The sequence below is a fragment of the Hoplias malabaricus genome, chromosome X1, assembly GCF_029633855.1.
Source record: "Hoplias malabaricus isolate fHopMal1 chromosome X1, fHopMal1.hap1, whole genome shotgun sequence".
Classification (NCBI taxonomy): domain Eukaryota; kingdom Metazoa; phylum Chordata; class Actinopteri; order Characiformes; family Erythrinidae; genus Hoplias; species Hoplias malabaricus.
Window position 1 is genome coordinate 11973197 of NC_089818.1, and position 117044 is coordinate 12090240.

Consider the following 117044-nt stretch of genomic DNA (forward strand, 5'->3'; position numbering starts at 1 on the left):
TGGAACCAAACCTGTAAGACACGTCAGAGATTTTAATATTTTTTTATTACATATTTCCGGTGTATGACTTTGTAGTGGGAGTCCTGTCCATAAGGATTTCAGGGTCTATGCTGTACAGAATCAGATTTGTGCCAAAAAGAATCCCACAAAAAATAATCTCAAAGGTGAAAATTATAACTTGAAAATAAAATAACCAGCTCTGACTTTTGTGCGCGAGCTCTGAAAGTTCTGCGCGTGCTCTTCGAGTTTTTTTTTTTTTTGCGTGCGAGCTCCCGGAGTTGTGCACGTGCTCTCTGAGTTTTGTGTGCGAACTGCAAGGGCTACCCAGCTGACAAAATTGTATCGGCCCACACTCGGGCCGAATTACGCACGCCGGAACAAAAACACTCGGCCTGATGCCAGCACACTTAGTCGGCATGGAGTCTGGGAAACTCTCGGCCCAGACTCGGCCGAGTGTTGTGGCTGAAGCGCGACTCAAACAACTCGGCCCTAGTCCGGCAAGCCATAACTAATTCGCGATAACACGCCATAACTGCCAAACTTGGCCCAGCTCTGGCTCATTACCGGTTATAAGTTTATCCCCTCCATACATTTGGTACAAATGTATATGTTTCAAAAAATTAACTAACTTCACAGCACTAAAAATAAATTACTTCACATGCTTTTGTTTATTTTTTTCTCTCAATAAATAGGCTTCTATCGTTTTCAATATAACCTTGTTCAACCCATTAATCACTAGCCCAAAATCAGTGCTACTCCTTAACAAAGGATTAGTGTATGTGGAATTATATATTTAGAGGGTCTTTCTCTCTCAGACACCCATATTCTCTCTCTTTTTTTCCTGACTTGTTTAAAACGCATTTTGGAGGTCCATTGATGTTATTAATTGGTCCCAAAATAACTGACTTATTTAAAACACATTTTGAATGTCCACTGACATTATTAACTGGTCCCAAATTAACTGACTTGTTTAAAACACATTTTGGACATCCACGGATGTTATTACTGGTCCCACAATAACTGACTTGAACAAGAAGGCATATTTTACTACATTAGAGTTATAGCCGACAGAATTAGGAATAGCTAACCGCAAGCTAACTTAACTGCAGTATTAAGCTATAAAGTTATATAGATTTTAGCATTACACAATCAACTATGCTGTATGCTGATAACTACCTATCTAGATAGCATTTACAGTATATTCTATCACTGATGGCAAGGAGACAGCGGACCACTGTAGACCCACTGAGGGCAAAGTTGGAGGTCCACTAGTGTTTTACACAGGGTTTTCTGGGCGGACCACTGGTGATTAAACAGAATTTTAGACAAAATGCCACATTTTAGCACTTTTCCATTCATTCACAGTCCAATTTACATTTTTTCTTCATTAGGTTCTTTTGTTATTCTTTATAAATAAGATTAGTAAATAATTTTAATCCAGCACAGTGTCAACATTTTCAGCATAACCATTTTATATCAGGCTTATACTTATTATATCTCTCATAGTTGTTGGTAATATTTGTATTTGTTTTACAGAATAAAAGTCTCTGAATGTAAAATCTGTTTGAGGAAATTAAAAATTAGTTATATCCTCTAAAGGACAGTAATCTGAGTGGTCCGACGGTGGACCAGCCGTGGTCTACAGTCAGTGGTGTGCTAGCCTTTATATGCTCGCTGTCTGGGATTACTAATAGAGAAGTTTCAACAGTAGTTGCAGTACCATTTACAGTCGTTGCTAGCACTATTTTATACTATGTACATTATTTTCAGCACATCAGCTACATTGCTTACTCAGTAAAACTAGATAAATACAATAAAAACTGGCATTTGAGCTGTCCTGAGATAGTAGGGGCTTTTTGGGGAAGTTTGAGTAGTGTTTGTAAGGTGTTCCATGCTGTCCTGGCATCTCCTTGGAGGTGTAGCATGAGCTGGAGGAGTAGGGGATGACAGAGACAGCATAGTGCACAGTCCTTGTAGATACACATATTTTATTGATCAAGCTTATAGATATAAAGGCAGAGACTGTAGCTCATACATTCTCAGAACTCTACTGACACTGGCATTGTGAAATGAGGAGGCGGTTAGGGTTTATTGCTGAATATCTGCATTTCTTTGTCTGTGTTCTCTGGCCTTCTCTGACTGGCAAGGGGGAGGGGAGGGGGAGAGGTGACAGTCTGTATTCACTAGTAGAAGAAGAAAGCACTAGCATACGAGCTGTTCTGAGATAGAAGGGGATTTCTGGGGAAGTTTGTGTAGTGTTTGTAAGGCGGTCCTTGCTGTTCTGGCATCTCTTTGGAGATGTAGCGTGAGATGGAGGAGTAGCAGATGACAGAGACAGCATAGAGCACAGATGTCACTCTGGAATTTCACCCTGGATTCTGACCCAATGTTCAGGAGCCCCACAAAGCAGAGATGATTTAGGTGGTAGATCAATCTAGTAGATCATTCTGAGAACTGCAGTGACACTGACATTTTGGTGATAGTTCAGTGTGAGTACTGCTCTTGAGTGAATCAGACAGAGCAGTGCTGCTGGAGATTTTAAAACCTTTGTCCACTCACTGTCCACAGTGTTACACACACCTACTCTGTTGGTCCACATCATAGAAATAAAGGAGACAGTAGCTCATATATTTTCAGCATACCAGAAAAGGTGATAGTCTGTGAGGAGGAGAGGGAGGGGCTGAGGGGGGAATCTGCAAAACAGAGTCTGCAGACATACATGAGATGTAGCCGACATATACTTGATCAAGAACTAGTCCTTGGATCAAAACCCAACATAGACATATGTGGTATCAAGAGAATTGTAAGAACCTGAGCTGTAATAATTATCAAAAAAATGTGGAACTTTCATTACTGTGTGATTGCAGCCTCTGCTTAAATAGAGATGTGCAGCTTGCCTTCGAAACATTGCATAACAAAGAGCTGTAACTCAAAAATGCTTTAGCCATACGTTATTAAAATGCTCAAGCTCCTTTCCCATGGTCTTCAGAATATATCTATCTCATCTTGCTGGTACTGTGGTACTGCATCTCTAGGTGGCGGTGTAATCAATTAATAACCTATGCAACTAGTTGTTGTCTAATTGTAGCGCCCCGTTTCTGTACAATGTAGTCATATTTAGCACAATACTTCAGAGTAATGACATACATATGTGCACCAAGTTGTGTTTGATTTGGGTGAAGTTTGTTGTAGTTATAGCTCAAAGATTGCATGGAGCCCCGCCCATGCATATTTGTTAAATTACTGCTGCAACAGCGTGTCAAACGTTCCAACTTTTGTAAATAATTATTGACCTACAGTCTATACAGATTGCAAAAATACCAGTTGATTATTGTTAAGACAAATTTCCAGGGAGGAGTTCGAAAAGCTCCATTTTCACATACCTGACTATTGTGGATAAACTATGCATTTTTTGACAATAGTTGCAATTGCAAAGTTGTAAGACACTATGCAGAGTATGCAATAAAGCAAACTGCTTGTCAATATGTTTATATTTTGCTGAGATATTCCATATTTGCATGTTGAAAAATCGAATTGCGCCTCCTAGTGCCTATCGTAATGAAAATTTTTATGTGCTCAGGAAGTGGTGCCATAGACATACCATGCAAGTCTCATGAGGATAGGACCTTGTCAAGGTCATGAAACAGCTGAAACAGATGAAATTTGATTGGCTGATGGCGGCTATGTTTTTTCGAATATGACATCATCGTCATAGAATCTGAGTCAGCTCATTACCCACTACATGCATACCAATCGGCATGTCAATGGGACAATCCTGTGAAGCGGAACAAATTTTTTGTTGTTATAGCGCCCCCTAGGCTTGCAGTTGCACAACCAAGTACTCATGTCTTCCAGCCCTTATAGGGATAAAGCATGTGAAATATCGTAACTTTCAGAGAAAGTGTTTGTGAGTTATATCTGTATTTATCTGATTTTTGGAATGTGAGCTCCACCCCTGTATTTGGGCGGAGTCTGGAAGCCGACCAGTGATGAAATTCCAACTTTTTTTGAATAATTGTTAAAGTTCAGGTTCGTAGGATTCTGGTGATACCACATATGTCCATATCGGATAAATTTCCAGATACTAGTTCGCGCTCAAAAATGTGTGCGATTTTGCATATTATGCAAATTAGTTCAAAATCTAAGTAGGCGGAGCTTATGGGTTCTTGAGGCTTTTTTGTAGGGTCTGACCTGAGGAATCAGGGAAAAAAAGAATTTCGTCTCTACACCACACGGGGTAGGAGATATAGTGAGTGACGCGTTCCGCGTCGCTATAGCGCCACCATCAGGCCAATCGGGCTGATTCTTTGCACCTGAGTAGAGGGAGGGTTTACTACCAGTTGACCAAATGACAAGTCTGTAAAACCTACGGTTTGGGCTACCTATCGCGTTTCATCGGAGAAAAAGAAGAAGAAGAAGAGGAAACAGACCAAAAACAATAGGGCTCCAGCACTTGCAGTGCTTGGACCCCTAAAAATAAAATTACTGGCTGTGATGCACTGGTCTGTTGCCGTTTGGAGGACATTTTCAGATTTCGCCCCTAACCATAACCTGTAACCCGTATCCCACTATTTACTGGTCTCCGGCCTGTATATCCCGCCCACTTGGCGGTCAAGCCATCCAATCAGAAATGACCTTTGTCAATTTTGATTGGCTGAAACTGAGGTACGTTGTAATGACTGTAAGTGTGAAGCGAGTCTGAGACATTGCGCGCGCAGGACAGGAGAGCAAGATGCGTAGGTTGTAGTGTGCATTCAAAAAACCTCCTTGCTCACTCAAAATATCCGCGCACGTGCAAAATCCTTTTTGAAAAAGAAAGAAGTTTGAATACATTTTCTTTTGGCTTTAATTCCTCAGTGGTACATTGTAGAGTATAATGGCTTTTATTCCCATAATTCTGAGAGTCTGCGCATTGGACCGATGTGTAATATGTACACAGCCTCAAAGACTCCAATGTGGCTCAGTGAAAAATCTGAATATCTATAATGTCACTAATATTTTTTAATTAAAAACTTTCCTGGCAAGGCATATACATTATATGTATACTATTCTTTTTTTCATGAACCATTTCAGCTTACTTATCAGTAGTGATTGAGAAATGTTTAGTGTTCCTATGTCGTTGTTTTAGTACATTAAGCCACATTAAGCTGTTTCCCTCTAATGGGAATTTGGTGCTCCTAAGTCTTTCAGTACATGAAGTCACATAAAGATTTTTCACTTTAAGTGTTTTAGACTTTCCCATGTTTACATGTTTCAGGGCACTGATAGCTCTTTTGCACCAAATGAACTCTGGTTCATGAACCAGTTCCATTCCTTTTTCTTGGTTCTTTCAAGTGAACCGGCCCATGTTTCTATGAGTTTAATGGGGAACCAAGGATACGCCATCAGCAGGGGAGTCACTGTGGCTGAATACAGTGCCAGAGACACAGATAAACAGTCATAGTCATGACAGGGTCATTTTTTATATTTTGTTTACTGTGGAGTCCGATCAGAGTGAGGTATAGTATGTTTTTAAATGTTGCTGAGTTCCAAACCTTCCTGCTGAGTTTGTGAATAGTGGATAAACATAACAAAGACCAATGCGCATAGTGTCACGCAGCCCCAGAAGGACACACAAAAGGAGTGTGTTCCTGTTTTATTACCTATTATATAAAACTTTGTAAATTACCCCATCCAGCTCCACTGGGCAATAATGCTGTGTTTGAGGCTCAGAGCCCCTTCTTGAGTTACTAAACCTTGACACAACCAATGGATGAACGACATCATGGTTCATGCTGCAAAAAAAAAAATCTATGGTTCTAACTGGGAGCAGTTTTCTTGTTTGTAAGCCAGTTTATGTTGGTGGAAATGCACCGAATGGTTCTAAATTTAATTTGCGAACTAGAACCTTTCCGGATCCTTGTTGGTGGAAAAGCATCACTGAGTTGTCATTCAGTACTTATTAGCCAATGAGAAAACAAACCCACGCGAGAGGTTTGTGCCAAAACAGCTTGCAAACTTAGGGATCAGACTCAAAAATCTTGAGGAGTTCGCACACAAAATTCAGCACGTGCAGAACTTGGAGAGTTTGCACAAAAAATTCAGGAAGCTTGCGCACAAATCTCTTAGAGCATGAGCAAGAACTCAGTGCTCACACACAAATGTCATGGAGAACAAACATCAGAGTTGGGTGTTTTTTTGCTTAAGTTATTAACATTTGAGATTCATTTTTTGGTTAGATTCTTTTTGGCACAAATCTAATTCTGGATTTTCTCTGACTCAGAAATCAGTCAGGTTTCGCGTTTTTTAAAGAAATAAGTTTCAGACTCTTTCACTGGAGCGTCTGGATTATCAGGACAACATTCATGAAATATGAACAATGATAAATCCATGCTATAAGAAAGTGAGACATGACTCCAGTGAATTTACATGTTAAATTTACACGCGAATCACGTAAACCCTTTCATATCTGAAACATATTTTTTTTGTGTGTGTAAGGTCTGTTCCTTTTATGTGTGTTGCTGGGGTTTGCTGTGGTTCTGTTGTTAAACGCCTGTGACCCATCAGACCGCTCTGACCCCGGAAGTCTGTGGTGGGTATTTAAAGCTCCTCTGTGGGACTGGAGTGCATTTGCCATTGTGCTATGTTTCACAATGCTCCAGGGGGTGCTCTACTATCTTCCAGTGGGACAGGTGAGGACACTAGATTTTTCTTCTTCATTGTTCATGTTGGGGAAATGGACACAGCTTTGACCCGGACTCATAATGTGAAGTGAAATAATGTGAAATAATCAGTGTGAAGATTATGACCTGTACGATTAAACAGATACAAAATGTAATATTTATACCTGGGACACTGGAGACTCTGTGGCACTGGGGACAGATGGCACGCCTCCAGTGATTGTCTTCTATGGGATATCAACACGCCACTGTGTCTCTCTCCCTCTCTCTCTTTCTATTTAGGTGGCAGAGGGGAAGATGGGTCCCCACGAAAATCACCTGAAATATAATCTGAACGGTTAGGGGTTAAACTTTCATCTGAGTTCATTGTCTCTCATTGTCCAGAAAAGTTCTATATAAATAAGTCAGTTTTTAAGGGTGTGTGTTTGTTTGTGTTTGTGCTGGTTTGTATGATGTGTGTGTATTTTCAGTGTTTTCTCTTTTGCAGGTCTGCATGCATTTGTGGTGTGTGTGTTGGTATGTTTGGGTGTGTGGATGTGTGGGTTTGTGAAGGCTGAGAGTGTCTGTGGTAGGGTCTCGGCGCTGGTCATGGCAGGGTGTGTGACCTCGGCTCTGATCAGTATTTGTCTCTACCTGCGCGCAGAAAGAGCACAAGACAGTCAGGATATTAACACAGGTAATAACAAAGGGGACAACCATTCATAATACAAGTAGCACTTTATGACCACGTAGTAATAAGGAGGGTCTTATCTCAGGTCTTGGGAAGGGGGTTTTGTGGGTGTGGGGATTAGGGCCAAGAGAGGTTAGTAAGGCTCAGAGTCTGAAGTTTATTCTTTAATTTCACTGCGAGGCTAGTGTTGCTTATGGACCTTACACTGGACCATGCACGGTTCCCATGAAGACAAGACTCACTGTGTTATTAATGTTCTGTGTTGTGGTTTAGGCAGTTTCCTGCTGGACTTTGTCTTTGGTCGGGAGATGGACCCTCGGATCGGAAAGATCGACATGAAGCAGTTTGCCATGGTCCGAATCGGCTTCATCGGCTGGGTCAGACAATGTTATATCAACATGCTTCCTTCTGTCCCTAGAACCGGGTCAGGCCCAAGTTTCTGCTGATGTTCAGCTGAAGCATACAGAACACATAAGAACATGGATTTGTGTTAGGATCTGATGGCTGTATGTTCTGTTCTGGTTAGGGCCTAATTGTTCTGTGTTTTATGCTTTGTGTTATTTACGACCTGATGGATCTATGTTCTGTGTTTTTGGGCCTGATGGTTCTGTGTTGTTTAGGGCCTGATGGATGTGTGGTACCTCTTGGCGGCTGCAGAGACTGACTCTCTCTCTGTTTCTCTGTTGCTGACGACCTTCTTCCAGATGGTTTACATCGTTGACTTCCTCATAGACGAGGTTCTCTTCACTGATCATAAATTACCTGCATATATTCAATTATTGATCAGCCATTGAGCCCTGCACTTGGGCCTGACACGGCTGTAGAGTCAGGTCACATGTGCTGTGTGCTCGCGTGTATTTTGTATTAATTTTACTGTGTTTGTTTGTTTTTATGTTTATATTTTTTGTGGATGTATTTTTTCAGGAGTCAGTTTTGAACACTAAGGAGTTCACAGAGGAACCCATTGGATTCTTGATGATTATGGGAGAATTTATCTGGATCCCATTCTTCTCCAGTCTCCCAGTTTATTTCCTCCTTCAGCATCCCAATCAATTCCACTTCTTGTCCGCTGTCCCCATTTTCCTGCTTTTCAGTAAATATATAAATAATATTACTCATGTAATAATTAATAATAAAATAATTTCATAATGTTCTACTGCTGGATTAAACTGGTGCTACACACTAAAGCACATGATATTCTAATTCCCTGTGACTTTAAAGTAATACTGTGTAATAATTTTACCTTACAATTACACATTCAGAATGATTGTGAAGCTCCATTGAGCTGTAGGGAGAATAGAGCCTTTTCTACTCTGGGGTTAGCACTGCAGAATCTGCACTATTTAACTTTTAGAGGAAACCCTGCAGTGACAATGATGTGATGATTGTGTGTTTGTGTGTGTTGCACTGGTACGAATGAATCAGACACAGCTATATGGTCATTGTGGTGGTGTTATTGCTGTGGCTGATGTTTGTGAAGGTAAACATGTTTATACAGTATATTCACCAGGTTTATCAGGCTTGTTTTACTGATGGTTCTCCTCTGGTTGTTTCCTGTGCAGATGCTGGGTTCCTGATCTATTTCTTGTCCAACGAAGAGAAAAGTGGATTCCGCAAATACCCAAACCATCCCTCTCTCAGCCGTATGCACTCTTTGTTTTTAATATATGCATTTACCAAAAATAAATACATGACTGAATAAACTACCTATATCTGAATGTAATGCAGCTGGAGAACAAACTAGTGCCAATAAAAACTGTGTCCAGAACACAGTCTATTTATAGACTTTAAAAATGCCATAATGAGCCAAGCTCCAAACCGATCCTCAGCATAAAGCAGGTCCTGGCTGTTGTATAGGCTTTCTGTTATTGCTGTAATCCTTTATGTGCTAGTACAGACCAGGCCCGTAATGGCTGAAACATGGAAGTGAACTCAGAAGTTTTTGGAAAGGAGTTCCGGGTGGTTTATAGCTACGTATGAACCCGTACCTCATAAAGTACAGGAATGCTAGTCATTATGTTGAGATGTAGGTTGAGATGTAGTTTGGTCGATGGTTTGGTTGGTGTCCTGGATTGTGAGTGAAAAGGTGTTAGTCCAAAAATTAACTGCCTTTAATAAAATGGTGCATGACTGAGCACCATGTGAGATGGTAGAGGAATAGCATCAGGTTGAGTAAATTTAACATCCTTTATTGATTATAATGATGACAGAAGTTCTAGAGTGAAAGAGGGATGGCATGACTGGTAATTCAAGTCCTCAAATTGCCGCAGCGATAAAGGGGTAGTGGTTGCACAACACAATAGAGTCATTAGAGTTGATCTTAACATGGCTAAGACCATTAGACCAGCAGGCAGTGGATTAGTAGCTACTCCTTTTCACATGTTCTTCAATGGTCAGGACGCCCACACAGCAGGTATGCTGAAAATGTATGAGCTACTGTCTCTGACTTTATATCTATAATGTGGACCAACACAGTAGGTGTGTGTAACACTGTGGGCTGTGAGTGGACACAGGGTTTAAAATTCTCCAGCAGCACTGCTCTGTCTCATCCACTCATAAGAGCACAATACACACTGACACATCACCACAATATCAGTGTTACTACAGTGCTGAGAATGTATGAGCTACTGTCTCTGATTTTATATCTATAATGTGGACCAATAAAATAGGTGTGGAAACAGGTGCTAAATTCTCCAACAGCACTGTTGTGTCTGATCTACTCATAAGAGTGCTACACACACTGACATATCACCACAATGTCAGTGTTACTGCAGTGCTGAAAATGATCCACCACCTAAATCATATCTGCTTTGTGGGGGTCCTGAACATTGGGTCAGAATTCTGAGTGAAATTCCAGAGTGAGTTCTGTGCAGTCTCTATAATCCAAGCCCAACCTTCACCTGTCTGCAGCCCAGAAATACCCCCACTCATCCACTTACCCTCTTACAATCCAGCTCCGCTGAGACACCAGAACACCAAGGATTGCATTTAAAAGAACTACAAAATCTATCTAAAGTGTGGCTCCTGTATCAGGAAATGTCATATGGTACCCTCCTGCTCTACAAAAATTGCTCACTTTCACCCTGGTCTTCAATGGTCAGGACACGCATACAGCAGGTCTGACTTAGGTGTTGGAGTTTTAAATCCCTCAGCATCACTGCTGAACTGAGAAAAGCCTACAACCAAACACATCCAGCAGACAGTGTTCTGTGTACACCAATGTTGGACTCAAGTACAAGCAACTCCACATCCTATCTGCTGTTTGGGAGTCCTGAACATTAGAGTGAGAAACCAGGGTGCTATTCCAGAGTGACTTCTGTGCTCTATGCTCTCTCTGTCATCTGTTACTCCTCCATCTCATGCTACATCTCTACACCAGAAGACACCAGAACAACAAGGATCACCTTAAATACACTACACAAACTTCCCCAAAAATCCCCTTCTATCTCAGGAAAGGTCATATGCTGGCGCGTTGGTCGTCTACCAGCAAATACTTGCTTGGACCCCATGAATTGCCGCTTGCGGCTATATTTTATAGCTTGAATTTATCATCTGTTTGTTCAGTCTTTGAGATATACTGACTACATCTAATCATACACTCAAAAATATCATCTTTACCAAGTCCTTGGTCACATGGCATATGAAATTATTCTTTTGAATTGATTAATAATATAACTTTTAATTAATATATATATATATATATATATATTCTGTTTGTAACACAGATTTTCAGACGATCCCAAGTCCATCAGGTCAGAACCTCTTGGTGTCTGGTTGGTTTGCCTGGGTCAGACACCCAAATTATCTTGGAGATATTCTGCTGACGTTGGCCTGGTGCCTGCCCTGTGGTGAGGACAAATATTATTGCAACACTGGGAATATGTGGGACAAATAATTTAAAATAATAAATTATATTCATCTCATATGCTTACACAAAGTGTGCTCTATATTTAATACAAGATTTTGCACTATGCAAGACAAAACATTTTTTAAACTGCAATCTGAGGGTTCAAGCACATGTCAGCACAATCACAGCACAATGAGCTCCGTCTGCTTCTCCAGGAGATGCTGAATTTGGCGGCCCAACTGCTCGATCTCCACGGTCGCCATAATCAGGAGAGAAGTAGTTATTAATATGAAAAACAACAATAAAATGGTAGTGGTATTAACAGTGAATTTAGAAAAACACTAAGTACAACTAACAAGGATAAGTTAGCAAAGTATTAACAGTAAAGGCTTTGGAATAGTACTAAACAGCAGCAAGCAAACAAACAAACTGAACGCGCGAACTTTCAGCCAGCATAAATGGCTATAGATCAGGATAATAATAATAATAATAATAATACATTTTAATTTAATAGCGCCTTTCTAACACTCAAGGACACTTTACAATTACAACAGCAAGAAATAAAAATAAATAAATTTATACATAAAATACAGGTAAAAGAAACGATTAAAATATAACACAGTTAAAAACATGGATCAGTTAAACATTAAAAGCAATCTTGTACAGGTGAGTTTTTATTGAGGATTTGAACTGTAGAAGTGAGTTTATGTTCCTTATGTCAGGTGGCAGCGAATTCCAAAGCCGGGGAGCAGAGCGACTGAAAGCTCTACTCCCCATGGTGGTGAGACGGGCGCAGGGGACAGTCAGGTGAATAGAGGAGGAAGATCTGAGAGTGCGAGATGGAGTAGTGACAGTGAGAAGATCAGAGAGATAGGGTGGGCCGAGGTTATGGATGGCTTTGAAAGTGAGTAGAAGGATTTTATAGTCTATACGGAACTTGATTGGGAGCCAGTGGAGTTGAAACAATACAGGAGTGATGTGGTGGAATGAAGGGGTTTTTGTGATGATACGGGCAGCTGAGTTTTGAACCAACTGAAGCTTATGGAGAGATTTGTGTGGAAGACCAAAGAGCAGAGAATTGCAATAGTCAAGGCGGGAAGTCACGAGGCTGTGCACGAGGATGGCAGAGGTATGTGGTGTGAGGGCAGGACGAAGGCGACTGATATTACGTAGATGAAAGTAGGCGGACTGGGTAATTTTATTGATATGTGATTTAAATTATAAAGAATTGTCGAGGATGACACCCAGGCTTTTTATCTGAGAGGAAGGGAAAACAGATGTGTTATCAATATCAATTAAGGGACTGTTAGTTTTTGAGAGTATTGATTTAGTGCCAACAAGTAGAACCTCGGTTTTATCACTGTTTAGTTTTAATAGATTTGCAGTGAACCAGGATTTTATTTCTGTCAAACAATCAGTAAGGGTGGAGAGTGGGATGTGGACAGTGGGTTTACAGGAGAAATAGAGCTGGGTGTCATCTGCATAACAGTGGAAGCTAATGTTGTGTTTTCGAAAGATATGGCCAAGGGGAAGGAGATAGATAATGAAAAGAAGGGGCCCCAGAACAGAGCCCTGGGGCACACCTGAAATAACAGGGAAAGATTGAGAAGTAAATGATTTGATATGAACGAACTGAGTGCGGCAAGAGAGATATGATTTAAACCAGTTTAGGGGAGTTTGAGTGATTCCAATGGAGGAAAGTCTGTTTAGAAGGGTGGTGTGGCAGATGGTGTCGAATGCTGCACTTAAGTCAAGGAGGATAAGGATGGAGAGTAGTCCTGAATCGGCCGCCATAAGGAGGTCATTTGTGACTTTTATAAGGGCAGTTTCCGTGCTGTGTAGTGGGCGGAATCCAGATTGGAACTGTTCATAGAGGTTATTATTTTTTAAGTGATTGTGGAGTTGCGAAGCTACTACCTTTTCTAGAATTTTTGATATGAAGGGAAGATTAGAGATGGGCCGTAGGTTATTAAAATCAGTGGGGTCTGAGCCAGTTTTTTTCAGAATTGGAGTTATTGCAGTAGTTTTAAAATGAGCAGGAACAGTCCCAGTGGAAAGAGAAGAGTGTGTAATGTTGGTGATGATGGGGACTAGTGAGGGCTGACAGGCTTTCACTAGGACTGAAGGGAGAGGGTCTAGTATGCAGGTGGAAGGCTTTAGCTTCTGGATGATATCAGAGATATCTGAGTTAGTGGGAAGCTGAAAGGCAGACCAAGAATGAGCAGGAGGAGAAAAGTCAGGGAGCAAACTGGGAGTGGATTGTACATTAAGAAGGTGGTGGATTGTATGGATTTTGTCAGTGAAAAATGACAAGAGTGAGTTACAGAAATCAGTAGAGTACAGGTGAGATGGGATAGAGTCCGGGGCTTGGGTAATACTTTTATATAATGAGAAAAGTGACTTGGCATTACCTTCATTAGAGCAGATTATATCAGTATAATGATTTGTTTTTGTATGGATAATACATTCCTTATATTGTAACATGATTTTTATACATTTCCTTATGAACAGTTAGTCCGGTTTTCTTATAGAGCCGCTCTAGCTTCCGTCCTTTGGCCTTCAACCAAGGGGCTGAATTTGTGAAGGTTACTGACTTAGTTTTTAGTGGGGCTAGTGAGTCAAGTACAGAATGAAGACCAGTGTTATAGCGAGCAATAAGATCATCGAGGGTGGTTAGGTGATGAGTGTCAAAGATGGAGTTAATACTAGAGGAGAGCAAATCCAAATTAATGTCCTTAATATTTCGGAAAGAAATGAAGCGGGGAAGTTTGGTGACATTTAGTAAAAGACTGACATTGAATGAGAGGAGGAAATGATCAGTTATTGGGAGTTCATCAGCTGTAAGGTCCAGAGGAGAAACACCTGAGCAGCAAATTAAGTCCAGAATGTCACCCTTGGAGTGAGTGGGAGCATTGGTGTACTGCCGAAACCCAAAACCCTCAAGACAGCACATAAAATCTTTGGTGAGAGGGTTGTTTATGTTGTCCATATGAATATTAAAATCACCCAGCACGATGTTATTAGGTGACAGGGTTGACAGGTGTGTGAGTAGAGTGGCAAAGTCATTTAAAAATGTACTGTTGGGTTTTGGTGGGCGATAGATGACTGTAATTATGGTTGGTGTAGATCCAGACAGTTTACATGCAGTTAATTCAAACGAGGAGAAGGTAGGGACAGATACTGGCGAGACTTTCCACTTCTCGCTGTGAATTATCGCGAGACCACCTCCTCGGCCGGTGTCACGTGGTTTGCAGGTGTAAACAAACCCCGATGGAGTCGATTCATTGAGTTGTGTGAAGTCATTTGTTAATTGCCAGGTTTCTGTTAAACAGAGAAAGTCAAACTTACGGTCCGTGATGAGATCTTGGATGAGATGTCCTTTGTTTGTGAGTGAGCGAATATTGAGCGAATATTGAGCAGACCGAACTTGCCAATGGAGTTGGGAAATGATGTAGCTGGAGTGTTAGCCGACCGAGCTAGGCAGGCTAGCACCCTGTGATCAGCAATCCGACCTGTGTTGCATCGGGAACGGCGAGAAATGGACCAGATAGATTGTATTGCCTTTGATGAGTCTTCATGAACATTCCGATGAGACCCGCGGTGAATGTATCTCCGTCGAGGAGTGAAGACAACATCCGGGTGCAGCAGTAGATCTGATGGAGCAGCAGACTGACTGAATCGGAAACGGAGAAGCTCAGCAACAGAATACCGCAGCAGACCCATCACAGGTTTGTGAAATATCAGTAGTCCAGGCAGACAATGTGGGCTTGCTTAAAATATTTAAAAGATTAGGAGAAATAAATAAAACTAGCAGTTTTTCGGGTGAGCAGCGGCAGCAAGTCGCGCCAGCGTTCACTCAGCCCTCTTAGTCCAGCCCTCTTCGCTGGCACATATGTTAATGAAAGTTAGCATTCTTCTTAGGCACATGATTCTGTGGAACCCATTCAAATGCCATATCAATTAACCCATAGGGGGCACTGTAAAATTCAAAAATCTGTTTCTCAGCCCCTGATGGTTCTAGTGAAATTAAATCTTGCATGAGGCATCTGTGAGATACCTGTTGACAAGTCCATTAAAGGCAACACAATCAACTGAAAAATATGGCCGCCATTAGCCAATTACTTTATAACATCCACTTGGGAGACATAACATAGCCCAACCATCATGAAATATGATAGGCTTATTTATATCCTCATTTTCCCTTCATGGATCAGATCCTTGTGGTGGTGGAAGGGCTTGTGTGGTCTCATGACTTCCAGGGCTATGTTGTTGGGAGCTGTTAGCTCCCAGTAGGGTCTCCCATGCGAACAGGTCTGTAGTGAAGATCCAGACAAACATGATCAAAGAAGCATCCCTATGAGTACAACCATTAGAAGTAAGTGTACCCTGACTGGGAGAGGGTTACAGGAATGTACCCCTGGAGCCAGGCCTTGGGCTAGTGTCCGACGGCAAGCGTCTGGTGGCTGGGCTCATATATTTGTCATGTAACTCGGCCGGGCTCAGCCTGAAATGGCAGTGTGTGAGGATCAGGTGGGCTCACCACCTGCAAGATCCAGAGTAGGGGTGCAGTTTAGTGCCCATCGAGCACAGAGTGGGGCCCTTGGCATTGTGGAACTTGTCAGCAGAAACTGGTTCTTGGTATGTGGAACGTAACTTCACTGCGGGTAAAGAGCCAGAGCTTGTGCGTGAGGTTGAGAGGTGCCAGCTAGATATAGATGGGCTCACCTCTGCACACAGTGTGGGCTCTTGAACCAAACTCCTCGATAGGGGTTGGTCATTCTCATACTCAGGAGCTGCACAGGGTGAGAGGCGCTGGTCGGGTGTGGGGATACTCACAAGTCCCCGGCTGGCGGCTGTACAGCTGGAGTTTGTCCCAGTAAACAAAAGGGGCGCCTCAATGCGGCTCTGGCTTGCAGAGTGGAAAGTATGGAAGCAAATCTGTCTCATCAGATTTTGAAATATTACCACCTTTGAATTTGTAGCACTGATTTTATTTTGCACTGAAATTATGTATCTGAATTTGTTTTGCACTGAAATTATGCATCTGAATATAATTGCTCTTAAATAGAACTCCTGAAACAGTGAAAACATTTTCAAGAACATGTTTTCACTGTTATTTATAAAGGTTAACAAATTCAGATAAAAAAAAAATTCAAGGTAAAAAAAATCAAACAATATATTTCAAAGTTGCTCAAATTCGACAGATAAAATTCAGATACCAAAATACGATTTACAAAAAATTCAGAGTACACATCCGGGATACAAAGGATGAGCAATCGATTCATTTGAATTTTCTCTTTCACCTTAAATGCTAGTTGCATTCTGTCGCCGCTAGATGGCAAAATACGAACACCACTTCCATACCGTGGAAAACCTACACGTTAAGCTTCCTTCCATGGATATTATCTCTTTATTTTCAAAATGTCTCAAAAATCTGAAAGCCTCACTAAAGACACAATATAACAGACTTTTGATATCCTGAATATGAAGAAATTTTACTGTGAAACATTTTTTGTAATGGCCCTGTGAACATAGCATGTGATATGACAGAATATGTGGAAACATGAACTTTGGAGTATATGTCCTATGGTATTTTTTTTTAATTGTCAGATTATCAAGAATCTGTAATTGATATTACAGAAGGTGTAATACAAATATAATATCCCAAAGTGCAGAGTTTAATTCATAAAGTTGTGTTTGTTTAAACATTGAATGTCGGTGTGTATATTAACAATGTCTGGTTATTTCTAATATTATTATAAATATTTATATAGAAATTTGTGTTTGTAGATTATTTATTTGTTATGTGGTGGAAAATTATGACAGAAAATAAGACAGCTCTTTGAGTCTCTGAGTCGGCATCAAGTGATATCGCAAATTATATTAACGACTAGAGGGACTTGCGGGCAACGCTGTTTTTCACCTCTCTGCTGACCATTTATGATCAGCGTCTTTTTATACATGGAAAACCCTTTGAAGTTCACCATCTGTTCGCTCTTTTACATTTCAGTCATCTTTCACTGTATCCTGTTCCCAAAACTCAGAGTTTCCCACCATTTGTTTTCCCCTATCTCCTGTATTTCTAACACCATTCCAGACGTGCCCTGTGCCTCCCCCTCTACCTCCTTGGTCTGGAGACAAAGGGAGTTGATTGACACAGAGAATTAGGAATAAAACAATTTCAGTTTACACAAGCATGCGTGGCCATTGTTGATTAAATATCTCTATTGATTATGAATCATTTCTATAAACAAATTTCCATCACAATTCCCTCCTTTGATTCTTAATCAATCATTTTTACAGATTATCTTCATCAAACAAATGTTCCAGCCCATCTACTTCATCAGGTTTAGAGTCCTTTGTGATCTGCAAGAGCTGGTATCTCGCTTGAACATGATGAGACAAAGTTTCGTTCACGTTCTAGTCCTTTTGGGGTACCCTTAAGGTTTTTGTTTCTTCAGGTGAGGTTGGTGAGGTCTTGCAGTGAGTATGATGCACCCACGTCCCTCGTCCTGCCACTTTCACGGCCGTGTTGGTCACTAGGAGCACCTGGTGTGGTCCAATCCACTTAGGTTGGTTCCACCTTCGTCTGCGGAGGTCTCGTATCAACACCCAGTCAACTGTCTTGTGGTCGTGGAAGGGCTGGTCGGCTGGTTGCGGCAGCACTGCTTTCACCTGCTTAGATATGGGCAGAAACATCTCGAGATGAAATACGTTGTGAGAGAGTGGGTCAAGCAACTGATTATCAAGTGGAGGTAGACCTAACCCCGTGTTGGGAGGCCTGCCAAACACTATCTCAAAGGCACTAAGACCAGTTCTTTTCTGTGGTCTGGTTCTGCTTTGCCAGAGGACCAGAGGGAGACACTTAACCCAATTAAGGCCTGTTTGTTGTGTCATTTTGCAAGATCATTTTTTAATGGTTCCATTAACACTTTCTACTGCCCCAGCATCGGTGGTACCCATTTCTAGGTACTTACTTAGACTAATTAGGCCTGTATGTACAAATGGAGTGCCATTATCACTTGAGACGCGTTGTGGCAGGTCCCATCTGGGGATTATTTCTCTGAGGAATGTTTTGGCTACTGCCTCGCCATCTTGAATACCTGTGGGAAACGCTTCAACCCATTTACTGAACATGCATACACAGACCAAGAGAAACCGCTTTCCTTCTGCTGGTGTTAGCTCCACAAACTCAATCTGCCAATGGAATGGCTCTGTTGCTGGGGGGTGACCTACAGGTTGTTGCGACAGGGGTTGTTTGTGCCTGTGTGTGTTTTGTGCACACGTGAGGCATGTTGAACAAAACATTTGGATGAGTGTAGAGAGTCTGGGTGCATATCAATGCCTGGGTATCATATTTTATCATTCCCTCCTTTTGCTCATGTGACTTTTCCCATGAGCAATAGCAATTAACCCTTTCATGTATGTTTTTGGGAGACATGGTCTGTTCGTTGCAGTGTGTATCCATACATTATTTTGCTTAATGCACCCTGATTTGGACCACTGAGCTCGTTCTGCTCCAGTGGCAGTGGATTGAATAGCCTGCAGAGTGGGTTTCTCTTGATCTGTTACAGGAAGTTGTGTGGCGGCGACCGGAGCTGTGAAAGCTGTGTGTTTAGCTACATGAGTTTATAATTATCCCATGCCATGTCAGGTTTCATGTGGTTTCACACGCATGCATATCTAATAAATGTGATATAAATGTATTAATCAAAATGTGATATATTGATTTCTCAGTTATCACATGTTCTAAAATATGTTAAATCAGATCTTATATTAAACACATTGGTTGGCTGAAATCAATAATGACTCAATTCATATCAATAACCATTAATCACACTGGGGATAAAATGAATCTCATTGTTAATAATCATTTTAAAATCTCAAATATTTAGAATAAAAGTCAATCAAACCATCACCAAACTCAACAAATTCGATGATAATTAATGAATCAATTTCAACAAGTTGAAATTTGAAACAAAGTATCATAAACTTAAATGAGACAAATGTAAGGTTCAAGTGAATCAAATTGTCACCTCAATGAATCAACTCAGTGATTCAATCTGAATCAAACCAATGACTCAAATGTAAGGTTCAAGTGAATCAAATTGTCACCTCAATGAATCAACTCAGCGATTCAATCTGAATCAAACCAATGATTCAACCGAATCACCTTATCAAATGAATCCCGCTTTTTTGTCGCGCAGTGGCCTCTATGCGGCAAAATAGGGATTTTTAATTTTTTATTATTATTTTTTATTTATATAGACATGTTTGCATACAGTCTATATAAATATATCTATACGTCATGCTAAATGCATATATATATTTGCACCAGAGTTCTGGGGTATTCCATTCAATCTTAGGTAATCCCTTGAAATCACATATTTCAGATCAGCCAATCTACTGTAGAGAGTACTTCCCTTTTCACTGTGTCAGTGGGTCCCATCTCAGCGTGTCCTGCCTCTCTGTCGCCCATCACTTCTCGCAGTGTGCTGTTTCTGGCTTTTCTTCCTACTGAGCCTATTGCTCCAGGTAGTCTCTGAGCATCGATTCACCCATGTATCTTTCTGAAACACGTTTGGCTGGAAAGTTGGCCCATTGCCTGCAAATCCTCTTCCTCTGTTTTGCCCTTGAACCCTCTTTGTCCTCTTCCTCTGTCTCCTTCACGTGAAACGTTGGTGGGGGTGGGGGGGTCGCAACTTGCTTGTACCATCGTCAACTTGCCGTTTTCCGTCGTCAACTTGTTTTTACCATCATCAACTTGCTTTTGCTTTTACCATCATCAATTTGCTTGAACCAAAGTGTCTGCCCGCTTTCTTTCTTTTTTTTTTTCCTTATCTCGTTCTCTGTCGGGCGACATGACTTGCAAAAATCCTCTAATTCTTCTCTGAACTTCCGTCCTCCTACTTGTAGGGGGTCGGACAGATCAGAGGTAACTTCTATCATGTCCTTTTCAATCCAGTATCAATGTACTAACAGGGGTTTTTCTGGGCCAGCTACCTATTTCCCGCTGCAGATTGACATAGGGGCCGGGTGCTGGATGCGGGTCAACTGAGGCCTGGTGCTCCGGTGGGTGGAGGTGGTTGCACTGCCACTTGCTCAGGTGCTGCTGCGGCTTGGCTGTTCTCTGGTGCGGTTATTTTATCTGGATTCCATTTCCATGGGTGAAGTCACTGAGGTGGTGAAAATGTTTTGCAGTGGCAAAGCTCCAGGAGTGGGTGAGATTCGCCCAGAGTTACTGAAGGCACTCAATACTGTGGAGTTGTCTTGGATGACACACCTATACAATATTGCATGGACCTCGGGAACGGTGCCTTTGGATTGGCAAACGGGGTTGTGGCCTTATATCGACTCCTGTTCTTGATATCCATGGACAGGGTGGCGAGGCATAGCCTGGGACAGGAGGGCTTCCGTCGAGGGGCTCAGGAGGTGGCATTTGTTTTTTTTTGCGGACAATGTTGTTCTTCTGGCTTCTTCGCATGGAGGCCTCTAGCATTCACTTGAGCAACTTGCAGCTGAGTGTGAAGCATATGGAGAGAGATTAGTCTCAAAATACTTTACAAATGCCTAAATGTTAATCCACAAATTAAACACAAGTCACAAATATGTTTCACTATTCACAAATGAATACATCCCAATCTGTCTCACGGTCTGCAGTTTGTACAAATACAGTCACATTCATAAATATATATTTTTGGTTTTCATAGATATATCACAATTTTATGTGAAAATAAATATATTTGTTTAAATTTACATTGCAAATATTTGGAAAGTCGAAGTCTCAAATTAGAATTTTTTTTAATTGTAGTATCTGCATTTGTGGATCAAGTCATTTACGTGTTTTCCGTGATGTGCATTTGTTCATTTCCTCTCACGGGTTTTGGATTTTGAGATTTTCCTTTCGCATTTTACCCGATCCAAATACAAATACAGCCTGATCCACAAATGTCGCCAGCAGGTGAACAACCTACTGCGGACAATTTCACATATTCATGTCCATTATAAAAGTGGATAGTTTTTGTTCAAGTTTATGAAAGTTTGAAAAATGGGCTTTCACACACATGTTCAAACTTGGTATTAAAATAATCTGTGGAATCTCAAAGTAAATAGTTATCAAAAAAAAATTGGAGAGGAGACAAACTCCAAAAATATACAAAATTCTTGAGAACGAAAATCAAAGGGAACAAAATGACAAAATGGAATGACAAAACGACAAATGAATAGAAGTAAAGAAAGAATAAAACTCAAACCAAAAAATAAAGTTCAGAACGGGAATCTATCACCCGCGAGTAACAATTACGTGAGAAGCAGCTAACAAACCCGTTGTGCCACCAGGAACCTTATAACTGCTTTCACAACAAAAGGGGAAAGAAGAGAGCCCAATAAAGGCGAGAACTAAACTTCAAACAATTTTTCCCAACAGGTAAATTATCTCCAGGTGGGATGACCACGGTGCAGGCGGTCCCTTACAGGACCTTAAATGGTCCAATGTATTTGGGCGCCAATTTTTTATTGTGACCCTGAGTGGGAGATCTTTGGCGGCTAACCATACACTCTGTCCTGGATGAAAAAACGGCCTAGCTGACGTCGCCGTTCTGCTAACGTCTTGCGAGAAGCAGACCGCTCCTGTAAGGTGAAGCGTGGTCAGGGAATAAGGGAGTTAAATATCCAAACTGGCGGCACGGTGGTGCAGCAGGTAGTGTCGCAGTCACACAGCTCCAGGGGCCTGGAGGTTGTGGGTTTGATTCCTGCTCTGGGTGACTGTCTGTGAGGAGTTGGTGTGCTCTCCCTGTGTCCGCGTGGGTTTCCTCTCTTCCCTGACCAAGAGACTGAAACTGATGTCCCTTCGGCTGCCATCATCGTACGTTGTTTTGTGGCGGCGTGCACACTTCACCTTACAGGAACGGTCTGCTTCTCGCAAGACATTAGCAGAACGGCGACGTCAGCTAGGGCCATCTTTTCATCCAGGACAGAGTGTATGGTTTCCTCCCACAGTCCAAAAAACCCACATTAGCAGGTGGATTGGTGACTCAAAAGTGTGTGTGTGTGTGTGTGTGTGTGTTGCCCTGTGAAGGACTGGCGCTCCTTCCAGGGTGTATTCCTGCCTTGCGCCCAATGATTCCAGGTAGGCTCTGGACCCACCGTGACACTGAACTGGATAAACGGTTACAGATAATGAATGAATATCCAAACTGACACTCAAAGGGGGACATACCCAGAGATGAGTGCTAGAGCATGTTGTGAGCATATTCATTCATTCATTCATTATCTGTAACCGCTTATCCAGTTCAAGGTTACAGTAGGCCTAGAGCCTACCTGGAATCATTGGGTACAAGGCGGGAATACACCCTGGAGGGGGTGCCAGTCCTTCACAGGGCAACACACACTCACACATTCATTCACACACTCATGCCCACTGACACTTTTTGAGTCACCAATCCACCTACCAACGTGTGTTTTTGGACTGTGGGAGGAAACCGGAGCACCTAGAGGAAACCCACGCAGACACTGGGAGAACACACCGACTCCTCACAGACAGTCACCCGGAGTGGGACTCGAATCCACAACCTCCAGGTCCCTGGAGCTATGTAACTGTGACACTACCTGCTGCGCCATGGTGCCGCCCCGTTGTGAGCATATTCTGTCCACAAAAATTTATCAGCCCAGGTAGCAGGGTTGGTGGATGCCAGACACCGAAGAGACTGTTCCATGTCCTGGTTCACCCTCTCAGTCTGATCATTAGACTGAGAGTTATAACCAGAGGATAGGCTGACTGAAGCCCCTAGAGAAGCACAGAAAGCCTTCCAAAAGCGGCAGGAGAACTGGGGACCCCTGTCTGAAACAAGGTCCTTGGGAATTCCATGGTATCGCACTACCTGGTTCAGAATGAGTTATGCAGTCTCCTGGGCTGAAGGGAGTTTGGGCAGAGCAAGAAACCAGGCTGCTTTGGAAAACCTGTCCACAATCACCATGATGACAGTGTTGCCTTTGGCAACCCAGTAATAAAGTCCAAAGACATATGTGACCATGGGCAGTGTGGAATAGGTAGAGGATAGAATAGCCCAGAAGGCTTGGTTCTGGGTTCCTTGTTACGTGCACATGTGTCACAGGATGACACAAATTGTCGGACCTCCCTTGCCATATTAAGCCACCAGAACCGTCGTTGTAAAAATTCCAAAGTTCGGGTGGTCCCTGGATGCCCTGCAAAGGAACTTGTGTGTCCCCAGTTTATGACCTGGGTCCAGACATTAGCTGGGACATAGAGCCTGTTTGCAGGAACCCCACCTGGGTCTGGCTCAATTTGCACGGCTTTTCTGACTATCTCTTCAATCTCCCACCGTAATGTTGCCAAAATGCATTCAGGAGGGATAATCGGAGTAGACTGCAGTACAGGACGATCTTCCCACTGCCTGGAAAGAGCATCAGGTTTAACATTCTTGGAACCTGGACATAAGAGTGTGAAGTCGAAACGATTGAAGAACAAGGCCCAACAGGTTTTTATTGTCAGTCCAGACCAAGAATGGGTGCTTTACCCCCTCCAACCAGTGTCTCCATTCCTCAAGAGCCATTTTAACAGCTAAGAGCTCTCGATCACCCACGTCATAATTCTGTTTGCTGGGAGTCAAGCGATGGGAGAAATACACACAAGGATGGCGTTTGTGGTCCTCGCCTGAGCATTGGGACAGAACAGTGCCTATTCCAATATCAGAGGCATCTACCTCTACCACAAAGGGTAGGTCTGAGTCCGAGAGACGTAAGACAGGGGCAGTAGTTAACCTGTGCTTGAGATCTTCAAAAGCTTTCTGGGCTTCGTCAGTCCATCGGAAAGGGCCAGACTGATTTCAAGTCAACACAGTAAGTGGGGCCGCCACAGTGCCAAAATGTCTGACAAACCGACGGTAAAAATTGTCAAAATCCAGAAATTGCTGGACCAAGCGGAGAAAGGTAGGGAGAGGCCATAAATCTCAAGAAATGTACAACAGTTACATGGAATTGGGACTTCTCAAGTTTGACAAAGAGATGGTTTTCCAAGAGTAGTTGTAGGACCTGATGGACATGGACTACATGCTCTTTCTGAATATAAGTATGTCATCCAAATAAAAAAACCATAGAGACCGAGTGTCTCCTGCAGGACCTCATGGATGAGTCTCCGAACAACAGCCGGCACATTCATCAGCCCAAACGGCATAACTAGGCGCTCGTAATGACCTGTGGGGGTGATGAAGGCTGTCTTCCACTCATCCCCTTGCCAAATACGCACCAGATTGTAGGTGCTCCGGAGGTCTCATTTTGTAAATATTGAGGACTGTTGGAGCGCCTCAACTGCGGTGGCCATAAGAGGCAAAGGATAACAGTCCTTGAAATTAATTTCATTGAGACCTCTGTAATCTATGCAGGGACGTAGACCACCATCCTTTTTCCCCCACAAAGTAAAACCCTGCACCCGCGGGAGAGGTAGAGGGATGGACAAAACCCTGTGCCAGAGCTTCTTTAATGTAATCCTCCATGGCAACCTTCTCAGGACTGGCGAGAGAAAAGAGATGCCCCCTGGGGGGAAGAGTGCCAGGTTGTAACTCTATGGCACAATCGAAGGTCCGATGAGGTGGTAGTACCTTTGTTTTCTGCTTACCAAAAACCTCCTTGAGGTCATGGTAAGCGGTTGCTACTTTCCTTAAATCGATGGGGTTACCTAGGAATGTCCTAGTGCTGCCCAGGAATCCAGGATGTAAGCATGAAGCTTTGCAATGGGGTCCCCACAGCTGAATACACTTAGAGAGCCAATCAATTTGAGGGTTGTGCCTCTGTAACCAAGAGAACCCCAGGATAACGGGCAGGTCAGGGGCCCAGGTCAAGAAAAATGACAGTCGTTCTGTATGACAGAATAGCTCCTAGGCTCACGCACACCACATTAAGGTGGTGATCCAGGGAGGAGAATATATTCATGTGTGATTACTTATTGACCCAAAAGTTGGAATAGTGTAATGAATGCAGTGAAACTCAAATGATGCAAGTGTGCTACCTGATAGCAGTTGGCTTTGTAACTGAATCGTCTTGGGTTCAAATCCAGCAGCTGGTTGATGTGTTGAATTGAAGCATTTTCAATGCAAGATGTCAGGTGTTGAGCATTTCACAAGTGTAACCAAATCAGAAAAAAAATCAGTTAAAGCAAAAATAGTTGCAATGAAACCTATGGTGCCAAGTAGTGCCATGTCTTGCTTGCCCCCTGTAATCGTAGCTTGCGGCTATATTTCTTCTTATTACAAACCGGATTCAAAAAAATTTGGGACACTAAACAAATTGTGAATAAAAACTGAATGCAATGATGTGGAGGTGCCAACATCTAATACTTTATTCAGAATAGAACACAAATCACAGATCAAAAGTTTAAACTGAGAGAATGTATCATTTTAAGGGAAAAATATGTTGATTCAAAATTTCATGGCGTCAACAAATCCCCAAAAAGTTGGGACAAGGCCATTTTTTACCACTGTGTGGCATCCCCACTTCTTCTTACAACACTCAACAGACGTCTGGGGACAGAGGAGACCAGTTTCTCAAGTTTAGAGATAGGAATGCTCTCCCATTCATGTCTAATACAGGCCTCTAACTGTTCAATCGTCTTGGGCCTTGTTTGTCGCACCTTCCACTTTATGATGCGCCAAATGTTCTCTTTAGGTGAAAGATCTGGACTGCAGGCTGGCCATTTCAGTACCTGGATCTTTCTCCTACGTAGCCATGATATTGTGATTGCTGCAGAATGTGGTCTGGCATTATCTTGTGAAAAATGCAGGGTCTTTCCTGAAAGAGATTACGTCTAGATGGGAGCATATGTTGTTTTACAACCTGAACATAGTTCTCTGCATTAATGGTGCCTTTCCAGACGTGCAAGCTGCCCATGCCACAAGCACTCATGCAACCCCATACCATCAGTGATGCAGGCTTCTGAACGGAGCGTTGATAACAACTTGAGTTATCCTTGTCCTCTCTGGTCTGGATGACATGGCGTCCCAGTGTTCCTAAAAGAACTTCAAATCATGACTCATCTGACCACAGAACAGTCTTCCATTTTGCCACACTCCATTTTAAAAGACCCCTGGCCCAGTGCAAACGTCTGAGCTTGTGGAGCTTGCTGAGAAATGGCTTCCTCTTTGCACTGTAGAGTTTCAGCTGGCAACGGCGCATGGCACGGTGGATTGTGTTCACTGACCATGCTTTCTGGAAGTATTCCTGAGCCCATTCTGTTATTTCCTTGACAGTGGCATTCCTGTTTGAGGTGCAGTGATGTTTAAGGGCCCGGAGATCACGAGCATCCAGTAGAGTTTTATGGCCTTGACCCTTACGCACAGCAATTGTTCCAGATTCTCTGAATCTTTTGATGATGTTATGCACGGCTGATGATGATAACTTAAAAGTCTTTGCTATTTTACGCTGGGTAACACCATTCTGGTATTATAGCTTTTTTTCTTCTTCTTCTTTATCGCCGATAAAACATGATAGGCAAACCCAACCGTAAGGCCTACAGACTTCATTTTTGGTCAACAGGTAGTAAGCCCTCCCACAACTCAGGCGCTTGAGCTCAGCCCGATCGGCCTCATGGTGGCGCTATAGCGAATTAGAATGAGTTGAGGTCTGTATCTCCTTCCCCATGTGATGTAGAAATGAAATTCTTTCTTTCCCTTATTCCTCTGGTCAGACCTTACAAAAAAGCCTCAAGAACCCATAATCTCTGCCAACTTAGATTTTGAGCTAATTTGCACAATATACAAAATCACACAAATATTTCAGCACAAACTTGTTCCATGAAATTTACCCAATATGGTCATATGTGATATCAGCAGAATTCTAAGAACATTTAATAATTATCCAAAAAATGTTTTGGAATTTCATCCCTGCTTGGCTTCCAAACTCAAATATGGGGATGGAGCTTGCATTCCAATATTTAGACACAGCAATAACTCATGATACTTCACATGGTTGATTCCTATAGGGATTGGAAGACATAATTACATCGTGGTGCAATTGCAAGCCTAGAGGGTGCTATAACAACAACCAAAAAAAAAAAACACTGTTACACTTCACAGGATTGTCCAATTGACATGACAATTGGTATGCATGTACTGCGTGATGTCCTGAATCAGATTTGATGATGATTATATCATATTCGAAAAAACATGGCCACCATTGGCTAATCAGATTTCAGCAGTTGTTTGACGCCTTAAAAAGGTCCAATCATCATGGCACTTGAATGGTATGTCCATGGCAGCAATTCCTAAGCATATAAAATAATAACAATAACAAAAATAAGTATAAAAATAATAAAAATTGCTACTAATGGGCGCAATTCACATTTTCAACATGTAAATGTAATATCTCAATGAAAATTAAACATATTGACAAGAAATTTGATTTACAGTATACTCTGCATAATGTCTAACAACTTTGAAATTACAAATAATGTCAAAAACTGCATAGTTTTCCCTCAGTTGTCAGGTATGTGAAAATTGAGCTTTTCAAAGTAGTACCTGGATCTTCATCTTGTCAACAAACAACCCAGTGGGCACAGGTCAGTTGAAAAACATTGAGATGTCATCTTTCCCTGATGTCAGCTGACAGACAAAATATGGTTGAATGTGGACGTTTTTTTAGACGTCTTTTTCCTGACGTCCATGTGACATCAGCACAGTAGCTGTTGAAGAATTAATGTTCTTTTTGGACCGTTCCCAAAGTAATTAAAATTTAGAAAATATCAAAAAGTTCCAAAATAGAACCTTCCTCCTCAGGGAGGCGTGCTCGTTCCGGAAGCATTACAAAGACCAATCGAGTGAAGTTCAAAGCAAATCAAAGTATTTATTACAATACTGGATCCAGGAGAACTTATACATAAGAAACGCAAAGTGCCCTTTCCACGCAAAGTTCTGACTCATCGCATCTGACTCCACAGTTTTATAGCTGATATGACGTATACCCTACTGGCAAGGCGTTTCTGACTGATTAACATATATTAATATGCATAATAAGACATGTTAGTACTCATGTTTCTCGCGTGCAGGTTTCACATGCACCTGTGACCCCAAAACCTTAATTCTTAGGTAGGCTTGACAATATACCTTTTCTTCCCACACTCCTTTTGTCACCAAAATTTAGAGGAGTCACTAATGGACTTAAGGTCACTGAGATGCCCTAAAGTTCAACTCCCCCTTTTGGCTAACACTTGTAATTTATGTGAGCCTAAGTGCAGATCTGTTCAATGTTAGAGGTCTAAGAATTTAGAAAGGTGCTAATACTGAGTCAACATGCCAGTTAGTGTGCAGATTCTAAACTTGTTTAAATGCCTGTCTAAATACTGGTTAGTCATTCATATGAGTGCATATAAGATACAAGATTTCACACAATTATAAATGCTTAATTTAAACTAATCATTTAAGGATATTTGTCCACTAACACAAAGTAATAAAATGATTTTTCACAACAATTCCCCCTTTTGACCTGTCCAACTGACAGGTCAATACATTTATATAAATGGTAAGCAATTAATGTTAGATTGGTCTGCCTAGGTCACCCCCGGGTTGGCAAGTGACTTAGGTAGAGCGTGATGGCAGATTGTGGTGGTAGCGGCAATTACACCGCTCCTGTTAGGAGTGGACACCTCTGTCCTACCACTCACCCTCTGGACTAAGAGATTACAATGAGCCCTATATGTGTATGTGTTAAAGTGTATTCTTCATCCGTTGGTAGGGATCTGCGCTGGGGGCAAGGATAGACTTTCCTTGTCGTGCCCCTGCCTCAGGGGATTATTCTGCCCCTATGTTGGTTGAGGCTGCTTGATCAGCCTCTTCTGACGTGTTGTTTTCCTTCAGTGAATGTTTGATGTTAGGTGTCGGTGCGGCTCTGCACTGTGTGAGGTGGTGAGGCGCATTGTTGGGGCCCGAAAATGGCATGCCTCTCACTAATTCAAAAGGAGTAAATCCTATAGTTCTATTTACTGAACTACAGACACTAATTAAAGCAATTGGAAGGGCCTCAAGCCAATTCATGCCAGTGACCAGTTTGATTTTTGCTAATTTGGTTTTCAAAGTTTGATTCATCCTCTCCACCTGACCTTGTGAGGCAGGATGATACACACAACCATAGCTATGGAGCAGCCCCAACGACTGCTCCACCTACTGCAGTGTTTTACTCGTGAAATGACTCCCGTTATCTGAAAACATTTTCCTAGGAAACCCATGGTTCGGAATCCAACAATTAATCAGAAACTTACAGACTGATTTTGCATCTTCCCTCAGAGTGGGAGTGCCTCTACCCACCCCGAAAATCTATCTACAACGACCAGGAGATATCTATATCTCCTAATGGGGTCAATCATATCTGTGTAATCCATTTGAATCTCATGTCCATGAGAATCTGGCAATGGAAACCTTCCTGGAGCTAGTTTAAATGCTTTTGCTACATTCTGAGTGTTATAAATCTGACATTTAGTGATGTAATCAACCACTAATGCTGACATGTATGGGTGCCACCATTGTTTTAGATTTTCCAGTGTTTGTTGTTTTCCCATATGTGCCACTTCTAATGCTGAAATTACTGCTAGCAGTTCTGCGTTCCCCCTTTTTCTGAAACAGTACACCATTAATCACAGTGTCAGTTTCAGAAACATCCATGTAAAAAGTAAGGAATAGTCAGGTCTGGCTAAGTCAACTGCAACAGATAAGGCTTTTTTAACATCTATAAACGCCTGTTCAGACTCCACCGTCCAAGTGAGCTTACCAGACAAATTTCTCATCCCTAGCGATTTCACCATGTCCCTAAAAGGTTGTGTTCGTCCGACAAAGTCAGGAATGTATTGTCTGCTGTAACCAGTCAGTTCTAAAAATGCTAACATGTCTTACACAGTCTCTGGTTTTTTGTTTATATTGGGCAATCCAAATTGGTTGTGTAATATTCCTACAAAAAGAGACAGGTGTCTGATTAGTATATCCTACATCATCTGGCCCTATGGACCACAATGTGTCAGGTAGTGATGCTAATAATACCTCCATCTGTAGATAATCACAGTCCTCACAACCATGGTGTCTAGGCAGCAATTGATGATGTAATGTGACTTGGATGGGTGAGTTATCAGTGATGTGATATGTCTGTGTGGACTGCGAAAACATGACACCAGGCAGCTGGGTCCGGACCCAATCCGTGGCCTCATTTGCTCTTTTTACCATAGGGCCCAACTGCTTGGCCTCGTGTTTCTGATGGAGAGCTAGTGAAATGTGTGGTGCCGCCGTGTCAGACAGTTTATACCAATAATGTTGTTGTGGTGTTAGTGAAACAGGAGATGCCACCCCTTCATGACCCACATAAATCCCTGTGGTATCAACCGACCACTTTGTACCCTCTAATTCTGTTTGAAAAGCTTCATAGTAAGTTAAATTCCCCCCTTACATCATAAAACAGGGTGACATAGAATGGGTCGGGCGGAGGGACGTAGGGTGCCATGGCTGTAATCCAAGGCGACCACTGGTGGAACAAAGTAATGAGTCGTGGTGACTGGTCCGTCTGTCCAGTCACTAAAGCCCAGTAAATGTCTACCGACTCATCCTGCTGAGGTCTCATCAGATACATACCATCAGTGTACCCCACTACTGCCACAGTTTTGTGTCCGTCCAACCACATAAGTGTAATCCCATCTGGTTGACATAAAATAGTGACTCCCATTTTCATCAACAAGTCTCTACCACAAATGTTCAAGGGTGCTTGTGGTGCAATTAAAAATGAATGTGACACAGTCTGTGTACCAGTGCTGACTGGCAAATGTCTTGTTTTTGGCAGTGATGTAGGTTTCCCCGAAAAGCCCCTTACTTGCACAGTGTGTTCGCTCATCAGATGTGCAGGTAATACTGGGTTGATGGCTGACCATGTGGCTCCCGTGTCTACCAGAAAAAGGATTTCGGAGGCCCCCACAGTTAATGACAGCATGGGTTCTGCCCTGGCCCTGCTGTCCTGGTGCTCCTCTGGGCCCCGTCAATGTCCACCCCACGGCTCCATGCTGTATTGGCCAGCAGGAAGATGTGATGGCTCCGGTTTTGGTGCCGCCTGTGGGTGTGGTGCCTGGTGTGGATAGCTGGTGTCAGTAGAAAGTGGTGCTCTACATTGTGCTACCCAGTGGTCCAAAGCTCCACATCTTAGGCACGCCCCTGTCCGGCGGCGGACCCTGCCCCTCCACCTGCCATTACCGCGCCCCCTGCCCCCTGAGTAGGGCTGATATGGGAAATATGGAGTTGTTTCATAATTATATGGTGGGTTTTGTGGTGGCCCAGATTGAGTAGGCATGTATGTGTTTGTGTTCATAAATATTATTGGTGATTGCATATGTGGCAGTGCAGTCATAGGCATCATGGTGTCAGACTTTGTTTGCTTTTTATTATCATTTATAGATTTCCTGGCTTCTGCTAGTTGATCAGTTAGTAGGTCTCTTTGTAACTTAAGTATCTCCTTGTCTTTATTATCTAATTTTTCCTTATATTTGTTCATATGGAACAAAACATGTCTAACCCACAGGTCATGTGGTGCGTCAGGGTCCATATTATGATCGTCCTCAATTTTGTCCTTTATGTGGGCTGGCAAGCCTTTCAAAACTGCAGTTCTAAACCAAACCACCTGCTGCCCCCTAGCAGGGTGAACCCCTGTAGTGTTAAACCAGTCCACGAACCGAAAAAGCTCTTAAGTCAGAAGCAAATAACACGCCAATATATAAAATATAATTTGTAATAAACAGAAAAAACCAAAGACTATATTTTAGATAACCGAACACACTTATCAGTCAACAAGCCACCCTCGTATCTATTATGTGGAGTATCAATTTCCAACCGAACAAAACAAACATCATCAGCACACCGTTAAAAAGGCAGTCAAATTACAAGATATATTATAAGAAGTGAAAACAAAATTTTGAGAACTACAGAAATAGCAAGCAAAATCAAATTCAAAATCAAAAACAAAATATGTTATGATGAACGAAAAATTCAAACCGAGGCAGAAAATAAATTTTTAACACGAACTACCACAGTTAAAAAATGCAAACTAAACCGGAAAAATAATATTCTTAAGACAATAAGCAGTAAACAAAATACAAAATATATTTTATCCACCACAAATCTAAATTAACATTATCAAAGAAACCAGATTCAAAATTAGAGCAAGTGTTCAATTAACAATTTTCCCTTTAATACCCATGTTTAAACCTTACAGTTTCCCCAATGTATCCTATTAATTACTCAGCTTTACACCTTGCTCTCCTTTCACCTATTCTCAACCTCTAAAAACGTCTTTCTGGAGCTCATTGTCTATATTTTCTTAATGTATAGTCTCCAAGAAAGCTCATTTAATTTACTTTATATATTTTGTTTTAAAACGTCTTCCGTTCAGGCTCATTGTCATAAATAAACAAACCCCTCATTTTATTGAAGTTCATATTCTTGAAATAACTGTCCTTGAACGAAGCTCATACGTTTTACCATTACAAATTTCTTTCCCTATTAATTTCTAAATCTCTCATTCTTTATCCCATTTCCCGTTCTCTTTAAACACACTCTCTCTCTGACACTCTCTAGGCAGAGGTGTCTTTTCTCCCTTTTTCACTAAACACCCACAGAAAATTTATGGCTCTTTACAGCACATCAAAAGATTAGTTCTCCCCAGACACACTCTCAAGGGCAACCGCAGAAGAAAAGGGGGTTGATCAGTCCCCCACTTTCTCCTTTTTCTCCCAAAAAAATTATTTCAGCTGACACACACACATACACTGCAAGACACTCCTCTATCGCCCTCTAGCGAGCAAAAACATACACGACAGTCATGTCACAGCCTCTAAGAATAACACAGGCTCTCAGAACAGACATAAAACATGAATACACAATCAAATTTCATTAAAATACACAACCAACTCTGGCGGGAACAACTTCCGCTCTTTTTATTTTTAATTATTTCGCGGGGACAAATTCCGCTCCTATTTTTTAATTAATTCGCGGGGACAACTTCCGCTCCTATTTTTTAATTAATTCGCGGGGACAACTTCCGCTCCTATTTTTTAATTAATTCGCGGGGACAACTTCCGCTCCTATTTTTTAATTAATTCGCGGGGACAACTTCGGCTCCTATTTTTTAATTAATTCGCGGGGACAACTTCGGCTCCTATTTTTTAATTAATTCGCGGGGACACTTGATACTTCAGAGGGAACCACCCCTCTCGGACGGCCTTTCCGACCGGGCAATTAACTCGATACCTCGTCAGGTTCCGAGTGGAGGACGCCACTACTCAGTTTAAAAATGTTTAATACTTCGGGGCAGACCACGCCCCCGGACGACCTATCGACCGGGCAATTAATCCGGTACCTCTTCAGGTTCCGAATGGAGGACGCCACCACTCAGTCTCAAGATGGGAACCAATCATCCATTTATTCCATTTTAAATTCCATAACCAAGCAACCCCAAATGTATAAACCAATAATAAATTGATTTGCTCATTACCTCACTCCAGACCGCCTTCAGGCCTCCGCACCACTCTGATTTAGAAATTCCAATATGCAGAATTTGAATAAAACAGGGTCTGCTCACCCACCTCAATAAATTGCGGCCGCGAGTGGAAAGGAGTCCGAAGTCAGTCTTGTTCTCAAACTTCCGCACGTCCGGGGTCACCAATTGAAGAATTAATGTTCTTTTTGGACTGTTCCCAAAGTAATTAAAATTTAGAAAATATCAAAAAGTTCCAAAATAGAACCTTCCTCCTCAGGGAGGCGTGCTCGTTCCGGAAGCATTACAAAGACCAATCGAGTGAAGTTCAAAGCAAATCAAAGTATTTATTACAATACTGGATCCAGGAGAACTAATACATAAGAAACGCAAAGTGCCCTTTCCATGCAAAGTTCTGACTCATCGCATCTGACTCCACAGTTTTATAGCTGATATGACGTATACCCTACTGGCAAGGCGTTTCTGACTGATTAACATATATTAATATGCATAATAAGACATGTTAGTACTCATGTTTCTCGCGTGCAGGTTTCACATGCACCTGTGACCCCAAAACCTTAATTCTTAGGTAGGCTTGACAATATACCTTTTCTTCCCACACTCCTTTTGTCACCAAAATTTAGAGGAGTCACTAATGGACTTAAGGTCACTGAGATGCCCTAAAGTTCAACTCCCCCTTTTGGCTAACACTTGTAATTTATGTGAGCCTAAGTGCAGATCTGTTCAATGTTAGAGGTCTAAGAATTTAGAAAGGTGCTAATACTGAGTCAACATGCCAGTTAGTGTGCAGATTCTAAACTTGTTTAAATGCCTGTCTAAATACTGGTTAGTCATTCATATGAGTGCATATAAGATACAAGATTTCACACAATTATAAATGCTTAATTTTAACTAATCATTTAAGGATATTTGTCCACTAACACAAAGTAATAAAATGATTTTTCACAACACTGTTTACCAAGTTAATTTTAGGTCATTGTGATGTCTTATTGATGTCAATTTATTAACATGTTTTCTTTAAAGCCATACTTTAGTCATAATTTGTGCTGTGTATTTAAAGTTTCACACCAAATGTTTGTATTCACAAGATCACATGTAAACATAAAGAATGTCAAATATATAATATCTAAAAAAAAGTTTAAATACATACCCAGTCATAGCTAATCATAATAGATATATGAACGTGCAACAAAAATACAAAAATATACACAGTGTGAGATTAAAGCAGAATATTACTTCATTTAATACATGAAAACATTTACAAATATACTTCAAATAATTTCCCCACCCATTTTTAGCACAGGTGTTTTCACATCACTTGTTAGTGGTTTTAATGTCATGGTTGATCTGTTTATAACATACTAAATAAATAAATGCTCTCTTTGTTTCTCACTCACGTACACACACACATAACATTACACGCAATATTCATTATTTTTGCCTTCCTTTTCCACCGCATCTCTCTGGGGCAAGCCATGAGTTTCCTTAAAAATATAACGACATTTTAATCAGCAGGCTTTATATAGTATTATAAGTTTATTATATATTATACATTTTGTTCTTACCAGTAGAAACTAAATTAAGTGTCCAAGCATAAGCACTCTGAACAGTGTTTGGAGTAAACTGAACAGTTTAGAACTCTCTAGTATTTTGATTTAATCCGCTGTGAGCCATATCCTGCAGCTGTGGCTGTGTATGATTTACAGATCAGGAGATCTGCTGCCTTGGTTTTAAGTGAGGCATTTTAGAAATGTAATATGAATGGCAAACAATAAATAAAATATGTTAATGGAAATGCTGTAGATAAGAACTGGATCCAAACTTTTAGCTAAATTTTAGTTGCTACCCCTGCCAAAATTTAACATAATGTTTAAAATATCTACAAATTCAAGTAGCATTTCAACGTTAAGTCAACATCATATTCACAACCAAAATCTAGCATGTTGAAAATTGGCCGTGTTGGATTCAGGCCGCGACCTGAATAAAACAAAAACAAAAATGTCACATCAACGTTGTTTGCCCACCAGGAAATGGTCTTATTGCAGTCTGTAGGTAAATAATTATTAAAACACTTTCAACTTTGTACATGCTGTTACTGCAGTATCTCAACAAATATAAGTGGCAGAGCCCTAAACAGTAATTGAACTATAACTCAAACAAACTTTGCCCAAATCAAACCAAAATTGGTATAAATATGTAGGTCAATATGCAGAACAATTGTGCCAAATATGATCAAAATGCACATATAGGGCGTGCTACAGTTGGCCAGTTACTGGTTTTATAGCTTTTTATTATTCAATATAGTGCCACCTAGGGATGCAGTAACTCCAAAATGAGTAGGGTATTCTCTGAATCCCATGGGAAAGGACCTTGTGCATTTTCATAGCATATGGCAAAAGTAACAGCTGTATTTGTGTGATGCTTGGAAGCCACACAGTAATGAAAGTTCAACATATTTTTGATAACAGTTAAAATTCAGGTTCTTAAGATTCTTCTGATGCCACATATGTCCATATTTAGTTATTATCCAGGAATGAGTTGGCAAATATATGTAGGTTAAATCTCACCAGTGCATTCAATGCACACACTCTGTTATGCTCCCATCAGCCCTTCCCTCTCCCACTCCTGCAAACACACACAGACTGGAGTCCACAGCTACCCCTTCCTTTCACACTCAGACTCTGCAGCAACAACAGAACACCAAGGGCCACATTTAAAAACACTACAAAAACACCAAATCATGGCTTCTGTCTCAGGAATGGTCAGGTGTAAACACATTGGGTATTTTCCAGCGAACACACACTGTCTGAAAGAGGCCCAACTTTATACCTCCTTCTCTCACTCCATCTCCACAGAGACAACAGAACATCAAGGACCACCTTTATAAACAGTACAAAAACTACCCTAAAGTGTGGCTTCTGCCATATGCTGATGTGAATATATGCTTGGACCCTGTAAATTGCCTCTTTTGGCTATATTCTTTTATTGTTCCTTCTTGTAATGCTTTGGCAATATTTTTCTAACAATCATGCCAATAAAGCTATCTGAATCTGAAACTGAATCTCAGAGAGAGAGAGAGAGAGAGAAAGAGAGAGATGTTACAGCTGTAAGTCAAAAATACTTTTGCCATGTTATGAAAATGCACAAGCTATTTTTCATATGAGCTTCAGAAAACGTCATTACATTTTGTTTTTACTCCATCCTTAGGTGGTGCTATAATAAATTAAAAACTTAATTTTAAGTTATTTTTCCAAATGTAAAGCTACCTATATGTGCATTTGGATCTTATATGGCACACTTCATAAGAGTAATGCCATGCACATGCGTACCCATTTTGCTTTCATTTGGGTCAAGTTTGATTTTATTGCTCAAAGAGTGCATCAAGCTCCATCCACTCAGGTTTATTGAAATATTGCAGCATCAGCTTGTTCAAATATCAAACTTTTTGATAATTATTTACCTACAGGCAATACAGATTGCAATGGGACCAATTGTTCGTTCACAGGATAAAAATCCAGGGACTAGTTGAAAAAGCTCCATTTTCACATTCCTGACAATTCAGGAAAAACTGCATTTTTTGAAAATAGTTGCAATTTCAATGTAATGAGACACTAGGGAGAGCATATTATAAAGCTAATGTCATGTTGATATGTTAAATTTTCACTGAGATATTCCATATTGTCAGGTTAAATACATGAATTGGGAGTTACATGAGCCCAGCTGCACCTTGTTAGAGCTCCTGACACAACATCCCCTTTTTAAAATTTTTTTGAATTTGGGTCCCATTTTTGTTGCTCTAGGTTTTCTTTGGTGTATATGTTAATGCAATGGCTGCATGCAAGAAACAGCTCATTCTTACCCCAGGTATGTCGCCTGACTAAAACCTGACTCACCTCCGCCTGACATAATTTGCGTGTTATCAGTCTACCAGAGGGTGCAAAAAGGATGATCCTATCAGCTTTATCAAGAGACAGCTCCCGTCTGTGAGGTGAGGAAAGCAATGAGAGAGGCTGGTGTACAGTCGTTCCTGTTATATCCAGCTGTTTTAGAGGTAATCCTGAAAGGGGAAGTTCACTTATTGCATACCCCAGAGGATGCCCAACAGCTCCTGGCTTCTGCTACAGCTATGTTATGAATGCTACCAGCAAATGGTTCTACAAATTGTTATGCAATCGGGACAGGGGCTTATGCTTAGTTTGAGCTCATAACACAATAGTTCATTGCATTTCTAAACCTTTCTTTAAGTGTTTATCTTGGTAGTGGGGGTGGAGTTGTCATGATTGTCTAGACACTGGCTATGTTAATGTCGTTGCCACAGACCTCAACATGGGAGGATAGTTGACATGGGTATGTTTTTGCCCAGTCAACAGAGTTTGCTCTTTAGAGGGTAATGTAAGGTGTGTTGACACAGTGCATTTTGGGATGCGATTTTGAAAGTTGTGCAGTTGGAGAGTACATGTGTATTTTTTGTTTTTGATGTATGTTTATTTTGCTTTGATCTAAAGAATAGATTTGTTTGATTTTCATTCTAAACTTTAAGTCTCTGAACATTTTGAGCTCGAACATTAATGGGTTAAATGAGTCTCTTAAGTGTTCTAGTTTTCAAGATCTCCTTCATAGAAAACACATTGATGTTGCTCTGGTTCAGGAATCCCACTTGAGAAAAGATTCTGTTCCCAAATGCAATAATAGGTATTACAGAATTGCAGCTTATGCAACTGCAAAGAGCGCAACAAAAGGGGTACTTATATTGATAAGAAGAAATTTGCAGATTGAGATATAAGATCAGGGGGATGAAGAAGGAAGAATTACATATGTAACAACTAATATGAGAAATAAAAAATTGCTTTAGTTTCAGTCTATGCCCCTACTCCAAGAGACCTGGAATTTATCCCCTTTTTGTTGAACCATCTGGCTGTTTTTTTTGTTTTTTTTTTGAGTTGGTGGTGAGAGCAGACATGAATACAATAATGGACCATAACTTAGATCAATCATGTAGTGGAGCATCTTAGAATCAGTCAACTTCAATCACTGAACTCAAACAACGTCTTACTGAGTTGTCTCTGGTGGATTGTTGGCAACATTTCAACCCAACTGCTAGACTATACACCTTCTTTTCTGCAAGACATAAATCTTTTTCTAGAATTTAGTTTTTGTTCATGTCCACTACACTTGTCTCAGCAATAGATAATATTGATATATAGCCAATGTCACTGTTGGACCATTATAGTATTTTTGCAAAAATAAAATTAACTGTAGGTCAATCTTGCGCCCCTAGATGTCATTTTAATACAAATTTGAGGATTGTGTTCTAAATTTAGAAGCAAACTGGCAGACTTTCTTAGTTTTAATCAAGGTTCAGTAGATGACCCTAGAACATTATGGGCAGTGGTAAAAGGATTTATTAGGGACAATTTTATTGTGTATGCTTCCTGGTTACACAAACTACATCAACAAAAAATATCTGATCTTGAAAAAAAACTTGGAATCAGAGGTGGAATTAGTGTTCAATCTCATGTTAAATTAGCAGAAATATTTTTGTTAAAAAATGAACTTAATACGATTTTTAAGTAAAAGGCAGAATCTCTTATTAAAAGAGTTGGGCAAAATTACTATTTTAATGGAAATAGACCAAGCCATCTTCAAGCATGGAAACTTCGTAATAATGAAAAATTCTCAAATATTATAGCAATAAAATCTCAAGGTGTAATACTGCTCACAGAACAATCCCAAATCAACGATGCATTTCATATTTTCTGTGAAGATTTATATGCATCAGAGTCTCATAGTGATCCCACAGATTATTCAGCAAGTTTCAGGATATTACACTTTTTGAACTGCAAGAGGCATTACATACACAAAACAAGGGAAATCACCTGGACGGGATGGGATTCCAGTAGAATTTTATATATGTTTTTGGGCTGAGCTTGGACCATTGATGTTAGATATTATTATATATTCATTAGATATAAGTGAATTTCATCACAATGCTCATAACAAGTCATACAATAGCTAATGCCCAGTTTCATTTATTAACACTGATATGAAATCATTCAAAAAAGTATTGGCTAGACGCTTAAAATCACTTGCACCTGCAATCAATCATAGTGACCAAACCGGTTTTATAAAGTCCTGCTCTGCACCCAATAACATTAGGCGTCTTTTGCATATTATCCACGTAGCAGATATATCCAAGGCACAATGGGTGATATTATCGCTTGATGCCTTTGACCGACTTGAGTGCCAATATTTGTGGTCTACCTTAGAACAGTTTGGCTTCAGTCTGAAGATAAAAATGTTCTTTGGACCATTCTCAAAGTATTTAAAATTTACCAACTCATGAGAAAATAACAAAAAGGTCCAAAATACACCCTCCCTCTTCGGGGGAGGCGTGTCCGTCACGAGAGAGTCACAGACACCAGTCGAGTGAAGTTCAAAGCAAATCAAAGTATTTATTTAACAATACTGGATCCAGGAGAACTAACACATTGAGAACAGTGTGATACCCCTCCCAAGTGAAGCTCTGACCTCACATGATCTGACTCCAACAGTTATACCCCAGATGACGTATAGCCTGGTGATGAGGCGTTTCTGGCTGATTAGCGTATATTAATATGCATAATTTCACGTGTTAGTACTCAGCTCTTCACGTGCAATATTCAGGTGGCTGTTGTGACCCTGAAGACATTCATTATCTGGCCAGGCTGACAATGGGCTTCTCTTCCCAGCCCTCTTTTCCCAAGAGACTAAAATTTAGGGAGTCAGAAATACACTTCAAGGTCACAAACAGAAGCTACAGATCAGCGCCTCCGTGACCAACACTATGATGTCAGTGTGTTACAATCCTGGAGTGCACATCTGTTCAAGGTTAGACGTTAAGAATTAAAAATGTGTAAATATCAAGTTATCATGCCATATAGTGAAGTTAGCTTATAATATGTCTTTAAGAGTAATTATCATATGAGTTAGTAGTGCAGGATCAAGCAAAAATGTTTAACTACATGTGTAAGTAATACATGATGTAAATGCTGGTTAGTCATTCATATAAATGCATATAGGGTACAGGATTTCACACAATGAGTATGTAGTTATAAATGCTAATTTATCTAATCATCATTTAAGGATATTTGTCAACAAACACAAAGTAATAAAATTGTTTTCTACAACAAGTCCTAGACTTATTGCCTGGATTAAAACACTTTATACAAACCCATCTGCAATGGTCCTTACAGGTAGTAAATGCTCAGCATCCTTTTCGTTAGGACAAGGTACATGTCAAGGTTGTCCATTGTCAGAGCTTTTGTTTACCATATCATTGGAACCCCCTGGCCCAAGCTGTTCGCAGAGCAACGTTCAATTTGCCTATTGTAGTGAATGGGTCCCACCATCATATTTCTTTATTTGTGGATGATAATGTTGTTTCTGAATGACCCAACATATTCCATCCCACCTTTGCTTAATTTATTTAATGATTTCAGCAAACTGTCAGGTTACAAGATAAACTGGGAAAATTCTGCGCTCTTCCCTTTAAATATTCAGTTGACTCCTGATATACTTTCAATAAAAGTCCTTGTAGTTGAGCATCTGAAATATTTAGGAATAGACATGTGCTGGTCATAAAATTAGAATATCATGAAAAAGTTGATTTATTTCAGTAATTCCATACAAAATGTGAATTAAATGTATAATATTCATATATATATTGCCACACATATATACAAACCAGATTCCAAAAAAGTTGGGACACTAAACAAATTGTGAATAAAAACTGAATGCAATGATGTGGAGGTGCCAACATCTAATATTTTATTCAGAATAGAACACAAATCACAGATCAAAAGTTTAAACTGAGAGAATGTATCATTTTAAGGGGCAAATATGTTGTTTCAAAATTTCATGGCGTCAACAAATCCCAAAAAAGTTGGGACAAGGCCATTTTTAACCACTGTGTGGCATCCCCCCTTCTTCTTACAACACTCAACAGACGTCTGGGGACAGATGAGACCAGTTTCTCAAGTTTAGAAATAGGAATACTCCATTACTACTAACATTCATGTCTAATACAGGCCTCTAACTGTTCGTCTTGGGCCTTTTTTTTCGCACCTTCCTCTTTATGATGCGCCAAATGTTCTCTACAGGTGAAAGATCTGGACTGCAGGCTGGCCATTTCGGTACCCGGATCCTTCTCCTACGTAGCCATGATGTTGTGATTGCTGCAGAATGTGGTTTGGCATTATCTTGTTGAGAAATGCAGGGTCTTCTCTGAAAGAGATGACGTCTAGATGGGAGCATATGTTGTTCTAGAACCTGAACATAGTTCTGTGCATTAATGGTGCCTTTCCAGACATGCAAGCTGCCCATGCCACAAGCACTCATGCAACCACATACCATCAGTGATGCAGGCTTCTGAACGGAGCGTTGATAACAACTTGGGTTATCCTTGTCTGAGCTTGAGGAGCTTGCTAAGAAATGGCTTCCTCTTTGCACTGTAGAGTTTCAGCTGGCAACAGCGGATGGCACGGTGGATTGTGTTCACTGACAATGCTTTCTGGAAGTATTCCTGAGCCCATTTTGTTATTTCCTTGACAGTGGCATTCCTGTTAGAGGTGCAGTAACGTTTAAGGGCCCGGAGATCACGAGCATCCAGTAGAGTTTTACGGCCTTGACCCTTATGCACAGCAATTGTTCCAGATTCTCTGAATCTTTTGATGATGTTATGCACGGTTGATGATGATAACTTAAAAGTCTTTGCTATTTTACGCTGGGTAACACCATTCTGGTATTGCTGCACTATCTTTCTGCGCAACAATGGTGGAATTGGTGATCCTCTAACCATCTTGGCTTCAGAGAGACACTGACACTCTGAGAAGCTCTTTTTATACCCAATCATGTTGTCAATTGACCTAATTAGTGTTAATTGTTCTTCCAGCTGTTCGTTATATGCTCAATTTCTTTTTTCCAGCCACTTATTGCTTCTTGTCCCACCTTTTTTGGGATTTGTTGACACTGTGAATTTTTGAATCAACATATTTTTCCTTTAAAATGTTCCATTTATTCAGAATAAACTTTTGATTTGTCATCTATGTTCTATTACGAATAAAACATTGACATTTGCCATAAACAATTTGTTTAGTGTCCCAACTTTTTTGGAATCCGTATTGTATATTCATTGCACACAGACTGATATATTTCAAGTGTAAGAATATTACATTCATTACAAGTTAATGAATATAACTGACAACTAATGAAAATGCCAAATTCAGTATCTCAGAAAATTTGAATATTGAATATGCTGGCCAACTGAAAAGTATGAACATGAAAAGTATGAGCATGCACAGCACTAAATACTTAGTTGGGGCTCCTTTTGTCTGAATTAATGCAGCAATGCAGTGTGCCAAGGAGTCTATCAGTCTGTGGCACTGCTCAGGTGTTATGAGAGCCCAGGTTGCTCTTATAGTTGCCTTCAGCTCTTCTGCATCTTCCTCTTCACAATACCCCATAGATTTTCTATGGGGTTAAGGTCAGGCGAGTTTGCTGACCAATTAAGAACAGGGATAACACGGTCCTTAAACCAGGTACTGGTAGCTTTGGCACTGTGTGCAGGTGCCAAGTCCTGTTGGAAAATTAAATCTGCATCTCCATAAAGTTGGTCAGCAGCAGGAAGCATGAAGTGCTCTAAAACTTCCTGGTAGATGGCTGCGTTGACCTTGGACCTCAGAACAAACAGTGGACAAGCAGATGACATGGCACCACAAACCATCACTGACTGTGGAAACTTTACACTGGATCTCAAGCAATGTGGATTCTGTGCCTCTCCTCTCTTCCTCGGAGACCTTGATTTCCAAAGGAAATGAAAAATTTACTTTCATCAAAGAACAAAACTTTGGACCACTCAGCAGCAGTCCAGTCCTTTTTGGAAGCGAGACGCTTCTGACGCTGTCTCTTGTTCAAGAGTGACTTGAAACAAGGAATGCAACAACTAAAACCCATGTCTTGCATACGTCTGTGTGTGGTGGTTCTTGAAGCATTGACCCCAGCTGCAGTCCAGTCTTTGTGAATCTCCCCCACATTTTTGAATGGGTTTTGTTTCACAATCCTAACCAGGGCGCGATTATCCCTTTTGCTTGTACACTTTTTTCTACCACGTTTTCCTTCCCTTCACCTCTCTATTAATGCGCTTGGACACAGAGCTCTGTGAACAGCCAGCCTCTTTAGCAATTACCTTTTGTGTCTTGCCCTACTTGTGTAAGGTGTCAATGGTCGTCTTTTGGGCAACTGTCAAGTCAGCAGTCTTCCCATCATCATGTAGCCTACAGATATAGACTTAGAGACCTTTAAAGGCCTTTGCAGGTGTTTTGAGTTAATTAGCTGATTAGAGTGTGGCACCAGGTGTCTTCAATATTGAACCTTTTCACAATATTCCAATTTTCTGAGATACTGAATTTGGGGTTTTCATTAATGGTCAGTTATAATCATCTAATTAAAAGTAATAAACACTTGAAATATCGGTCTGTGTGTAATGAATGGGTATAATATACAAGTTTCACATTTTTAATGGAATTACTGAAATAAATCAATGATATTTTTCATGATATTTTAATTTCATGACCAGCACCTGTATATCCCTTTTCTATAAAACAGTCAATAAGAATTTCTATGGTGTGCTTAGGCATATTACATCTGATACGCTTAAATGGACAAAACTTCCCACTTCTTTACAGGCTAGGATTGCGGTGGTGAAAATTAATATTCTGAAGAGATTATACTTTATCTATATGATACCTCTATCTCCACCCAATGAACATTTACACACATAATATCTAAATATATCTGGAATAGTAAGCGACCTCAGATAAAGATACCCACTCTACAAAGATTCAAATGTGGTTTGGCCCTTTCAGATTTTAAATTCTACACTCAAGAATTTACCTTACAACCTCTATCAGTTTGGCTCACTTATATATATATATATATATATATATATATATATATAGTGGGCCATTTATATGGATACACCTTAATAAAATGGGAATGATTGGTGAAATTAACTTCCTGTTTGTGGCACATTAGTATATGTGAGGGGGGTTATATATATATATATATATATATATATATATATATATATATATATATAAAAGAAACCCTTGTTGCTATCAACATGACACTTTGTACACTCTTACAAAGTGTGTCCATGCCAGTCATCTTGATTTGAATGTTCCAGATTTTTTTTTGACAATTATGGACCAGCAAGATCATGGGGATCAGCTCAAAATCCAGGGACTAGTTTGCAAAAATAGGTTATGTGAATTATGCATATTAGCAACAAATCTAAGTGGGCGGAACTTATTAGTTGTATCAACCTTTTTGATTCGTCAGGACCCAAGGATTATGTAGAATAAAAAAAATTATCTACGCCTCATGGTGTGTAAAATCTTAATGAAAGCATTTTCCTTCGCTGTAGCCCCCTTGAGGCCAATCAGGCTCTTTCTTTGCACCTGTAGCGGGAGGGTTTACTATCTTTTGATCTTGCGGTTTGGGCTGTGCAATTTGTTTTAAGGCAGAATTTTTTTGCAGTGAAATAATAATAATAATCTGAACAATTACAATAGGTTTCCTTGCAATGTAGTGCTCGGAACCCTAAAATTCTAAACAAAAGCAATAGGGTTCTATACACAGTGCTTAAATCCTAATTTAAAAACACATTTTAGGTAAAAGTTTGGAATTCCAGTGAGAATGTTGCTGACTTCTTCACACAGGCCTGATTCCTCTGTCTAAATTAAAAATTAACACATGGCAGTTCCTCAAGTCAATATAATGACCTAGTCTGGAAATCTGAGCCTGCAGCTAAGTTATGTACATTAGCAATTTCCTTCAGCTCTTTCCCTGTTAGACTTAAGCTGAATTTTAAGTAATCTGAATAAGTAGAGAAATCTTTGTGGAACATCCTCAGGTAATAAAAATGGTGTCTGCTTCTGTTTTTTGTGCAGGTTTCTCAAGTCTATTGCCATACCTGCCGGCTCTGCAGTGTTTTAATCTCCTGAGAAAGAGAATTAAGGTGATTGAAGCATCCTGCCTGGAGAAGCATGGAGAAGCTTGGAAACAATACTGCCATCTAGTTCCATATAAATTAATACCACACGTTTACTAAAATCAGTTATACTTGAAGTATTAACAAATATATTTGAAAGTTATAAAATAGTTTTTTCCATCTTATTTGAACCATGATACTTTCTGAGTCTGTTCAACACCTGTAGTTTTTATTTACTAATCTTAAAGTCAGGAATTAGAGCCATATTAGCAAAATAAGACATTTTCATGTATAATGAGAAATAAAAGGATTTGACTATTAGCTCCACTGAAAGTTTAATAACTAAATAATCTTCAATACTTTTTTCACCCCAGACAGCGAGCATATATAGATCCACTGGCATAAAAATGTAGGCACACCACTGACCGTAGACCACTGCTGGTCCACCATCAGACCACTGTCCTGTGTACAGGATATACCTCCTCAGATTAAATTCACAGAGATTTGAATTCTGGAAAATAAACTAAAACACATATTACCAACAACTATGAGAGATACGAGTATGCCTGATATAAAATGATTATGCTGAACATGGTGACACTGTGCTGGATTCAAATTATTTACAAGTCTAATTAATAAAGAATAAAAAGAGAACCTAATGGATGAAAATTTAGTAAATGGAAAAGTGCTAAAATGTGGCATTTTGTCTAAAATTCTGTTAAATTACATTTAATCCACACAGGTTACAGACAATGAATGAATGGTCTGCACAGAAAACACTGTGCAAAACGCCTGTGGACCTCCAATTTTGGCCTTGGGACCAACCGTGGTCTGATGTCTTGAAATCAGAGACATTTTTAACATTTGTATTATCATATTGTGGCTGATTTGAAAACCGGTTCCAAATTTTGTGATAATTTCTGAATGTTATGCTTTATATAAACAACCTTTTTTCAGTCCACACTGGTAATGGAAAAATAAAATTGTGTAAGCCCAGGGATACAGTCTGGTTTATTTGATAAAGGTTTATATGGTGAAATGTTTAAGTGAAATTCTGATCAAAAGCGAGTATTTGTTTGAAACAAAATGGCGGACAAGCAGCCATTTCGCTGTCCCTGTTGTTCCGCGGAGCTGCGGGGTGAGATTATTCTTTCCACCCCTATTCCGGTAAACCCCGTCTGTACTGCACTGTGATTGGCCAAATGGATATCGCGTCCCGCGCTATAATTGGTTTTGACCAAATACTGACAAACAATCCGTTTAACAGAAGAGTAAGAATTATTAGCCAATCCCGGCACAGGAAGGCGGGCTTTGCTGGAAAACGGGTGCGAAATAAAAGAATATCTCCAAACACCCAAAATCCAGTTTCAGCTGCTTTTACTGTCGCTTCGTTTTCGGATTAAAATACCAGGTGAGTAACAAAGTAATTGGCGTGTCTGCGTAAATGTACAGAGATGAGAACAGTTCCGTGCTAAAAGGGCTTATTTGGTATGTGTAACAGTGATAAATTAGTTTTAAATGAGTGAAAGAAATAAAGCAGAATAAAGAGAGTGAAATCCGCGCGACGCTCAGGGCTGCTAACGGCTAGCTTCAGCCTCGGACTGAGTTTCGATTGATGTCCTTTTACCGTCGATTAAAGTTAAATCAACCACTCTCTCCGACGCAGAACCGTTTCCGAGCTTCCCGGCACGTTTGCCAATACATCCGGATAAAAAAAACTCTGAATATACTTGTGGATGTTTCTCTTAAACCACCGTTTATTTCGTGCGTTTTCTAAACTGCTATTTTCTCTCTTCCCGCAGTCCCGCTGCAGCCATTATGTCACTATCAAATATGGGCGGCCTTTGTGCTAATTCAACCAATGACAGCTGTCGGTTTTAAACACTGGTCCTTAGGTCCCGCCCCATGGAGCTCTGATTGGATAGGGTGTTGTAGGGAATTATCTCATTGGTTGGAAACGACAGTAGACGAATGACAGTTGGCAACCGGGGGTGTTCCAAAAAGCGAGATTTGTGAGTTAGTAGGATAACTTAAACCTAGAGTTAAAGACTCTGTCCAATAGGAATCTCCTTCAGTTCTTTCCAATTGGTCAAGCTCGACTTAAGATTAATTAATAACTGTCCCAGTGCAGGTGTCATTAAATACACAACTTGGAGTATAAAACATAAAAATTAACAGCACATTACTAAACCACCCTATATATGTTTGGAGTTACAAACACACTTTGTGATTTTAGTTCGATTATTACTGACCAGAAATTATGGGGAAAAAAATGAAGTTTTCTGTTGCAAATTTGCGTTAATATATGACATTATGAAATGGAAAGTATAAAAATGTATAATCCTCTTTATTATCAGTATCTGTCATTTGTTTGAAATACAGTATAAAATCAGTTCTGATGTGCTGGAATTTATTCATGTAGATTGTTATATTTGTTAATAGGGTTTATATTGTGTGGTGATAGGAAAACTGGTGTCTGTTTGAACACAGATGGTGTGATAATTTTCTGTTTGAGGATGTGAAGGTGTATGGAGAGAGAAGTCTCAAAATACTTGACAAATGTGGAAATGTTAATCCACAAATTAAATAAAAGTCACATATGTTTCACTATTCTCAAATAAATATCCCAATCTGTGTTTTAAGGTCTACAGTTTGTACAAATACAGTTAAATTCATAAATACATGTTTGGTTTTCATTTATCATAATTTTATGTGAAAATAAATACATTTGTTTACATTTACATTGCACATATTGATAAAGTCACAATCTCGAATTTAATATTTATTTATAAATTGTTGAATCTGCATTTGTGGATCAAGTCACGCGCCTGTTTTCTGTGACGTACTTTTGTTAATTTCCTCTCGTGGGGTTTTGGATTTTGAGACTTTCCTTTCGCATTTCACTTGATCCAAACACAAATGCAACCTCATCCACAAATTTAGGCATCAGGCGTACAAGTCACTGATAGGTGGCACTGTTTAGGAGGCACTGATTTAGGAAGTATGGGGCCACATTAACATTAAATCGTGCGACTGGATTTACATTATATATATCTGCAATTCATTTATGACTAGACACAATTCTAAATGAAGATATCTCTAATTATATTTTGAGTAGACGAAATAACAATTTGAGATATCTTTAATTACTCTTTGACTAGTGTAAATGATGTTAAATTTACCATTGAGTTCAATGGAAGCTCCAATTCAAGATATCTATCTTAAACTTTCATCGTAGATATCGACAATTAAATTATGACTAGTCAAATAGTAAATTAGAGATATCCTTTTGTTCTCACTAGTCATAATTCCAATTAAAAATATCTTAAATTCCCACTATATTAAGTATATTTTAAATATATTTTAAGATATCTGAAACTAAATTGTAGATTTGAAATTAAATTCTAGATATCTTGAATGAAAATAATGACTAGTCAAAACTAAGTTAGAGATATCCAAAATTGTATGTTTGACTAGTCAGAATTCCTTTTAAGATATCTTCAAATAAATTACAGATATCTTGAACTTATTCGCATTTTGTACTTCTGATAATTTAAATGATAATTCTAACTAGTCAGAATGTTATTATAGATATATTAAATTAATATTTTGACTAGTCAAAACGTAGCTGACTTACATTGCACATTTTAGCGCCATGTAAAAGTTGCCTTTTAACATGCATATTACAGTGGAATTTGGTTTTACATTTTCAGTAAAGTCAATTACAAATATTGGTAGTTGTGAGTTGCTTTTTTGGAGCTTGTTTCTAAAATGTTATTGCCTTTTTGGACTTGCTTCATAGAGATAATGCCCACGAAAATAAGTCAAACGTAATATTTCCACAGTATGGAAGTGATGGTCATATGACATGGTCACATGGACAGAATGCAATTACTGCACCATTTAAGGTGGAGCAGAATATCTGAATAAGAAGCTGGCGAATAAGAACCCAGACAGCGAGCATATATTGGTCCACTGGTATAAACAGGCTGGCACACCACTAATTGTAGACCACTGCTGGTCCACAATCGGACCACTCGGATTACTGTCCTGTATTCTGAATTCGGTGAAGCTGCTTTGTGACAACATCAGTTGTGAAAAGCGCTATATAAATAAATTTGATTTGATTTGATCTGTACAGGATATAACTCATAATAATGAGTATAAGCCTGATATAAAATGATTATGCTAAAAATGTTGACACTGTGCTGGATTTAAATTATTTACTAATCTTATTTATAAAGAATAACAAAAGAACCTAATGAAGGAAAAAATGTAAATTGGACTGTGAATGGAAAAGTGCTAAAATGTGGCATTATGTCTAAAATTCTGTTTAATCACCAGGGTTCCGCCCAGAAAACGCTATGCAAAACACTCGTGGACCTTCAACTTTGCCCTCAGTGGGCTAACAGTGGTCTCCTTGCTGTCAAGGAAGCCAACTTCATTATTGTAGATTCTTCTGTATTTCCCCCAGTCCCTGACATGTAAATAAACTTATGAACATTTTCTCATTCATTTATTACGATATAAGCAACTTTACAGAGAAATATGCCCAAATTCGGTTAAAATGAACACTCATGGCAACCGTTGCGGCACATGGTGGAGACTAATACACACAATGACTACAATTCAGATATCTGAAAATTTTATTTTTGACTAGTCGAATTTGAATTTCTTCAGAGATCTTAAAAGACATTTTGACTAGTAAAAAATATAATTAGATATCTTAAATAACTGTTCTTACTAGAAAGATTGTAAATATCTTAAATTGTGATTGTGACTAGTCAAAATATTGTCGCTAGTCAAAACTGTTGTAGATATCCAGTATTTTATTAAAGATAGGCAGATGAAAGCTATTTTACTTAAAACATTAAATCATTCGTTTTTTGACTAGTCAAATGACAATTTAAGATATCTGCATTTACAATCTGATTAGTAAGATTTAAGACATCAACAATTATATTTTGACTAGTCAAAAAGTCTTTTAAGATATTTCTAATGACGTCAGTGTATTCCTCATCTGATGAGTCATGAATCCTTAATTAGTATTAAAGGTATCTCAAATTCGAATTCGACTAGTCAAAATGACATATCCTATACCTGAATTCTAGTCATTGCATGCATTCGTCGCCCCATGTGCCACCACTGTTGCCAGGTGTGTTCATTTGAACTTATTTTGGATTTATTTTTCTGTAAAGTCGCTTATACCGTAATAACACCAGCTGACGCTCCATTAATGAGAAATTTTAATATGTTTGTTTACATGTCAGGGACTGGGGCAAATACTGAAAAAATCCGCAACGCTGAAGTTGGCTTATTCAGATTCTCTGTTCCACCTTAAATGGTGCAGTAATTGGATTCTGTCGCCAGTAGATGGCAACATATGAACATAATACCATGCACGTTTGGCTTATTTTCTTGGACATTCCCTATAGAGGAAGCAATCCCAAAAAGGCAACTACATTTCAGAAACAAGCTTAAAAAAGCAACCCATAACCACCAATATTTGTAAGTAACTTTACTGAAAATGTAAAACCAAAATCCACTATGATATGAAGACCTGGCAACATTTACATGGCGCTAAAATGTGCTATGTAAATCAACTACGTTTGAACTAGTAACAATAACTATTTAAAATGTCTACAATCACATTCAGAATAGTCAGGAGCGAACAAGAGCGGCGTTTAATGATGGTAACAACAGACCTCCGTAGACCGTGTCTTTCATAAGATGCAAAATTGAGATGCAGCCGCTGCTCTCCCTCAGCCGGAGGGAAGATACCTCACCTAAACAGAAAACGCGCTTCTCATTGGTCTCATTTATTTTTTGGCTTCTCATTTATTTAGCCAATCAGCAGAAAGAGTTAGCTAGCCATCACTTAGAGCGGCAGCCAATGGAGTCACAGTCCCGCCTACAGGGTGTTGTTTTGTGAGGTTCTGAAAACTGGTCAATCCTAAAACACTGGGAAAACAACAGTGCCACCTAGCGGTAACGTGTTCGTCTGCTAGCCATATTTGTGGATGAGGCTGCATTTGTGGATAAAGTAAAATGCGAAAGAAAGTCTCAAAATCCAGACGAAAATACAGGTGAATGACTTGATCTACAAATGCAGATTCAACACTATATTAATACATTTTAAGTTTGAGACTGAGACTTTACAAATATATGCAATATAAATTTAAACAAATGTATTTATTTTCGCATAAAAATATCACATAAAAATAAAATGATCTATGAAAACCAAACACACGTATTTATGAATTTAACTGTATTTGCACAAATTGTAGACAGTGAGACTCAGATTGGGATGTATTTATTTGTGAATAATGAAACATTTGTGACTTGTGTTTAATTTGTGGATTAACATTTATGCATTTGTCAAGTATTTTCAGACTATTCTCTCTCCATAAAGATGGCTTCTATTTTTGTACAGTGTATTTAGAGTTACTTTTAAGGAACCCTGATTTCCCTGTTGTTGGTATTGCAGGAGGTTGAGCAGCGATGGCTCGTACCAAACAGACTGCCCGTAAATCCACAGGAGGAAAAGCCCCTCGCAAACAACTTGCCACTAAAGCAGCTCGCAAGAGTGCACCCTCTACTGGAGGGGTGAAGAAACCCCATCGCTACAGGTGACAGAAAACACTGAGAAATACATCAGTGCTGTATTAAATGTTTTTTAGTTACTGTGCACCTTTTTCATCTGATATTTTAGTAATGTCATCATCTACTGATTATTCTGTTGTTATTCAAATTATGGTAATGCTCCCACAGTTGGTGTATGTTTACAGGATGAATTTAAAGTATATTTGCGTAATTTGTATGTATCTGTATGTGTGTGTTTCAGGCCCGGGACTGTGGCTCTGCGTGAGATCCGTCGGTATCAGAAGTCAACAGAGCTGTTGATCCGGAAGCTACCTTTCCAGCGTCTGGTTCGAGAAATTGCTCAGGATTTTAAGACAGATCTCAGGTTCCAGAGTGCGGCAATTGGAGCTCTGCAGGTCAGAACCGTTCTGTTTACCAAACACTTTTTATTTAACTCTTTCAGAGCTGCCTTGGATAAGGGAGTCTCTTCTAAGATTTGCTGTTGTCTGTAAACCTACAGCTGAAATTATGAGGTGACAACACTCTGTGTCTGTGTGTGTGTGTGTATGTTTTACAGGAGGCCAGTGAGGCATATCTGGTTGGTTTGTTTGAGGATACAAACCTCTGCGCCATTCATGCCAAGCGCGTCACCATCATGCCCAAAGACATCCAGCTTGCCCGCCGGATCCGCGGAGAACGTGCTTAAACCTGCCCCCCTCCAGCCCCTAAAGCCTCCCTATAGCTTCCCTGAACCACCTTTCATCAGCACCCAACCCACCCCCACCCTCAACCTCCCTACCCTTGACCTCCCTGTCCTCTTCTATAAGTGTGGATCAGATCATTGAGATTAAATTGTTAGTTTTTTTTTTTGTGTGTGTGTTTTTTTGTTTTTTTGGTGTTTGTGTGTTTTCTCGGAATTGCGCAAGCATACGTGTGCAGAACTTGTGTCCAATTATTTTCCGCACATCAACGTAGCTGTTAAGTCGTGGGTCCGGGTCCATGGGGTTTGTTCTGTAGGGTGTAGAAGGGAATTAATAAGACTTATTTCAGAGTTGTTTTTTTTTTTGTTTAAATGGATCTTGAGCCCTGTCCATACATCTCTCGCCTCTGAAACACTTCCAAGTCAGAGCTGCACAATCCGAGGAACCAACTGATCCCCACAACGTGTGATATTCAGGAACTGCATTATTAAAGTTCCATGATTAGAGAACATTTGAACATTGTGGGGAAACTATTATAACAGCTGTTAGAATATGAAAATCAGCCCCAATTTACAATAAAAATTGCCACTTGTTAGATTGTGTTAGTTTGATTTGTTAGAGGCTCATTTTCATATTTTAGCACTGTGATGTAGTCTGAAGAAGTAGAGGATGCTAACGATGGAGCGGAGGCTGGAGCAGCTCAAACTCAGACAGGGCCCAGTTCAGAAAAGAGTTCCTCTCCTGCTCAGTTTTCAGAGAAATGGGATCAATACAGAAAGGTGTCAGGTCATGGGTCAGACACAGTTTAAACGAAGGAGTTTGTGATAAACTGTTTTTTAGGGGCTGAACACTCTGGGCTGACTATCGTCTGTCAGTTTCCACTCTGAGCTGGATTTGTGGAACTGTTGGTCTGAAATACTCTCTCTTCATCTGAAACATTTTCCTGTCTTTGTTGTTGAGTGCTTATATTTTATTATTGATTTTTTTTTATCTTTAATAGAGTGGTAGTTTGTCAGTGATTTATTTGTAGGCTGTTTCCCTCAAATTCAGGAAGGAATTGGTTTAATTTTGCTTTTAAGATTGGAATGGTCTGTTGGTTCCTTTGAGAATATAAAAGACATGTGAGTCGTTTCCTTTCTTCGTTTGTCTCTCATGAATCCTGGTGTCATTCTTTGGTGACGGCTCAGGTTTTTCTACATTTTTTTAACAAAATTAAAGAAGCATATCTTTGTGTTTTCAGAATTTACCAAATGGAAAAATAAACGTGTTTTTCCTGAACTATTTCTCCTGGACTCATTTATTAATTCATTCAGGCTCTTGGAGCGGGACTTTTACCCCAGGTCCCTGGATTCATTTACTCAACACCGAAAGAAAACAGCTGGAATTTAGAACATATTTTGGAATTCAGCTTCATTGGTTTGATGGAAAATGTTTGAAAAAAAGTAATCCCGATTTAATCCAGAAACATTGATGTGTTGTCCGTGTGGGTTTTTTCCGGGTGCTCCGGTTTCCTCCCATAGACCAAAAACACTTTGGTAGGTGGATTGGCGACTCAAAAGTGTGTGTGTGTGTGTGTGTGTGTTGCCCTGTGAAGGACTGGCGCCCACTCCAGGGTGTATTCCTGCCTTGTGCCCAATGATTCCAGGTAGGCCCTGGACCCACCGCGAACCTGAACTGGATAAGCGGTTACAGATAATGAATGAATTTATCGTCTACATAAACAATTTAATCTTTAATAAAGATACAATTAAACATAGAATATCTGTTTAAACGGAGACACATCAGATTAATCTGAAAGTTTGGAAAAGGATAAAATAAAAATAATAAATCTATTGTGGATGACTGATAATTTCCCTCATTTTTTCTATCGCATACGGTCATTCACTCATTCATTCATTGTGTTTAACCGCTTATCCAGTTCAGGGTGGGAGCCTACCCGGAATAACTGAACGCATATTATTATAAGTTAGGAAATATATAAATATTTTGTTTGTACTTTTATAAATAAATTAATATTACGGATACAATATATTTTATCATTTGTATGAATATATTTTTTTACTTTTGTCTCGGCTTAAAGCGTGACTCGCTGAATTTAGTGATCAATAAATATGAATTACTAATATATATAATATATATTATTATTCATAATATATATTATTTTTTTTATTTGTTTTCCTTTTTTATTTTAATTTTATTGGTTAGAAGCTCTAACAGAGACTTTTAAGCGATTCCTTTTCCTTTTCCGCTGTGGGAGCCAGTGGAAGTGGCCGCGTGCGTTGACATAAAAAATAAAAATTACATTGAAATCAATTTAAAAGGAACCTCTGATTAAACTCGTCCCCGGATCGCAGAAACATGGCCTTCGAGCAGATGAGAGCGAATGTGGGGAAATTACTGCGGGGCATCGACAGGTAAACAACAAACACAACAGTAAACAAATAAACAGCAAAAACAACAACGTATGCTTTTTAATAAGAGCATAAACACCTCAGATGTGGTTCTGTTTGTGTAGCGTGCTATAAATGGTTTATTACGGTGTTTAGTGTAGTATAATGTTACACGTTTGTTTATACTGTGTTGTTTATTAAGATGTTCACACATGCAATATTACTGAGAAAAAATTCACATGTTGCATTCACATAGTATAAACCAACCAAAGAATAAAAACCAAAAACATCAGGAAGAAAATTTACAACAGAATATTAAACTTATAAAATATTCTCTGAAACAAGTTTTGCTATGGTCTTTAAAACGCGAAACACAACTGAAACCTTAACTCAATGTTGTAACAGGGATCCTGTAAAAACGATATAGACAGGTTTAATAAACATTTAACCACATTCTTAGAAATTGTATTGAGGTACAACAGTGTAATGTACCTTTTAAAGGTACAGCAGTGGTGTTAAAATCCAGTTGTTTTCCCTAAAATTTAATTACGTTCTCTTCTTCAGGAGGAGAGGTGGATTTCTGTAATCTTTCATTATAGAACTGTGTAAAATATAAGAACATGTATCCTGAGATGAAATGGGGTGTTTGGACTCAACACACATTTACATTCTACAATAATAATAGAATAATGTACATTTATGTTCCCCTGCAGCAGAACCATAACCAGGTCAGAACTACTTAAATTTTATATTTGTTTAAAATGGTTTTCTGCTTGAATACCGTCTTAAACATCTGAATGTATTGATTGACTACGTAAAAGTAATAGAAGCTTGTGAGATTCTGTCTTAGACATTTACTCTAGAACCACAGCGGAACGTCTCTGAGCTTCTGATTCTCTGGTTGTGGATTATTCTGCTATGGAATAAGGGTATGATCCAGAGTCAGTGCTGCATCTGAGTGGAGCTGGATTAAAACAGCAGATTAAACCGTTATGTTGTGTATGTTGTGTTAAGGTATAACCCAGAGAACCTGGCGACACTGGAGCGGTATGTAGAGACCCAGGCCCGGGAGAACGCATATGACCTGGAGGCCAACCTGGCTGTGCTGAAACTGTGAGTACACACCTGGGAGAACCAGAGAGACCCAGATTACACTCATCCTCCTGTCTCTCATCATCGAGCGTGAATATTTACCACTTGACCTCCGTCATCACACACACGCTCTCTCTATTTCTCTAGGTATCAGTTTAATCCTGCATATTTTCAGACCAGTGTGACGGCTCAGATTCTGCTGAAGGCTCTGACTAATCTTCCCCATACAGACTTCACTCTGTGTAAGTGTATGATCGACCAGCCTCACGTATCCTTTCAGTGCAGTGTGTGGACACCAATGGTGCTGCAGAGTTCAGACAGACAGGTTAGAGGACAGTACAGATCCCAGAATCCATGTCTGAGGAGCGCATTACACAGAAACATGCTCGCGTCTCACTCTGGCTTTACATTATTCAAAGTCTCTGTTTCCAGACGGAATACACAGAGTTCCCTGAGGTGGGAACAAGAGCCAGGGGAGACAGATGGAATGAGTGTGTTTCTCCAGCCTCTTATTGAATACTCATTTTCACCTAAACAGCTCTGTGAAGCTAAAGCTAGCACTAGATTTTATAAACCAAACTTGTTTTTTTATTTCCTATTTTATCAATTTTAAACATGCAGAAAGAGGAAGGGAGAGAGGGATGAATTGGGGGCAGACAAAGTGGGGAGTGAGATAGAGAGGGATGAGTGGGGGGATAGAAGGAGGGGGATGAGTGGAGGGAGACAGACAGAAGTGGAATGAGAGAGGGATGCGTGGGGGATAGAGAGAGGTGTGAGTGGGGGATTAGATGGGGCATCAAAGGGATAAATGGGGGCAGACAGAAAGAGGAAGTGAGGTAGAGGGATGAATGGAGGAGCAGACAGGAAGTGAGATGGATAGAAGGTGGAGTAGGGGGATAGGGATGAGTGGGGGAGACAGAAGGGGAGTGAGAGAGGGATGCATGGAGGAGAGGTGTGAGTCAGATGGAAAGTGAGAAATAAAGGAATGAGTGAGGGGAGGATGGACAGAAAAAGTGGGAGTGAGAGAGGGATGATTGGGGCAAACAGAAAGGAAGTGAGAGAGGGATGTGAAGGGGGGATTGGGGGAGACACAGCAGGGGAGTGAGGGATGCATGCAGGGATAAATTGGTGTGAGTCAGATGGGGAGTGAAAGAAAGGAAGGAGTGAGAGGAGTACAGAAAGTGGGAGTGAGGGATGAGTGGGGGGGGGCAGAAAGGGGGAGTGAGAGAGAGGGATAAGTAGTGTGGGATAGAGAGAGAAGGATGGGCCGGGTGTTCAGATGGGGAGTGAGGGATGAATGGGGAGGACGGACAGAAAGGGGAGTGAGAGAGAGAGAGTGGGGTATGACTGGTGGGGACACAAAGGGGGAGTGAGAGAGAGAGGGATGAGTGTGTGTGTCAGGTGGGGAGTGAGACAGAGAAAGGGGAGTGTGAGAGAATGAGACAGTAGGGGAGACAAAGGGGGAGTGAGATAGAGGGTCATGAGTAGTGGAAGGGACAGACAAAAAGGGGAGTGAGGAAATGAAAGGGATGGGGGGGCAGCAAAAAGGGGGCGTGAGAGATGAAAATGAGTGGGGTAAGGGACAGATGGAAAGTGAGATAGAAAAGGGATGAGTGGGGGATAGAGAGGGATGAGTTGCGGTGAAGGGGCAGAAAGGGAGTGAGAAAACAGATGAGGGTTAGACGATGGTGAGAGAGATGGGGGATGAGTGGGAATGACAAAGTGAAAGGGGGAGCAAGATAGAGGGAGGGATGAGTGGTGGGTCAGACAGTGAGTGAGTGAGAGAGAGAGGGATGAGTGAGGATGGAGAGAAACAGATGTGGGGTGAGTAGAGAGAGGGATAGAAACTGGGGAGGGGGGAGGGGGCTGTTGTAGGAGGCTGTTTCCTTGACAGCAGTGTCGCAGCAGGAGGAGCGACCAATCAGACAGATCCTGTACCTCGGAAACCTGCTCGAGACCTGCCACTTCCAGAGCTTCTGGGTAATACACACACTGGTACACACGGGCTCTTGCACACAATCTCAGACACGTTGATCTTGAGACTGAAAGTGCTAAAGGCTGTCAGCAGGTGGCGCACTTATGCCTTCTCTCTCCTCACTGTGTGTGTGTGTGTGTGTAAGGCGAGTCTGGAGGAGAACCGGGAGCTGATTGATGGAATCACAGGGTTTGAGGACTCCGTTCGAAAATGTAGGTAAAGCACGTGTGGGTTTCAGGAATGTTGTGTTTGTGAGAGAAGTTCAGTCTGTAATTATCTGGAACTGTGAAGTATACTTTTATCATAAAAAAGTGGATTTTATGGTAGTTGTGTATTCTTGTTTCACCATTGTACCAATGTTAACATTTGGTTTATCTGTTTTTGTGTGTGTGTGTAGTTATCTGTCATGTTGTAGGAATCACGTATCAGACGATAGAGCACCGCCTGCTGGCTGAGATGCTCGGGGACCCTCTGGGTGAGTCGAACAGAATCAGGATCGAACCCTCCACCATCAACAACATAGCTCCACCAATCAGAAACACACACACACACACACACACTGTGATATCACATCGCCTCCTGAACATAAAAATTGTTATTTTAATATTAATATTCTCTACCCCCTCTTATCTTTCTGTTCTCTTTCTCACACACTTTCTCTCTCAGACACTCAGGTGAAGGTGTGGATGAATAAATATGGCTGGATGGAAAATGAAGAAGGTCAAATATTTATTTATAATCAGGAGGAGAGCGTGAAGCCCAAGAACATAGTGGAGAAGATCGACTTTGAGAGTGAGTTCTTAATTCACTTACCAACACACACAAACACACATCACACTACCCATAACGATATACACATTTCACTACATGCACACACACACAGAAGACATTAGAGTCAGTTTTGTTGGAGGAGAACTCTTAAGTTACGGGTGAGTGTAAAATCTCTGGAGACAGATCAGAGCGTGTTGCGGTGAGAACCCTGGCACAGCCCTGCTGGGGAGAGGAGTTTAGTAACATCTGATTATTCCTGAGTTAGTGTACAGTGGGTCTTATGTTCACACCTGTACTTTGTCTTTTTCTGTTTCTGCAGGTGTCTCCAGCATCATGGCCACATCTCAGTGAACACACACACATACTCAGACGGTGACTTAAACCTCACACACCCCAGTATTGCAGGACTGCTTTGAGGATATTTATACCACCGCACTTGGCTTTTACTATACAAAGCCGTGAACACATAGCTACTGCTGATTTCCACTTTTCAAAATAAAACTTTATGTAAACCTTGTTCTGATCCTGATTCATTTCCGCTCAGTCTCACTGTCCTGACCCTCTGAACATATGCCTCGTTCCCATTTTCAGTTTCAATGGAGAATTCCTGCTTCAGGAAAACTGGTGATGGAGGTGAAATAAGAGTGAAGTATTTATAGAATACTGGACAATATAGGAGGAGCGCCCACCAAAGGCTCTGTCTCTGCAGCAGAGAGGTTGCATGGTCACCACTTTGTACCAAAGTCCATGAAAGAATCATTCATTCGTTCATTCATTGTCTCTAACTGCTTATCCCGTTCAGGGTTATGGTGGGTCCAGAGCCTACCTGGAATCATTGGACGCAAGGCAGGAAAACACCCTGGAAGGGGCACCAGTCCCTCACAGGGTAACACAAACTTACACATTCATTCATTCACTCACACACACACACACACCCTATGGACACTTTTGAGTCACCAATCCACCTACTCATGCGTGTTGGTTTTTATTTTTATTTATTTATTTTTATTTTATTTTATTTTTATTTTTTTAAAACACCCCCGGAAGAAACTTGCGCAGACACTGGGCGAACACACCAAACTCCTCACAGACGGTGAGCAGGACTCAAACCCCCAATTCCAGGTCTGTGTGACACTTCCTGTTGCGCCACCATGCCGTCCCCATGAGAGAATTGAATGGTAGAAAAAGAACATCTCACCATCTCCTGTCCACAAGAGTTTGAAGTGTTTGTGATCCACACCATATACTGTGTGAACCACTTGGAGGCAACAGTGCGGCACTATCCCTGACCTTTAGGATCGCTGCTTCAAAAAAACTAAATATCACACAAAGGGTGCAAGAGGAGTCAAACCCTCCCTGATGGCTGGGTTAAACTGTTCACAAATGTGACCGTGTGAATGGCTGGGTAAAGGTATGACTGGGTGAGTGTGTGAAACTGTCCACAGGTGTAAGCCACTGAGTGTGTGAAATTCAGCCAAAGTAACTACATTGTGGAAAAATGAGGAAATGTCAGAGTTAACAGGGAGAGAGAGAGATGGAAAGAATGGGGGAATAGAGAAAAGAGTAAATACATAAAGAAGAGAGAGGGTATTTGTAATGTTTTGCTGTGTGAGGTCATGATGCTCAGAGAGCCGTTCTCATTTACTGCAGTGTTCTGATTATATTTGATAGAAACCAGTTTGGTTTTGAACTGATTTTTAAGTCATGTTTAACTCAAAGGAAAACGAAACATTTTGCCACAGGGAATGAATTGTCACCTAAACCCCAACCACTTGACGGTGATTGGTCGGTGATGCTTCACCCCTGCATTCTAATTGGCTGGTAGTTCATCAACCTGAGTAGTTCTCCTAGCCAATCAGTGAGGAAGAGGAGGAGTGACCGCATTAACCAATCCCAGAAGAGGGTCAGAGCCTGTGGTGCCCACAATCAGGCCAGCATTGAGGGAGGCTGTTCATGAATAATTTATGAGGCATTGTTCTGTAAATTCACACTTTTTCCTCCTAAATAACAAAAACACAGGTTTATTCACCCTCTTATCCCTGAATTCTTTGCACCCACTCACAGCTGCTGGTTCTGTTTCAGACCGATTCTGGAGTTTAACGCTGGACTCTGAAGTTACAGTCAGTTTGTTGTGAGTAAATGTTTACAGGACATTGGAAAGAGGAAGAGTTCGTTTGGAGAGAGGAATGCTGGGTGTGTCTGCCACAGAGGTTCATCAACATTCTTCAAATATTTCTTCTTCTCATGATTAATATTCATGAGACATTATTAATCACATCCTCTGAATTACTAATAATAAGACGTTAGTCTCCACCTTCTCTGCTTTATATTCATGATGCAGTTCTTCTTTTGGACAGTCCCTTAATTCCAATCTTTAAGTAAAGTTGTTGTATATATTTAATATTATACTGACTACATAATTATAATAATGTGTAATGCTGCAAAGATTGATGTTCTTTCATTTTATTGCAATTTTTCCAGACTCTATTTTTAATGTTAATGAACTACATGTGAGTCTGTGTTTGCCTGATCCAGAAAGCAGTTAATAATTATTTTTTGTTTAATACACAGTTATTTGATAATTTCCCCCACAAAATTTAGATGTCATCATTTCCTCAAACTCCTATCAGTGTGCCAGAATTTTACAGACCTCAGGTCCAAAAGGAGGTGAATTTATTTTAAAAAGCATTCATCAATTAATTCTGATTTATTAAAAACGTGGACATCTGATGTTCTTCATAATACATTTTTAAGCTAATTCATTTTAATGTGTTCCAGATTTGACACCTGCAATGCATTTCAGAAATATTAAAACAGAAATAAGTCCCCAACTGTGTTCATCACTGTCATTCTATCCTCGTTTTATCCTGCTTCAGAGACGTTTATTTTGGACTGGAATCTACATCATGCTTTGTCCCTCTGTTAAATAGTTCTCTGCTGCAGAGCTGTATTGGAACTTCACCATACAATTCTACTGGATCTTCCACTCCTACCTACCTACGTCGCCATCCCCTGGCTCCTGTTGAACAGCTCAACACGCTTGGAAGAGGACTAACTGCCTATACCTGCTCTGTTACTCACTGTCTGATACTGTGCGTGATTCAGGGGCGAGTTCGGCTGTGCTTTCCAGACGCCTCATCACAGAGGAGCAAACTCATGATTTGTTAAAACATAGAAACATCTTCTTATACATTTAGTAAAAAGTCCTAATTTCTATAAAACATGCCACTGACCTGAGCTTCTGACTGAAGATGAAGTGTTTAAACAGGATGAGGTGGTTACAGAAAATTAATAAATGACTTGTGATAAAATTAATAAATGAGTGAATATATTATAAATTCTGGTTTTGTCTGAATGTGATTCACAGTGTGTTTACAAATCACTGCTCTGTTTCTGTTGGCTTCTGTTCCAGCTGCTTGGAGCTGGGCCAGTTAGAACTTTAATTTTAGTGGGCAATGGGAGTATCTGGTGTTTAACCCGCCTTCGTTTCCCAGAGTTGCCTCGCCCTCCCCTGTTGAATATTAACCAGGCGCGGGCGGGTCCCCCGAAAACCCCGCCCCTTCGCTGTGCGCTGTATCAGAGCTCCGCGGCCGCTCTGGACCTGACTGACTGCTCCGCTGTTGACTGAAACGCAGCGAGTTCATTTCGGCTGAGAGACTCGAGGCGTCCGCTCTACACGACCATGGTCGATTACCACGCAGCCAACAACGCCTCCTCCTCCGGTCCAGCAAGCTACATGGAGCCGGAGAGTGACTGGGACCGGGACTTGCTGCTCGACCCGGCCTGGGAGAAGCAGCAGAGGAAGGTGAGCTATCGGGCGGCTGCGCGCCGCAGGAAACCCCGGGGATGAGCTCCGGGGCCTAATGTATATTTTGCTTAAACGCTAGCCATTTAAAAATCGTTCAAATGGTCGCGGTATAAAAATTAATATAGTGAAATCGGAGCCGTGGATGCTGACCGTGAACTTAGGAAAATGCTCTTCTTAATGATATTAGAAACGACCTTAAAACTGAGACCGTTTAATCCGCGTTTTAAATATATTAATTAGTCTATTAAACATGTAAAGATAGATTGGAGTAGGATGCAGAAGTTCAGCTCACCCGCTTCTTGTTCGATTGTCCACATTCCACCTTAAACAGTGCAGCAGTGGAACCGTGGCGCCGCTGTTTAAAGTGGAACTGAGCCCACAGCAGTCTTTCAGCTCGGCCGAGCGTTCCTGGAATTCTGGAACACTGTTCCACTGTTGTGGGGAATGTCTGGGACAGATGTGGGGAACGGCTGGACCAGACATGGGGAATGTGGTTCTGTAGGGACAGATATGGGGATATTTGAGGGCAATTACTGGGTGGGTGATTTTGAGGCGGATTGGATAACTCCACAGGTTTTCGAGGCAGATTTAGGGGAATGTTAAAAGAAGATTTTGGGGCAGTTTGTGTGGATTAGTAGGGGCCAGTTCGAGGGCGTTTTCAGAGCAGTTCGGTGTGGGGTATTGGCGTGTGAATGGAGACAGGCGGAGCGGATGAATGCCATTCTGCTCTTTTTCTTCTCCACCCTCGCTTAGTGAGAGTTTCCGGTCTCCCAAGACCCCCTGTCTCCGAACCGGTGCAGTTTCTGCGCTGATCGGATCGATCAGGTTGATCGTGTTGATCTGTGCAGGCCTGCATAGGGAACATAAAGAAATACATGATTAAAACACTGCCTTTTTTAAAATCAAATTGGAGTTCGGATGATATGATTGGTCCAGCGCCACGTCACTTAATCCTGATGCGTAATCTGATTGGACCAGACGTCTGAGGTAAAATTTAGTGTTCCTTGACACGTTCAACTTTTCTGCACCTTTAGCCGCTCGAGCGCTTTAACTTTAACTGTTTATTTACTGATGATTCCTTCTAAAACCTGCGCATTCTCTAATGTTTTTGTCTGTGTTTACACACTGTGTGCAGTGCTGCTGTTGGCCTGTCGAGTAAATCCAGGTGTGTTTACCTGTGGCAGGTTCAGGTTTGGTGTGTGTAATTAAAGAGAACTGCCCTCAAATTGTCCTTCCAGCTCAGACTTGTCTTCACGCCATTTCTCCCTTTATTTTGAATTTGATAAGCTCTTTATTCTGGACACTTGTCAGAAACCTATGGAGTGTGAAGAGTTTGTAATGTCCAGTTGCATTTGGTTAAATTTAGCTCCAGAATTGCGCCCTTCTGGATGTCTCTGCCCTGTAGGATATAGGAGGTTTGGTTCTGGACGTGTTCTGGAGATTATACTGTGTTTTTTTTTATCTGCTGCTGTTTGTTGACTTGCTGAAGATCTCTGTGAAGTCACACAGGTGACTCCAGAGTCCAAAACTTCTCCAGGCTCTGTGTACTGGGTAATTCAGAGAAGGGCCCAGGGTGTGCTTGAGGTAGATTTGTCAGGTTTTGGAGGTTTGTTCGGTTTATGTTTTGTCAGGTTTTAGATGTTTGTTTAATGTAGTTTTGTTTGTGGGGTTGGTTCTGTTGGGTTATGTCAGGTTTTGGATGGTGATAATGTGCAATTATTTGTCATTGTACAACATACAACAAAATGTGTCTTTTGCATGTAACCCATCTGTGGCAGTGATCACACATACACGTTAGTGTACTAGGGGCTGTGAGCACACACCCAGAGCGGTGGGCAGCCATCCCCTGGGCCTGGGGAGCAGGTGTGGGTTCAAATTGGGTTTTGGAGGTGTGTGGGAGGAGTGTTGTACACACTGATTACCAAGGTTGCACCTGAAGACAGGATACTGTTGAGCTACACGTGGTTTCTGGTCCGTGTGATGTTGCTGCAAGACTTGGCTGAATGGGAAAATGTGTCTGATTTAATTTAAGTCCGCCGTCAGCCGAAATCTCGGTGCGAGGCATTGATTGGGTCTGGTTGGAGACATATCATGATGGAACTGATGAACAATTAAAGGTTGTTTAAGTATGTGCTTGTTTATGCTCAGGTTTGACTCAGTTTGATGAATAAGAGATTAAGGTAAACTTTTTTTTTTTTTAGAGGAATGTCCTAACCAGCTCTTTACTCTCGTGTGTTTCCCTACATGTAGTGCACAGTGCACAGGGCACTTTTCAGGACACACCCCATGAAGCCAATACTGACATGCATGCACGCCGCTAGATGCAACTCGAATTTAAGTCAGAGCAGATTGTAAACAGACTGGGTATTTCACAGTCTGCTGTTTGTATAGATACACAAAGGAAAAAAACATGTAAAAATGGGTAAACTCGGTCAGCGCTGTCTCTACACACTGCAGTTGGAGCTGGAGATTAGAATAGTACTTTGTTGCGGCTACGTTCCACCTTAAATGGTTCAGAAACAGCGCTGTAGCCTGCGTCAGTTTTGCATCATTTAAGGTGGAATGGAAAATTAGAATGTGTGGCTCACCATGTTCTCCTACAGGTAATACTCATTATTTGGGGATATGTGCATCCAGCACTATGTAATATATTGTACTTTTTCATAGTTTTACCATTTAATCTGTCCTCCACTGTAGAGCTCCACTGTTCGAGCATGTGTTTACTTTCTCTTCTCTGTTCTGATTGGCTGTTGAAGGGACTCATTCAGCCTTGAGTTGGTGGAGAGTTTAAACTATGTGACTACCTCCAAAATTGGGTAGAAAAATCAAACGCTAAAAGTTGTGTAGTGTAACCCAGCTTAATGATATGCCAAAGAACACTGACTTCATTCAAGCAACCACAAAGAAGCATGCTAACACAGGTCAGCAGCATTTCACAGTTGTGACAAATATTCTCGAGTGTAAAAAGCTGTTCAGTTAGGCTATACTATGTTTTTCTATTTGTACTTATGGAAATTTACTTTTTCATGGCTCTGAAACATAAATGTTTTTAATGTGCAGTTAATAAAAAGTAAATGTTGTTAATTCAAGCTTATATCTTATTAGTGATGCAGAACACTGGTTTAACAAAATAAAATATGTAAGTATAGCAATATAAATATCAGGATTTATAGGCATTTGTCTAGTAGTTAAAATAGATAACGTAGGTATCGGTACTCAGTATCAGCATATACTTGAACATGAAATATCTGTATCGAAAGGGAAAAAGTGGTATCGGTGCTAATATGTTACAAAACAAGAGTAAAGAGAAGCTAGGCAAGCCTAGTTTTGTTGTACTGCCATTATCAATATAGCCGTTGTCACAGAGGTGTTTCTGGCACCTACCAACTTGTGTTTTTGGACTGTGGGAGGAAACCCACGCAGACACGGGGAGAACACACCAAATAGAGCTGTGCTATTTTAAATGTGTGAGTAAGATATGTGTGTCTGAGTGTGAGAATTTGTGAGAGTGTGTGTAAACTGTCTCTGTATTCGTAAGTTCCTGTTGATGTTGTAATGTTCTTTTTTTGTGTAGCATTACAAAGTTAACACTAGGAAGTTTTGTCACATTGTTTAATGTGGAGAAGTAAACATCATGCTGTTTTTTGTGTGAGAGAGAAAGACTTCCAGAGAGCGACCTGAAAATGAACAATGAACAGTACAGACTTTACTACAGCAGTGTGTGTAGGTGAATGAGGTCACTGGGTGTGTGTGAATACCTGTCATCATCTCAATTCACACACCTCCTGTTTCAAAGAGATATAGAAAGATAGTTTGTGTCTGTATGGTAGTCGGACGCTATCTGATTATTCCTGAGCGTCTGGCTTGAGGGTTGATCACTGAGCGAATGCCGGACTCCCTGTTAGTCATGTTTGTGATGTCACCACACACACAGATATTTAGTGGTTTCTGATTGCTCACTGTGTTCTCGCATTCAGTCTTGTTGTAGTGTGATTAACGCATGAGGACAAGTGTGTTTAGAGGTAAAAATATAGAGAAGAAATAACAACAATTAAAAAAATATATTTGAACTTGTGTAAATCTCATTGACTTTCAGTAAAATGTATGCACCACACACAACATGTACATACCTAACATACACATGCACATAGGGATGGGCGATATTTTTCATTCCACCATGCATCTCAAAATATTATTGTGGTATATGGTATTACCGTAAGCATCTCTCACACTCATCACACACCACACATACATGCATTTCACCCACACCGCACATACAAGCGTCTCACACACACCCACACATACATGTGTCTCACACACCCCACACGTACATGCGTCTCTCTCACGCACACACAATGCATGCATCTCTCTCAAACACACACACAACTACACATGCATGCGTCTCTCTCTCTCTCTCTCACACACACACACACACGTGTGCACACAACACATTGGCATGCATCTCACACACAAATATGCATTACAAATACATGCATCATCACACACTACACACATACATGCACTACACACACTACACATACATGCATCACACACTTACATGCATAACACGTACACACTACACTTAAATGCATCACAAAAACACACATACTTGCATTACACACCTGCATTCATAACACACACATATAACACACTGAATGCCGATATAAGAAATGATATTATACACATAGTGAAAAATAATATTTTATGAATATGAAGTTTTATGTGTTATTTCAATTTCATCTCTCAATATTCAAATGACAATCAAATTTCCATATTTAAATATGTTTAAGACAAAGGTTTTCATTGGGTGTCTTAACTTTTCCTCATATATTGAAAATAAATTACATTGCAAATTACATTGGCTCTGTACACGAGTTAGTACTTAAAAACTTAAACTTCAAATATCGATATGAACAATATAGCCTCACTCCATATCCCACTCTGTTCTATCCTGCTATATTTTAATATATCAGTATGCCGCCCAGGGACGGCACGGTGGCAGGTAGTGTCGCAGTCACACAGCTCCAGGGACCTGAAGTCATGCTCCGGGTGACTCTCTGTGAGGAGTTTGGTGTGTTCTCCCCGTGTCCGCATGGGTTTCTTCCGGGTGCTCCGGTTTCCTCCCACAGTCCAAAAACACACGTTAGTAGGTTGATTGGCGACTCAAAAGCGTCCGTAGGTGTGACTTAATGATTCCAGGTAGGCTCTGGACCCAGCGCGACCCTGAACAGAATAAGCAAAATGAATGAATGAATGATTATACCGACCAGACCTACACACACACTACACATACATGCATAACACACACACACTACACAACAGTGAATGTGTGTGTGTTTGTAAATACGATTCTGTGAGGGGAAAAGAATGCCCTGCAGAATATCAGTGGACAATTTTTGCCCTTAGTTCAGTTTCGGAGGAATGTGCTGTTTAATATATTTAAGTGCAGTAGTTTGGTAGACTTTGTAACAGTGCAGTAATAGGTGATGCACTATATATCTCCGGCCAATAAGTTATTTTGACAATTTGTGGATTTATTATTATTTTTTTAAATTATTGTTATCTGTGCAAAATTATTGGAACTTTTGCTGATATTACAGGCGATACCTTTATTGTTTACAACTATGCCGTGTGGACACTTTTCACAGTTTCTGCAGAGAACAGTCTCTAAGTTTACATTTCTCGGTTTTAGGGGTGAAAACTATTTTAAAATGTCAGTGATGCTCAGTCCATACATGCACAGATAGCGGTGTAAAAACACACACACACACACACAGCAGGTTGTTATGGAGACGGTTATTATTGGTTATTATTTTTTCTCACGTGGTGTGTTTTATGTTTAGAGAAACGGCCACCTCTCACACTGAGACAGAATTAGTGTCTAGAACACTTCACAAACTAATATGCATAGCAGTCTGCTGACTCAGATCTCACACATTAACTGTGTGAAAAAAAGATTTAAATATTCTGGAAAAAAATGTAAATGTTCTTTTTAAATGCTCGATCTCACTGTTAAACTCACACTGCGACTGTAAGCAAAACTTGCTCTTAATCTTAGAGTGTGTGGAGTGTAAACTCTGCTCACTCAGTTCCCTCTCATAAACAAAACCTGAATCTAGAAAATGAGGAGAATCGCTCGTGCGTTAATGTTATGCACCTTACACTTTCTAATATAACTTTCTAAAAACACTTTCATAAAACATTTCCTGCCAGGAGCAGATATTTAAAATGGAAGACGGAGAGAAGTTCTGTCACTGCATCCGACATTCGGCTCTGACTCGGAATCAGAATTCAAGCAGATGGTCAGTGCTGCTCTGCTGTAAAACTATAACCGATAATAATGTATGTAAAAGTGTCTTCTGGAGTAGCTCCGCCTCTTCGGGTCGTATCACACTGAGAACCAGCAAAAACAGCCCCCCACCCCAAACGAGAAAGATAAATATTTCCAAAAACTATTTCATTTATTATTTTTTTCCCCCTTCACGTTTTCTCTAAAACATAAATAAAAATAAGAGTTCTGTGTTTTCTACCTTCTCTCCTGTCCTCATTCTGCCACATGAGGGTGGTAGGGAGTGAGCTAGTGCAGCCAGTTACTAAATAAACACAAAATCCAAAAGTGACGGAGAAGCTGCATCATTGATGCCCTGTCAGTGAAGATCATGGTGGTCAAATTACCGCACTGTGCCATCCATGTCTGAGATGCACACCATGCGTTTCTGCACCTCGACACTGACACTGCTTGTTACGTTGGGAATGTTTCACAAAGAGGAAAACAGAGGAAATAGGAAAAATACATAGTTGCTGTCGGTAAAAGGGTTTTATAATAATTTAGGTTCTAAAGCCTATCTGTGTTCTTTTACAGTCTGTGTCGCTGGGTAACACACTAAAGCAGTGAGGAGTTTGCTCTGAGGGATATTCATATTAATGTTGTTAGTCAGGGTTCCACATGCACATAATCTCTACATAAGTAATTAAACAGACCCCCTGTTACTCCCCTACTGAATCACTAAACATACCACTTAATCATCCCCTACTCATCCCCTTAGTTACTGACCCACTACTGACCATCACCTGACAGAGAACTCCTCCCAGGATTGAACATGATTAACCAGCTTTTTTTTTAATTGAACCTAGGTTGAGAGAATTGTAATAGGGAAATGGTTTAGATAACTGTTATTTGATAACAGTATGGTTTTAGATGGATGTTTTAAGGTATGTGTGTGTGCGCATCTTGAACATAATGTACCTTACCTCACTGTTAGACAAACCTTCAGAACGGACCACAGTCGCAGCACAGCTGTAAAACTCTGAACCTTAGCCTGCTGTAAAACTACACACTCACACACACGCGCTCACATTTTTACACACACACAAGTAGTTTAGCTAGCATGAGTCATAAGAATAAAGTGCTGTGTTAAAAGGATGTGAGTGCTGACATCACTAACACATTTAACCACAGTAACACATTTCCTGGGTGTTGTGCCATGGTGTGTGAGAGTTTGGTTCTGGTGGGCCAGGTTTTGGCCTGTGCTGTAAATGGAGGATAGTGATTGAAACTCCTGGTTTAAAGCATTTTCTCACGCTGAGTTGCAGGTTGGTGAGTGGTTTGCCCTGACTCGGCCGAGCCAGGATAAGGAAGTTGTGGTTCCTGTGGTTTCTCTCATTTCCTCTTAAACATTTAAAATATGATTGTTATTCTGTGTCTTATAATTAAATCATCAGCGTTTCCATAAAATATCAGATTGAACGCAAGTGACTTAGACCCTTCCTCACCACTCCAAACCACTGGGGTACGCAGAGGGTTATATGTGGATATACACAGTTAGAAAAGGTTATGGATGGTTATAAATAGAAGTGCAGGGTTAGAAATGTGTAATTGTGAAATCTACTGAAGGTGAACACACTGCATCAGGCGAAAAATTAAAATATCAGAAAACTGTAAACACCAGTGTGTAGCCAACACTCATGTCTACAAAGTTCAAAGCTCTAAAGACAACTTCATAAATGTTCACAATATGTTTTTTCACTGTATATCAGTACTTTTGAAAATAGGTTTTTGGGAAGTCCATGTTTAGAGTTAATTTAAACAAAAAACAGATGCAAGACATAGACTTCTCTCACATTATTGTTGCAGGATTTGTGCTGAATATTAGCATGTGTAGCTTTTTGAGAATAAACATTTTTCGGTAGGTGAAATTTGTTAAAATGTCAAGATGTATCGGATCACCTCAGACATGGCTGAAAGGCCTCCAGAAGGTTAAACTCAGCAGTTGTGGTTTTGTTGAGTGTCAAGCAGTGTGTGTGAACAACTTTCACAACTTTAACGGAACTCTACAAATGCAGAAAGAGCCACCTTCCTCCACTGACAGTACGCAGTCACACAGCTCCCCTTATTTTCCTACACAACATTGTACCTGTTTGGGGGTGGGAGATATGGTGACCAAAGTCAATGCAGAAGCAGAAAGTTGGCTTTAGCCTTAAAGCCTCGAAAACCAGTTTTTCTTTGGGTCGCAGGCTTTTTTCAGGTTGAGAGCGTTTCTACAGGGCTTTTTCATTGTGTATGGTGTGATGTTATGAGATAAACCTTCTCCTGATAAAGTCAAGGAAGGAAGTGTCAGGAACTGCATCAGGGAACAGGACACGGTTCTATCTGCAGGATAACATGGCCCTAACTGACTGCAGAGTTCATAAGTAAGGAGGTGAAGGATCAGAAATTTGTTTTTAATCCAAATCACCTCATGGAAGTGGCTTCTGAATTATTCATTCTTTCATTCAGTCTTTGTAACCACTTATCGAATTCAGGGCTACAGTGGGTCTAGAGCCTACCTGGAACTGACTGGGTGCATGGCAGGAAAACAAACTGCAGAGCGACAAACACTCATACATTCACGCACACCTATGGACACTTTTGAGTAGCCAATCCACCTACCAATGTGTGTTTTTGGACAGTGGGAGGAAACCGGAGCACCCGCTAGAAACACATGGTCACGGTGAGAACACACCAAATTCTTTGCAGACAGTCTTTTGGAGTTGGGTTGGTGAACACACAACCCCAGGACCCTGGAGCTGTGTGACAGCAGCCCTACCTGCTGTGCCGCCTGGCTGCTGAATAATCATGCACTAAATTACTCACTCACTCACTGTAGCCATGTTTCTCACAGCTGATAATACTCACAGCTAGATAAAACTGCATGCATGACCCCGGCTGGTGTAGGACAGATGTTTTTTGTGTAAACATCTGTAAGTCATACTGTGCGGGTTCTGCTGGCCGGTACCGGTTCTGCTGAGCCCTTAAGGAGAAAGTAGCAGATTTTTAAATCATAAGCCAGCAGCTCCACTGAGTTTGTTTTTTCTGACTTCCATAGAAGTCCAGTCTGCTTGTTCTCTCTCTCTCTCCCTCTCCATCTCTCTATTCCTCTCTATATCTCTCTATCGCTCGATCTTCCTCTCTCTTTCTCTCTCTCACATATGCTCTCTCTCTGGGACAGGAAGTTGGGTGTGTCTGTTTTTTCTTCCCTCTCTTCTTCCTCTTTCCTCAGCGCCTGTGTTTTTGTTGCCTCACTGGTCACTTTAGCGTGTTTCGGGGGTCTCATGTTTTGCGTTCCTGCACTCAAATGACACACACACACACATACACACACACACACACTCTAAAGCAAACAGGCCTCTAAGTGACAGGTTTTATTTATTTATGGGTAGTCAGTTTTTTATTTGTGTCGTGTGTGTGTATGACAGTGGTGAGCAGTCAGGATGCTGTTTGTAATTTCTCTGTAAAATGCATGGATTTCACTCTGACGTTTTTGAGGATATGAGCAGTCTTAATATTCCTGAGGCCCGGTTTAGGTCACTAGGCCACAGTAGTGCAGAGATCCTCACAAGGTGTGTGTGTCTGTGTATGTACCTTTGTCACATTACAGAGGCAGCGGTGGTGTGGTTCAGCTTTTGCCTTATAAGGAAAAGTGTGTGAGGAGGAGAGACAGGAAGAGAGTCACAATACAAACCGGCCTGACTCGCCCAGTCACATTCTCTCTCTCTCTCTCTCTCTCAGTGATAAAAACGTAAAGTTAAATGCTGTGTGGTAGTGAATAATTTATAGTCTATGATAAATGATTCGTGGTTATTATAGAACGTTTAAGGTTAAATTTGTAACAATTACAAAATATTCTTTAATAGTTATGAGATTTATATTTGAACAGCTATTTTTTCAGATTTTAGATGAACAATAGTAGTTTTCCAGTACTTATATTTAATAGTAACTAGTGGTGCTCAGTATTTTACAACAGTTTGCATAAATATTTTTTAATGACACACTGAAGAACAGTTGTTCCATAACACTGAGGGTTTACAGCAGGTTTCATTAGTTTTCATCTGAGGTTATTACATGAGAGCGTATTTGAGGCTTGTTTACAACTAAATATAAAACGTCCCCTGGTTCCGAAGGTAGTGTTAGACCACCTTCCCTCTGTTCTCAGCCATGTGGTCGAGGGGTAAGCGATGAGGGAGACTCCTGCGCAATGTGCAGGTTAAGTGTTTAAACACATTAACAGCATGTCTCTGGAGACAGGCCTTTTTTCTGAGACCGTTTCCTTTAAGGTGGTTTAATGTTGTTTAAGGTGGCTAAGGAAGATTTAATTCATCTTTGGGTTTTTCTTCTTATTTGGTGAAAGTCTCAGCTGCACACGCCCAGTAGGTTCCACCTGCTCTGTTCCACGTTCCTGAAATATTCTCTTTTTAGGTTTAGTGCTGTTCGGAATAACATGAGTTCCTCACATTCCTGAAATGGCTGTCGTTTTTCCAGATGCAGGGTTTACAGCCCCGGTCCAAACCTCTGTTAGAACCAGAGCAGCGCTTAAAATCCCTCTCACGCGTGTGCACACACACACACACACACACACACACACACACACACTGAAGTTCTGAAACGAATATCCTCTCCTTTGGAAGTGAGACGTGATTAATCTGACCATGAGGTTTTTTTGCTGTGGATGTTACATTCCCACCAAACACACAAACACACCTCATTAAAAACACACACACACGCGCACACATTCCCAAGGCCTGAGTCTAAAACTTGATCCTCACCCCAAGCTCCACAAAGACAGGAAGCAGCATAAATAAATCAACAAATAAACCCAGATCCGCTCCGCAGCCAAAACTAGGGCCCAGAACTCCCTCAGAACCCCAGTACACTAACACAAACACACACACACAGGCTGAACCAGAACATAGCTGTGAGGATCTGAGGATTCCTCATCCTAGAGGAACTCCATCTCTCCAGAGAACACAATTACAATGTTCCACACACCAGTGCTGGGTGTTATATGCCACTGGGGGGGGCAGCAGAACACAGCTGGACTCCTCTGTGCAGAGGGGTGTACACAAACTTCTGGATGTGAAATAATGTAAATGTTGTGTAAAGTTTATGTAAAAGTGTGTGTGTGTGTGTGTGTGTTTAATGGTCGTGTTGTCATCACTGATATTCTCAGTCTGCTGCTGTTTTACACACACTAAGGTGAAATGGAAAATCTAAAGGAGTTGCGCTGGTGAATAAGAATACACCTGGATTTATCATCTGTGCTATTTAGGGTGAAATGGAAAATTAGTGTTGGTGGTGAATAAGCAGGACAGAAGTTATTTCTGACAGGTGTTGAAGCTGGAATGATACATGTTGAAGGAACTGGTGAATAATGTTGGAGGTGTGTGTGTGTGTGTATAGCCTCTCTGACCCAGCACACGCTCACTCAGTCAGGGAGTTTTCAGAGGTGATTGTGTTTGTGTTTTCCACAGTGCAGGACTAATTTGTGTTTGTGTTTATTGTTGTTTCTCTGTCCGTTACGGAGGAAGACAGTAATATTTGGAGACTGTAAAAATCAGATCTGACAGGTGTGTGTGCCGCACCCTGTTTGGTAGTTCTGCTGCATTCACACATTCTGCAGGTGTCCATGTGTGTGCTTGCGTCACACTCTGGGGTGTGTTAGGATGTTTGTATTAGCGAGAGTGAGTGAGTGTATATGTGTGCAGGAAGAAGTACGTTAAGGTGTGTGGGAGAGCGAGTGTACATGCCTGTGCAGGGTGTGTGAGTATTTTAAACGAAACATTTAAACCTGAGCAGATGTCTCAATGTATTGAGAAACTGATCTGAGAGTGGCGCCCCCTTCAGGAGAAAGTCTTTTTTAAACCAAACCAATTCTGATTCTTGAACTAGTTACTCTCCAGTAACCACTCCCGCTTTTTTAACCAGGACATAACCAAAGCCAGTGAGTACTGGACTGGTGCCTCCACTGTTTACAGCACAGTCAGATCAGAGTGACTGCTCCTCATGTCCTCAACATTCTCACAGACAGACAGACACACACACCTGTCCGGGGGGGATGTTGAGGTGGGTGGATATGGTGAGGGTGGACTCACTGAGGGGGATGTGCGGATCCATGTTTTGATTCTGCTTCAAAACAAAGCCCCCGTCACATACCCAGTAGTGGGGGGTGGTGTTGGTACAAGGGGGTTGAAGAGACTCATTATTCACTAAACTCAATGCAGTCTTTGTGTGTGTGTGTGTGTGTGTTTCCAGAGCTAAGTAATATTTTCCAACCCCGCTCTGACATTTTGTCTATGGATGATGAGTCTAAGCTGATCTGGGAGCAGTGGGCGGACTATCCTCTCCTCTAATAGACAAATATTAATAGAGCGCAAACACTATAACACATGTGCATGCTCACACACACAGCTGTGCTGCTTGTTTTTAAACCGTGTTACCACTCACTGTCCACTCTGAGACACTCCTACCTTGTTGGTCCACCTTGTAGGTGTAAATTCAGAGACATAAACTCTTCTGTTGCTGCACAGTTTGTGTTAGTTGTCCTGGCTGGATGTTTTTGGTTGGTGGACTACTCTCAGTCCAGCAGTGACACTGAGGGTTTTAAAAGCTCAAGCAGCATAGCTGTGTCTAATCCACTCGTACCAGCACAACACATGCTAACACACCACCACCACGTCAGTGTCACTGCAGTGCAGAGAATGAGCCACCACCCAAATCACATGCTCGGTGGGGGTCCAGACCATTTGAAGAAAGTGGGGGGTGGTGAGAACAGGTACTGAGTAAAGGGAACAGTGGAGCTGAGATGGGGGAAATTGAGGAGACAATGGAACTGGGAGAGAAGACAGTTGGTACATTGATGTGACAGTGGAGCTGAGAGTGTACAGTGAACCTAAGAGGAGAGATTGAGGGGACAGTGGAGCTGAGCAAGGGGGAGGTGAGAGAGGAGACAGTGAGTGGATGGTGGAACTGAGAGAGGGGCTGTGAAGCTCGGACATAGGCACAGTGGAGCTGAGAGTGAGCACAGTGAGGAGAAAGTGGAACTGAGAGGGTACAGTGATGGCAACGTTGAGCTGAGTAAGGGGAAATTGAGGGGGCAATGGAGCTAAGAGCATGTACAGTGAAGCTGAGAGTGTGTACAGTGAAGCTGAGAGTGTGTACAGTGAAGCTGAGAGGAGAGAATGAGGGGACAGTGGAGCTGAGTGAGGGACAGGTGAGATAGGAGACAATGTGGGGACAGTGGAGGTGAGAGAGGTGACAGTGAGGGGACATTGATGTTGAGAGAGGGTTCAGTGAGGGGAGCAGGTAGCAGAGGGGGTGGACAGTGGAAATGAGAGAAGGGCTGTGAAGCAGAGATAAGGGACAGTGAGAGGACAGGCACAGTGGAGCTGAAAGAGGGGTCAGCAAGGGGATAGTGGAGCTGAGAGGGGGAACAGTAAGGAGAAAGTGGAGCTGGGAGAGGGGACAGTGAGGCTCAGAGAGGGTATAGTGAGGGCACAATGGAGCTGAGAGAGAGGAGACATTGAGGGGATAGTGAGGGGAAAGTGGAGGTGGGAGGGGACACTGGAGCTTAGAGAGGGGACATTTGAGGGGGAATTGGGAGTGAGAGAGGGGCCAGTGAAGCTGAGGGAGAGAGGACATTGAGGGAACAGTTAGAGGACAGGGAGGACAGTGTAGCTGAGAATGGGGACATTGAGCCTGAGGGGGGTACCGTGAGTAAAGATGAGAGGATCGTGAAGCTGAATGAGGGGACCGTGGAGCTGAGAGAGGGTCTGTGAAGCTGAGACAAGAGGACAGAGGCACAGTGGGGACAGTGGAGCAGAGAGAGGGACAGTGAGTGCATAGTGGAACTGAGGGAGGGGACAGTGAGAGTATAGTGGAGCTGAGATGGAAGGACAGTGTGGGGATAGATGGTGGTGATGCGGCTGTTTGTTCATCGTTTAAAGAGACATGAGTACAGGAAAGGTGCCTTGCCCTCTTCCTGTCCAGTATATTTTGCCGTTGTGTCCTGTGCTTTGTGTGTGACCTCACTTCCTGTATGTTTCAGACATTCACGGCCTGGTGTAACTCTCACTTGCGGAAGGCAGGTACTCAGATTGAGAACATCGAGGAGGACTTCAGAGACGGACTCAAGCTCATGCTGCTGCTCGAGGTCATCTCAGGTCAGAAACACACACACACACACACACACACACACACACAGACTTTATCCTGCACCCGGTACACAGTCCAGGGCATGTCTGAGTGATCCTGTGTGTACAGAGCCAGGAATGTTCCCGGAGAATCACACTGTGTCTCCTGCACAGTCTCTGCCCACTGCCTGAACTATGCTGCACAGGCTCCAACCTCCTGCCAGCACCACATTTTGCACAGGCTCCGCCCCCTTTTAATGCTGTTTCTTTGCGAGTTGAAAAACTGAGCTGATGTACAACCAGCAGAAAATGTGTCTTCTTTCGGAAGATGTAAGTGTGTGTGTGTGTGTGTGTGTGTGTTTTTATAGGTGAGAGGTTACCCAAACCTGAGAGAGGGAAGATGAGAGTTCACAAGATCAACAATGTCAACAAAGCTCTGGACTTCATAGCCAGCAAAGGAGTCAAATTGGTGTCCATTGGAGCTGAGGGTACGCACATTGTACACATTATATACACACACACACTTTTCTCATAGAGAATGTGTTGATTTCCGAGTATTGTCAGAATGAGTATATGATTTAACTCTTGTGAGAACTTTCTCTTTAGTGTGTGATTCTGCACTCCATGCTTGAGGGTTCACACTTTGAAATTTTCAGAACCTGAAGACCTTACCACCCTCTCTCTTGCAGCCCATTAGTGGACTATTAGCTTCCCTTTCTTATATAAATGAGACAAAGCAGAGAAGGTCACATGAGTTCTCAGAGAGAGAAGGAGAGATATAAAGCTACATAGCTATGCGTGTATTTTTTGTTAAAATTTCATATTTAATAAAATTTATATATTTTTCTTTGAAATTTTGATCTAGGGATATTGGTTAATTTCTATGCCCTAATTTGGTGCAACTTTTTCTTTTCTTATTGCACCACACATTTACACTTTTACACATATCAGAGTTAGACAGACAGATATAGACATAGTTATATGTATTTAAACCTGCTTGAAAAATGTGATATATACATCACAGGTTTTTCTGGCATTTCAACAAGAAAGCCCAAAATACATACCCTTGTCATTGGAAGGTCTGGAGAAGATTTGGTGCCATTTTTACAATAATAACAAGTATTACAAAATTAGTTTATTACTTGTTTTTTAAAATTTCTAAAACTAAGCACCTTAACGTTTTATTAGCCAAGTAATCTATTCTTAATAAAGGAACGGGATATCGCTGGAACTAGATATTTATTACTGACTTACATTTCTATGGTCAGATGGATAAAATGGTGCTGTAACAAATTCACAGCCCTGTTTATTTTGAGCAACACCTCGCAAGGCAAGATATCTGTTTGTTAAATATATAGTCGAAAACAAAAGACTGGGACACAGAAACATTCTCCAACTTATCCCCATTCAGCTATCAACTCTCTGACCCCTTGAACACTTGAACATGCATTTTTTAGGTCCCAAAAAGAGTACTTGACCAGGGACCTCTGGTCACTGCCGAAAGGTTCCAAATATAGTTCATGAACTGGAATGTGAAATATGGCTGAACTAACAGTTCCTACTTGCACAAGCACGTTTCAACATTAGGTGTCAGTTAGTCAATGAGTAAGTGCATATACTTCTTCTAGGCCAGCCCTGCAGGCGGTCCGGCAAAATAAACAAAAATGCAGAAAATGTCATAATGTGACCAAGAAAATAAATAAATAAACATAATCAAATGAATGACAAAATAGCAGCTTCAGATGAGTGTTTAAAAAGTATTTGTGACATGTTTTATTGTTTGGTACTGTTTGTTTTTTTTTTTTTTTTTTTATAGCCTGCATAATATAGAATCGCCCCACCCCTCCTGTGTGGGGAGGGAGAGAGGGAGGGAGAGGGAGAGAGGGAGAGAGAGAGGGAGAGAGAGGGAGAGAGGGAGAGTATTTGTGTATTGGCTCTAGTTTATTTGAGAATTAGCTTGCTTTTTTTTTTTTTTTTTTTTTTGTATTCTGGATCTTGATTTATTGGTTGATTTCTCTGCCCTTGGTGAAAATGTTTCCTTTCTTATTGAACTCAGCAGAGTCCACTGTTTGGCCAGCATCGAGCAAACAAGCATTAACAAACGTGCATATATCCTGCCACACACCACACATTTGCGCCATAGTTTTGCAAAAACTTATCTCCTGCCAAATACCAGCTTCGGATGAGAGTCTATATGACTCTGTTTGGGCGTTTTTTTTTAAAAGCCTAGACGAATAACAAGTGAAATGAATTAATCAATTACAAAAAAAAAACTTTGTCCAACACTTTGGCCCAATTCTACATGGCCAACTCTGACACTCATTTGAAACACAGACCACAGCCTGTCGCTCCCCACCCCATCCCCATGCTTAGCGCTCCTACATAGCAAAACAATAGGCACTAACTGCAGGGGATCTTTGCCACATGAAAAAAATCGTCTTTCACACTTTTAGTGTTAAGCATGCGTGTGTTTGTTGCTGTGTGAAGTTGCTGTACAAATAAAACATTCAGAGGAATGCTATTTTCTGAGGCATTTTCATTTTCTTCTGTGCTAAACATGGAGGAGGATCAGAAAGGTCACACAGAGAGAGAGAGAGAGAGTGAGAATCTTGGCAGGAAGTGGGGAAGCGTTTTTTTTGTTTTTTTTTTTTATTTTTTGGAAGAATTTCCCATCAGGCTCAAGACAGGAAACACAACGCTGCTGTTACACTTTACATTTTGTTTAGAGTTAATCCTCCACATCTGGGTACTTCTGCTGTGCTCTCACCCTGTACATCCCTGCCCCCGGGCCCCAATTTACTTCTTCAATCTCAAGCACAGCTGTCCTTTAATCTGTTATTCTCCTTTCACTCAGAGCCAGAGTTTAGCCTTCTGCTACTGAAACTGTTCAGTGTGTGGTCTGTTGTTGTGTCTTTAGTGTTTGTCATGTGTGATGTGTTTGTGTGTTGTTGTGTGTAATCGTGTGTGTGTTGTGTAGAAATCGTTGATGGAAATACGAAGATGACTCTGGGGATGATCTGGACCATAATCCTGCGCTTTGCCATCCAGGACATCTCCGTGGAGGGTAGGAGCACATTACCCTCTCATTATTGATTAGCTAATAGAGTTTATTGATTACAGTCCTCAGTATGCCAGAGAGACACAGAGAAGCAGGATTAAATCAACTCCAGTCTTCTGAGGAATGACAGAGGGATTGTTCTCTCTAAAAAAAAAAAAATCTCTCTCTCTCTCTCTCTTTGTAGAGACTTCTGCGAAGGAGGGGCTGTTGTTGTGGTGTCAGAGGAAGACGGCGCCATATAAAAACGTAAACGTCCAAAATTTCCACATCAGGTAAGTTTTGTGTGTGAGTAAAATGGCTAAGTGCTGTTGGTGACTATGAGTAATAATAATCCTGTTCTCCTACAGCTGGAAGGATGGACTAGCGTTTAACGCCCTGATCCACCGCCACAGACCAGAGCTCATCGACTATGACAAACTGCGCAAGGTTTGACATACATGCGCACACACACACACCCACCCAGGTGAAGATATTGGTGCATGTCTAGGGGTAGAACACAAGTGTTCATGGTGCGTAATTGCTAACTGAAGGGCTTGTTGTGGTTTATTAGGATGACCCAGTCACCAACCTAAACAACGCCTTTGAAGTTGCAGAGAAATATCTGGACATTCCCAAGATGTTGGACGCAGAAGGTATATACAGTATTTGTGTGTATTATTGTGAGGGATGTGCATGTGTGCTGTTGTCAGGGGTGTATACAGTGGGTAAGGAAAGTATTCAGATCCCTTTTTAAATTTTTCACTCTTTGTTTCATTGCAGCCATTTGCTAAAATGAAAGTTAATTTTATTTCTCATTAATGTACACTCACTACCACATCTTGACAGGGGAAAAAAATAGAAATGTTAATTTTTACACATTTATTTAAAAAAGGAAAAATGGAAATTTCACATGATCATAAGTATTCAGATCCTTTGCTCAGTATTGAGTAGAAGCACCCTTTTGAGCTAGTACAGCTATGAGTCATCTTGGGAATGATGCAACAAGTTTTTCACACCTGGATTTGGGGATCCTTTGCCATTCTTCTTTGCAGTTCCTCTCCAGTTCCGTCAGGTTTGTTAATGAACAGCCATTTCAGATCTCTCCAAAGATGCTCAATTGGGTTTAGGTCAGGGCTCTATCTGGGCTAGTCAAGAATGGTCACAGAGTTGTTCTGAAGTCTTTTGTTATTTTAGACAAGACAGATGTGATCATTTTCGGAAATTCCCACTTGACCCGCACAATGGCCAATGAACTGAGGCATCTGTCATCTAATGTACACAGCCAAGTAAAAAACCTTGGTTTCATCATTGACACCGATCTTACATTTGAAAAGCAAATAAGCACTGTTGTGAGAGGTATTTTCTTTCAACTCCGTCATATAGCTAAACTTAAGAGAATACTGTCTTTTAAAGACCTGGAAACAGTTATACATGCTTTTATCTCCTCCCGTATCGATTATTGTAATTCTCTGTACCTGGATATACCTCAATCGAGCCTGTACCGGTTGCAACTGGTCCAAAATGCAGCTGCAAGGCTTTTGACCGGTACTAAGAAAAGGGAGAGAATTACCCCTGTGTTGAAATCGTTGCACTGGCTACCAGTGAAATACAGAGTTGAATTTAAAATCTTACTGTTTGTTTTCAAAGCTCTCCATGGCTTGGCTCCGAAATATATTTCGGATTTTCTTTGCTTTCGATCTACCTCACGTGCCATACGTTCCTCTGACAAATTGCTTTTAGACACCCCTCGCTCTCGGTTGAAGTTCAAAGGTGATCGGGCTTTTGCTGCAGCCTCTCCAAGACTTTGGAACAGTCTCCCACTCTTTATAAAACAATCCCCTACAGTAGTAACTTTTAAGTCCAATTTAAAAACCTATTTATTTTCTCTGGCCTTTGGGTCCTTTTAAATTACTTTAGCCATTTGTCTCTGCCTTGGTTTATGTTGTCTTGTTATCTGTATTTTTCTCCACAACGTTTTATTGTTGGATTCTTTTATTTGTTTTATTTCTTTTACATGTATGTTTTATAATTTTATCTGGTTTGTTTTGTTAGTTGATTTTTATTGTGCAGCACTTTGGCTGACATTCACTGTCTTTTTAAATGTGCTATATAAATAAACTTGACTTGACTAGCTGTGTGCTGGGTCATTGTCTTGTTGAAAGTCTGAGGTCCAGAGCACTCTGAAGAGGTTTTTGTTCAGGATATCTCTGTACTTGGCCGCATTCATTGTTCCTTCAATTGCAGCCAGTCGTCCTGTCCCTGCAGCTGAAAAACACCCCAATAGCATGATGCTGCCACCACCATGTTTCACTGTTGGGATTGTATTGGGCAGGTGATGAGCAGTGCCTGGTTTTCTCCACACATACCACTTAGAATTTAACACCAGAATGTTAAATCTTCGTCTCATCAGACCAGAGAATCTTATTTCTCATAGTCTGGGAGTCCTTCATGTGTATCTACAGTCCTTCATATGAAAGCCTGCATAGAGGTTGCCACATGTCTTGCACTGAGGGGAGTCTTCTAAATCAGGGGAGTCAGGCCACTCCGCCATAAAGCCCCAACTGGTGGAGGGGTGCAGCTCCATACTGCATCTCTGGAGCTCAGCCACAGTGATCTTTGGGTTCTTTTTTTACCTCTCTCACCAAGGCTCTTCTCCCACAATTGCTCAGTTTGTCTGCGTGGCCAGGTCTAGGAAGAGTTCTGGTCATCCCAAACTTCTTCCGTTTAAGGATTATGGAGGCCACTGTGCTCTTAGGAACTTGAGAAATTCTTTTTGTAACCTTGGCCAGATCTGTGCCTTACCACAATTCTGTCTGAGCTCCTTGGGCAGTTCCTTCAACCTCATGATTCTCATTTGCTCTGACCTGCACTGAGAGCTGTAAGGTCTTATATAGACAGGTGTGTGCCTTTCCTAATCAAGTCCAATCAGTTTAATTAAACTCAGCTGTACTCCAATGAACGAGTAGAACCATCTCAAGGAGGATCAGAAATAATGGACAGCATGTGGGTTAAATGAGTGTCACAGCAAAGGGTCTGAATACTTATGATCATGTGAAATTTCAGTTTTTCTTTTTTTTATACATTTGCAAAAATGTCTACATTTGTTTTTTTTCCGGTGAAGATGGGGTAGTGAGTATATTAATAAGAAATAAAATTAACCTTTTTTCACTTTAGCAAATGGCTGCAATGAAACAAAGAGTGAAAAATTAAAGGTGTCTGAATACTTTCTGTCCCCACTGTATGTGTGTTATTCTGAGGGGTGTGTGTTCACTGTCGGTGGGAAAAAGGAAAATTAATTTAAAAAGGGAAACCTCACACCTGGAAACACCTGGCTGTTGGGAACTAATGCAGTAGTTCCGACACAGTGATTCCTGCTCCCAGATCCGTCAGTCCTCCTCTCTGTCCAGTCCTCCATCTGTCGCCTTTGTACTGCTTGTCTCCATTTCTCCGTGTTGTGTGTCTGTGTGCGTTCTGTCCCTTTGTGTGTGAGCGTGTGTTCTGTCCCTGTGTGTGTGTGTGTGTTTTGTCCCAGTGAGTGTCTGTGTGTGTTCTGTCTGTTTGTGTTCTATTCCTCTCTCCCTGTATGTGTGTGTGTTCTGTTCCTTTGCGTGTGTAACGTGTGTTTTTCTGCAGACATAGTGAACACAGCTCGTCCGGATGAGAAGGCGATAATGACCTATGTGTCCAGTTTCTATCACGCTTTCTCTGGAGCTCAGAAGGTACACCCCCACCCCCAACTCCTCCGCATGGCTTTCCTCTCACTCCGCGTATGCCATGGAGACCCTGCAAGTCTCCTCCTCTTCCTCCGGCTTCTTTAAAGTGGACGTGGCTTGGTTGGCCCTGGAACCAATCAGATTCCTCCGTGCTCACCAGCTGATCTCTGACTTAAACACACCTTCCTCTGCAGGAAAACACTGGCGCTGGGTCGCTTTGCTTCACCTCTCTCTCTGTACACTCTCTCTCTCTCTCTCTCTCTCTCTCTCTCTCTCTGTCTGTGCTGTAGATATTGTGGGTACTCTGAGGCCGGATGAGAAGGCTATAATGACGTATGTCTCCTGTTTCTATCACGCCTTCTCTGGCGCTCAGAAGGTGAGCAGTTTTTCGGGCCTGTGCTTTTGACCTCTGCTTTCACCGCTGCTGACCCTACATGCCTGTCTCTCACCTGAGGAGGAGATACAGCACCTGATGCTTAATCATGACATACAGCACTCTGACGATGGCAGAGTTCATCAGTTTCATTCAGGAAAGCTTGTGGGTTAATGGCTGCATCATCTACTTTAAAGTAGTGCAAATCAGTAAGGGACATAATTCTAACCAAGCAGAAGCATCCTTTACTGTGGTTAGAAGAGTGTCCTCTGCAGTAAATCAGTCAGACATTCCGGCAGTGAGTACTAGGAAGGTTTAAGTGAGCCTGACACACAAACGCAAAGTTGAGCTCTCTTAGCTCTGTTAGTTTTTGTGCTTAGCTGTGAAAGTGGGGTGAATCCTGTTTGTCAGATATGTGTTTACACTTTGATACAGAAATAAGAATAAAAGTTGCAAACATTTAGCCTTTGAATTTGTTGTGAATGTATTATCTGGAAGCTCATTTGCTACTGAAGTTAGGTTAGTGGAGTTATTCCATGTTGCAGTGTTTCTTACAGCTTTATTTTAAAGCTGTCAGCATTTCTTTATGATGGGGTTCTGAATCTTCTCCAAACACTTTTCCCCCATCACTAATCACTGTCTTTTATTCCTGATGTTCTGTGGGTTTCCCATAATTCATTCCACCTCAGTATATTTCCCTGCAGGATGCTGGAGACGCAGTCAGTTACAAAATACAACAGAAACAGTCAAACTGTTGATCAGAATAAATAAATAAATAAAAAGTAATTTACTGTGACTCTTCTTGAAACTCATCCTCAGTCAGAATTGGATTTTAATTTTTCAGACATACTGCAGAGACGATTGTGAGCTTTATCAGACTGTGTGATGAGACAATGAGGCGTGGATGAGTGGTAGTGGACCCTGTGGTGGAGGATTTATGGGAAAACTCACTGGTGGAAAAAAATGTTTAAACACTTGCTCAAATGACATGTTTTATCCATTCTATGTTGTTTGTTTATTTTCTAATAGAAAATCAGTTAGAACAGGCTTTGCATCTCTCATGTCATGTATTGTGTAAATGGAGTAAATTCTTTGTAGAGGACAAGTCTCTCAGAAATTAACAATGACATGATTTGTGAGTTAGCCAGATAACTTAAGCCCAGAATCAAGGACTGTCCCACCGGAATGTCCCTCAGCTCTTTTTCCTATAGAACTTAGGACTTCAGGTTTAAGTTAGTCTCTAGGGGTTAACTCTTAACCACTGTTTGTGATGTGAATGCAGTGGAGGTCACACTCTTATAAGGAGTTCCGGGTCTAAGCTTGGTCCCATTCATGTCTGCCTTAGAGGAACTCCTTATCTGGGCATGATGTCCACAACAGAGCGACCGTGTGACTTCAGTGGGATACGCTGATGTTGTGATGTCACTGTGATATAAACATAATGCTGTTGTGTATTTCAGTGTGTAGGTAAAGCTGTAGGAGTCTTCAGAAGGTAGTCTAAACCAGAATGTCCTGAGTTTGTGTGAGATGCATGGGGTCCTCAGAAACACAGGCTAGGGTCCACTGACTTTACTAACGTCTGCATGCTACCTCACTTGGCCTGTCCTTGTTACCCGAGTTAGTCTAACTTGTGTGAGGTGTGTGTTTCGGTCACTCAGGATGAGTGTGTGCTTGGAGTGTGTTCAAAGAATGTAAATCTAAAGGCCCAAGTCATGCAGTGAAACGCTTACAGATCAGTTCCATTGCACTGATATTAAACTAAACCTTCATTCTGAAACAAACACAAGACTGATGGAGTAAACTTATAACCTGGTTTTAGAATAAACCAGATTGTATTTATATCATCATTCTGGATTAGTTTGAATGAAACCAATATTAAATCTGATGCTGGTGTTCCTTTACTCTAAAGGAGGATTTAAATACTGACGCTCTGTGTAAGCCCTGGACTAGAGGTATCAGATTATTTCTCGTTCTGATTAACTCTGCAGTCTGGCAGTGCTGGTTGTTAAACCAGTGAAGGGTTAGGAGTCCCCCGAAATATCCGGTGTTATTTCAAATCCTTGTCTCTGACGGGAACAGCAGGCTTTGGAAACCACAACAATTGCAGCAGTAACATTTAAGCGTTCTTTATTTTTCACGAATTTCCATGTTGTTTTTTGGGACTGAACACAGCTATGTTATCAGTTCAGACAGTTCAGTAGAGTTTGTTCTTCCTTGTTGCAGTGTCCAGCTCTTGCTGGATTCCTTCATCGGCCACCGATCCAAGGAGTATTTGCTGAGTCAGATAAAAACAAATGTGATCTCTGCTGTAGTTGGAGATTATACAGATGGCAAATTCATGCATTGCGCGACTCTCTGGCGCTCTGCAAGGTTTACGGTCACAGTTTGGTCCCTACTCAGATTGCTCAGAACCCACGAGAAACCCAGGACCAAATTTACCTGATGAAAAAGCAGAAATGACGGGTAGAGTTCTGTAGTGTCGGGACAATACAATGGAAACCACACTAGTGTGTGTTTCAGACATGAGCACACGTCGCAGCCTGTTCACAGTGAGAGTTTCACAGAGTTTCACTCAGCCTCAAATGAATCAAACCCCTCAATAAGCTCTAATAAATAACACAAAAACAGTAAACTCCTGGGAGAGTACTGTTTTGTTTATCCCTTAATGCCTGAGTGGTAAGACGACCTGCCCCTCCCTGACTGCTGTTAGAAGTGTGGGACTGAAATGGTTTGTACATTGCTTGTTTACACACTGTTCTGCGGGTTACTGAGGTTTGTGCAGGTGTATGTATGTTTGTGATTAAAGCATTGTTTGTGTATGTGTTGCTGAGTATTCTGCTCTCTGATAGGCTGAGACAGCAGCCAATCGCATTTGCAAAGTTCTGGCTGTGAATCAGGAGAACGAGCATCTGATGGAGGACTATGAGAAACTGGCGAGCGACGTGAGTACTGACAGACTGCTGCTGATTTAATCTCAGGATGAGATGATTTTCAGGAAAACAATTAATATAATTTTATTTACATGTGTGTGTAGCTGTTGGAGTGGATCAGGAGGACTATCCCGTGGCTGGAGAACCGAGCTCCTGAGAAGACAATGGCGGAGATGCAGCAGAAACTGGAGGATTTTCGAGATTATCGTCGCGTCCATAAACCTCCAAAAGTACAGGAGAAGTGTCAGCTGGAGATCAACTTCAACACCCTGCAAACCAAACTGAGGCTCAGTAACCGGCCGGCATTCATGCCCTCGGAGGGACGCATGGTCTCGGTGAGACAATTTCACAGGTTTAAGGCTGATTTATACTTCAGTGTTGAATTGACACACAGAGCCTTGCACAAGAGACCTACACCGATGTGAGCCTTTATACTTCTGCGTTGATGTCTGTATCATGCTGCAATTGCACCGCCACACAACTAGGGCTGAATCTCAAATGTCTCCATCTACACTATGTAGTAGATAATGCAGTAGTGTAATAGAATTATTTTTATAAATCTTTAAAGTGCACTATTTAGAGAATAGGTCATTTTTTGGGAGAGAGACTTGTTCAACAGGAAAGAAACAAAAACAAAACCTGCACGTTTTACCGCTTTCCCACATGGTCCTTCTTATTCTTACAAGTTTTTTTTTCTTTCTTTCAGAGATGTCTGTATTTTACTTTGTTCTAGCATTTTATTCATCCCTGATGCCCACGCTATGTCTAAGGAAATCTTTCATCATGCATTTGCTGCTGTCTGTGGTCTCTGTGTGTGTGGAGAGGAGTTTGTGTTTCTGTACATGTTCAGTTCAACTAAACGATGTCCGTCCGACTACTGACCAATCACAGTTGTTGTGGTCTGCGTTGACGTGACACATAGTTAAGTTTCTGGACAGATGCACATCAGACTATGGCATAGGGTTTGCATCCGTGTGTTGCCTACAGCATAGGTTCAGAGCAGAAGTATAAATTTGTCTTTAGTCGTGAAGGTTTAGTCAGTGGTGAAGTTAATGAGGACTACAGCTGCTCCGTAAAGCTGTATGTTCTCTTGTTGAACTATGAGCTGTGAGATCTTGATCGTCCAGCAGGTAGCAATGTAGAGTGTTTGGTCAGTGGTCCTCATTTGTGTAACCTTTAAAACCTTTACGCTAGATTCATGTTCATGTTTCTTTACAGTTAACAATGCCATTACCACAATCCCCACCAATGAATTTCAAATAACCAGCGTATAAGGAAGTGCTTGCACTGTGAAGTCACAGTGATAAGTCTTAAAAACTCTACATAAAAGCAAAAATATATTGAAGCACCTTTTATTTTTGTTCTATGTAGGGAACTTGTAGTGAGGCATTAGACAGATCATGCCGTCCAAAGACTGAGTTACACAGTTAACTGGAGGATTAACAAAGTTACACAGTTAACCTGTTAGCTGGAGGATTTAACGAAATCCACACAATTTAAAGAGAACATCTGGAAAAAACGTTGTTCTTCACACTCTCACATGTTTTGGAAAAAAAATCCTTTTACTGTATTTGTTTTTTTATTTATTATATTATATAATTATATACAAGCATAACGCTTATTTAGAAGATATATTTGTTTTAAATGATGATAAATTTAGGACCCTAAGGTGTTTGAAAGTACTGGTGGTGGGGGAGCTAAAGGTGTTTATTAATGACACAAGCTCCTTCTATGAGTTGGGGCCATTTGAATGTCTCTATAATCTCACAGAGGGATATATGCCTGTGGATTTTTTCCTGAATTGCAAGAGTTGCTTCAAGTGCATTTGTCTTGTATGAAGCAAGTTATCAGAGTTGCAAGACCACATGCAGTGACAGGACATGGGCAATGTGCGAGGCTTCAGGCACCCTCGCTTCAGTTACAGTACCTCAAATATATAACATTACTTAAAATTCCTAGGATGATGCTTGGATGATGGAGGGCTTTAAAAAGTATTTTTCAAGGAGCCAAACATGGACAGCTTTTGCACAGGTTCAGAAGCCGCACGGGATCTGTTGGACTCCCTTCTCAAAGGTCGTTCTAAAATGTGGCACAAAAGAACTTTGAAAGTAAACTTGACAGTTAACTAACCTGCGATTCCTCACTCTGTGCAGAGCTGTCTGTTAAATCCAGCAGCAGGGCATCATCAGGCATTTACACTAGTTACAGACCTTAAAAACTTTTGTACTGAAATAATCAACATTAAGTAACTTTCTGACCATGAGTAACAAAATTATTCAGCAAACAAGTGCCCTTTAGCTACTTGAATTTGCTCTGAATAATAGGCTGTATTAGGAAGAGGATGGTTTTGAGAAATTTAATTTTGATTACCTATTTAATTATTATTTGAATATTTCATTTGTGCATTTTAATTAATTTAGTTTTGTTTAAAGTTCAATCATGTCAGATGATACTTTCAGTTTCTTTCAAACATTACGCACACTTTATGCATTTTCAGGAGCATGTGTAAATTTTGTCCATGCCTATGAACTTTTTGAGACGAATGGATTGATGAATCCGGATATTTATGATAAATAGTGATTAATGATCAGTTTACACACACATTAATCTGCTCATGGTTCATGTATAAGGCCCAGTGTTTCTAATGTGTATGTCTGTAAAGGCTGTCTCACACTGGACCAGGAGTCTCTCACATGTTTTATAAGTTTGATCTTCTGTGTTTCACCAGCATTTCCTTACTTTTAGTATATAGAGATGTAATATTTTCTCTGTTCCTGTTTAGGATATTAATGGGGCGTGGCATAAGCTGGAGGGGGCAGAGAAAGGCTACGAAGAATGGCTTCTGAACGAGATCCGGCGCCTTGAAAGACTCGACCACCTCGCCGAGAAGTTCCGCCAAAAAGCTACAATCCACGAGAGCTGGACGGATGGTAAACAGACTGACACAGACACAGATTGTATGAATAAAAACTGTAGTGACAGATGCAGTGATGTTGTTCACACCAGAAAGCTGTGTTTAGGTGACAGGGCTAAAAAATAGTGTGTGTGTGTGTAGGTAAAGAGGCAATGTTGACCCAGAAGGACTATGAGACTGCGTCTCTTTCTGAGATTAAAGCTCTCTTGAAGAAACATGAAGCTTTTGAGAGTGACCTCGCGGCACACCAGGACAGAGTCGAACAGATCGCAGCCATCGCACAGGAGCTTAAGTGAGTGAGGGAGAGTCTGTGTGTGAGAGTAACTGTGTGTTTGTTTGTATAACTGTTTTCATGTGTAACTTTCTTGTTTTTGTGTAACTGTGTGTGTTTATTTTGTAGTGAACTGGATTATTATGATTCTCCGAGTGTGAATGCTCGCTGTCAGAAGATCTGTGAACAGTGGGACAGCCTTGGTTCTCTCACACAGAACCGCAGAGAATCCCTGGAGGTGCACACACACACACACACACCTTGACCCCTGTGTTGTGTAAAATGAGTGTGTAACTGTATAAATGTGTGTGTTCCGCAGAGGACCGAAAAGCAGCTGGAGTCGATTGATGAGTTATACCTGGAGTACGCCAAGAGGGCAGCGCCCTTCAACAACTGGATGGAGGGAGCAATGGAGGACCTGCAGGACATGTTCATTGTCCACAACATCGAGGAGATTCAGGTACATCTGCCATCAATTCTTACAGCCAGAGAGCAGCAGTGTGTTACTGAGACCGGGTGAGAGTGTGTGCTTTGTTCTGAGGGACACTGGGCGTTTACAAAATGGACGATTCTGTCTGGTTCCATGTGGCTCTGTGTTCTGATCCTGCCTCTGGGCTGTGTGCAGGGTCTGATCATGGCTCATGAGCAGTTCAAGGCCACACTGCCTGAGGCCAATAAAGAGCGAGAAGCTATCCAGGCGATCCAGGCGGAGGTGCAGAAGATTGCTCAGTACAATGGCATCAAACTGGCAGGAAATAACCCTTACACCACCATCACTCCCAACAGCATCGACAGCAAGTGGGACAAGGTACCGGGGGGGTGGGATGCAGTGAGGGTACAGTAAAGGCACACGGATGAGATTCATAACCCTGTCCTTTTTAATAACTCTACCGGAAGGTGATTTATCGTTTACTTTTGATTTGTTCAATACGAAGTTGCAGTTTTATGTTAATTACAATGTTTAATATTTAATTCCATTGAAAATGGAAGCCAAAGATCGGTAACATATTCCATGTACATGTAATAGTGGGAGTCGGGGTGGGGAGGACACAGCTGTGCTTGGTGGTTCTCCTTGGTGGTGAACGAGGGGTAACTGTTGAACCTGTATTAGTAGAGTGTAGTCCAGAACTGATGTTTTGTCTCCCCCCTGTGGTGGTTGTATGCAGGTGCAGAAGCTGGTTCCTCAGCGTGACCATGCGCTGCAGGAGGAGCTTGGACGACAACAGTCAAACGACCACCTCCGACGCCAGTTCGCTAATCAGGCCAACGTTGTTGGGCCCTGGATCCAGAACAAGATGGAGGTCAGTCTCTAGTTCTTCATTACTTAGTTCTTCCCTCACCTGAACCACATGGGCTTTCAAATTGCACCCCTTGCCCTTTCTTTACTGTGTCAGTGGGGCAGGATGAACGTTAGCGTTATACAAATTTCAAGGACTGATTTTTAACTGCACTTTCAGAAACTCACACACCATGTAGTACCAAACCCACAGTATATGTTTATTAATGTTTGTGTTTGTAGGAGATCGGAAGGATATCTATAGAGATGAACGGGACTCTGGAGGATCAGCTGACTCACCTGCGTCAGTATGAACAGAGCATCATCGAGTATAAACCCAACATTGACCAACTGGAGGGAAACCATCAGCTCATCCAGGAGGCGTTGATCTTCGACAACAAATACACAGCTTACACCATGGAGGTACACACACAAACTTGGTGTTTAACAGGGTGAAATGTAGGCGAGAGATGTTAGTTTCATCCCGTCCTGTGTTTATATACAAATCACTTGAGACGAGGCGTGTGTGTGTAGAGCACTTTTCATACACAGCAAAAAAGTGATTTAGAGAGACAAATGGAAGAGTAAAAAAAGAGTAAATCCAGGCCTTTTTTCCATTTTCCGTCTGAAATAACATACCCAAATCTAGAGGCTATCTGTTCAGGCAGTAAATAATTAAGAGGCATTATCATGATTTATTTTTACAGAAACTGTCTTTTAAACCTTATTCCTTGAATTAGTAATAAATAACATGTTTTCTGACTATCAATAAACATAAGTTAGGAACTCAAATTCCTCTGTATTTATTTGTTTGACACTTTCATATAGCTGGTGCTTAGCCTTTAAAGTCTGTTCTGTAAGAGACGACTCCAGTTTGAGGTTTTAATAATAGCGGTGTGTTCTCTTCCAGGGGAGAATTCTGTTGTCTGCAGACTTCTGTAGCACGGACACTTCCCTGATGAGAGATGTAGCTGTGACGAAGAGTGTTTTGTGTGTTTTATTGTTTGTGCAGCACCTGCGTGTGGGGTGGGAGCAGCTGCTGACCACCATCGCTCGCACCATTAATGAGATCGAGAACCAGATCCTCACCAGAGATGCCAAGGGCATCAGTCAGGAGCAGCTCCATGAGTACCGTGCCTCTTTCAACCACTTCGACAAGGTCAGGCACTTGCTAAACATGCTGTCCCCTGCTGACTAGGCTTTAACCCTGTGCTGGCCAACAGATAGCTCTCTATTAGCTCTCCTTTAGCTTTGTTAGCTCTACATTAGCTCAACATTAGCTCTTGCTATTAGTGAGAGTAGACACTTATCCATGCATTAGCCACCTCCAGCTAACATTAGCTGTGTGCAGGATTGTGACTGTGGTGCAGTGAAAACTCTGGGCCAGTTGCCCACACTGGGATTAAGCCTAGTCCTGGACTACATCCTAGTTGCAGTGGAGTTCAGTCCAGGACTAGGTTTTATCCCAGTCTGGAATCCACCGCTCTGTGTTCAGTGAGAGAGGAACACTGGGTAAGATTAGGTACTTTTGCTCCTGGGCTCCCCCTGTGGTTGCATAGTGTAATTCACTTTTACAGCACTTTCCTGAAATCAATCCCACCCTCCTCAAAAAGTTACATAGCACAGTTTTTGCTGTGCTGACCCTATAGTAGCAGCGACAGGGGCTCTATTCTCCCTGTTGCAGCTAGGTGGCGCATCACAGTGATTCTGAAGCTGTAATTTTTAAGGTAAAAACATGACTTAATGTTGCTTTAAAGATAGAGATGAAAATGCAGCACTGCATCCAGTTAAGACTGAAAAACTGGTGCAACCCTGGCCTGATTTAAAATGATTATTAATGATTACATTGAAGATGCTTTAACATTTTTAAGTTGTGTGTAGCCTTTACTAAGTCCTTAGTTAAAACTAGTTAGTTTCTAGCTTTTTACTAAATTGGGTTGCACCACAAGTCCATATGCTGTCTTAACTATTATCTGCTTACTAAGGTGAACTCTGCAACCGAGGTAAACAATGTCAATTTTCATGACAACAACAAATGTATAAGCCATGAAAACACAAACCGAAACCTGCACTGATTTGTTACATTTTATGGGGGGAAAATATATGTACACATTAAATCCAACTGTGTGTTTATATTTTTAAAACTAAATAACAAAAATTAAGTACTTTTGCGTATATTTGTTTATTTGTCTTTGAGTTTCCTCGCGACGACAAAACGGTTTATGTATAATGGTAAAAGTAACAGCAGCACTAGACAAAGTGGGTTAAAAAAATCATCACGGTCTTAAAATAATAAATTACATTATGCATTATGAGTTATTATTCAGACAAACATGTAGCTTTGTGATTTCAGCACAGTAGGATTATATATATATATATATATATATATATATATATATATATATATATATATATATATCGGGTTGGGCTGAAAATAAAACCAGAGCAATTAAAACCAGACATTTTCTTAATATATAGCTTTTGTCTTGTATGTCAGGTTATGTCTGCCATAGTAATATATGTTTTGGGTGAAACAGTTCTTACCTGAGCTGAAATTGAGCATAGATATCGACATCATAACATCAGCACCTTCTAAAGGATGTAGTCTGTCTCAACACCCGACGGTGAAAATGATTCCCGTCATCCAGCTCAAAGCGCTCCAAACTAGCCATATTTTCGTTGCCGTCAGTTACATAACAGCTTACACCTGTTTAGGGTGTAGGTGTAAATATTTAGTAGTTACTAGCTCCTACTGGTTTGAGTGGAGCAACCCATTTTGCTTTAGTAATGCGTAAGCCTAAATTTGGTAGACTTATATTACTACTAGCCTACATTTGAACTTAAGCACAGCTGGTGCAACTGGCCACAGATTATTTGTCTCTCTAAGAAGGACAGCCTTGGCGAAGGGTGGGGTGTGATGCTGCATAATTAACCCTTTAGTGCAGCATTAATATTAGTCTTCATCTTCACATCCACCATCCTACACCTCCTTTCACCTCCGCTCTATCCATCATTACACACCACTCAGACACACAAATTACTGAGGTCAGCACTACATGGAGGCGGAGAGTAGACAAAGCTGCGTTGGTTGAATTCTATAAATATATATAATTATAAATCTGTGTCAGAATCATCCCCGCATGAGTGGGTTTCCATTATTTTGTCCATCATCCTGGCTTGTTTGTTTGTGTTTTTGACATCATCCTCCTGTTTGTCTCCACCCCTCCCTTTTCTGACCCCACATCTATCCCGTTCATGCTGTGATGCCCCACCTCCCTCCATCCACACAACACTACTGCATTTGCTTCACCCCCTCATGATCTGTGGTGTGATTGGCCAACTGCAGGACCACAGCGGCGCCTTAATGGCCGAGGAGTTTAAGGCCTGTTTGATCAGCCTCGGTTACGACGTGGAGAATGACAAACAGGTATGCGTGAATGAGAAGTAGGGGGGGAATGAGGGACTGTGTTGTTCTGTTTTTGTTTTTGGGCTGTTGAATGCACTTGTCGGTAACTCCACTCATTCATTACTCCATCACCCGCCGCTAGCGCCCCTGACAGCGCCTCCACCCTGTGCTGCTTGGATGTGATGTCTCTCTTAACGCTGCTTTTTTTCTCTGTTCTTAATTTTGTTTTCTTATTCTGTCATCACTGCTCCCTCTGTCCCTTGCCTTTACCCCTCCATCTGTCCTTGCCTGCCCTCTGTCACCCACTCCTCTTCTCTCCGGCTGGATCCCTTCATCCCTCTCTTCTCCTCTTCCTCTCATCCCTCCATCTTCCCATGGTTCAGAAGCGAACAGGGATCATGGACTCAGACGATTTCAGCGCTCTGCTCATTTCCACTGGCAACAGCCTGGTACTGCTCCAACTCTACAGCTCTGTCTCTCACTCTCTTCTTTTTCTCCTATATTCTGCTCTCTAGTGCTCTTTTTCTCTGTTCTCTTATCTTAATTTTCTCTTGTTACTGTTTCACTCTTTCTTTCCCCCTCTGTTCTGTCACTTTTTTGTTTTCCTGCTCACTGTTCTGCTGCTCCTGCTCTGGTCTTTTCTGTTCTGTCTGGTCCGGTCCAGTCCGGTGTGTTCTTATTGTAACAGACTCATGAGGAGTTTATTCTGTAGATGATAAATGACCCTGAACAGTGAAGTTAGATGTTGTTAGATAGGTTAAATATTAAACCTCTTATCGGGGTCAGTTGTTCTAGCCCCCTGGTTCTGGTTGACCTCTTGATCCATGTTTCCAGGGCGATGCAGAGTTTGCTCGCATCATGGGGATTGTTGACCCGAACAACAGCGGTGCTGTCACTTTCCAGGCCTTCATTGACTTCATGTCCCGAGAAACAACGGACACGGACACGGCTGACCAGGTCATAGCCTCCTTCAAAATCCTGGCAGGAGACAAGGTGAGACCTCTGTGTACAGTGGTACAACTCTACAGCTGTCTCACCTGCAGTTAGGACTGGTGACAAAGGCACAGGTGATGGGGACTGGAATAGTTCTGAGGAACACTGAGATTAAAGCTGATCCACTAATTGGTCATTTTATTAGGAACACCTCCTGCGCTACACATGCACACACCTCCTCCCACAGAGGGGTATTTTTACATTTGCTGACTGAATTCAACATTCTTTCTCTCTCTCTTTCTTTCTCTCTCTCTCTCTCTCTCTAGAACTATATTCTGGCAGAGGAGTTGAGGCGTGAGCTGCCCCCGGACCAGGCAGAATACTGTATCAGTCGCATGGCACCGTACACTGGACCAGACACTGTCCCAGGAGCTCTCGATTACATGTCCTTCTCCACTGCTCTCTATGGAGAGAGCGACCTCTAAATATCTCTCTCACCCTGCTGGCCTCTGCGCTCTGACCTGAGGGTGGCACTATGGGAGCGAGAGGAGAAGAGGAAAGCAGAGTCAGAAATGGGACTAAAGCACACCAGAGGGGGCAGGGCAAATATAATAATGGGGGGGGGGTGGTGGGTGGGGCTTTAAGAGGGCGGGGCTCTTACCTGACGAATTAGTGGCGCAGTCGGGGGTGGTTCTGATTTGATTCTTACATGCGCTCACAACTTATTATTTTTGTTTTTCTTTTTCTTGTAGTCTTTGATGATGATAAACTAATGAGAAGCAAATTTATTCATTTATGTCTTTAATTAGTTTTGAGATTTTTCACCAGCAGAAGGAGGAACAAATGTCGAATCTGCCCTCGGTCTGGCAAATCTGATCATGTTATAAATAATAAATGAATAAAAGCTGGAAAAGAGGAAAATTAACTGAAATTGAGATGGATGACATGGGGGAGACGGTGTGTGAGAGAGTTGTTTTTGCCTTGTTTTACTGATTACGAAAATAAAAAATTAAAACCAGTTTAGAGATGAGTGCGGGGGGCTCGGGCTAATCCAGCTTTCACGCTAATTAGTTTGTTGCTGCCAGGTTGGGTGGTGGTGATGATTATTGATTGATTGATAGGTGATTGGACGTTGATGAGCAGGAGGCGTGGCAGTAGGATAGTGAGGAAGGGATGGAGTGTTTATCTCTAACCTCAGCTTTTGTCGCTTGTATTCTTGTTTTATTTTGGTGCCAGTTCTGAGGTGGCTCTGCGCTGTTCGTATGTTTCCTCGGTTCCATAACGAATTCTCCCACGTTGTGGCGCGGCCCCGAATGACAAGCAGCAGAGCTGTAGACACTGCGTGGAGAGCTAACGGTTTGGGAAGTCTCCTTGCAAGCTCAGTAGGTGGTGCTGTCTGTACATCTCTATCTGCACAAGCACCAAACCCATTTCCAGCTTCCCTCATTAATCATACCTGGATATAACTACAGACTGGAACGCCGGGAGAGTTACGAATATTATGCTGTAGAATGAGTTTTGAAGTTAACGGTTTAAAAATGAAGATAAATGCTAGAGTCTTTAACCCACATTCTTTCCGTCTTAATTAAACCTGGAATTCCTGCTTATTGATCTATGCAATCGTATATTTCACCATCACCGTGCTGGGGGCCGGAGACGCAGGGGTCTGCCTGAGAGAACGCCACAGGTTGATGGTTAGTGACGATGTGTCAGAGGAGGGGGGAGTTTAAGCTCGGACCAAACGCCTGCTTTGTTCTGCCCGGTGGAGAAGATTTCAGAGTTGTGATTTATTGTTTTTCTTTTTTTTTTTTTTTGTACTCTTTAATATCAACCGTATCTGCTGTACTGGAACCTGCTTCTGTCTCAACGAACAGAGTTTCACATGCACACATAAAGTTTACTTATAAAACACATCCCTGACTGCGCCTTCTTTCTTTTCACTCTCTCACACGCGCACATGCAATTTCTATATAAATCACACCCGACGTCGAATGTTCTTCTCACAGTTTCCTTATAAAAACACACCCTGAGTTCGCAACTGAATTTTTCTAAAAGTAGTCCATCGCATGGGTCTGGCTCTACACGACTCGACACAGCTCGGCTCAGTATGCTTAAAGCTTGCCCACTGGCAGGGCTCCCCCGTAACCCCACACCTCTAACAGGAATCGCTGGCTTTGAAAACGACAACAACGGCGGCGGTTAAGTTGGACGCTGTTTACTCATTGTGTATCCGCGTGCTGTTTATTTTTTTGGACTAAACATATGGCGTTATTTGTGTGCCACAATTCGAACGAGCAAGAAGGTTTCTGCGCGCGCGCGCGGATATTTTTGAGTGAGCAAGGTTTCTGCGCGCGATGTCTTTGACCTGCGCGCTCGCGCCACACTTACAGCCATTACAAAGTGCCTCAGATTCAGCCAATTAGAAACGTCAAATGACAAAGGTAATTTCTGATTGGATGGCTTGACCGCCAAGTGGGAAGGACATACAGGCTGGAGAGCCTTAAATATCAAAAATATCCGTGCGCGCGCAGAAACCACCTTGCTCACTCAAAAATATCCGCGCGCGCGCAGAAACCTTCTTGCTCGTTCGAAATATCCGCGCGCGGGGGTGCAGAATTGTGGCACAAAACTGACGCCATATAAACATGGCCCAAAACTCGAGATAATTTTACGAACTGCCGCTGTGGGTCCGATTAAAAATAAACGTTAAAGCTGCTGTAACTTGATATTTTACAAGCAACGAGCTTGTGCTGGATTTGAATGAGCTCTGCATTTGCTGTGGCCAATTAGCGCTCTGCAGGGTTTACACTTCACCATTATCTTCGTGGTGTAGTGCATTCAATCATTCACTGTGGGCTCACCAGCTCAGCCTGCTTCACTGAAAAAAAAAATTGCAGCGGCTAATACTCTGGAGGAGAATGCCGACTATATACTAAATACAGAAACCCTGATAGCAAGGAGATGGCGGACCACTGAGGGCAAAGTTGTAAGTCCGCTAGTGTTGCACAGCGTTTTCTGACTGGAGTCAAGCTATCCGCACTTTGGAAACTGACGGTCAAGCCATCCGCGCTTCAAATCCGAATGCACGTATAGGCGCGTCATTACGGTTTTTCATTGCGGAGAACACCACATCCGCTTTGGGACAGATAGAGAGTCTGAAACCCGCGTTTGAGCAGCGATGTCTCTGTTACTAAATAAATGCACGCAATGCTAAAATGGACTAAATGGGCTAAAATTAACAAGCCATTTGGAATATATTTCGTTTTAAATCACTTTAAAGAGGCAAAACACGCTTTGCTTTTTATTATTTCATATATTTATGTATTTTTTTTTACTTTTCTATAAACACTTAACTGGCTTTGAATAGTAATCCTGGTGGACATGTAGAAATACAGATTACATTTTACTGTCATTAAACAGAGGTAGCTCACTGTATAATATTCTCATGGATTTATACTGAATACCTACCAATATGGATTTCTCAAAAACTACCCATAATGCCTAAACCATTCCACTGTCATTAAACAGAGGGGCCTCGAGGCTATTACCTGTATGATTTTGGTAGAATTTCACTGTGTACTTTTCTCATAAACTCATACTGAATATTACCAATATGGATTTCTCAAAAATTACCCATAATGCCTAAACCATTCCACTGCCATTAAACAGAGGGACCTCTTGGTTATTAGCTGTATGATTTTGGTAAATTTTCACTGTGTACTTTTCTCATAAAGTCATACTCAATATATACCGATATGGATTTCTCAAGAATTACCCATAATGCCTAAACCATTCTACTCTTATTAAACAGAGTGACCTCTTGGCTATCAGCTGTATGATTTTTACAGAATTTCACTGTATATGCTTCGCGTAGATAAGAAAGATATTTTCTGAAGCCCATGGGAAAGGACCTTGTGCATTTTCATATCATATGGCAAAAGCATTTGAGTTACAGTTGTTTTTCTGTGATGCTTGGAAGGCAGACTGCACAGCTGTTTTTAAACAGAATCTGGAAATACACAGTAATTCAAGTTCTTCATAATTTTGATAATTATTAACGTTCAAGTTGTTAGGATGTTGGAGTTGGTGGGGGGGGGGGTAGAGGTGGTTCGGTATAGGTTGGAAACTAACCCTAGCTGTCTATGTTTTTGAACATAACCTACGTGACAACCAATCAAATGAGAGCATCCATCCGCTACAGAGCAACCCAGAGTACAGCATGCCATACTTATGTAACTGCAGGGAAGAGACCACTGATGCAACAGCAGAATATATAGTGCCTTGCGAAAGTATTTGGCCCCCTTGAACTTTTCAAACTTTTGCCACATTTCAGGATTCAAACAAATATATGAAATTTTAATTTTTCTGTGAAGAATCAACAACAAGTGGGACACAATCGGGAATAAAATAAAATATCAAATAAAAAACTGAAAAGTGGGGCATGCAATATTATTCGGCACCCTTAATAATATTGCATATTTTATTTTATCGGTAAGTGTTCAGTATGACTTTATGAGAGAAATACACAGTGAAATTCTACCAAAATCATACAGTTAATAGCCAAGAGGCCCCTCTGTTTAATGACAGTGGAATGGTTTAGGCATTATGTGTAATTTTTGAGAAATCCTTATTGGTAATATTCAGTATGAGTTTATGAGAAAAGTACACAGTGAAATTCTACCAAAATTATACAGGTAATAGCCTCGGGGTCCCTCTGTTTAATGACAGTACAATGGTTTAGGCATTATGGGTAATTTTTGAGAAATCCATATCGGTAAGTGTTCAGTATGACTTTATGAGAAAAATACACAGTGAAATTCTACCAAAATCATACAGTTAATAGCCAAGAGACCCCTCTGTTTAATGACAGTGGAATGGTTTAGGCATTATGGGTAATTTTTCAGAAATCCATATTGGTAAATGTTCAGTATGAGTTTATGAGAAAAGTACACAGTGAAATTGCACAAAAATCATACAGCTGATAGCCAAGAGGCCCCTCTGTTTAATGGCAGTGGAATGGTTTAGGCATTATGGGTAAATTTGGAGAAACCCATATCAGTATGTATGTAATATGTGTTTCTGAGAAAAGTACACAGTGAAATTCTACCAAAATCATACAGCTGATAGCCAAGAGGTCCCTCTGTTTAATGACAGTACAGTGATTTAGGCATTATGGGTAATGTTTGAGAAATCCATATTGGAATGTATTCAGTATGAGTTTATGAGAAAAATACACAGTGAAATTCTACCAAAATCATACAGTTAATAGCCAAGAGGCCCCTCTGTTTAATGACAGTGGAATGCTTTAGGCATTATGGGTAATTTTTGAGAAATCCATATCGGTAAATGTTCAGTATGAGTTTATGAGAAAAGTACACAGTGAAATTCTACCAAAATCATACAGCTGATAGCCAAGAGGCCCCTCTGTTTAATGACAGTGGAATGGTTTAGGCATTATGGGTAGTTTTTGAGAAATCCATATTGGTACTATTCACTATGTGTTTATGAGAAAAGTACACAGTGAAATTCTACCAAAATCATACAGCTGATAGCCAAGAGGCCCCTCTGTTTAATGACAGTTGAATGGTTTAGGCATTATGGGTAATTTTTGAGAAATCCATATTGGTAATATTCAGTATGAGTTTATGAGAAAAGTACACAGTGAAATTCTACCAAAATCATACAGCTGATAGCCAAGAGGCCCCTCTGTTTAATGACAGTGGAATGGTTTAGGCATTATGGGTAGTTTTTGAGAAATCCATATTGGTAGGTATTCAGTATAAATCCATGAGAATATTATACAGTGAGCCACCTCTGTTTAATGACAGTAAAAGGTAATCTGTATTTCTACATGTCCACCAGGATTACTATTCAAAGCCAGTTAAGTGTTTATAGAAAAGTAAAAAAAAATACATAAATGTATTAAATAATAAAATCAAAGCGTGTTTTGCCTCTTTAAAGTGATTTAAAACGAAATATATTCCAAATGGCTTGTTAATTTTAGCCCATTTAGTCCATTTTAGCATTGCGTGCATTTATTTAGTAACAGAGACATCGCTGCTCAAACGCGGGTTTCAGACTCTCTATCTGTCCCAAAGCGGATGTGGTGTTTTCCGCAATGAAAAACCGTAATGACGCGCCTATACGTGCATTCGGATTTGAAGCGCGGATGGCTTGACTCCAGTGTTTTACTGGTGGACCACTGGTGATTAAAACTGAATTTTAGACAAAATGACACATTTTAGCACTTTTCCATTGACAGTCCAATTTACATTTTTTTCTTTCATTATGTTCTTTTGTTATCCTTTATAAATAAGATTAGTAAATAATTTTAATTCAACATTTTTAGTATAATCGTTTTATATCAGACATATTCATCTCTCATAGTTGTTGGTAACATTATGAGTTTGTTTTCTGGAATAAAAGTCTGAATTTTTAAAATCTGTTTGAGGAGATTAAAAATTAGTTATATCCTGTAGAGGAAAGTAATCTGAGTGGTCCGATAGTGGACCAACAGTGGTGTGCCAGCCTTTTTATGCCAGTGGACCGATACATGCTCACTGTCTGGGTATGGGGTTTAATATTAAATTCAGCTTAAGATGTTCTGTTTTAAAGAGAAATAACAGAGGGTACCAAATGGCGCCGACGACAGTGGCAGCATCTCGAGGTAGCTCCGTCTCCGCGTGTTTTTTCTAAGTCTTTGTTTACTTTTTTATCTTGCAACTTTTTGGTTACACACCTTGAGGAGTGTTTTATTATATCCTATGGATATGGACCGATCACAACGACCCAGCGACAGCAAACTTGTGTACACAAGGAATCAGCTGATTGCACTACGGAAGAACGCTGGCAGAGTTAACGTAAACATCCCGGAGGAGCTATGGCGCTTTAGAGGGTGCCGTGCGGGGATTAAAGTGAAGACAAGGCGGCGGGAGAAGAAGTGGAGATACAAGCCCGCAGTTCCTTCGATGGTGATGGGAAACGTGAACTCTCTGGCTAACAAGTCTGACGAACTGGCTGCCTTGGTAAGAGACCAAAAGTTATACAGAGAGTGTAGCCTGCTATGCTTTACGGAGACATGGCTAACTAGCCAAATCCCCACTGTTAACGTTGAGCTGCCCGGCTTCAGTGTGGCTCGCTTGGACAGAGACGGTAAACTTTCTGACAAGAAGAAGGGAGGTGGACTGGTGATGTACATTAACAACAGATGGTGCAATCCCAGACATGTTACAGTGAAGGAGACTGTATGCTGTAAGGATGTGGAGTTACTGGCGGTCAGTCTTCGACCGTACTACATGCCGAGAGAATTCTCGCACGCCATTGTGGTGTGTGTTTATGTTCTGCCGCGTGCTCTTCCGGACAGAGCGTGTGACGTCATCCACTCAATAATCGCTAGGCTGCAAACTCAACACACTGATGCATTTTTTGCGATCTCGGGCGACTTCAATCACATAACACTGGACTCCACTCTCACGAATTTCTACCAGTTTGTCAACTGCCCTACTCGAAAAAACAGAACAATAGACCTCATGTACGCAAATTTGAGGGATGCATACAGTGCCACGCCACTCCCCCCGCTGGGGAAGTCAGACAACAAACTCATTCATCTACAGCCAATGTACAAGCCCAAAGTACAGAGGCTACCAGCCACCACACGCACCTTCAGGAAATGGACACCTGAAGCAGGTGAGGCTCTGAGAGACTGCTTCGGATCCACAGACTGGAGTGTGCTGCAGAGTGGGGAGGACTTAGAGGAGGTCACACACTGCACTAAAGACTACCTGAACTTCTGTATGGACATTGTTGTTCCCACGAGAACTGTACGCTGCTTTCCCAACAACAAGCCTTGGATTACCAGCAATGTCAATGCCCTTCTCAATAGGAAGAAAATGGCGTTTAGAGAGGGGGACATGGCAGAGCTGAGGCGCGTACAAGGGGAACTCAAAGTTAAGCTGAAAGAGACTAAGGAGGACTACAGAAAGAAGGTGGAACAGAAGCTGCAGGAGAACAACATGAGGGAGGTTTGGGATGGTATGAAGACCATCACTGGCCTCAAAAAGAGCAGCAGTTCTGTGGAGGGGGATCTAGACATGGCGAAACAGCTGAACCAGTTCTACTGCAGGTTTGACCGCCCTGATCCGGATCCAGCTCCAGCTTCGATGGCAGTGGTATGCCAGCCACCCCTTACTGACTCACTGCTCTTGTGTGCTTGCCCGACCAACCAACACCTCCTTAACACTCTAGGCGACCCCCATCACAGGCTATCACACCCCTCCCTCACACAGTGTCAATGGCTGCAGTCAACAGCCATCAGTCTCCAGCCATCCAACTACCCCCCGAGACAATCACCTCCCCTGCCCCTATCCCCCTTCCCCCCATCGTCACGGCTGATCATGTCAGAGGACAGCTGAGGAGACTACAACCTGGTAAGGCTGCTGGGCTGGACAGACTGTGTCCAAGGCTGCTCAAGGCCTGTGCTGCTGAACTGGGTGAGCCACTGAAGCACATCTTCAACCTGAGTCTCCGTCTTGGACGAGTTCCAACACTGTGGAAGACATCATGTCTCACCCCTGTCCCTAAGAAGTGAATTTAACGACTACAGGCCTGTGGCTCTAACATCACATGTGATGAAGACAATGGAGAGACTGGTCTTATGCTTACTGAGACCCCAGGTACGCCATGCACTGGACCCACTAGCTTGCATACCAGGAGAAAGTGGGCGTGGAGGACGCCATCACTTATCTCCTACACAGGACACATTCACACCTGGACAAGGGGAACAGTGCTGTGAGAATCATGTTCTTTGACTTCTCAAGCGCTTTCAACACCATCCAACCTCTCAGACTGGGAGACAAGCTCCAACAGATGGGTGTGGACGCTCACCTGGTAACCTGGATTACAGATTATCTGTTAGAGCGGCCACAGTACGTGAGACTGAAGAACTGTCTCTCCGACACTATGATCTGCAGCACAGGAGCTCCGCAAGGAACTGTGCTCTCACCAGTCCTGTTCACCCTGTACACATCTGACTTCTGCTACAACACTGAGTCGTGCCACATGCAGAGGTTCTCTGATGATACTGCGATTGTGGGGTGTATCAGGAACGAGCAGGAGGAGGAGTACATGAGCCTGGTGGAGGTCTTTGTGCAATGGTGCAAACTGAACCACCTCCAACTGAACACTTCAAAGACCAAGGAGATGGTGGTGGACTTCCGCAGGTTAAAGCCTGTCCTGCTACCAGTCACCATCGATGGGGTCGACGTGGAGGTGGTGGACATCTATAAGTATCTGGGCTTACACCTAGACAATAAACTGGACTGGTCAGCCAACACTGAAGCACTCTACAAGAAAGGGCAGAGCAGGCTGTACTTCCTGAGGAGGTTGGGGTCCTTCAATGTCTGCAGTAAGCTCCTCAGGATGTTTTACCAGACTGTTGTTGCCAGTGTCCTCTTTTATGCTGTGGTATGCTGGGGAGGAAGCATAAAGAAGAGGGATGCTGGGCGACTAGACAGGCTGGTTAAGAAAGCTGGCTCTGTGGTGGGGGCTGAACTGGAGTGCATCACTTCCATATCAAACAAGAGGACCCTGAACAAACTGATTAGCATCTTGGACAATGAGTGCCATCCACTCCACAGTATCATAACCAAGCAGAAGAGCTTGATCAGCTGGAGACTTCGCTCACTGCCAGGCTCAACTGACAGACTGAGGAAGTCATTTGTCCCCAGGGCTATTGAGCTGTTCATTGCTTCACTAAAGGGGAGAGGAGAGTTGGACTTCTCTGCATAGTCTGTCTGCCCGTCCAACACCACCACCACCTCCACCTCCTCCATATTTGCACATGTGTACCTAACTGGACAATAGACAGGTCAACCACTGGACAGGTCAACCACTGGACAAGTCAACCAACTCATCTACCTCATGTGTACCTTAATCTGACAGCTACAATAGTAGGTGTATACTTAATACAGGTACATTGCACTGAATTGCCTTGCACTATTTTATTTAATATATTTATTTCTAATTCTGAAATTGCACTGTACTTATATTGCACATTCCATACCCTTTGCACTATCCACACTTTTTCAACTTTTAAATCATATGCTGCACTAAAGAGATCATCCCCAGCTGCTCACAGTATCACAGATTCTTGCCAGGCTATGTTTGATTATTCTGACTTTTGATTGAATATTCTTAAGCACACTGTCAACTTCTTGGGTATTTGATTTTGATATTTGTTTTTGTTTTTTTGTTTTTTTAAATTTTATTAGTCCATTGCTGTTTAGTGATTGTTGTATGTGATGTCTAAGTTTGTAAGCTACTGAGACCTTGAATTTCCCCTGGGGATCAATAAAGTCAATCTATCTATCTATCTAAATGGCTTAGCTAAGCGCCATTCAAACGAATGGACGGAAGTTAATAGAATCTAAGTTAACTCTAAACAGTTCTGTCGATTAAAGCTTTATATTAGTATTTACAGGTTTGTTCGTGTGAATATGGGTATTAGGTACAGTTTAAAATGTGATGTGCCAACATATTGAAAATATAAATTTTCTTTGCCAGGGACTGGAGCCGTCTCTGGGATTAATGAGGACACGGCAGAAGTTGTGTCCCCTTTGGAGAACAAGGCGCATATCCATGCTTAACATTTCTATATAGTGAAATATTAAATATATTTAAATATATATGTAAACTGGGGAAAAATGTATAATTAACTGGTAGTTGGGTCATTCCTACAGTATGGTGTCTTTTGCATCCCCAGTATTGATCACTGTATTTGTCCTGTCCTCGAATGAAGAGCCTTGCTTAGACTGACAGGCAGTCTTAACTCCTCCAATAACCGCACAGACAAGAGTATCTCTCTGTTTACTTTAGGCACCTGGAGTAGGGTAAAACTTAGAAGGAAATCAACATGACATTTTGTTATATTCTATATCTAGAAATATAGCTGAATACAACAACTGAAATGGCTAATGACTTAGTTAATAGATGTGGAATGTAAGCATTGGACATAACATCAATTGAAATATATTAATTGAATTGGCAATTAAATTGGATAATTATACATATTCTGGACATGTATAATAAGCACAGGGGTGATTAGCATACAATAAATCAATCTCTTAAATTCACCTTTAACCTATGCAAACATTCCAAATACTCATCAATATAGAGAAATAAATAGTAGAAACAACTTCCTACATACCGACAATGGCTTCTAAAGACAAAATATAGAAGAAATACGTTTTAAAGATAAAACAGGGATGAAAGACATGCATCTGTTAAAGGGGCAATCTGTGATATTGACACCAAGCATTTAAAAACGGAACTATAATGGTTTCAAAACTGCAGAGAGGTGTCTGCCTTTGTTCCCTAACTTCTTATTGAATATTCATTTCTACATTAAACAGCTATGCAAATCGTAAATAGGTGAATATGCGAGGCTTTTCAAACACAATTCTTCTTAATTTGTTTAACACAAACACGGAGAAACATGAATCTGCATCAGTTTCTTTAAAATAAACAATGGCATTTACTCTTTTCTATAATGTTATTCACTTTCTTCGTGTAAAACACAAAACACATTCTGAGCACCTCAATCATTGCTATACCTATTCTTACTTAAAACGCACAACCTATGGCGTTTACTCCTTTTAATCTATTCATAAGAGTCGGTTCAGGAGAAAATTATTTCTGGCTCTGTTCTGAAGTGTTGCTGCTGGTAAACTGCCTGCTTGTAAATAGAGATTTTTAGAAGGGCAGTGGGGCTTTTGTGTCTAGTAAAATATAAAATTAATTAGGTATGAAAGATTCCGTCCCAAGCTTTGGGTTTGGACAGGCCTGAATTTGAAATGGGACGATGACACATCTAAATGTCATATAACAGAGCTCTGTGGGGGCTTGCTTTCACACTTTTCAGAAAATGAACATTAACTACATTAATATTATTACCTGGAATATAAATGGGTCAGGGTCACCCATGTAGTTTTGTAAGGACAAAATATGCTGATGACCTTCAGGATTATTCAAGTCTCAGAACTAAAAGAGGGGATACTGAGATTTCCTCTGACAATGATTTATGAACACCATAAAACAATCCCCACGCCCTCATGGTCGAACCATGACCCATGATGGACTTATGTGATATCACCACTGATATCCATCACCCTAAATGTCTGGTAGAATCTTTGAGGAGATCAGCAGATGTCCCTCTCCTCTTGGCTGTTAAGTGATTCAGCTTACTTTTATCTCAACTTTTCTTTTCAGCCTAAAGAGTGCGTTTTGATGCATTCAATATAAAAAAATCTTCTTTCCTCTTTTCAGCATTAAGCAAACACATCCATCAAATTTGTTTTGTAACTAATTTGTGTAACTAAGACTATCGCACTTGATGGTAAGGACCCTCAGTTGAAGTGAAGCATTCTTGGAAAATTGGAGAAACAAGCGTGGACCAACAGCACTCCCAAGTGGACAGTCTGAAGAACAAAACTTCACAGGACACTTTTTAGTTCTTTGTGCTTTGTGTTTACATATATGGCAAGCCACTGAAATATTTAATGAACTTTGATGTATATGGATAGGGATAACCACACCCTGGATAGGATTGTGAAACAAAACCCATTCAAAAATATGGGAGAGATTCACAAAGACTGGACTGCAGCTGGTGCTTCAAGAACCACAACGCACAGACACATGCAAGACATAGGTTTCAGCTGTCGCATTCCTTGTGTCAAGCCACTCTTGAACAAGAGACAGTGTCAAAAGCGTCTCGCTTCCAAAAAGGACTGGACTGCTGCTGAGTGGTCCACAGTTATGTTCTCTGATGAAAGTAAATTTTGCATTTCCTTTGGAAATCAAGGTCCCAGAGTCTGCAGGAAGACAGAAGCACAGAATCCATGTTGCTTGAGATCCAGTGTAAAGTTTCCACAGTCAGTGATGGTTTGGGGTGTCATGTCATCTGCTGGTGTTGGCCTACTGTGTTTTCTGAGGTCCAAGGTCAACGTAGCCGTCTACCAGGAAATGTTAGAGCACTTTATGCTTCCTGCTGCTGACCAACTTTATGGAGATGCAGCTTTCATTTTCCAACAGGACTTGGCACCTGCTAACAGTACCTGGTTTAAGGACTATGGTATCCCTGTTCTTAATTGTCCAGCAAACTCCCCTGACTTTAACCATATAGAATGTCTATAGGGTATTATGAACAGGAAGATGCAACAATGCAGAAGAGCTGAAGGCCATTATCAGAGCAACCTGGGCTCTCATAACATCTGAGCAGTGCCACAGCCTGGCATGGCATCCCCATTGCTGCAGTAATTCAGACAAAAGAAGCCCCAACTAAGTAATGAGTGCTGTACATGCTCATACTTTTCATGTTCATACTTTTTAGTTGGCCAGCATTTCTAAAAATCCCTTTTTTTTGCATTGTCCTTAAGTAATATTCTAATTTTCTGAGATACTGAATTTGGGGTTTTCATTAGTTGTCAGTTATAATCATCAAATTAAAAGAAATAAACACTTGAAATATCAGTCTGTTTCACTTTCTGAATGGAAAACACACATGGTTTCTTTATAAAACACCCTAAAAGCTGTGTGAACAGCAGAATTACATAGTGTGACCTGCAGGTGGCAGACAAGAAACATGAAACAAAATAATCAAATAACTCTAAAACAGCACAAAAATTATGCCATGGTCCGGATCCGGGCTGCAGTGATTGAGAGTGTGGATGTGTTTTAATGAGAGTCCTGTTGCCATAAATAATAAACACACCCTTCAGAGTCAGAGAGAGTCCCGGCTCGGTGTAGTTCTGGTCTCAGATCTGGATGTTTCTGCTCTCTGGGCTGGTTTCTCAGAAGAGTCCAGAGAAGCAAATTAATTTTCAGAGTTTCGCAAGAACTAGAACCAGGGCCAAAACGAGATGAGCAGAGCTGCGTGAGATTCTGCAGGAGAGACTTGATGCAGCTCAGAGACATCCCCGAGGATCTGGACAGAAATGGGGAGTAACAGTGTAAAATGTACAGCTTTATAAAAATGAACCTGTTTACTGGACCCTGCTCCATCAGTGACCAGACACCACTGGAGTTCTGACCTCTACAGATGGAGCAAAACTGACCGTGTTTGAGACATCCCCTGTGGGGGATGTTGATTTAATTTTTGTGTACAGAATGGAAAAATCCCACCCTATTTCCCATGCCTTGGTTCACCCCAAGCATTATGGGACTTTCTTGGTCCTGTCCTCCCCCAAAGTTCTGCTACCCTCCAGAGACCTGGAACAGAGCAGAAAGTATTTTGGCCAAGCCTCTGTCGTTGGCTGCCGTCCAGGCCTCTGTCCACCGCTCCATGGTCAGTATTTAATGTTAATGAAAGAGGCTGTGTCTCATTTTTCACACTTGCAGCCTTGTGGTCAGAGTGATGGCCTGGTTTATTAAATATTCCCTCTCAGTTCTCACCAGTGCTCCCTATCAGAACATACTCCCCTAACACCACATCCACATTGTGCACCACATCCTAGCACACACCAGCCCAGACCAAATGGTGCCCCTTGTGTGCATGTGAGGACCACAAGTCTGTAGGGAGCAGTGTCATGCTTATGAGCACCCTCTCGCTGAGGACGCAACCTGCGCTTTACAGTGGCTTATTACAAACAGTCAGACTATTTGTTTATAAGTTTCTGAACCTCAGACACTCAAACCCAATCCTGACCTAAGTGTGCACTTAAGAGAAGGCCATAGTGCACAGGGAAAATTTTGGGATGTGAAGGGAGGCAAACAGGATTCAGAGGAAATTCAGAGAAGATTGTCCTCCACCCATGTCGCTAACCGATTTGTGCAACTTGCCCAATTTAGACGGCACATGTGCTGACCTTAACACATATAGCTTATAACAGCAAAGACACTGTTTTCCAAAACAAAGAAGGGCTCCATATTCAAGAATGAGTAACTTTGAGCACACATAAACATTACTTAGCTTTTTTTGACCAGGCTCTGCTATCGCCGAGGCCCCACTCAGCAGCTCTGTGGGGGTAACGCGAGAAGCAGGGAGGGTAGCTCCGCCCACTGCTAATCAGCGTATATTTGCATGTTATTCAGCTTGAAAATGAAAATTAAAAAGATCAGCAGTAGGTGGCATGTTTATTTTAGAGGTGGGCGATACTGAGTTTTGGTATCAATCCGATACCAAGTAAGTACAGGGCCAGTATTGCCGATATCGATACCGATACCGCTAGGGGCTGCGAGAGAAAAAAATACTTTTTACACAAGTATTGATCAATACCAATACCAGCGAAATTGTCAGTGAAACGCCTACAGAGCTGAAAATGGAATCTTAAACGGTCACTTTGACTTTTATTTTTCCATTTTTCATTTTCATTTTAATTTTGTCCCATTTGTTGCATAATTAGTTGAAAATGAAAAGCTATATACACATTTATTTTCATTTTAATTTTGTTATTATATTTGCACACGTTTGGAGAAAGGAATGGCAAAACAGTTTTTGCATTTTATTTATTTAATTAATTTCAATTTTGGCAGGATTTAATTCCCATAGGGAACCGACCCAGCCACCCCCAACCTTGTAGTCAGCATCTTCATTATCTGTAACCACTTGTCCAGTTCAGGGTCACGGTGGCTCCAGAGCCTACCTGGAATCAGGAAGGCAGGAATATACCCTGGAGGGGGCGCCAGTCCTTCACAGGGCAACACACACACATTCACCTACGGACACTTTTGAGTCACCAATCCACCTATCAATGTGTGTTTTTCGACCGTGGGAGGAAACCGGAGCACCCAGAAGAACACACCGACTCCTCACAGTCACCCAGAGCAGGACTCGAACCCACAACCTCCAGGTCCTTGGAGCTGTGTGACTGCGACACTACCTGCTGCGCCACCGTGCCGCCTGTTAAGCAGCTCTTTTTGTGGAAAGAAACTGTGACTAGGCAATTGGTATCGTGGGTCAGGAATTTTAATCAGCCTTTTGGAGCCCTTCTGCTCTACTGCTGAGATCGGGAGAACAGCCTTTGCTATGTAGTAAACTACCACACCACTTCATACTTTACTTTCTGTAAAGCACAGCATTAGCTAATGAAGCTTGCAATGCTGTCTGAACTGGTTTAGTGGTACTGGGACGTGAATGCTTCAACAGTAGCAACAGCACCTCAGAGTTTAACAGCTTCTTTGTAAAGACGTTTTGTGCTTTTGTTGTAAGTGGTGAAATAGGTTGGTAGTACTAGAGCATTTTAATAGCGCATTCCTTTCGGCATTCCCTGCAGATAGTCCGTTTCCGAACTGCTGTTCTTCTTTGTATAGGCTAACTCCGCTTCATGCTCTGTATTACTCAACCTCCAATTTTTGTGTGTGTGCGTGTGTGTGTGAGAGAACGCGGGTGGGGGCGGGGCTGTGAGCAGAGTGAAGCAGACAAGCTGAGCAGAGCACAGCCTCATAGTGAGAGAACAGAATGGCACTGTACAAGACTCAGAACAATTTAAAAACTTTAAATATCGTTATAAATGATATAGCCTCACTCCATTTCCCGCTCTGTTCTATCCCGATATATTTTAACATATCGATATACCGCCCAGCCCTACCGAAAAGTGCTCAAATTAGCTGCTGCTTAGTTATCAGTGTGTGAAAGAGGCAAGGTGATTAGGCCATTTTACAGGAAAATAAGCATACACACAAACATTACATGGACGTCACAACACACCAAACTTCTCACAGACAGTCACCCAGAGTGGCACTTGAACCCACAACCTCCAGGTCCGACACTACCTGCTATCCCACCGTGATACTATCTCATAATAACGAGGCGCTTATCTTATAATAACTATATACTGTTGTGGCTGTGTATGGTTCTTCCACATGCTAGTGAAGCTCCTTTTTCTTAAATGAATAAATTATTAAATTTCCAAAATGTCTTGTTTCTTCAATCTTCAATCATCCAGTCCACCAAACACCAAATGAGTCAATGGCAGAATAAGCTGTTTGGCATTGGCAGAGAGGATTTGCCAAATATGATCAGAATATTGTCTTGGGGGAATCTTTCAGCAACACAGTGAGAATAATAAATTGCATGTAAAAATGAGCAAAACCTAGAAACCGCTGTAACTCCTTTACAGAAGTGGGAACTGGCCAACATATGATTGCTTCAACTTTTGGTTGCTCATGATTACCCCATTAGAACTTATGACATAACCTAGAAATGACACAGACATTTTTCACCTTTAACAAACTGTCACTCTAAACCTGAATACATTAGCAGAACTTAAAAAATTAAGGTTATCAGTTGCCATAATTTTTTTTAAGTTCATAAACTCAAATGCCAGATGTATGCATACACATTTACTTTAAGTGTTTATTGGTTAATAAAACTCAAAATATATACATTTCTGGTACTCAATGCCATTAAGTACTACTAACTAATCTAACCATAAATTAATTCATTGTCTGTAACCAAGGTGCCAGACCATCACAGGGCACCACACTCACACCTATAGACACTCTTGCTTGGCCAGTCCACCTACCAAACATGTGTTTTTGCACTGTGGGGGAACACACCAAACTCCTCAGGGCAGTGACCCGATGCTGGTCTTAAACCTACAAACCGGATTCCAAAAAGTTGGGACACTAAACAAATTGTGAATAAAAACTGAATGCAATGATGTGGAGGTGCCAACATCTAATATTTTATTCAGAATAGAACACAAATCACAGATCAAAAATTTTAACTGAGAGAATGTATCATTTTAAGGGAAAAATATGTTGTTTCAAAATTTCATGGCGTCAACAAATCCCCAAAAAGTTGGGACAAGGCCATTTTTTACCACTGTGTGGCATCCCCCCTTCTTCTTACAACACTCAACCGACGTCTGGGGACAGAGAAAACCAGTTTTTCTCATGTTTAGAGATAGGAATGCTCTCCCATTCATGTCTAATACAGGCCTCTAACTGTTAAATCATCTTGGGCCTTCTTTGTCGCACCTTCCTCTTTATGATGCGCCAAATGTTCTCTATAGGTGAAAGATCTGGACTGCAGGCTGGCCATTTCAGTACCCGGATCCTTCTCCTACGTAGCCATGATGTTGTGATTGCTGCAGAATGTGGTCTGGCATTATCTTGTTGAAAAATGCAGGGTCTTCCCTGAAAGAGATGACGTCTAGATGGGAGCATATGTTGTTCTAGAACCTGAACATAGTTCTGTGCATTAATAGTGCCTTTCCAGACATGCAAGCTGCCCATGCCGCAAGCACTCATGCAACCCCATACCATTAGTGATGCAGGCTTCTGAACGGAGCGTTGATAACAACTTGGGTTATCCTTGTCCTCTCTGGTCTGGATGACATGGCGTCCCAGTGTTCCATAAAGAACTTCAAATCGTGACTCATCCAAAGAGAAGAGGCCCACTTACACAGCTGGTCTGGACCCTAGCTTCACTAACACACATTAACCCCCATCAGGACCAGTCTGAATCGCCACCTATAGGAGTCAACCAAATTCTAACACTCCAAAAACACAGCTAACAGGGAACGTTCCCACAACTTTAGTTAATGTTATGTAAAGGTTATCCTAATATTAGATGCAAAAGTTCTTACAGTAACATCAATGGAATTTTCCATAAACATTATTTGACCTTGATAAATGTTCTCCCTATGTTAGTCTGAAATTTTCCATGTGAACATTACATGAACATTCTTTTAACATGTTTTAATAGAAATAGTCTAAATAAGTATATGTATGGTATTCTTTAGACACATATTAGGAAAGAGTAACCTGTTTTACCTCAATCTTTGAGATAAGGTACCCCATTGAAAGATCTGGATCCATTGGTTGTGTTCAAATACTTTAATATATTTCTTTTTGTCTTATTACAAATCGAATTCCAAAAAAGTTGGGACACTAAACAAATTGTGAATAAAAACTGAATGCAATGATGTGGAGATGGCAAATGTCAATATTTTATTCGTAATAGAACATAGATGACAGATCAAAAGTTTAATCTGAGTAAATGTAACATTTTAAAGGAAAAATATGTTGATTCAAAATTTCACAGTGTCAACAAATCCCAAAAAAGTTGGGACAAGAAGCAATAAGTGGCTGGTAAAAGGAAATTGAGCATATAACGAAAAGATGGAAGACCAATTAAGACTAATTAGGTCAATTGACAACATGATTGTGTATAAAAAGAACTTCTCAGAGTGTCAGTGTCTCTCTGAAGCCAAGATGGTAAGAGGATCACCAATTCCACCATTGTTGCGCAGAAAGATAGTGCAGCGATACCAGAATGGTGTTACCCAGCGTAAAATAGCAAAGACTTTTAAGTTATCATCATCAACCGTGCATAACATCATCAAAAGATTCAGAGAATCTGGAACAATTGCTGTGCATAAGGGTCAAGACCGTAAAACTCTACTGGATGCTTGTGATCTCCGGGCCCTTAAACGTCACTGCACCTCTAACAGGAATGCCACTGTCAAGGAAATAACAGAATGGGCTCAGGAATACTTCCAGAAAGCATTGTCAGTGAACACAATCCACCGTGCCATCCGCCGTTGCCAGCTGAAACTCTACAGTGCAAAGAGGAAGCCATTTCTAAGCAAGTATTTTGGAATTCGGTTTGTAATAAGACAAAAAGAAATATATTAAAGTATTTGAACACAACCAATGGATCCAGATCTTTCAATGGGGTACCTTATCTCAAAGATTGAGGTAAAACAGGTTACTCTTTCCTAATATATGTCTAAAGAATACCATACATATACTTATTTAGACTATTTCTATTAAAACATGTTAAAAGAATGTTCATGTAATGTTCACATGGAAAATTTCAGACTAACATAGGGAGAACATTTATCAAGGTCAAATAATGTTTATGGAAAATTCCATTGATGTTACTGTAAGAACTTTTGCATCTAATATTAGGATAACCTTTACATAACATTAACTAAAGTTGTGGGAACGTTCCCTGTTAGCTGTGTTTTTGGAGTGTTAGAATTTGGTTGACTCCTATAGGTGGCGATTCAGACTGGTCCTGATGGGGGTTAATGTGTGTTAGTGAAGCTAGGGTCCAGACCAGCTGTGTAAGTGGGCCTCTTCTCTTTGGATGAGTCACGATTTGAAGTTCTTTATGGAACACTGGGACGCCATGTCATCCAGACCAGAGAGGACAAGGATAACCCAAGTTGTTATCAACGCTCCGTTCAGAAGCCTGCATCACTGATGGTATGGGGTTGCATGAGTGCTTGCGGCATGGGCAGCTTGCATGTCTGGAAAGGCACTATTAATGCACAGAACTATGTTCAGGTTCTAGAACAACATATGCTCCCATCTAGACGTCATCTCTTTCAGGGAAGACCCTGCATTTTTCAACAAGATAATGCCAGACCACATTCTTTAGTCTCTTTCCAAAATGTCTCCCTGTTCACTAATCTTTCTCCACCACAGTCTCATACAGCCCTTCCATACAGTTTGATATACCCTCCATCACAATCTGATACTCCACCCCAACCACAGTTTGATACTCCACCTCCACCACAGTCCAAAAATCCATCTCCACCACAGTTTGATACTCCACCTCCACCAGAGCCTGATACACCCCCTCCATCACAGTCTGATAAAGCCCCTCCATCAGTCAATTCGACTTCCAAGACAGTCAGATACACTCATTCCATTACAGTCTGATATAGCTTGTCAATCACAGTCCAATACACGAC

At 41.2% G+C, this 117044-nt stretch overlaps 3 protein-coding genes across 8 annotated transcripts; all 3 read left to right on the forward strand.

The window, feature by feature from the left end:
- The first annotated feature begins 7203 nt into the window (after positions 1 to 7203).
- On the forward strand, positions 7204 to 54286 carry LOC136675857 (histone H3.3A). 4 transcript variants are annotated; one of them, XM_066652637.1, is made up of 9 exons: positions 7204 to 7335; positions 7603 to 7706; positions 7950 to 8066; positions 8254 to 8422; positions 8892 to 8972; positions 11055 to 11177; positions 45685 to 45752; positions 52213 to 52354; positions 52570 to 52708. In XM_066652637.1, exons 1-8 carry the CDS (start codon positions 7248 to 7250, stop codon positions 52333 to 52335), a joined length of 873 nt encoding a protein of 290 aa, XP_066508734.1. In that variant the 5' UTR covers positions 7204 to 7247; the 3' UTR covers positions 52336 to 52354; positions 52570 to 52708. The 4 variants fall into 4 exon arrangements, with proteins under 4 accessions (XP_066508734.1, XP_066508736.1, XP_066508735.1 ...); XM_066652639.1 differs by lacking the exons at positions 7204 to 7335; positions 7603 to 7706; positions 7950 to 8066; ... (1 more) ...; positions 8892 to 8972; positions 11055 to 11177 and adding exons at positions 14413 to 14904; positions 52885 to 54286 and having other exon boundaries at positions 52570 to 52723; XM_066652638.1 differs by lacking the exons at positions 7204 to 7335; positions 7603 to 7706; positions 7950 to 8066; ... (2 more) ...; positions 11055 to 11177; positions 45685 to 45752 and adding exons at positions 46978 to 47136; positions 52885 to 54286 and having other exon boundaries at positions 52570 to 52723.
- Positions 54287 to 55250: 964 nt separating this feature from the next.
- Positions 55251 to 59747, forward strand: LOC136675721 (eukaryotic translation initiation factor 3 subunit K). 2 transcript variants are annotated; one of them, XM_066652440.1, is made up of 8 exons: positions 55251 to 55422; positions 56413 to 56511; positions 56638 to 56758; positions 58393 to 58470; positions 58611 to 58677; positions 58863 to 58940; positions 59132 to 59257; positions 59556 to 59747. In XM_066652440.1, the coding sequence occupies exons 1-8, from the start codon at positions 55367 to 55369 to the stop codon at positions 59585 to 59587; spliced, it is 657 nt and encodes a 218-aa protein (XP_066508537.1). In that variant the 5' UTR covers positions 55251 to 55366; the 3' UTR covers positions 59588 to 59747. The 2 variants fall into 2 exon arrangements, with proteins under 2 accessions (XP_066508537.1, XP_066508538.1); XM_066652441.1 differs by having other exon boundaries at positions 58396 to 58470.
- Positions 59748 to 62812: 3065 nt separating this feature from the next.
- Positions 62813 to 98255, forward strand: LOC136675878 (alpha-actinin-4). Of its 2 annotated transcripts, none has more exons than XM_066652674.1 (21): positions 62813 to 63041; positions 77405 to 77519; positions 77858 to 77977; positions 80467 to 80553; positions 80732 to 80819; positions 80895 to 80973; positions 81098 to 81179; positions 84160 to 84245; positions 87462 to 87554; positions 87647 to 87877; positions 90325 to 90472; positions 90598 to 90748; positions 90857 to 90965; positions 91047 to 91187; positions 91353 to 91535; positions 91894 to 92028; positions 92247 to 92426; positions 93016 to 93162; positions 95350 to 95430; positions 96244 to 96402; positions 96669 to 98255. In XM_066652674.1, exons 1-21 carry the CDS (start codon positions 62919 to 62921, stop codon positions 96825 to 96827), a joined length of 2697 nt encoding a protein of 898 aa, XP_066508771.1. In that variant the 5' UTR covers positions 62813 to 62918; the 3' UTR covers positions 96828 to 98255. The 2 variants fall into 2 exon arrangements, with proteins under 2 accessions (XP_066508771.1, XP_066508770.1); XM_066652673.1 differs by lacking the exon at positions 84160 to 84245 and adding an exon at positions 84530 to 84615.
- Positions 98256 to 117044: the final 18789 nt, after the last annotated feature.

Excerpts from the sequence above, each read along its gene's own strand:
- LOC136675857 (XM_066652637.1), top strand. The coding sequence starts at position 7,248 with ATGGCAGGGTGTGTGACCTCGGCTCTGATCAGTATTTGTCTCTACCTG. Across the intron at positions 8,423-8,891 it reads CCCCATTTTCCTGCTTTTCA|ATGCTGGGTTCCTGATCTAT; the intron begins GTAAATATATAA and ends TTTCCTGTGCAG. Across the intron at positions 45,753-52,212 it reads TCCTGAGAAAGAGAATTAAG|GAGGTTGAGCAGCGATGGCT; the intron begins GTGATTGAAGCA and ends TTGGTATTGCAG.
- LOC136675721 (XM_066652440.1), top strand. The coding sequence starts at position 55,367 with ATGGCCTTCGAGCAGATGAGAGCGAATGTGGGGAAATTACTGCGGGGC. Across the intron at positions 58,678-58,862 it reads TGAGGACTCCGTTCGAAAAT|TTATCTGTCATGTTGTAGGA; the intron begins GTAGGTAAAGCA and ends GTGTGTGTGTAG. Across the intron at positions 59,258-59,555 it reads GGAGAAGATCGACTTTGAGA|GTGTCTCCAGCATCATGGCC; the intron begins GTGAGTTCTTAA and ends CTGTTTCTGCAG.
- LOC136675878 (XM_066652674.1), top strand. The coding sequence starts at position 62,919 with ATGGTCGATTACCACGCAGCCAACAACGCCTCCTCCTCCGGTCCAGCA. Across the intron at positions 87,555-87,646 it reads ATGAGAAACTGGCGAGCGAC|CTGTTGGAGTGGATCAGGAG; the intron begins GTGAGTACTGAC and ends ATGTGTGTGTAG. Across the intron at positions 96,403-96,668 it reads AAATCCTGGCAGGAGACAAG|AACTATATTCTGGCAGAGGA; the intron begins GTGAGACCTCTG and ends CTCTCTCTCTAG.